At 41.2% G+C, this 116,243-nt stretch overlaps 3 protein-coding genes across 5 annotated transcripts; 2 read left to right on the forward strand and 1 right to left on the reverse strand.

Annotated features, from left to right (window-relative positions):
- The first annotated feature begins 28,677 nt into the window (after nt 1-28,677).
- Nucleotides 28,678-67,645, forward strand: LOC139465884 (dual oxidase 2-like). Of its 2 annotated transcripts, XM_071247856.1 has the most exons (32): nt 28,678-28,753; nt 33,834-33,932; nt 35,479-35,562; nt 40,451-40,612; nt 42,042-42,229; nt 43,012-43,216; nt 44,156-44,322; nt 44,634-44,694; nt 45,312-45,408; nt 45,704-45,764; nt 46,410-46,512; nt 46,724-46,896; nt 48,172-48,350; nt 48,928-49,046; nt 49,672-49,809; nt 50,637-50,765; nt 54,568-54,779; nt 55,687-55,872; nt 56,426-56,518; nt 56,702-56,837; nt 57,239-57,332; nt 57,670-57,845; nt 57,982-58,027; nt 58,397-58,638; nt 59,509-59,739; nt 60,232-60,372; nt 61,352-61,633; nt 62,426-62,655; nt 63,346-63,510; nt 64,327-64,482; nt 66,172-66,303; nt 66,751-67,645. In XM_071247856.1, exons 2-32 carry the CDS (start codon nt 33,857-33,859, stop codon nt 66,871-66,873), a joined length of 4,587 nt encoding a protein of 1,528 aa, XP_071103957.1. In that variant the 5' UTR covers nt 28,678-28,753; nt 33,834-33,856; the 3' UTR covers nt 66,874-67,645. The 2 variants fall into 2 exon arrangements, with proteins under 2 accessions (XP_071103957.1, XP_071103958.1); XM_071247857.1 differs by lacking the exon at nt 28,678-28,753 and having other exon boundaries at nt 33,688-33,932.
- Nucleotides 67,646-72,142: 4,497 nt separating this feature from the next.
- LOC139465885 (eIF5-mimic protein 1-like) lies at nt 72,143-82,714 on the reverse strand. 2 transcript variants are annotated; one of them, XM_071247859.1, is made up of 13 exons: nt 82,635-82,714; nt 81,471-81,538; nt 80,472-80,554; nt 79,820-79,913; nt 79,419-79,528; nt 78,760-78,961; nt 77,552-77,661; nt 77,321-77,407; nt 76,967-77,050; nt 76,613-76,678; nt 75,697-75,916; nt 74,907-75,029; nt 72,143-74,328 (listed from the first exon to the last, which is right to left on the reverse strand). In XM_071247859.1, exons 2-13 carry the CDS (start codon nt 81,529-81,531, stop codon nt 74,306-74,308), a joined length of 1,263 nt encoding a protein of 420 aa, XP_071103960.1. In that variant the 5' UTR covers nt 81,532-81,538; nt 82,635-82,714; the 3' UTR covers nt 72,143-74,305. The 2 variants fall into 2 exon arrangements, with proteins under 2 accessions (XP_071103960.1, XP_071103961.1); XM_071247860.1 differs by having other exon boundaries at nt 81,471-81,560; nt 82,635-82,694.
- A 1,675-nt stretch (nt 82,715-84,389) lies between these two features.
- LOC139465399 (large ribosomal subunit protein mL45-like) lies at nt 84,390-93,525 on the forward strand. The gene is made up of 8 exons (XM_071247104.1): nt 84,390-84,476; nt 86,430-86,582; nt 88,908-89,043; nt 90,327-90,391; nt 90,928-91,079; nt 91,305-91,359; nt 92,224-92,373; nt 92,722-93,525. Exons 1-8 carry the CDS (start codon nt 84,432-84,434, stop codon nt 93,004-93,006), a joined length of 1,041 nt encoding a protein of 346 aa, XP_071103205.1. The 5' UTR covers nt 84,390-84,431; the 3' UTR covers nt 93,007-93,525.
- Nucleotides 93,526-116,243: the final 22,718 nt, after the last annotated feature.

The following is a 116,243-nucleotide window of genomic DNA, read 5'->3' on the forward strand; positions in this document are numbered from 1 at the left end:
TCCAAATCCTTTTTTTAATCCCCCAAAAATATGCTCTGTGTTTAATTAAGAAAACATTTCCCATATCAAGTCAACATAAATAACAAAAGCTCTAGCAGAAACATCAATATATGTTATCAATCCTATCCCCACTAAATATACTCGTGATACCTCTTCATCGTGGGGGGTAGCCTAGTGGTTAAAGCGTTCGTTACGCCGATGACCAGGGTTCGATTCCCAACATGGGTACAATATGTGAAGCCGTGATAGTGCTAAAAGCGGCGTAAAACAATACTCACTCACTATGGGATCTTCACAAGCATGTTTAAACTGGTTTTAACGTTAGTATCACAATGCATATACAATTCTAACTCAATTGATCACGTTTTGCTGACGGACACATTTGATCACGTGATCATCAGCTGCATTCCACGTGCATGTGCTGCCCGATCTGGTACGTTGCTCTAGCCACGTCCGCCGGCAATACGGGTGTGATTGGTGACAATGCGGAAGTGCTAACAGCCAATGAACAAACATGAGCATGGCGCTACGTCACCATCGCGTGTACCCGTGACTGCCATGTCTGTGTGCGATTAGGGCAGATGCTCGCTATACTAAAGGCTTCAATGGGTAGCTTTTGTCTGTCATGTCAATAACATGTTACATCCGTGTAGCTCACTTCTGTTGTAACAAAAACCGTCGTTTTGCTTTTGAGCACATTCCTTTCCATGTAAGGACAAATTCACTGTACAATATACTGTTATACCTGCATTTGAGTTGAATTGACTGAATTTCAATTTATAATATCAAAAGGAGATTTATGTTCGGGCGTCGTTTATAGCTTGTGTGTATCTACTTCAGTATGACTTCTTATATACTGCTACATCAATCTATCTATCGGCTGGCATTAACTTTCAAATCAGTTCCGTCTACGGGCATAGCAATAACAGCTGACGAATACCTTATTTAACATAGTGACTTGCAAGCTACGACATTGGTGGCAGATACCGTATTAAACATAGTGCCTTATAGCCTACGATATTGGCGACAGATACCGTATTTAACATAGTGTCCTATAGCCTACGATATTGGTGACAGATACCGTATTTAACATAGTGCCTTATTGGCTACGATATTGGTAACAGATACCGTATTTAACATAGTGCCTTAATTATAGCCTACGATATTGGTAATATATACCGTATTTAACATAGTGCCTTATAGCCTACGATATTTGTGTCAGATACCATATTTAACATAGTGCCTTATAGCCTACGATATTTGTGACAGATACCGTATTAAACATAGTGCCTTGTAGCCTACGATATTGATGACAGATGCCGTATTTAACATAGTGCCTTATAGCCTACGATATTGGTGACAGATACCGTATTTAACATAGTGTCTTATAATCTACGATATTGGTAACATATACCGTATTTAACATAGTGCCTTATAGCCTACGATATTGGTCACAGATACCGTATTTAACATAGTGCCTTAATTATAACCTACGATATTGGTAACATATACCGTATTTAACATAGTGCCTTATAGCCTACGACATTGGTAACAAATACAGCATATTCTACTCCAATATTGGTGAATGATACGTATATTTCAATTAAAGTAAACGGCAATTAAGACAGGATCAATGTGATGTTAAAACAACAAACATCCAGCTGAGGTTCTGTGACAGTACCAACTTTATGATTAAAAATTCATATTTTATAATTATTTGGATGTATATATTACTTATTACTTATATTGACATGTCACTATATTTATCAATCATATCAAAGGCCAAGCAGACGACAGCTCACCTTGCAAAGCTAAAATTAACATCACCCAAGCATCGCATGTAATTCATTCAATGCATTTACAACTTTGAAATATTACTTTAATCAACAACAAAACCGACAAAATCCTTTCCATATTCATAAAACATCTATGCCGGAAACAGACTCGATTGCAGATTCCGAACTAAATCCTGAGCGTATTATTATGAATCTATAATCATTACTATCAAATAGTGATGATACTAGGTGTTCGCGAAAAGGTGAGCGTATCCTGCCCCACCGGTGTCACCCGTCACAATAATTTCACAACCCGCCACAAGGCACTTCAAAGCCAAAGCTAATAACCCTCACCCATGTGCTATCGAATATGTCTACTTAAATTCAATCTATTGTTCTTAAATTACGTTAATGACCATTGTGTAGACATCCAGGCAATGTATTTAACGCAATTACCACCGAGTCACGGTCACGTGACACCTGCTTCAAAAGCTCATTAGACGTCCAGATAGCAGCTGTAAAAACAAATTGTTTGTAAACAATATTTACCTAATTTACAGGCACTATAGATGTCAACTTCTTTAATCTATTATGATGCAACGTTTCGATATAGGTCTTTATACTTAAACGGGCGGTCGGGTAGCCTAGTGGTTAAAGCGTTCGCTCGTCACGCCGAAGACCCGGGTTCGATTCCCGACATGGGTGCAATGTGTGAAGCCCATTTCTGGTGTCCCCCGCCGTGATATTGCTGGAATATTGCTAAAAGCGGCGTAACACCATACTCAGTCAGTCAGTTATACTATACCGTTGCTTGACAACGGTTTAAGGATCTGAACCTGTATATAGTTTTCATCTTTTGAATAGACGGTTTTGTCGTCATTATTTTTATACTCTCAAGGTTAATTCCCGCAAAACAGACTTATTTTATTGCAACACTATTGAGAAACCATGGCTGCCAAATAGGCCTATGGAAACTGAGAACACTCAACTATCTTAAAGCATTAGCTGGGTTTTTTCTAGTATATGCTGCAAGTTGAGTCGTCGCTTTGCGATATGGACTGAAAAATGCATATCTATTACTGATGGACAATGTTTAGAACTATTATGGTAATAATGACACTAACGATGATATATGATGGTTCCGAGGATGAAGATAGCGATACTGATCATGATGACAACTACGTTGGCGACAAGAATGAAGGACGAAGGAGTCAGTACGTATATACTCCGAGACGTTGTGTTCCCTAAGCTGATATCAATATGATCTTCTTTATGTGTATCACTTCTAAATGCCTTTCAAGGACGAGAAAGAAGATGCTGCTGAGAAAGGTACGTTTGATCACAATGGTTACAATGATTAGTGCCGTAATAACCTTTCATGGCAATGATGATAACAATACTAATAACAACAACAATGAAGAGATGCTTTTGATCAAGAAGTTAAATGTGAAAATGATGACAATCATTATTGACTGCACTTTCATCACAGGGCCTATCTGCACATGTGCACCGTCATTGATACCTGCAACGTTGTTTTTTTTAATTTGATAAGTGATGCATGAACACATTTGATGTAATCAATCAAATTTTAACAAAGTTAAAGTAACTTTGTCACGCTGTGGGCGTTTTAGGACAAGCAAATCTAAGCTTATCTACTCATTGGAGAACATGGAATGAACGTGTCATTCATTTAATGCACCACGTTGAAACACGATATGCACAATATCTAAGAAAAGCTAAGTCATACTGCTAATTATGCAAACCATGTTTTATGGGTTCAAATCGAAAAGTACATTTACTTCAAGCAGATATTTCTTATGATTCTGGAAATGGATTTGTCGCTTTTATCAAACAGGTTATACAGGAACAAACATAATTACCACACTGTAAGAGTTCTCTTCATTGTACTAATGTAATGCCTGATTATTATCATACTTCCTTGCGTAAAACGCCCAAACACACAGTACCCTCAGTACCTAATGTCATACCTGCTACAGTGCCACGCCCACAAACACAGTTCCCTCACTACCTGATATGATACCTGCTACAGTGCCACGCCCACACACACAGTACCCTCACTAACTGATATACCTGCTACAGTGGCAAGCCCACACACACAGTAAACTCACTACCTGATATGATACCTGCTACAGTGCCACGCCCACAAACACAGTATCCTCACTACCTGATATGATGCCTGCTACAGTGCCACGCCCACAAACACAGTACCCTCACTACCTGATATGATACCTGCTACAGTGCCACGCCCACACACACAGTACCCTCACTAACTGATATACCTGCTACAGTGGCAAGCCCACACACACAGTACCCTCACTACCTGATATGATACCTGCTACAGTGCCACGCCCACAAACACAGTATCCTCACTGCCTGATATGATACCTGCTACAGTGCCATGCCCGAAAACACAGTTCCCTCACTACCTGATATACCTGCTACAGTGGCAAGCCCACACACACAGTACCCTCACTACCTGATATAATACCTGCTACAGTGCCACGCCCACAAACACAGTATCCTCACTACCTGATATGTTACCTGCTACAGTGCCAAGTCCACAAACACAGTACACTCACTACCTGATATGATACCTGCTACAGTGCCACGCCCACAAACACAGTATCCTCACTACCTGATATGATACCTGCTACAGTGCCACGTCCACAAACACAGTATCCTCACTACCTGATATGTTACCTGCTACAGTGCCAAGTCCACAAACACAGTACCCTCACTACCTGATATGATACCTGCTACAGTGCCACGCCCACAAACACAGTATCCTCACTACCTGATATGATACCTGCTACAGTGCCACGTCCACAAACACAGTACCCTCACTACCTGATATGATACCTGCTACAGTGCCACGCCCACAAACACAGTATTCTCACTACCTGATATGATACCTGCTACAGTGCCACGTCCACAAACACAGTATCCTCACTACCTGATATGTTACCTGCTACAGTGCCAAGTCCACAAACACAGTACCCTCATTACCTAATATGATACCTGACTACAGTGCCACGCCCACAAACACAGTATCCTCACTACCTGATATAATACCTGATACAGTGCCACGCCCACAAACACAGTATCCTCACTACCTGATATGATACCTGCTACAGTGCCACGTCCACAAACACAGTACCCTCACTACCTGATATGATACCTGCTACAGTGCCACGCCCACAAACACAGTATTCTCACTACCTGATATGATACCTGCTACAGTGCCACGTCCACAAACACAGTACCCTCACTACCTGATATGATACCTGCTACAGTGCCACGCCCACAAACACAGTATCCTCACTACCTGATATAATACCTGATACAGTGCCACGCCCACACACACAGTTCCCTCACTACCTGATATGAATACCTGTTACAGTGTCATACCCACACACACAATACTCTTACTAACATAGATGACTCCTGTTAGTGTGACACGCCCCCACACACAGTACCCTCACTACCTGATATGATACCTGCTACAGTGCCATGCCCACAAACACAGTATCCTCACTACCTCATATGATACCTGCTACAGTGCCACGCCCACAAACACAGTACCCTCACTACCTGATATGATGCCTGCTACAGTGCCACGCCCACAAACACAGTATCCTCACTACCTGATATGATACCTGCTACAGTGCCACGCCCACACACACAGGACCCGCACTACCTGATATACCTGCTACAGTGGCAAGCCCACACACACAGTACCCTCACTACCTGATATGATACCTGCTGCCACGCCCACAAACACAGTATCCTCACTACCTGATATGATACCTGCTACAGTGCCACGCCCACACACACAGTACCCTCACTACCTGATAAGATACCTGCCACAGTGCCATGCCCACAATCACAGTACACTCACTACCTTATTGTTGTTGTTATCATGATGATGATGATGATGATGATGATGATGAACTGTCCGGAGAATGTGAAGACTCTCCAACACTGCAGCCTTCTGCATTTCATATTCTGGTAACAAACCGGGCACTCTCCCAATGTCAGTCAACAGTTTGGGAGGTACAAAACCTAAGGCACCGAATACAATGGGAAGTCGGACAATTTGGTACTTGGGATGCAAGCGTAACATTTCGAAAGCGAGGTCCGCATATTTGCCATGTTTTTCCTCCATCTTGTCAATCACATTAGTGTCAAAAAGGATTATAATTTATTTATTTTTTCATTTTTATTTTTATTTTCATTATTTTTATTATTATTATTTGTGTCCTTATCGGAAAGTCGATATGCTTCAACTTCCTGGACGACAGAGCACGGTCCATTTATTAACTTCTACAGAGAGACTTGATAAGCCTCGTCCACTTTTTTATATACTATTGGCTTCGTCAAAGTGCCTTTTTGTCATGTTAAAGTTGATAACAGATCGCTGACGTCATGTTGCATGCTGTATCTAAACCCCTGCTGCCATTAGTCACGTGCACTCCCAGTGTGGAGATCCTGGCGACATACCTAACAAGTCGTGACTACTTTACGACACATTATTCTTGAAACTTGGTTTACGTATCCGGCGACTCTTAATCAATGAAATGTAGCGAAAAAATGAAAAGCAACGGCGCTTTTTATCCAGTCAACCCAAAATAAGTAAACTGTTTAAAAAACAAACTCGTTTTCTGTGGCTATCAATATAAATAAATAATATAAAATACTGAAATTAAAACCTGTTGAAAATATATCTTAAAAATCGCGAATCGCGAATAGAAAAAGAACAAGTATATAAGCAATTGGAATTATTTCCTCTTCTGTTATCGGCCTACCGTCTTTACTTTTTGCGCCGAAGTCTGGTCTGAGACTGCGGGCATATAAGTGCTGTGAGTTGACGGTATTGTACAATTAAATACACATTGTGTCAAACCGGATCAACAGTGATAACTTTTTAGGACATCGATTACGTGCGTATCTGCTCGGATATTGTATTGATTGATTTGGACGTGACCATCATCTGGTAAGTGTAACGGGGTTCAAGGCCTTTTTTTAAATAACCTACGAGATATTAAGGTTTATCTCTCGCGAGAAATAAACTGTGTTTAATTCTGCGATTTGGCATGGGGTATTGGGAGGCTAAGTATGTCAACCCTCCTATTGTAATTACCTGGTGTCATGGCTGGAATAAAACATTGATTTGTGAACACCTGGTGTCATGACTGGAATATAACACTGATTTGTGAACACCTGGTGTCATGGCTGGAATATAACATTGATTTGTGAACACCTGGTGTCATGGAATTTTACATTGATTCGCGAACAGCTGATAATGTGTTGATAATGTCATTAATAGTTATTCATGAACACCTGGTGATGTTATCGTAATTTACTTTGATTAATGAAACCTGGTGAATCTTACATTACAATGATTCGTGAACACCTGGTGTCGTTGTTGTAGCTGTACGATGCTTCATGAACACATTGTGTAGTTGCTGAAACTGTCATTGATTCATGACACTTTTTTATGGATTGCAACTTCTCTTTATGCATTGTACAAAGAATAAGAAGAAGTTGCTATCCATACACAAAGTGTCACCTATTCATGTTCTCCCAACTTCGAAATGCGCATTCGTGAACACATTGTGGGTTGTTGTGTGTAGTTGTAGATGTACATTGATTCGTGAACACCTGGTGTTGTAGCTGTAACTATACATTGGTTCATGAATACCTGGTGATGTAGTTGTAAATGTACATTATTTCATGAACATATGATATCGTCGTTGTAACTGTACAATGATTCATTACTACGCGTGGTGTTGATGTAACAATACATTGATTCATTAACACCTGCTGTCGTTGCTGTATCTGTACATTGATTCCTGAACGTTCGTCCATGACGTCAATCACAGTGTACATTTCCACCTGATATGATGCCTGCTACAGTACCACGCCCACAAACACAGTACCCTCACTACAGTACCCGCACTACCTGATATGATGCCTGCTACAGTGCCACGCCCACAAACACAGGACCCTCACTATCACTATCTGATATGTCATCATGTCGTTTAAGATACTGTGTTTGTGCCCACACTGGGCATCCGCTGACAGTGTGTTGGGCAGTCTCATTAAATGCATTGCATAATCTACATTTCATATTTACATTTTGATGCGGGTCACACATTGGCGGTTTCGAGTGGGAAGTGACTGGTCATGAGTAGCAAACAGAAAGCCGTCTGTTTCACTTTTCAGGCCAGCCGACTTGATCCAAGCGACTCTGCAGGGTTGCTGATCTTCTCAACACACTGCACATCAACTCGATGCAGTGGTAGTTCAGATAGCCTCTCCTTGAAAAACCGAGTCTTGACATGCTTCACAAGATGGTAATCAGACAAATAAATGTGTGCAAAAGTGCACAATACAATACTATCATGAAGAGCCTCCACCTTAATCAAACCACGTCCTCTAATTATAATTGGTAAAGTAAGCGATTGAGGGAAGAGCCAAGGTGGTGGGATCTATTGTCTGACATTATTCGTCGTGTGAGGGTGTTAATTCCGTGTATTTCTTGTTTCGCCCAATCAACAATACCAAAAGATTACGAAAGAACGAGTACAGCATAAATATTTGTGGTTTTTACTTTATAGTCAGCGTTCAGCTCTGAACTCTTGATTTTCTTAAGTCCACATTTGTACTCACCCCGAAGCATTTCATGATTGGCTTCGTGAAAGCATCCGTTTGTCATGTTAAAGTTGATAACAAATCGCTGACGGGATGTGTATACATGCTTCTTGTGTCTAAACCGCAGTGAAAAACAGGGGGGCTTTTTATCCCGGCGACCCAAAATAAGTAAAATTAACTATGGCAATGTCAATATAAATAATTATATAAATTACGAATATTAAAACCTGTTGAAAATGTATTTTAAAATCGCGAATCACGAGAAAATAGAAGAAATATATAATGTAATTGGAATTAATTTCTTTTTCTCCTTTCGGCCCGCCGTCCTGAGTTTTTGCACCAAGGTCCGGCCTAAGACTGCGGTCATATGAGTACTGTGAGTGAACGGTATTTTACAACTTAAAAAACGCTAGCTTTGATATACGTCAAACCGATTTAACAGTGATAATACATATTTATATGGGGTACGTGCGTATCTGCTCGGATATTGTATTGATTGATTTTGACGTTAATGTCCACTACCATCATCTAGAAAGTGTAACGAGGTTCAAGGCCTTGTTTTAAATAACCGATGCCTGATGTCGTTGTTGCAACTGTACATTGATTCATGAACACCTGTTGTTGTAACCGTAAATATACATTGATTCATGAACACCTGGCGTTGTAACAGTAAATGTACATTGATTCATGAACACCTGGTGTTGTAACCGTAAATGTACATTGATTCATGAACACCTGGTGTTGTAACAGTAAATGTACATTGATTCATGAACACCTGGTGTTGTTACCGTAAATGTACATGATTCATGAACACCTGGCGTTGTAACCGTAAATGTCCATTGATCAATGAACACCTGGTGAATTTTCAATTACTCTGATACATGAATTCGTTGTGTTGGTGTTGTCATTACCGCCAGTTCCATTCTGTTTTTCTTCTCTCATTCCTCCTTTGAGACATTTATTTGATGCGTATGAATGTATCTATATCATTCTTGGATAATTAGCAGGAATGGGCGGCTCAGTCGTCAAAGGCGCGGTAATCTCTGAGCAGACTTGGCTCCCTGGAGTGTGCCGGATGATCGTGGGTTCGAATCCCGGATTGCACGGATATTGTTTCTAGGTTTGTCAGCACCATATCCATGCTTTTGGATTCCCCTAAAGTGTTAAACGTCTAAGACCTGCACCAGTCTTGTTTTCCTCCAACATTTAACTAATATAACTGGAATACTGTTCAAAGCGGCGTCAACCCCCAGTCAGTCATCCAGCCTTGGATAATTACTTGGACTATCACCATACACAAATAAGGTTTCAATAGATCTAAGTGACAAAAAACATTTCCATAATCATAAAAAAATCCACTAAGTTGACATTCATAAATTCTCTCTCGTATATTTTCAAACATGGCTAATTCAGTGATTTTTAAACTTCGCCTTCTTTAGGGCTCCTCGGGACTACATGTACTTTTCAAAGAACCTGTTCATGGTGTGGTTGCCATGTAGCCACGTGCAGTCATTGTTTGAAGGTCACGCCGACCTACCTCTATAGTACTCTTTAAACTGAGGTCAAAGGAGTGCTGACAAAATGGGGATTTTTTATGTATCGAACACAACAAGCCGGACCCTTTCGTGTAAGTAACGGTAAGTATAGATGTTACCATAAGTAGGTAAAATGACGTCTGCCTTTCCCCTCAAGCTTATTTACGGGATCGTGTTGTTAATTTGGTTCTGCCAGTGCACGCATGTACACTCTTGTGCCCACAACTGTCTGTTTACCATATGGGTGTCTTGTACCAACAACTATCTGCTTGTCATGCTCCAAAAAACAATACTTAAGCGAAATTTAGGTTTTTCTTTAACGAAAAAATATGGTCGTATGCAATTAGATTTGGCAGATGTTCCTTGTGGGATTGGTTCTGAACTGTCTGGCAATCTGGTGTCATCACGGTTTTCTTACAGTGGTTTGTGTATGTCTGTTTTCCATGTCCATTACGTTACATTAAATCGTGAACGCCTGGTGGCATGTCTGTAACGTTACAGTGTTTCATGACTACTTGTGTCATGACTGTAACGTTACAGTGTTTTGTTCACACCTGGTGTCAAAGCTGTAACGTTACAGTGTTTCGTGCACACCTGGTGTCAAAGCTGTATCGTTGCAGTGATTCGTGCACACCTGGTGTCAAAGCTGTAACGTTACAGTGTTTCGTGCACACCTGGTGTCAAAGCTGTAACGTTACAGTGTTTCGTGCACACCTGGTGTCAAAGCTGTAACGTTGCAGTGTTTCGTGCACACCTGGTGTCAAAGCTGTAACGTTACAGTGTTTCGTGAACGCCTGGTGGCATGTCTGTAACGTTACAGTGTTTCATGACTACTTGTGTCATGACTGTAACGTTACAGTGTTTTGTTCACACCTGGTGTCAAAGCTGTAACGTTACAGTGTTTCGTGCACACCTGGTGTCAAAGCTGTATCGTTGCAGTGATTCGTGCACACCTGGTGTCAAAGCTGTAACGTTACAGTGTTTCGTGCACACCTGGTGTCAAAGCTGTAACGTTACAGTGTTTCGTGCACACCTGGTGTCAAAGCTGTAACGTTACAGTGTTTCGTTCACACCTGGTGTCAAAGCTGTAACGTTGCAGTGTTTCGTGCACACCTGGTGTCAAAGCTGTAACGTTACAGTGTTTCGTGCACACCTGGTGTCAAAGCTGTAACGTTACAGTGTTTCGTGCACACCTGGTGTCAAAGCTGTAACGTTACAGTGTTTCGTTCACACCTGGTGTCAAAGCTGTAACGTTACAGTGTTTCGTGCACACCTTGTGTCAAAGCTGTAACGTTACAGTGTTTCGTTCACACCTGGTGTCAAAGCTGTAACGTTACAGTGTTTTGTGCACACCTGGTGTCAAAGCTGTAACGTTACAGTGTTTCGTGCACACCTGGTGTCAAAGCTGTAACGTTACAGTGTTTCGTTCACACCTTGTGTCAAAGCTGTAACGTTACAGTGTTTCGTGCACACCTGGTGTCAAAGCTGTAACGTTACAGTGTTTCGTGCACACCTGGTGTCAAAGCTGTAACGTTACAGTGTTTCGTTCACACCTGGTGTCAAAGCTGTAACGTTACAGTGTTTCGTGCACACCTTGTGTCAAAGCTGTAACGTTACAGTGTTTCGTGCACACCTTGTGTCAAAGCTGTAACGTTACAGTGTTTCGTGCACACCTTGTGTCAAAGCTGTAACGTTGCAGTGTTTCGTAGGCACCCGGTGGCATGAATGTTAGTAAATGTTATCCGTAAACACCTGGTGCCATGGCATTAATGTTATTGTGATTCGTGAACACCTGGTACCATGGCAATAATGTAACTGTGATTCGTGAACTCCTGGTACCATGGCAGTAATGTAACCGTGATTCGTGCACACCTGGTGCCATGGCAGTAATGTAACTGTGATTCGTGAACACCTGGTAATGTAAGTGTTATTCGTGAACACCTGGTGCCATGGCAGTAATGTAAGTGTGATTCGTGCACACCTGGTGCCATGGTAGTAATGTAAGTGTGATTCGTGAACACCTGGTGCCATGGTAGTAATGTTATTGTGATTCGTGAACACCTGTTGCCATGGCAGTAATGTAAGTGTGATTCGTGAACACCTGGTTGCCATGGCAGTAATGTAAGTGTGATTCGTGAACACCTGGTAATGTAAGTGTGATTCGTGAACACCTGGTGCCATGGTAGTAATGCTACTGTGATTCGTGAACACCTGGTGCCATGGCAGTAATGTAACTGTGATTCGTGAACACCTGGTGCCATGGCAGTAATGTAACTGTGATTCGTGAACTCCTGGTAATGTAAGTGTGATTCGTGAACACCTGGTGCCATGGCAGTAATGTAAGTGTGATTCGTGCACACCTGGTGCCATGGTAGTAATGTAAGTGTGATTCATGAACACCTGGTGCCATGGTAGTAATGTAAGTGTGATTCGTGAACACCTGGTGCCATGGCAGTAATGTAAGTGTGATTCGTGAATACCTGGTGCCATGGTAGTAATGTTACTGTGATTCGTGCACACCTGGTGCCATGGCAGTAATGTAAGTGTGATTCGTGAACACCTGGTAATGTAAGTGTGATTCGTGAACACCTGGTGCCATGGCAGTAATGTAAGTGTGATTCGTGCACACCTGGTGCCATGGCAGTAATGTAAGTGTGATTCGTGAACACCTGGTGCCATGGCAGTAATGTAAGTGTGATTCGTGAACACCTGGTGCCATGGCAGTAATGTAAGTGTGATTCGTGAACACCTGGTGCCATGGTAGTAATGTAAGTGTGATTCGTGAACTCCTGGTACCATGGCAGTAATGTAAGTGTGATTCGTGAACACCTGGTAATGTAAGTGTGATTCGTGAACACCTGGTGCCATGGTAGTAATGTTATTGTGATTCGTGAACACCTGGTACCATGGCAGTAATGTAACTGTGATTCGTGCACACCTGGTGCCATGGCAGTAATGTAACTGTGATTCGTGAACACCTGGTAATGTAAGTGTGATTCGTGAACACCTGGTGTCATGGTAGTAATGTAACTATGATTCGTGAACACCTGGTGCCATGGTAGTAATGTTACTGTGATTCGTGAACGCCTGGTGCCATGGCAGTAATGTAAGTGTGATTCGTGCACACCTGGTGCCATGGTAGTAATGTTACTGTGATTCGTGCACACCTGGTTGCCATGGCAGTAATGTAACTGTGATTCGTGCACACTTGGTACCATGGCAGTAATGTAACTGTGATTCGTGAACACATGGTTGCCATGGCAGTAATGTAAGTGTGATTCGTGAACACCTGGTGCCATGGCAGTAATGTAACTGTGATTCGTGAACACTTGGTTGCCATGGCAGTAATGTAAGTGTGATTCGTGAACATCTGGTGCCATGGCAGTAATGTAAGTGTGATTCGTGAATACCTGGTGCCATGGTAGTCATGTTACTGTGATTCGTGAACACCTGGTGCCATGGCAGTAATGTAAGTGTGATTCATGAACACCTGGTGCCATGGCAGTAATGTTATTGTGATTCATGAACACCTGGTGCCATGGCAGTAATGTAAGTGTGATTCGTGAATACCTGGTGCCATGGTAGTAATGTTAGTGTGATTCGTGCACACCTGGTGCCATGGCAGTAATGTAAGTGTGATTCGTGAATACCTGGTGCCATGGTAGTAATGTTACTGTGATTTGTGAACACCTGGTGCCATGGCAGTAATGCTACTGTGATTCGTGAACACCTGGTGCCATGGCAGTAATGTAACTGTGATTCGTGAACACCTGGTTGCCATGGCAGTAATGTAAGTGTGATTCGTGAACACCTGGTGCCATGGCAGTAATGTTACTGTGATTCGTGAATACCTGGTGCCATGGTAGTAATGTTACTGTGATTCGTGAACACTTGGTTGCCATGGCAGTAATGTAAGTGTGATTCATGAACACCTGGTGCCATGGTAGTAATGTAAGTGTGATTCGTGAATACCTGGTGCCATGGTAGTAATGTTACTGTGATTCGTGAACGCCTGGTGCCATGGCAGTAATGTAAGTGTGATTCGTGCACACCTGGTTGCCATGGCAGTAATGTAAGTGTGATTCGTGAACACCTGGTGCCATGGCAGTAATGTAAGTGTGATTCGTGAACACCTGGTGCCATGGTAGTAATGTTACTGTGATTCGTGAACGCCTGGTGCCATAGTAATAATGTTATTGTGATTCGTGAACACCTGGTGTCATGGCAGTAATGTAAGTGTGATTCGTGAATACCTGGTGCCATGGTAGTAATGTTAGTGTGATTCGTGAACACCTGGTGTCATGGCAGTAATGCTGCTGTGATTCGTGAACACCTGGTGCCATGGCAGTAATGTAACTGTGATTTGTGAACACCTGGTGCCATGGTAGTAATGTTATTGTGATTCGTGAACACCTGGTACCATGTCTGTGTCGTAACAGTGATTTGAGAGTGAAGTGTATGTTTCATACAGTAAACTACGGTTATAACGAACGAAAAGGGGTCACTAATTTTAGTTCGTTATACCCGTAGTTCGTCATAAGCAGATATACCATATATATACAGTAAGTGGTCGGGACAAAAAAACGGTTCGTTATATCCGTCTGTTCGTTATAAGCGTGTTCGTTATAAACATAGTTTACTGTGTATGGAATCATTTAGCACCCGTTCTTCTGCACTCGAGGAAATCCAGTATCTAATCAGGCTGAAGAGAGTATTCATTAAACATCAATAAAACATGATTTGGTTATCGACCTCAGATTATGACATGATGAACGTTTTGCCGTGTGAGAACGTATTTGTTTATCCAAGATTAAATCATCGAATGGTGTTCCTTTGTTCAACTCTGTGGGATTTTAAACAGGACACCCACCGGCGTGGACAATAAAAGGGGTTGCTGAAATCTGACTATACTGCATGGCTTCTCATACATCGGTCTTCCTTTCTCCGGAGACCAGGCTGCTCCTGTGTAAATTTAAGGTTCTGTTTAGACAAACGATTGGGTCTAATTACGTCACGATCAAAGGGAGACAAGCCGTGGTCTTGGATTGAGATTGAATTGATGAACAAATGAAACAAATATAATGAAATGATTAATGTTTCTTTAAATTGTTAATGTATTTATTTTTATTTTTTCAGAATCGTATATCAATTTTCCATTTATATTAAGTGAAAGTTCACATAACAAGTTCGTGTCTTTTAATGATGAAAGATGTTAACGCAATGGAAATATATGATTCTGCAATAAAAAAGCTAGGGGCACTGATCTTGAAGATGTTCTCAGGAACCAGGATCTGTTATCGTGTGACTCATCGACATGTACCACTTCCCACTTCACTTTGTTCTCCAGAGAACCACGCATGGTGGTATTAGTGTACATTTTACATGTCAATCATTATATACAAGCAGTCAAAATGTACCGTAAATAGTACCCGCCGTGGTTCACAAGTCCGGGTAGACGCCGGTTAAACAAGCCACTCATCGACCTTTGTACAGCAATAAGCATCTGCCCTTCCCATCCCCCTGTATACACTGCTGGGCTGAGGAAAGTAAACACTTATGTGTGATGGTGGCTACAAATGAAACAAACAAGAAATGGTTATTCAATTATGTATTTTATACCGGTATCATAGATGTATATTGGACCAGAGGTTTGTAGTGTGTGGGCGGCTGTTAATATTGCCTTCGATGCTTGCAGCGCTGTGTGCCGACAAGCCTTGGACCAATTTATTCTTGAGGACATTAATTGTCCAAAATATTTGTAATAACTAACAACTTCCAAATGCTGATTGTAATTTTTTCATGTTTCGATACAATTCCACCATTTCTAAAAACAACAACACTGTTTTTTTCTCAAGGGTAACTTCTAAACCCCACTGCAATACATGAAGCTGTTTCTGCAAGCCAACCACATAGTAGGACACCAAAGCAACATCATCCGCGAACAGCAGTAGCACAATATTTATAATGTCTTGTGTCACTAATACTAACATTATTTGTAAAATTCAGAAACAAGTTCGTTTATCAAAAAAAAAGAAGAGATGAATAAGACTATATTTGCCATATAGTTCATGTAATGCATTCTAAACAGTTACTAATATTTAATTATCCTTCGTTGCCATAGCCAAAGCTGACGATAGTTCACCTAGCAAAGCTAAATAAACATCAACCATATGCTATCTGAAGTGTTTACTTAAAATTCAATCATACCATTTAATTAACGCAATTACCATCGTGTCACGGTCTCGTGACATTAACTTCACCTCTCAATTACAAACATTCAACCGATTAAGGAGCCAGAGGTATCCCTGAAACGTCATGACAAGAAATAATAGAAGTTGCTGCCCATAAAAAGTGTCATGTATTCATACTCAATGACCATTGTATAGACATTCAGATTGTGTAACGTGACAACACCAAAAAGTCATTCCTATTGGTAAATTACCTAATCTATTTTAACCTACCAAAATTAAATGACGATTTTCGCCAATCAAGAGAATTCCAACGTTGATCAGTTGTGTTTTCAGTACTTTTTAGACATGTGATTTCATATCAATATATTGGACCTCACAATGAATACTGAAACATCTCTTTGGCTGATCACTGACTCATGGAATTCTCCCTTCTAATTTAAGGTAAGCTCACTCAACTTTATTTAAGGATTGACAGTGTCTTATTCGGTTCTTTGAGTTGGTTGGTTTGTTTGTTGTTTAACGCCGCACTCATCAATATTCCAGCTGTATGACGGCGGTCTGTAAATAATAGACCCGTGAAGATCCGGGGTAGAATACGTCTTCAGAAACCCATGCTTCCTCTGAAAGGCGACTATGTTTGTCGTAAAAGGCGACTAACGGGATCGGGTTGATGCATGTTATCTATCCCAATTGCGTTGATCGATGTTCATGATGTCAATCACTGGATTGTCTAGTCCAGATTCGATTATTAAATATATAAATAATCGAATCATTGGAATGGCAAAGGTAAAACAATGAAATCTGGTCAAGAAGTTTACCTTAATGTTCAGATATTTCGATGACCTGACATCGTTCAATAACCATCAATTAACCAATTCCCTTCCACTGATTTACCCATCTGAAATGAACATAGTGGACACCAATGAGGCCGTATCATCTGTGTCATATTTAAATCTATACATCAAGATTCAGAGTGACAAAATACTCTCCATACGACTATGTGACAAGAGGGGTGACTTCGACTTTCTAATGGTCAAATTTCCCTCTATGTGAACAGTTCTTCACTTAAGTATAACTGTGAAAATGACGTTCTCAGCGTGAGCCAGTTTCCTGGACTTCGACTCTCAAGCCAAAACAATACAGTGATTCATGCATGTCGGTTTCAAGAGTAGCGGTCTCCGTATTATGTAGGTCGTTCTTGTCCCATCACAGACGTTAGTAATTAATTTGAAATGTCAGGAAGCAAGTTAGGGAAATGTTTGAATATATCAAGCTTGAATAACGTGATTTCTGGTCAAAAATGACAGGCATAGCACAGCCCAACCCGCTGGAAGAGTCGCAGAGTTTGGTTGTACTCTTCCAGCCGCTTCTGTACAGGTAACAGCATTACTACACTATCCAACACACCGCTGCAATTTCTAGAAAACAGTCCTTTAATATCCATCACACATAACTGTACTATCCAACATACATACATTTCACACGCTAGTCTACTATTTATCGCACTTAAATGTGCTGTTGGTAATAAATGGAACAGGGCACCTGTGCTATTGTTATTCATGACATTGATAATACATTGCACAAGGAATGTGTGCTGTTATTAATACAGGGCGCAGGACACCTGTGCTATTGATAATACATGACACAGGGCACCTGTGTTATTGTTATTCATGACACAGGGCACCTGTGTTATTGTTATTCATGACACAGGGCACCTGTGCTGTTGTTATTCATGACACAGGGCACCTGTGTTATTGTTATTCATGACACAGGGCACCTGTGCTGTTGTTATTCATGACACAGGGCACCTGTGCTGTTGTTATTCATGACACAGGGCACCTGTGCTATTGTTATTCATGACACAGGGCACCTGTGTTATTGTTATTCATGACACAGGGCACCTGTGCTGTTGTTATTCATGACACAGGGCACCTGTGCTGTTGTTATTCATGACACAGGGCACCTGTGCTATTGTTATTCATGACACAGGGCACCTGTGTTATTGTTATTCATGACACAGGGCACCTGTGCTATTGTTATTCATGACACAGGGCACCTGTGCTGTTGTTATTCATGACACAGGGCACCTGTGCTGTTGTTATTCATGACACAGGGCACCTGTGCTATTGTTATTCATGACACAGGGCACCTGTGCTATTGTTATTCATGACACAGGGCACCTGTGCTATTGTTATTCATGACACAGGGCACCTGTGCTATTGTTATTCATGACACAGGGCACCTGTGCTATTGTTATTCATGACACAGGGTACCTGTTGCTGTTATTAATACAGGGCACAAAGCACCTGTTCTATTGCTAATACAGGGCGCAGGACACCTGTGCTATTGCTAATACATTGAGATCTTTAGCACATCTTGTGCTATTGATACAACATTGAGATCTTCAGCACATCCTGCCTGTGCTATTGTTAATACGGGGTACAAGGCACCTGTACTATTAGTAATACATGGAAAAGGCCATGTGTGCTATTTGTAATTCATGGCACCTGCTCCCTGCCACCTGCTACTGGTAAAACATTGAGTCTTCAACACAGACCGCCTGTGCTTTTGGTAATACAGGAGTGGGGATTTTGTACATGCCGCCCGTTGAACATGGAGGACTTCAAAACAGGCCGACGGGTTATTGCTAATTCAGTGAGATTGACGTTCGGCAAAGACTGCCGGTGCGAAAAGAATAACTGATGTGTGTATCTTTTTACTAAGTTGAAACTCAAGGGTTTGCATAACACAGTCGAGAGAGAAGGGGGAAGGGGGGTGGGGAGTGGTAAGCATGTTTTATCTGAAGGGGATCGTGTAAGAACCTTACCTTAAAGTAAAGCAGACTTTTATCTATTTGATACATGTACAAACATGATATGAGCATTATGTGCGTCACTAAAACTATCTAATCTAATAAACTATTAGTCGAGTAGGAAGACCCTACTGAGTCGAAAAGATAGTGTCCCCATGCACCTGTAGATATATTTTTTTATAATTACTTTTTTATAATCCTTAAATATTAGAAGAATATTGATTAATTAAGATGACAATAATAACTATATACTCTGACCTAAGACCTAAGGCACCATCCCACAGAAGGTGCTTATTACTATGCAAAATTAAACATGGCATAATCTAACCTACTAAATATGCAAAATTATGCATAAGGTCACAGGTCACAAAAAGAGTTCGCTTATCACACCGAAAACCCAGATTAGATACCCAAAATGGGTACAAAGTTTGAAACCCAATCACGCACTCATTAATATTATTTGATTAAAATTATGCATGATTTAACAGCTCAAGAAAGATGCAGGCAACTCGCAATAACGGACAAAGTTATGCATGATGTTACAGGTCAAGAGTTCCAGATAAAGAAGAGATTATTTGGCATATGTCTTAATTAATTTGATATGAATAAATAAACGTACTTACCATTCAATCACCACCACACGCACACACACACACACGCGCGCGCGCGCACACACACACACACACGCACACACACACGCGCACACACGCACGCACACACACACGCACACACACACTTTATCGGGAATCTTCCACTGGTTCCTTCGCATATCCCCAAATCATATTGCATAATCACGAAATCGCATTTTTTACCCGAAATTCCTTCGTGTTCTTTAATATTCCAACGAACTATATCGGGATAGTCGGTGTCAATGGTGAATTGACACTCTAAAGAAATTAAATAAAAACGATATTTTCGAGGGTATCCCCAGACAAATAAATACAACTTCAGAATAGAACTTATCGCTCTTGATAAGAACCGAAATAGAACCTAATACTATTGTCGGATCTGTTTGAGGAATAATAAGATAGCCGATGTATTAAGGAAGGTCCATGTACACACTGAACAATATCCTCGAAAAAATACCTCTGTTGAATTCATATCTCATAGAGCTTATCGCTATTTATAAAGATTTATAAATACCTGCTAATAACATTGTTACACTTGCGCACTCGAGTTTGTTTAAATAATTGATTTCAAGTATACTGGAAGGAAGAATACTTAGCTAACGTCAACACTTGCAATGAGATATTTGAAACGGTCTCTTAAAGCACGACTGGCATACAATGAGTCTGAACAAAAATCAGACTGAGCGTGGACAAACGTGTTTCAACCTGACTGAAATTGGTAGAACTAGATCCATATCCCTCGTCATCACTGTCTTTAACACACGTGTCTGAATTCATCCTTTCTCAATATAAAAAAATAATGTACAGATTATCGTCATGCACAATTAAGGACAGCTCAGTGGATAGACCAGTTAAAGAAACATGTTGTAAAAATGTTGCAATTAGCACGGGTGCTTACGTGAATAAATTACTCTCATTAAACTTCTGATTGTCTTTTATTATTATTACTTGGTATCCTCTTGTTTATGTGAATACACAGTTTGCTTTCTCTGAATCGTGGGTACGGACACATGATATTCATGTAATAGTTTTCTCTCACCATCATCATTTATATGACCCATAAAAACCCATTGTATGACCCAGTAGAATAGTTCTTCAACAATCCATGCTTGTAACAGGCGACTAACGGGATCGGGTGGTCAGACTTAGTTGATGCATGTCATCGTATCCCATTGTGTGGATCGATGCTCATATCAATCACTGGATTGTCTGGTCCAGACTCGATTATTAACAGACCGCCATCATGTAGCTGGGATATTGCTGAGTGCAGACTTAAACAACATACAAACTAACAAACATCATTTATCATTGAACACTGTGATACTGTGTTTGACAAGATTCGGGAAATATATGGCAATTATGAGGAAATCGCTCCAGTGCTGACGAGTCTTCACATTCTCTGAAAAGTTCTTGGTGGGTTCGACTAGAAAGTGCTTCCTTGGAGAAATCCAATTTGCTGTCTGGGCTGCGTGTAGAGGAGGCAAGGGCCATGAGCTGAGGATGAGCCGTGCCAGTCTGACTGTGTCAGGATCACCAGAACCCTCTTTGCTGCACAAACAGACAACGGGTAAAGTACACTTGTTAAATTAAAATAACACTTCGACTGCTCTAACTCTTAGGCCTTTGACATACAGTCATTTCCTTAGGTTAAGTTTCATCTTGATGAGACGACGTCCTTGGGTGTCTGTAGACATTGTGGTTGGACGTCGACATCTTGATTTCAATATTGTGTTTACGTCAAAGAGGTCATACTTGCTCTGGTTCCCAGACAATGTGTATGATATTTGTTGTGGTGGTGCTGATCCGGCATTAACTCTATCACAACTGATGAAAATGTAACAGTGTCCAAACTGATTGACTTGTCAGTGGTTTCATCATCAGCATTATCAGATTCAGAGTCACGTTCCTCCTCTGTCATATCTACATATAATGTCTTTCGCGATTGGTTTCAAGAGATGTTATATCTTGTCTTTAATCACTGTTCAATCTGTTGTTGGATCCATGTCCATCAACCTATGTAGTATAGTAAATTCGAGGATACAACTCAATGATCTTCCCATGTTCTCTTCAGTTTCCTATCAATCCACTACTCGGACTTTCCCTGCTGATGTTCTTTCGGTTCATAACCCACACACGTTGCAGGCCGAATTCATGCCATTCCTTTCTAGTTAGGTTACTTTTAGTTTGGGCATCTCTATGCCGTCCCTCATCATACCTCGAACTTTTACAAACAGCTTCCTATAATTGATCTTGTTAGGTACTGGTTTGATTAGTACCCTTTCCAGATGAGGTGAGGTCAAATTGGGTTTAACGTCGTGTCGAAGATTATTGCACTTATATAGCGACCCCTTTGCAGGATCTGATACACAAACATAGTCTTTCAGCAACCACTTGGCCCCACCAAGACAGCATTAGAAGGAATCGAAAACGTGAATGTATAGCAGTTTTATATATTTCTTGAGGAGGAGGAGGAGGTGGAGGAGGAGGGTGAGCCTGATGCCTCTGTCTCCTGTGTCTCTTCATATTTTCATATCTGGAAAAGTGTTTCCGACATGCTGAACAAGACGTCGTTTCCATGGTGACGAGCAACTTTGGGTCCCAGAAATAAGTCTCTGATGTTTATAATTGTGCTGGTTTCCTAGTTTGTTATTGGCTTATCTGTATTGGTTGAAGTAAATGAACAGTTTTCTTGTGTCTGAACATGACATCTATTCAGGAAAATAATTTTCACATATACAGTGTGGTACATTTTTCTCCATGACGAAAACAATGTGACGAATGCCACCCGAACGAGGGGTCACGTAGCTTAATAAGAGGGGGAAAACATTCCAACTCTTGTTGACATAGTCTACATGGGATTTAACCTTAGTAACTGGTGTGCTTTGGAACATATCCCAGACCAGGTAACAGACTGACCAAAGGGACACCAGCGTCTCCTTAATGGACATTCACAGAATCATTGTTGATCATGGCATAAAACCCTTCCCCTGAAGGATGTTCAGTATAGAACATGTATTTGTCCAGCATGGTTCAAGTCAGATCCTGCTGAATTCCATGCATCTTGCTGACAAGTTTATGCCAACATTGTACCTTGAAAGCTAGTCTGTTCTTTGTTGGTATTTTGTATTCCCTGGCATGTACGAGAACTTGATTCCAGGACTGAATTATTACAAACACCGAGCATTTTCATTGAGCACTGGGATTCATGACTTTGTTTTTCATGACAAATTAAACAACATGAGTCCCATTATTTTTTTTAATATTTTATTTATAATCAATAATATGCATGATAATAATCAGGTGTAAGAGTGCATAGTTATTATTATCATCTTAATTAATCGATACTCTTCTGATCTTGGTGTTATAATTTCATAATCAATAACAACAATGATAATAATAATAATATAAACTGTAAAGGTAAATGCGTGTGTGTGGATATGTATAAAATATCACCCTCAGAGTTCTCCTTGCCTTGAGTGTTATGTCAATACTTGACCGTTGTGCGCTATATATTTCCAATACTAAATCAAAATGTCTTTTTCACTTTCACAAACCACACGAAGTTTCTTCTGATTAAATATTTTTAGTGACGCACTTAAAGATGATATATAGACCCGAGTCTGTTTTACTTGAAGCGGCTCTCACACGATCTGGGGCGGTCGTGTAGCCTAGTGATGTAAGCGGTCGCTCGTCACGCCGAAAAACCCGAGTCGATTCCCGACATGGGTACAATGTGTGAAGCCCATTTCTGGTGTCCCCCGCCGTGATATTGCTGGAATATTGCTAAAAGTGGCGTAAAACCATACTCACTCACTCACTCTCACACGAGCTCCTTCAGATGAGTCATCACAACCAGTCAACACCCTGCGGCCTGTGCTGAAGCTCCACATTTACATCTACCAGTTTCCTATTGCCCTTATGGCGATTTCCATTCTTTTACCTATTTACCATTCTTTACCCCCGGCTTCCCGTTTGCCCATTGCCCATTGCCCATTACCAATCAATGATAATTTAATGGGTGGCATCGAGTTGTCCCTACCATCAACGCTAATTGCTGTAAAGTGTTGGCTTCCATCGTCTTTTTGCTAATCACCCATCAGCGGCAATTATCTGTTGGCTTCCCTTGTTAGTTTCCACATTTTGTTATCTTATTACTTTTGTTGTTCTTACGTGTACATATATATATATGCTTACTCCCTCACGGCATTCATTTAATGTGTTTCCGAAAGGGGCGAAAGTGGTCTGTGCAACCCAAGAGGGGGCTTTAGGGGTTGCTTATATAGAATTTGGGAATTTTGAGATTTGGAATAGATGCCGATGAGGTTGGTGAGGAGAACTCCCTTAGTTACAGGTTTCCTATTGGCATCTGTGTCCGTATGAGCCCTATTCGTGTTAGTAGTTAGATAGTAGTTAGATAACTCGCTGGCTGGTCCAATGATACGCAATTACATAAACATCTGCTCAGATGACGGTGCAAAATCATTTAAGTGTTTTAGATGATTTTAAAAGACGGACCTGCGTATAAAGTTTACATCTCATAAACACCACCCGGGGTGCAGAGATATGACTCCAAATTCTTTAAGCCAGCTGTGCATCTGAGATGCTATCTCTTCAAAACGTTCAGCCCAAGACGATAAACACTAAAAACAACTAATTCTGAGCCTGCAATATGATATCATCTCGTGACGGTAGATGACAACAAGGAAGAAGTCTCTCCAGCTAAGCCAATAGGCATTGGACAGCTGTACTGAAACACTAACAAACACGACATCAATGGGTTACGGTATGCCTTGATTGCCTGCCTTCACGGTTGAAGACTTGCTCCGATGCATTAACTGCGGGTGCTTTGTAGGCATACCTTTTTCAAACAGAATAAATATATATGTGTCATGCTATTTCCGTTCCATTACATGAGTACATAGATATAATTATATTTTGCTTTTAGTCGGTACTAGTCGGTACTATACTGATGTTATTGAGATCGCTCGATATAGGCAATCAGCACGGAGCGCAGGGGCGGATCGTTTCAAATATTGAAATAAATATCTAAGTTGCTTCAACGTGTATCAAGATGTTTTTACACATCGAAAAACATACTCTTGCATTTTAGAAAAGAATATTCGCGGAACAGATATGATCGAACTAAACAGTCAAATTTTCGAATATAATATATTTTGTTATAATTTCCATGGGGACATTTGGTATGTTATTCTTTATTTGTTTCGATCATTTATTTCATAAAAGTAACATAAAGTCCCAATGTCACTCTAGAATGAGTGAGTGAGATTAGTTTAATGCTGCTTTGGTTGGTATTGGGTCCACTGCATGGGGCTTTAACACCCCAGTGATTCCCTGGAGTACAGACCAAGATCTGGGATTCGAACTCAGGATCGATGAATCTTGACCCAGCTAAAGGAAACAATAGTGGACCACTGGGCCACGCACACAGTAACATTGTGGATGGTTTCTGTATAGGATAGTTCCCTTTCTGATGAACTTTTTTGGCACTACAGTCTTTATGTAATATTTCCTTTAAAAGAAGAAAACTTTGCCTGGTGCTTTTACTCTCTCATTATTGTGTGAACAAGTAATCAAATAAACTTGATAGATATCATATTTATACATAATTCTATAACCATCACCCCATTACTTATTTTTCACAACACATTTATTTTCAAGACATGCAACCCTCGTGTGAACTGCATGTTTCCCCGTGTGATATAGATGTTATCCTCGTGTGAACTGCATGTTTCCCCGTGTGATATAGATGTTATCCTCGTGTGAACTGCATGTTTCCCCGTGTGATATAGATGTTATCCTCGTGTGAACTGCATGTTTCCCCGTGTGATATAGATGTTATCCTCGTGTGAACTGCATGTTTCCCCGTGTGATATAGATGTTATCCTCGTGTGAACTGCATGTTTCCCCGTGTGATATAGATGTTATCCTCGTGTGAACTGCATGTTTCCCCGTGTGATATAGAAGGTTTCCTCGTGTAAACTGCATGTTTACCCGTGTGATTTAGATGTTATCCTCGTGTGAACTGCATGTTTCCCCGTTTGATAAAGATGTTATCCTCGTATGAACTGCATGTTTACACGTGTGATAAAGATGTTATCCTTGTATGAACTGCATGTGTACCCGTGTGATAAAGATGTTATCCTTGTATGAACTGCATGTTTACACGTTTGATAAAGATGTTATCTTCGCGTGAACTGCATGTTTCCCCGTGTGATTTAGATGTTATCCTCGTGTGAACTGCATGTGCCCTCTTGTGATATAGATCTTATCCTCGTGTGAAATGCATGTTTCCTCGTGTGACATAGAGTGAGTGAGTGAGTTTGGTTTTACGCCGCTTAATATTACAACAACACCAGAAATGGGCGTCACATATTGTACCTTGGCATTCGGCGTTTCGAGCGAACGCTTTGACGCCGATCTGGTCCATAGGCCCAAATAATGAATAGTTGACGAACGATAGTTTAATTGGCAGGTGTTCTTGTTACCTTCTAAGTGAGGCAGGGTTATAATTATACAGTGAATCAACTTGTACCCAAGTTACAGGAACAAAAAACAAACCACACAATTTCTCAATTTGCATTCCTCCAGTCAGTCTGTGTCAGATCCAGGTAGCATACATATCTTCAAGTCCGCCATGCATCTTCGTCTGAGATTTACGAGATGTGAGCAGCCATGTGTAACCACATGTTTTAACTAAATCTCCCATTGATATGGGTTATATACTGCTTAAACATAGATTGAATAAAGATATATAATAACAGATAGTGGTTATAACGACAGGAACCTGTCGCCTTGGTAAATATGAGTTATCTTTAAACTTTAAACTTTCTTAACTAAAGAATAAAATGTTCTCAATTTTTTGTTTATTACTTACTGGCCTTCCGATACTGGTTTGTGAGACTGGGACGATCTGAAAAACAAAAACAAAAACAGAAGATGGAGCTCTCCTATTGCTGCCATTTAGCTCTCCTATTGCTGCTATGACTCTCTCCTATTGCTGCCACGACGCTCTCCTATTGCTGCTATGACTCTCTCCTATTGCTGCCACGACGCTCTCCTATTGCTGCTATGACTCTCTCCTATTGCTGCCACGACGCTCTCCTATTGCTGCCATGTGGCTCACCTATTGCTGCCATGACGCTCTCCTATTGCTGCTATGACTCTCTACTACTTTTGCAATGCAGCTATCATACTGCTTCCATGTAGCTCTCCTATTGCTGCCATGACGCTCTCCCATTGCTGCCATTTAGCTCTCCTATTGCTGCCATGACGCTCTCCTATTGCTGCCACGACGCTCTCCTATTGCTGCCATGACGCTCTCCTATTGCTGCCATGACGCTCTCCTATTGCTGCCATGACGCTCTCCCATTGCTGCCATTTAGCTCTCCTATTGCTACCATTTAGTTCTCCTGTTGATGCCATGTAGCTGTCTTAGTGATGCCACGTAGCTCTCCTATTGCTGCCACGACGCTCTCCTATTGCTGCCATGACGCTCTCCTATTGCTGCCACGATGCTCTCCTTTTGCTGCTATGACTCTCTACTACTTTTGCAATGCAGCTATCATACTGCTTCCATGTAGCTCTCCTGTTGCTGCCATGACGCTCTCCTATTGCTGCCATGACGCTCTCCCATTGCTGCCATTTAGCTCTCCTATTGCTACCATTTAGTTCTCCTGTTGATGCCATGTAGCTGTCTTAGTGATGCCACGTAGCTCTCCTATTGCTGCTATGACGCTCTCCTATTGCTGCCATGACGCCATGCCATGTGGCTCTCCTATTGCTTCTAAATAGGAGAGCTACGTGGCAGCAATAGGACAGCGTCATGGCAGCAGCAAGATGTCTGTACAATAATCAAAACATGCAGGAGATGTGCGTCTGTCTCACAGTGACTGTCTGTACAATAATCAACACAGGCAGGAGATGTGCGTCTGTCTCACAATGACTGTCTGTACAATAATCAACACATGCAGGAGATGTGCGTCTGTCTCACAATGACTGTCTGTACAATAATCAACACAGGCAGGAGATGTGCGTCTGTCTCACAATGACTGTCTGTACAATAATTAACACATGCAGGAGATGTGCGTCTGTCTCACAATGACTGTCTGTACAATAATCAACACATGCAGGAGATGTGCGTCTGTCTCACAATGACTGTCTGTACAATAATCAACACATGCAGGAGATGTGCGTCTGTCTCACAATGACTGTCTGTACAATAATCAACACAGGCAGGAGATGTGCGTCTGTCTCACAGTGCCTGTCTGTACAATAATCAACACAGGCAGGAGATGTGCGTCTGTCTCACAATGACTGTCTGTACAATAATTAACATATGCAGGAGATGTGCGTCTGTCTCACAATGACTGTCTGTACAATAATCAACACAGGCAGGAGATGTGCGTCTGTCTCACATTGACTGTCTGTACAATAATCAACATGTTAATGATATTATTCTAATGGAACCTGCGTCTCTGTTGAAACTGGGTATAGTCTGACTGTTCCTTACTTCCACTATTAACATAATTGCCACCGTCGCCGATTTCATTAGCATTGTTGTGTATATTATTTACTGTCAATATTAATCAATAACCTGGGACAATATATTTCACTTCACTTCGCTCCCAAACCCCACACCGCTTTGTCACATGCAATTGGCCCAAGTTTAAGATAATAGAAAAGTACCTTTGTGAAAGGCCATGTCGATTCAGAACCATCAGTGATATGTACTCAGCGTCCCTAAAAGCTGTTTTAATTAAAATTTCTCTAAATGCTTGCAACCTTTCATCATTTTAAAATAATTCAACTTTTTGAAGTGGTTTGAGAGGGGATTGTGTGTTGATGCGGTTACTGTTCAATTTTCAACAAGACGTATCACACGATATCCTCTTTCCACGAGGGAACGCAGTGAAGGTGCTGGTATTCCTGTGACACTCCCGACCAGGACAGTGTATACACTACGTAATTGTTGTACATAGGACTGGCATATAATACTACGCCATATTGCAGTCATTGTCATGTTGATTTTGTCAGTCGGAACATCCGGGGCCTATTCTCGGTATTTAGAGGGCTCTGTCCGACGCGGCTTATGAACGACACCCGCCGCACTGCACAGGTATATTTTACTTCTACTAATTACTTAACGGACATTTAAATATAACGAGACTTACCTTAAAATGTATTCTATTTTAACCCTCAGTCGACTTTCATTCAATAAGATTTAGTTATAACTGTGTGTAATAGTACTTCTGTGTTTCCGCACGTGTGTGTGTGCGCGCGCGCGTGTGTGTGTATGTGTGTGTTGGTTTGTGTGTTTGCGTGCGTGCGAGGGTGTGTGTGTGTTTGTCTATGTGTTTTGCTGTAATAGTGTGTGTGTGTGTGTGTGTGTGTGTGTGTGTGTAATAGTGTGTCTTTCTGGATGTCTATGTGTTTGAGTGTAATAGTGTGTCTGTATATATCTCTGTGTGTCTGTGTGTTTGTGTGTAATAGTGTGTCTGTATATATCTCTGTGTGTCTGTGTGTTTTTGTCTAATAGTGTGTCTGTGTGTCTGTGCGTTTGTGTGTAATAGTGTGTCTGTATGTCTCTCTGTGACTATGTGTTTGAGTGTATAAGTCTGTTGGTATGCCTCTCTGTGTCTATGTGCTTGAGTGTAATAGTGTGTCTGTATGTCTCTCTGTGTCTATGTGTTTGAGTGTATAAGTCTGTCTGTATGCCTCTCTGTGTCTATGTGTTTGAATGTAATAGTGTGTCTGTATGCCTCTCTGTGTCTATGTGCTTGAGTGTAATAGTGTGTCTGTATGTCTCTCTGTGTCTATGTGTTTGAGTGTAATAGTGTGTCTGTATGCATCTCTGTGTCTATGTGTTTGATTGTATAAGTCTGTTTGTATGCCTCTCTGTGTCTATGTGTTTGATTGTATAAGTCTGTTTGTATGTCTCTCTGTGTCTATGTGTTTGAGTGTAATAGTGTGTCTGTATGTCTCTCTGTGTCTATGTGTTTGAGTGTAATAGTGTGTCTGTATGCATCTCTGTGTCTATGTGTTTGAGTGTATACGTCTGTCTGTATGCCTCTCTGTGTCTATGTGTTTGAATGTAATAGTGTGTCTGTATGCCTCTCTGTGTCTATGTGCTTGAGTGTAATAGTGTGTCTGTATGTCTCTCTGTGTCTATGTGTTTGAGTGTAATAGTGTGTCTGTATGTCTCTCTGTGTCTATGTGTTTGTGTGTAATAGTGTGTCTGTATGTCTCTCTGTGTCTATGTGTTTGAGTGTAATAGTGTGTCTGTATGCATCTCTGTGTCTATATGTTTGAGTGTAATAGTGTGTCTGTATGCCTCTTTGTGTCTATGTGTTTGAGTGTAATAGTGTGTCTGTATGTCTCTCTGTGTCTATGTGTTTGAGTGTAATAGTGTGTCTGTATGCATCTCTGTGTATATGTGTTTGATTGTATAAGTCTGTTTGTATGCCTCTCTATGTGTCTGTGTGTTTGAGTGTAATAGTGTGTCTGTATGTCTCTCTGTGTCTATGTGTTTGAGTGTAATAGTGTGTCTGTATGCCTCTCTGTGTCTGTGTGTTTGTGTGTAATCATGTGCCTGTATGCCTGTCTATTCACGTACTTGACAATTTTATTACGATTAAGTTTGAACATGAAATAATGCTGCATGATTAAGTGAATATCGTTATGTTACTGACAGAATTAATTGATAAGTAGGCATGTTGGCTTTAACTCGATTTGAAAATCATTTCAATTTCAATTTATTTCACTGTTAAAAAATGCACATGGCTTCCTGGTATACAATTGATAAAATGTCCAAACTCAATAAAAAAAATAATGAAGTAATTGGTTTTCGTTAAATAAATTACTGTCACAGATTCTTACGTAGGACGTTATAAAATATAGAATGGTTCCTGTGGTGTGATTACAATGACGCAAGCTATTACGCAATTGAAATAAACTTCCGAATGTGACGCCGATGTTAATTTATTGGCTCTATATATAAAACACGTGCACCAAGTACAATTGATCAGAAGTAGAGGCGTTTAACAGGAAAGAGAGATACCATAAAACATTTCTATCACATAACATAATAAGTACAATTCCCGTAACGGAGGCCCGCACAGATCAGAGGATGGATGGTGAACGACGTCAGTTATGACGCAAATTGTTCTTCCTTTTTAATGACGGATTGACTCTGTATTTTCTGGTTCATTGAAGTATGAATCGAAAAACCGATGTGAAAAATGTATGAATCTGCGTACGAAAACATGTCAGCAGAAAGGAAATTTCCTCGACGCTTATTGGTATTCCCCGACAGTCAGTAGTCGAAAGTAGTCCGCTCAGGTGGGCGTGGCATTTTGTCGACATTCATTGGGAATGCAGTAACACGTAGCCGATTCAGCTAATCAGCATACAGAAATACCAAGAACAGAATAAACATTTAAATATTCAACAATATGCATTATGCTCGTGCTTGCTCTTGAGCCTGTTCGACATTGTTTATAAGAGACAGGTTGATGTGGTTGTGTTCTCTTGGTAGCAGGACAATTGTTGTACCCCAAGGGGACTCATACTCCAACTAAACACTCATAGTGGATCAGCCGTCAAAGGCGCCGCAATTCGTTGTGCGGAGTTGCGTCCCTTTGGCGTGTCAGAACCCGATGATCTAGGGTTCCTGGTTCGCCCTTACTATGTTGTTTTAATATTGAGTTTTACTCAAGTGGTAGCACCTAAGACCTGAATCACTTCGGGATTTACTCCCACATCCAGCTGATGTAACAAATTAACTCAAGTAACCTTAAGTAACCTCACTCACCGCTAACGTTAAATAGTTTCAGAATGTTGACTGGTAATGTTATCAGACTGGGTTAGCGTACATTAATATATTATCATAGAACCGGTCCAACAGCACCATGTTAGCACCATGTCTTAGACCGTCATCAATTCAGTCTCATACACTATGCTGACACGCTGTGCTATAACTGAAATCCTTTATAAAGCGGCGTTAAAACAAACCCACTCACTCATTCTAGCGGGAACGCAACAATGAAAGCCGCGACTGTAGGCCCAGGGCTGTTGGGTGGGCTGTCATCACGTCATCACGTCAGTGAGGCCACACCTTACCTTTACTTCTGTAAACAGATAAACCTCTGACAGGGCTGGTGCTGCATTGTTGAAGAATATGTTAAATACAGTAAATGTTCACATATTAAGAATACATAAAACAGAGTCAGTGAATTACATGTTATACCCGTCGTTAAAACTGTGAAGTTGCTCGTTTTTTTGTTTCCAACGAAAAAAAATTCTTTTCATTGTGGAGAATTTGCTAAGTGAAATAGAACAGATTATGCCTCAATGTTTCGTTTTAAAGACTGGCGGTTGTGAGAAAATAGCAAGGTGTTCTAATAATGGCTGTTGGATGGAGCAAGTGAGCTCCGGGTTGTCATCACGTCATCATGTCAGTGAGGCCACACCTTACCTTTACTGCTGTAAACAGATTATCCTCTGACAGGGCCGGTGCTGCATTTATTTGTGTTTACTATATGGATGAAGACTGACCGGGAATATTCACCTGCTCCTTGAGTGGGTACATTCACCGGGTACATACACCGGGTACATTCACCGGGTACATACACCTGCTCCTTGAGCGGGTACATTCACCGGGTACATACACCTGCTCCTTGAGCGGGTACATTCACCGGGTACATTCACCGGGTACATACACCTGCCCCTTGAGTGGGTACATTCACCGGGTACATACACCGGGTACATTCACCGGGTACATTCACCGGGTACCTACACCTGCTCCTTGAGGGGGTACATCGACCGGGTACAGTTGACCGGGTACACCGGGTAATTATACAGTAAAACGAAGTGTTCAGATATAGAAAACTTAAAATGTATTATGTGGCGAATGGAAATATTATTTTAATATATTAATTATATCACGGAGTTTGAAAGAAGAACTCGTGTTTACAATTCAATAACCAATGCGTTTGTAATGTTAATAAAAGTCTTGGTACCGTCACGTGGACGCATTGATCATTGTATGCTCAAATAGATTTCAGAAATTAGCAAATAAATGTCTATTTTAATATATACAGAAACCGAAAATGAAAATAATTCATTTAGTTGGCTATGATCGCAAAGATTGTAGATATACTGTTATTGTACCCCGTAGTGCTGTCTAAAATCACGTGACCAATACCACACAACTCTGGTATTTTGGTCTGAAAATGAAAAAAGAATAACAATCCTAATTATTTATTTAAAATCGTTAGTAATGTGTTCGCGCTCTCCGCGTGTGTGAGTACCTGTAGAATGTGGGCGGTATGGAGGTGGCCATATTGCATGAAACACTCAGCGTGAACTATAAACTATACTATAAACAGGGACAAGCGACTGTCAATATGCAGATACATTTATTCCAAGACGTGAATAATTCCTGTGGCTGGCTACTACGTGCGCCAATAAAACAGCGGTGTTTAAGGACACGTGATCGTGTTAAGTATTCATGACCTAAGGTCAAGAGCCAAAATCTCGAGGGAATTAAGAATATGTTAAATACAGTAAATGTTCACATATTAAGAATACATAAAACAGAGTCAGTGAATTACATGTTATACCCGTCGTTAAATCTGTGAAGTTGTTCGGTTTTTTATTCCCCACGAAAAAAAAATCTTTTCATTGTGGAGAATTTGCTAAGGTGACAAAGAACAGATTATGGCTCAACGTTCCGTTTTAAAGGCTGACGGTTGTGAGAAAAAAGCAAGGTGTTCTAATAATATTGTACCTCAAGGGTATAGGTGTAAATGTGCGAACGCTGACACACGTGACATCGTCAGTGTTCACCGTGAAAACAAAAACATATTGGTGTATGTAAATGTTTACTTGAATAAACATGATTCGCGGAGAAAACACGGGTTGATATATTCACACGCGTTGAGCAATTGCTAACCGGACCCGGGTTCGGAGAACGGGTTTCATACGTCATTGGATTTCTTGGATTCTAACTCCGGAAAACCTCGGCAATATCCGCCACGCGGGTCCGGGATGACCTGGAAGCGACAAACAGCTTGACGGGAGACAGCGCTCAGTTCACGGACTATTTGTTCGCGGCTTGAGACAACTTGACTGTGTGATGCGTCATTGTGTCTATAGGTGGTTAACGGGATAAGGAATTGTTTTGCTTTTGCTTACAGGTAAAATCCCAGGTACTTCGGAGATGAAGGACCACAGGTACATGCTACTAGACCCGATGCCTGTGTTGTGGATGTGTTTGAGTTTTCTTTTCCTTCAAGGTAAGCAGAAATGAGATATTATATCTGGTTTTATCCCTGCTGTCCGCATGACAGCCGGTCGTGTGTTTCAGCGGCAAGTGGGAATTAGTACCTGTCGCGTGAACTCTGGGTTTCTACTTCTGTATGCATGGGGAGGGACAGCGTTAGTAACACAATGGCATAAACATGACATAAACATGACATAAACATGACATAAACGCGACAATTCCTTCAAACTTTAAATCACTTTCTTAAGAACAAGAAAACAAACATTCGCTCACGATGGATAAACATTGTCAATTTTTTAACGTTATTTGTATTTTGAGGGTCGTTTTACAATAAATAAGAGTGCACCATAGCACGATGTACGCTTCATAATTAAAGAAATAGCTGTTAGAATTAATTGTTCAAATGTTTCGAACTATATTGTTGCTATTACATATTACTTATAATTTGGCCTCTTGAGCTTTTCGTACGACTTGACATGCAGAAAAAAACACATCAACCTTATTTGACACATTTTGTCCCATCGGTCTATGCAGTATACATGTGTGTGACTTCTGCTCGTTTCATATATCAATTTCTCTCGTGATATATTTTGTTGATGACATATATTTCCAACTAGAAGAACAGATATATCACACGAGAATATATATATATATGTGTGTGTGTGTGTATGTGTGTGTGTGTATGTGTGTGTGTGTGTGTGTGTGTGTGTGTGTGTGTGTGTGTGTGTGTGTGTGTGTGTGTGTGTGTGTGTGTGTGTGTGTGTGTGTGTGTGTGTGTGTGTGTGTGTGTGTGTGTGTTTGTGTGTGTGTGTGTGTGTGTGATATTTGTTTTCGTATAATATGTATATGTTCCTCGTATCATATATGTCACCCACGTGATTGAACGATATTTAATATCAAAGGAGGCGACTTGAATAGGACACGGGGAGAATACATGTGACATATATATTCTTCTCAGGACAAATGCATGTTTTCCCGTGTGATGTAGGTGTTTTCCGCATGTAAAATTCATGTTTCCCCGTGTGATATTGGTGTTATCCTCGTGAGAAATGCAGGTTTCCCGGTGTGATATAGAAGTAATCGTCATGAGAAATGCATGTTTCCCTGTGTGATATTGATGTTATCCTCACATGAAATGCATGTTTCCCCGTGTCATATAGATGTTATCCTTGTGTGAAATGCATGTTTCAGGTGTGATATAGATGTCATTCTCGTGTGAAATGCATGTTTCTCCGTGTGATGTGGAAGTTACCCTCGTGTGAAATGCATGTTTCCCCGTGTGATTTAAAAGTTATCCTCATGGGTCCCCGTGTGATACAGATGTTATCCTCGTGTGATATTGATGTTATCCTCGTGTGATATAGATGTTATCGTTATGTGAAATGCATGTTTGAGGTGTGATATAGATGTCATTCTCGTGTGAAATGTATGTTTCCTCGTGTGATATAGATGTTATCCCCGTGTGATATAGTTGTTATCCTCATGTGAAATGCATGACTTTCCGTGTGACATAGATGTTTCCCCAGATGTGATATACGTGTTATTCCTTTACTCCACAGGCACGAGCGGCATAAACCTCGGCACTACCCAGAGGTTTGACGGGCTCTACAACAACTTGGGCAACCCCACAGACGGCGGAAGCAGTAAGTACAGGAACCTTTCTCACCAAGATTCCCCCTCCCAGTTATAGATTTAGAAGCAATAATAAAAGTAGAATTGTCATGACAACCTGATATTATGTTTCTTCAAACAAGCCATCAAACCTTCCCCCGCCCCTCCCCATAAACGCTTCCCCCACTCGAATTGTCTTCAGTTTCATCATTTCTTTAAGATGTGCAACGAATAACTTAAGTTACTCTACCATAACATCACACCCATATCATTTAATATCCCGTTAATTTTTTAACATTTCGCCAACTACATGTCAGACAGGAGTCAAATACGACGAATAGCATTTCCCTTAGATAAACAATTATACGAGACGTATGTAAGTGGAACGAGCGTTGAAAGAGGCCCGAACACGGAAGTCAGTTGAGGGGAAGTCCCCTATTTCTCCTCGGCTGTTAGTGGGGGAAAAACATCCCTTGTGTTCCAACCCGTGATTTAGTGCAGTTATGTCGCGACATATGTATCCGGTATGGGGTCGGTGTACATCTATTTGTCAGATAAGTTCCTTCCAACAGTATAAAACACCGCCGTAAAACACCCGCTCATGTTGTAATTAAACCAAATATCTGATTACGCAGTTTGCCAACCGCTGGGCGGCACAGACGCCTTAAAAGCCTGGCAGAGTTATCGTCCTTGAAAAGATCATACCTGTCACTCCTAAAACGACAAACAGGTGTTGTCGCTACCAACACTTCCGCATCGTTGTTGCCGTTTATGGATAGGGTGCACCGAGTTTTTTTCATCTCTAATCCACGCCATGTGTTCCAAATGCACAAGTTACATTAACTGATAGCGCTTATTTGCTTCCATATTCAAGATCGGTTCCTCGGTTGTCCGTAGGGAAATGCATTTAACTGAGAGCAAACACCAGTGGCAAGAAACGTCTTACAAGATTACAGGGATTAGGATATCAACAAGATGACTATGTGAATGGAATAAATTCACAAGTTGACATCGACAGCGGAATCTAAATTGAACTTTTTTGCCACATCCTATTCAATGTCTCACAGCAGTGTTAATCGAAATTGTTTTTAATTTATGGTTTAAGTTTTTTCAACAAATAAATATTTTTTTAAGTTTTACAGTTTATGTGACAAGATTATATTTGTTACGGATAGTTAAATGAGACGAATATGTCCATAATGTTGATATCTCATGTAAGAAATAAACGACTCGTGGTCGTTGTTTATCGCACAAGAAAACATTATAGGGAGAGTTAACCCCTGGGGCTGCGCTCCATTATCGTACGATAAAAAACGACCACGTGTTGTTTATTTCTTACATCAGATATCAACATTACGCACAGCCTCTTTAATGATGTTGATAAAATGTACAAGCTTTAAAAATATTTATCCGTTTGTCAATAATCATGTCTCCCTCAATAGACTCCGACCTCAGCAATGTCGGACAATTCCATTTCATACACAGGTTGGTGTTTCCCGCATATTTTCACAATCCTCACGTCGCTTACCTGTACCTTCTCCCACTGCCGATTGTCATATCTCTCCCGGTTTTGGATGCGGTCGTTCGGCCATAGCGTTTATCTGCGTTGTCCTGCTACATCTATGGGAAACAACTCACTAGACACCTCTCTAAAAGTTACCGTACATCAATATACGACATCATCAAGTTGCGAGAGCATGTTCGAATCTCCAGAAATGACGTCGTGATAGAACAATGTTTTATCGTGAAATAAACCACGCTTCGTTCTTCATTGTCCTTTGCGATTTAGCGCCTTGCTTTCTCATATATTACTATATACATGCGCGTGCTGTTTGGCAGAGCCTGTGCTATGATGACCTGATATTTGATATTTCTAATAGTTTTTGTCGCATATCGTAATGTTTTCTGTTTTATATCCGTATTCTAAAACAACAATAAAAATAAACGTGATTTATCACTATTTACGCTTGACTATGTAGTATTCTGTTGCTGTTGGTCTTTCCTGAAGAGTAAAATTATAATAAAACCAGTCAGGTCCTCTTCCACTCTTCTGTTTATGATAATTATGATGCGTGGAGTTAAAAGATGCACAAACGCGTCTATAAATGCGTTATTTTGTTTATTGTGTAACGCCACCCCCAGCAACCCAGCTTCGTGATGTCAACTTTCAAACAAAATCCAGGCCAACCAGGGATTGATAATATGAGCAACGCCCCACGCCGTTGGGGTACGATGACACACATGTAGCTAAGTGACCGAGCCTAACACCCGATCCATTAGTCGCCCTTACGACCAGCATCTCCAAGACCTACATGCATTCTCCAGTGTCCAACTGACTATGTATCTATGTATACACGTGATGTATATGGCGAAAACGACATAAGGATTTATAAAACGAGAAATGTATGTGGATTAACGCTACATTTTCTTTGTGTCGTGTAACTAATACCCACGAGAATCGCGTCACTTTGCAAAGCTTCTTTGTTTTGATTATCTGACCGCACACGAGTCATCAACGTTACTACTTAAAAAGATACACAAAAAACATGACACGCTCTGTATTTTATCACACACTGATGCCCCGGTTCTTCTAATCCACACAGTGTCTACCGGCGATCTTCATCGCCTATGTCACGGACTTATATTTTTCAAACCTGACTGACGTAATATACAACATTTTCTCCTGATTTAAATCCCAAATGTATAATTCCGAATAGCTAAGTCGACATTTTTTCTGAGTGAGTGAGTCAATGGATGTAGTAGAGGATGATAATTTAACGGGACCATCAGTGCCTGGAACCTGCTCGGGGGAGTCAAGATTTGTAGATAAACATCAGAGGTACACAATCATTAGAGTCATTCGTGCTGACGTAACCGAATGTGAGAATAGAAGCTGATATTAGCATCATCTTATCACACGGACTGCGTAATCTTTTTATAAGCTCTGAACAGCTTGTCGTATTGAAAGACCACTATAGTGCAACGTGCCCTAGGTTATTGCCCGGGTTTATTGCCCATAAGCTTCATGAAAGTACCGAGATAGTCTACTTACCGTTTAGGAGACCCTTCAGCAGGGTAACGCAAACCCCTGACTTAATTATCTCGGGTTCGGTGGATGCATCACCATAAAGTACAAGAGAAAGGTATCATCGGCTGTTTAACTGATGTCGGTGTCTGCTCCAAGGATGACTATTGCGTCATTAAAGTTTTTTACAAATATAAATCTACTCAAAGTAGTATCGGAGATGATGAGACGTAGCTATGTCTGCGGAAATATCAACTATGTCTGACACATCTCACCTATAGCTTGATCGATTCATTGATTGAGTATCGCAAAACCTCTTACTGTGTGCAGTAAAGCTCTCGCTTGATCGTTTGATCACATTCCTTGTATGTAGAGATATGAGAGGTTTGATCACATTCCTTGTATGTAGAGATATGAGAGGTTTGATCACATTCCTTGTATGTTGAGATATGAGAGGTTTGATCACATTCCTTGTATGTAGAGATATGAGAGGTTTGATCACATTCCTTGTATGAAGAGAAATGAGAGGTTTGATCACCTTCCTTGTATGTAGAGATATGAGAGGTTTGATCACATTCCTTGTATGTAGAGATATGCAAAGTTTGATCACATTCCTAGGTATGTAGAGATATGAGAGGTTTGATCACATTCCTAGGTATGTAGAGAAATGAGAGGTTTGATCACCTTTCCTATATGTAGAGATATGAGAGCTTTGATCATATTCCTAGGTATGTAGAGATATGAGAGGTTTGATCACATTCCTTGTATGAAGGGAAATGAGAGGTTTGATCACATTCCTAGGTTTGTAGAGATATGAGAGCTTTGATCACCTTCCTTGTATGTAGAGATATGAGAGGTTTGATCACCTTCCTTGTATGTAGAGATATGCAAAGTTTGATCACATTCCTAGGTATGTAGAGATATGAGAGGTTTGATCACTTTCCTTGTATGTAGAGATATGAGAGGTTTGATCACATTCCTAGGTATGTAGAGATATGAGAGGTTTGATCACATTCCTAGGTATGTCTAGTATGTATTTCAATGCACTTATCAGGTGGCACAGTGTTTTGAACAGTTTGTGGCCCTGAGAGAACGCAGTGTGAACAATGTGCCCGAGGGTCTTTCCCGGGTATAATGTGTGGAAAGTACTGAGATAGCCTACTAGTGTTAAAGAGACCCGACGGCAGTGGCAGCTTAAGCCCATCGCTTCATTATCGCAGGCTCGGTGAATGTAGGACTATAAAATGCGTTGAATATATATTCTAAACCACTTAACTAAACCGATAGCGCTATTTGCCGGGTTATAGATGGTAGGCTGTAGACAGTAGCGTGAAACAACAATAAAATCACTCACTCATTGTCTCACTATTTCCAGGTAACGCCCATTTCATTTACATTCACTCAGTGTCGGTTTGAGAAACAAAATGGCGATGCTGTCAGGCTCGCTCCGATGAGTCGGCACCCCTAGTACCGAGGGTAGATTTGTCTGTTTCGGAGTTTACTGCGTGCACACGTCGGTCTCTTCACCATCCCTGTATCTGTGATGTAATAGGTTGGAGTGACAAACATTAGTTCTTAGAATCAGGGACACTACATACTCTAAACGCATGTGCTACTCATATACAGTTTCGTAAAGTCGGTGTTTCGCAAAATGTTTCCCATATTGTCTTACACCAAAATTACACCGAGAACATTTCGAAATTGAACTCGGATCAGGAGACCAAGTGGGCCATTTAGTCAAAAATATTTTCATGCTTATGCATTTATCGAAAAACATGAAACTTACATACATACATATTCTCACATGGAAATGCTATGCTTTGGGACAGTCAGCTTTACATGCTATAAACCCTACTGTTGTTGATAGTAACACATGGCATCCATCTTTGCTTCAGACCAGCCTCTGGCCAGGAACATCACATCCAGCTATGGTGACTTCACCTATATGCCATCTGGCCAGGAGCGACCAAACCCTCGCTCCATCAGCAACGACCTGTTCAAGGGGGACTCCGCCATCGCTTCCTTCTACAACAGGACGGCGCTGTTTGCTTTCTTTGGTATGTGCATGATCTAAATCTGTACTGTTGTGTGATCACATTCCAGTGTGTGTGGTAGTTGTGTGATCACATTCCTCTTAGTGTGGTAGTTGTGTGATCACATTCCCGTGTGTGTGGTAGTTGTGTGATCACATTCCTGTGTGTGGTAGTTGTGTGATCACATTCCTGTGTGTGTGATAGTTGTGTGATCACATTCATGTGTGTGGTAGTCGTCTGATCACATTCCTATTTGTGTTGTAGTAGTTTGATCACATTCCTATGTGTGATAGTCGTGTAATCACATTCCTATGTGTGTGGTAGTAGTGTGATCACATTCCTATGTGTGATAGTCGTGTAATCACATTCCTATGTGTGTGGTAGTAGTGTGATCACATTCCTATGTGTGATTGTCGTGTGATCACATTCCTATGTGTGATAGTTGTGTGATCACATTCCTATGTGTGTGGCAGTTGTATGATCACTTTCCTGTGTGTCAGGTATGTCGAGGTCATGGTGAATTATAAGATAAGACAATTTGATGTGTAGGTATACTGTATGGACAGATTTCAATTATCGAATAAACTAACAACGTTACGGCGGGAGTATCTATGCTTTTTTATATGTACATGTGCGTGGGGATGTGGATGGGCAGTTCTGGGGGGGGGGGGGGGGGGGGGGGGGGGCTCTGACACTTGGGGACATTTTAACGACAGGCATCCATAACTCTGCGTCGTGTACTTTCAACACTGCGCGTGATCGCTGTCAATTTATGACAATCCTATATTGTCTGGAATCATGACAACTTAGAGTGAACATGGAAGCTGTCAATCAACGTGATTGATATGTTTTGTGATGAGACAGAATACAGGTGCCCTTGGTATATCTAATGATTATTAGGTGCGTTTGATAACATTTTGTCTCAATTTATAAATTAATAATTGTATATCGAACGCCGACCCACAGAAACCCGTTATTGGTCAGTAAATAAAACAAATATACCCCCTGTATGTAAGCAGATACATATAGGAGGTATATATATTTTTTTTAATGACCAATACCGAGTTGCCGTGCACTGACACTACAGTTTTGGGACAAGAAACTGTAAACCAAATGATTGAAAACAGACCTTGTTCCCCAAAACAAGTGTTTCGGTGTTTTTTAGGGATAGCTTTTATTGCCCGAAGTCAGTCGTGATACATTAACGTGTTGTGAGAGACGAATAGGTCGTCTCCTACTGGAAGATTCCGATAAATGGTACGACACATCGTATACGACACATTGTATACGACACATTGTATACGACACACTGTATACGACCCTGTATTTCCGGCTACCTTGTGTGGAACATATTCTGGGCGTAACTCACGCGGTTGAGTTTCAATCTCACTCACTCACTCTCCAGTTCTGTGAACACAGCAGTTAAAACAATACTGTCCCTTCTTCCCTACAGGTCAGCTAGTACAGAGAGAAATCTCTGACACCGATGACGTCTCTTGTCCGGTCGAGATCATTGAAATACCCGTTCCGCGCGGAGACCCAGACTTTGACCCCGAAAGCAAAGGAGATAAGTCTATGCCTTATGAGAGGATTGCCTATGCTAGGAGTTCAGGCCATTCGCCCAACAACCCTCGGAAACAGGTACGACACATTGCTCCGGCCAGGGCTCTCAACTCATTACATAAAAAAATATTTAATTCATTTTCATTCTCACATATGTGCATTTCATTCCGTGAAATCTAATGAACCGCCATTGTTACATGCAAGTATCCCTTTCCACACTGTTGTATACTCCCCAGGTACCTGAGAATGAAAAACTAATGTAGAGTTATCCATTGATCGGGGTTATAATAAATGTATCGTCATGAGCATTTACTTGGTGAAAGGTATTTGGTGCGTTATAAAAGGACTTCTGTTGTTATTATTATTATTATTATTATTATTATTATTATTATTATTATTATCATTATTATTATTATTATCTGACCGCCTCCGTGGTCTAGTGGTAGAGCGTCCGCCCGGAGAGCGGAAGGTCCAGGGTTCGATCCCGGGCCGCGTCATACAAAAAGACGTTAAAAGATTGTACTTGTTGTTACCCTGTCTGGCGCTCGGCATTAAGGGGCTAAAACAAGGACTGGTCGGCTAGGAGTCAGTATACTGTGTCTGAGTGGGGTATTCATGTTAAACTGCGGCATGGTATCTCAGTGGGCTAGCACTATAAATCGGCATCAGTCCGGACTAGTACAAGCAGACACACACACACATACACGTGCATGCACGTCGCTATATAAGTGCAATAATCTTGGACGCGACGTTAAACCCAATTTCACCTCACCTCACCTATTATTTCTGTAAAAGAATGGGAGTATGCGTCAAGCTTAGCGCTAAGATCGTTGTATACAATAAGTCCTCACCCCCTGCAGATCAACAAGGCGTCCAGCTATATCGACGGCAGCTTCGTGTACGGCAGTTCCGTGGTCCGCACGGGCTACCTGCGAGAACACAACTCAGGAAAGCTGGCTTGCGAGGACAACTGGGGACGCTACCCCAAACTAAACGACATCCGACTGCCCTTCAAGACGTTCCCCGACTACCAACAGAAGCTGGTCAACCCTGAGGAACTGTGGAGTAAGTGTTGATGACGGGGTCAGTACGGGCTTACAGTACTGTGTTGGGGTCAGTACGGGGTAACAGTACTGTGCTGGGATCAGTACGGGGTAACAGTACTGTGCTGGGGTCAGTACGGGTTACAGTCCTGTGTTTGGGTCAGTACGGTGTTACAGTACTGTGTTGGGGTCAGTACGGGGTAACAGTACTGTGTTGAGGTCAGTACGGTGTTACAGTACTGTGTTGGGGTCAGTACGGGGTAACGATACTGTGTTGGGGTCAATACGGGGTTACAGTACTGTGTTGGGGTCAGTACGGGGTTACAGTTCTGTGCTGGGGTCAGTACGGTGTTACAGTCCTGTGTTTGGGTCAGTACGGGGTTACAGTCCTGTGCTGGGGTCAGTACGGGGTTACAGTCCTGTGCTGGGGTCAGTTCGGGGTTACAGTCCTGTGCTGGGGTCAGTACGGTGTTACAGTACTGTGTTGGGGTCAGTACGGGGGTAACAGTATTGTGTTGAGGTCAGTACGGTGTTACAGTACTGTGTTGGGGTCAGTTCGGGGTTACAGTCCTGTGCTGGGGTCGGTACGGTGTTACAGTACTGTGTTGGGGTCAGTACGGGGTAACGATACTGTGTTGGGGTCAGTACGGGGTTACAGTACTGTGTTGGGGTCAGTTCACGGGTGACAGTACTGTGCTGGGGTCAGGCACAAGGGATTATAGTACTGTGTGGAGATCAGGAACAGACGTTAGAAATACTACGCACTATTCCAACACAGTACTTTATGAAATACAGTCTTTGATCACACTTTTTTAAATTTATGGGGTTTTTTTCGAGAGTAATATTCACTGGGGTCTGAATTGAAAATGATTCTGGAATGTAATCCAGATTTCCTGATGCACAGCACAAAACACATGGTACCGCCACCTCAACTTGCATCGTTCTGTTTCCTTTTATCCAGGACTAGGAGACACCCATGTGTACGAAAATCCCGGAATTCTCTCCCTTGGCGTGCTGTTTTTCCGTTACCATAACTACCAAGCTGACTATATAAGGAAATACAACCCCAGCATGTCCCCAGACGATATCTTCGAGCGTTCCCGGAGATGGGTGATAGCTTCCCTTCAGGTAATCCAGGATCCTGATAACCCCACCTGCTTGGAATGAGGGTGCTACATTGCTGAGTCTCGAATACCCTCTAAATAGACACCAACATCCTGCGTTCCAATAGTTGTCAGCCTCTGTAATTCACGTCTTACAGTTCATGCTGTTGGTGACGTCAACTCGTTACATGACCATCCCGCGATGTCGCTCAGGCAGTTTACGAATGCAATTGTTGACAACGATGTTAACATCGCAATGATAAACGTCGTCTGACACAGACAACGCCGGTACATAGTTGTTATAGACATTTCAGTAAGTGTTCCATGTATTTCCAGAAAGTCATCATGTACGATTGGCTGCCGATGTTGCTGAACACGTCCGTCCCAGAATACACAGGTAAACGCTTTCATAACTTCCAGAATACACAGGTTATCACTTTCGTAAATTCCCAGACTCTGCAGGTTATATTTTCATAGACGTCTAAAATATGAGATAAGTTTTCATGAAACATCCACGGAACACCTACATTGCACTACGTAACATATAGAATATTAAGTAATGTTTTTAGTGAGTGAGTGAGTGAGTGAGTTTTTACGCCTCTTTGAACAGTATTCAAGTTCTATGTCAGTTTGTAAATTCAATTTGGGAGAAAAGCCCAAAATCATGTAGGGCTTTGATGTTTACCCACGAGCACGGGTATGGAGCTGACAAACCTTGAAACATAATCGGTCGAACCCACGATCACAGGTTCCTGACACGCCAAAGGGACGCAATTCCTTAGACGGCTGTTGCACACCTGTCCCCTTCACATGAGTTAAGAATATATTTGAGTTCGACTGTGATTACCTCATAGAGTATGATCATAGATTTCTGGCGGGCCCAAGGGACGCAACTCTGCCTGCCCCCCGTGCCCCTATTGTTTTCAATTAACGGCTGGGTCACATTTATAAAAATAATAATTCTGTTTTAGCATGTATGCATGTATTGTGTACTACATGTGCATGTTCATCCAGGTTACCGACCAGCAGTGCAGAGCAAGGTGACTGACCTCTTCGATGCCACCGCCATCAAATACATCGACACTTTGATTCCATCGGGGATCCATCAGCGGTGAGCTTACTCTCTACCTTACCTACCCACTCAATACACAAACTTCTCCCATATACTTACAAGGGTGGGTACATGCTTTACCTCTACATTCTGTACTTGAGAAATATAATTTGCTCCACCCCCATGTGTAGTGTAATAATTTATAGCTTTGCCCAGAACTATTACAGTTAAAGCACGAGGATGTTCTCACGAGGATTCTCACGAGGATTGCTACAACCTTAGACCACGCCTTCCTACATCACATACTCCTGTACAAACGATTAAAGACGTCTGTTTGTGCATTTTGATCTTTCAGAACGGACAATTGCCAGCTCTTGGAGACGCATCGACTGTGCAACACATACTGGAACGCTAAGGTAGGACTTGTCCACAGATGGGCCAACTACACTGAGAGAAAGTATACACTTTAAAATTGGTTTTGAACAAAAATTACAAACGTTATCAAAACGTCGCAAGGCTGAAAACACTGCGAACTTAAGGTCCAAAACACAGCTGTGATACCCGTATCAAATACATCACCATCGAATAACCATTTCATGTTTGTTTCATTTTTAGCCAACATCAAATAGTGGTGTGTACTTTCTTTTACGCAGTTATTTAGTAAGTTGAAAGGAGGGAATATTATTAAAGAGTAAAAGACACAGTACTATACGATACCATATGTCTATATCGCGCTTTTCGCGCCCTTCAAGGCTGGGATGTTATGTCTTTATCGCGGTGTTCGCGCCGTTGAAGACTGGGATGTTATGTCTTTATCCGGTGTTCGCGCCGTTCAAGGATGGGATGTTATGTCTTTATCGCGTGTTCCCGCAGTTCAAGGCTGGGATGTTATGTCTTTATCGCGTGTTCCCGCAGTTCAAGGCTCGGATGTTATGTCTTTATCGCGTGTTCCCACAGTTCAAGGCTCGGATGTTATGTCTGTCCATATCGCGGTGTTCGTGTCGTTCAGTTATGTCTAACGGCTAAGTGCGCCTCTGTAATGCACTATATCGCTGTTTCAGGATGTATTGTTCAACAGTATGAACGGGGCTGAGGAGACGTTGCTAGGACTAGCTTCCCAGCAGGCAGAGGGAGAAGACCACATCATCGTCGAGGACCTCAGAAGTAGGTGGCGCAGTCGTCTCTAGCTAAATTCCTATGTCCTATATGTCAGATAATGACGACAGGAGAACAAACAGTGCCACAAGTTTACCATATGCACCACTATACGCGTATTTTTCTACATTATTACCTTCTGTGCATTTCTTTAAAAAAATGTGACCATTTGGCTGTTTTCGTGTACTATATAACAGGTAGTATATATCTGCTCCCACAGGCAAGTTCTACGGTCCTCTGTTCTACTCCCGTCACGACAGCGTGGTCCTCAACATCATGAAAGGTCGCGACTACGGCCTGCCCGACTACAACACCGCCCGAAGGGAGATGGGTCTGGACACTATCACCTCTTGGGAGGACATCAACCCATGGCTGAACGCCACAGAACCCGAGGTAATCCGTGTTCTCAGATAGTTATCCACCTTAGCAGGATGTCTGTTCAAAACAATAACACCTCACACCATCATACCAACCACGTCTCACTATGTTCTGGCGTACAGATGGCCCAGTCATCTAGCAGGCGCCGCAAGTAGCTGAGCAGAGTCGTGTCCCTTTGGTGTGCCAGAAACTTATGATCGTGGGTTCGAATCCAAGACTTGCCCTAATTAATTTTCTAGATCTGTCAGCACCACAACCCTACTCGATTGTATATCATAATGAAACGTCCAGAATCACTTCGGGTTCCCTTTCCCCATCAAGCAGCTGTGCCACGATACGATTGAAATATGGTTGAAAGTGGAGTAAACTCACTCACTCACTCACTCACTAAATCTTCCTGTTGCTGTCATGTAACTGGAATAATGCTCACTGTTTTGCGAAACAGTCAGTTCACAACTTGGTGAGGTGGGGTGAAATGGGGTTTAACGTCGCGTTCGAGATCATTGCACTTATATAGCGACGTGTGTGCATGTGTGTTTGTCTGCTTGTACTATTGCGAACTAATGCCGATTTTATAGTGCTTGCTAACTGCCGCAGTTTAACACAACAGGTAGTTTCTGCATGGTATCTCGTCCGGCTAGCCCTGTTTACTCGGCACAAGTCCGGACTAGTACAAGCTGCCTCACACACGTCGCTATGTAATTTCACTATCATGAACGCGACGTTTAACGCGATTTTACTTTACCTGCAGACCGTTGACCATTTCATTTTGTTTAATTGTCGTGTCGCGTCGTTGGTGTCTACTGTGAATATATTATGGATAATGCCACAGAAAACCCGGTTACACTAGCAAGGTATAACAATGCCTGTCGGGGTGCGCTCTGTCACCGTGTGTCACTGTGTGTTCACCTGTGTCATCATCTATAATGTTTTTGTTCACTTAGTGATTTGTGAGTGTCTACTTCCCTTTTTTCGTCGGGGGCAGTGGGGAAGCCTAGTGGTTATAGCGCTGGTTCGTCACGCCGAAGACCATATTCCGACCGATTCCCCATATGGATACAATGTTTGAACCCATTTTCCGGTGTCCCGCGCTGTGGAATTGTTAGAATATTGCTAAAGGCGGCGTAAAACAATACATTTTTTAGTCGCCATCTGCCTTTGGGATCCGTTTCACAAAGCGATCTTAGCGCTATCGTAAGTCTGAGTTAAAGTATAGAAGATACGCCGAGACCGCTTAGTGAAAGGCTCCTGTGTGCACCACGAGTATCACACGTTGTGATTTACCTATAGGTTATAGAGCGCATGCGTGTTATCCACAACGACAACCTTGATAACATCGACATCTACGTGGGCGGGATGATGGAGACGACGCCGCAGGGACCAGGGGAGCTGTTCTCCCTCATCATCATGGACCAGTTTCTGAGACTGCGAGATGGTGACAGGTTCTGGTTCGAGAACAGCAACAACGGGTGAGTGAGGGGGAATCACCTTATAACGTAAACATGGGGCGCCGCTTTGATAAAAAAAACGCAGAAAACAAAGAATTTTTAAATAGAACCATTACCATTTCCCTGTATTATTGCGGTCGCAGAGTGTGCAGTGAACGTAGTAACAGTAATGCACTTCACTGTTAACAGACCCGTGAAGATCCGGGGTAGCATAGCTCTTCAGGAACCCATACTTGCCGTTACAGACGACTATGCTTGTCGTAAAAGGCGTCTATGCTTGTCGTAATAGACGACTAACGGGATTGGTTGGTCAGACTCGCTGACTTGGTTGATGCATGTCATCGATCCCAATTTCGTGGATCGATACTCATGATATCAATCCCTGGACTGTCTGGTCCAGACTCGATTATTTACAGATCGCCGTCATATAGCTGGAATATTGTTGAGTGTGGCGTTAAACATTGTTAAGACAAACAACTGGTACCATGTGCATGAAACGGAATGTCCACCAGAATATACCTGCCCATTGCAGTTACCTTTCTGGGATGGTTTGAGAGAACAAATATCTCCATTCTTGAATTGTACATCTTTATTGCAGCATATTCTCCGACGACGAGGTCGCTGAGATCATGTCCATCACCATGTACGACATCATCGTCAACACCACGAACCTTATGGAGGACGACATCCAGCGAGACGTCTTCACCTTCTCACACAGTCAGTACACAAGCACTACCTGCAGACACTAACTGTAGAATTGTTTATGGACATTGTCGAAGTTCTGCTCAAAGAGATTAATATATGTGACCAACCATGAGATAAGGGACCTTATGGGTGAAAAATCACATTTTGACTTCTTACTCTATTTTAAAACTACAGTATCTTAGGAACACAAATACATTTGATAAGCATATTTATTACAGAGTGACATGGCATAAAACATTTGGATTCATTTTCTGCGAATTCCCATTTTCAGGCTTATTACACTTTATGTAATAATTGTTTTTAGATATAATGTCTGATCAATTGAAAGTAGACATGTATGCTGAAATGCTTTGAGTGAGTGAGTGAGTGAGTGATAATGTTTTTGTTACATTACGAACTAACGAGCCAAAAGTACGATATTTTGTCTACTGTACGCACACGTGGCGATTTTTACGGCGTTACGTTGACGTCAAACGTCTTTCTTTATGAGATCACAGCACAATTGTATCCTAGCACCCAGTTACTCCTGGCGGGTCACATATTTTAATTGTTACCATTCCAGATAAATGTTACAGCGACAGTTATGGTGAGATACGTGTAGCTGCGTGCAGGTCTGTAACTGAACATTGTGTTCCAGGTGACCCCTGCCCTCTGCCCTCACTGTTGAACTCCAGCATGCTCGACGCCTGTCCTGCGCACAAGGGCTACAACTTCTTTGCCGGAAGTGAAATACCTTACATCATCATCTGGATCTGTATAGGAGTTATACCACTAGGTAACGTCACATGATTCCTTATTTGGGCACATGCATAACTCGTCGGACTGGAATTAATTCCTGAACAATAGTATAAGAGTGTTTGCTTGTGATACGATCTGGTTATCATATGTCATGATAGTGTAAGTTTAAACATCGTCATACCATACATGTAGTTTCATCCTCGATTGTCAAGAGTATTTTAGCTATTATGAAAAATACCCTTGACCCCATTCGTTTTGAGCCCGATTCAAATTGCATGATGCTATAAATAGTCGTCCAATCAAATTGCTCTCACGAGCAACAGTCATTTTGTGCTAAGCTGCAGGTAGGAACAGTGATGGTGGTGACGTCACTGCCGAAACAAAGGCGAAATGAGGTTTAATGTCGCGACCAAGATTATTGCACTTATGTTGACTTCCAGACTAATGCCGATTATATAGTGCTAGCCTAGTGAGATACCATGCCGCAGTTTTAACATGGACACCCCACTCAGACACAGTATACTGACTCCGAGCCGACCAGTCCAGGTTTTAACCCCTTAATGCCTCAAGGCATGTTAACAACAAGTACTATCTTTTAACGTCTTTTGGTATGATGCGGCCGGGGATCGAACCCCGGACCTTCCGCTCTCTAGGGGGACGCTCTACCACTGGACCACGGAAGCGGTCTACAGTAATAGGATGACGCATGTTATGACATGAGAGCCAATCCTATATGCTGAGTGTGGTGTGGTATCCAGAGGGATCCTCCAACATTTGAAAATTGTATGTACAGTGAATGTTCTACTAAAAGTAATATATGAATCGCAAAATTCTGTTCTGACCCGTCTATCCCCGTGTCTGCAGCATGCATCCTGGTGGCCTATATCCTGGCCAAATGCAAGCGATGGCGTCACCAAAAGAGGGTCAAGGACGCTAAGGAGGAGAAGGAGAGGAAGAGGATTCTACGACGTACCCTTTCGTCCAGTGTGTCAGGTACGTCATGCAAACACGTCGTGTAGGACTGTTCAATATCAATACTTCAGTAAGACAATGCCTTTACACAAAATGCTGAACATAACAACGATTTAAAGTGGTATACCACTAACAAATAATCTTTAACTTCGAAAAATATTTCAAAGTGGGAAGAAGGAGTGCTTAGTATTTGGGTTTGGGGAGGTTTTCACGAAGTTCTAAAAGTTCTGGCCAGAGAGAGAAAAGGAAAGGAGATTCCGAAGAAGCAAATCAATTCTTTTTGTGTCCCACAGATTTTATTAACTATGTGTTTATTTCTATTTTATGAGTATTATTTTTTATCCTTCTATGTTGTTTTGTGAGACTTTGCCTTAACTCGTATTTGCCTGAATTGAGTATATTAACATAGTTTTCTCTTTTGCATTGGTGTTAACATATTTAAAAGAGGAAGAAATATGTGCATTAATGACATCATACATCATGTTTTCCATTATTTTGTTTACAGATGAAACAAAAAGTAAATTCAACTTATTTGTGCACTATTCGGGTCAATAACAAATCACCTATTCACACACATATAAATATATTTATGTATATAAATTAAAACGTTTTAGTTTCTTAATTAATGGTAATTCAGCGCATTAATATTTAACATACTATGTGCACAGTAATTTCTTTAACCACTAGATAATCATACGATATAGCCAGGTCACACGAGAACCGTTTCATGCGTTCCCATAGTCATTACACTGGAATACTCTTATGCACGTAATGTTCACAACCAATCATGTACAATGTCACTGATGAAAGATACACATATGATTTAACTATTGCGCCAGTATTAGCCTGAAAATTCTGTATTAGAATATGTTTTGTGTTGGGTGTTGATAACGGATGGCACCGTTGTAGAGAACTAGTCTGATTTTGTTTGGCCAAATTTGTGTGTGTTCTTTCATTTCTGCAATTTGCTGGCTTTCCACCATGTCGCCTTCTTTTGAGCTGACGCTTCATGCAATGTTGAACTTTCAGGGTGTGCAGGGAAGGTAGATGACTAAACTTATATTTTAGATGTTAAGTAATACAAACAGTGACAGCTTACCTGATATAAGGCCAATCACTTAACTCTGTTACACGAACCTGCCATCATCTTCCCGAGGCAAGGGTGTTAACTGAGTACAAAAGTCCAGTTTCCATCTTTGACGAACTAAGCTTCAATTTCTTTGGAAGATTTGGAAGATATCTGTCGACGCCCAGATGTCAGATCACATGCTTTGCAAATCCTGCAGTCAACGGAAATCTGCACTTTGAAATCCACGTTGTTTACGAACCGGATTTCTTGTTCATTGTGCGATTTTGATTGTGCATAGACTCATAAGTCATTAATCAAAATGTAACTCCGGAATTCCAGCCCAGTTGGGCAAGGGTGGGAACTGGACTTGTACTGTCCTATCTGCAATATATATATAAACATTTTAGTTAAAAAATATCAGTTTATGTAATTTAGACAAATGTGTATGTTGAGACGAAGCTGCTATGAATTAACTAGCCTTTTTCTTTATCGATAAATGTGCGTCATTATCAGTTATTTGATCAACGACCGTTCTAAAATATGCTATTATAACTAAACTCTGTGTATATATTATTATTTGGGCAAGTCAAACCTAAACTATGTGAAACATGTTTGTTCTCTTGATATAGGGGCGGTCGGGTAGCCTAGTGGTTAAAGCGTTCGCTCGTCACGCCGAAGACCCGGGTTCGATTCCCGACATGGGTACAATGTGTGAAGCCCATTTCTGGTGTCCTCCGCCGTGATATTGCTGGAATATTGCTAAAAGCGGCGTAAAACCATATTCACTCACTCACTCTCTTGATATATACATATGAATACGGAAGTAAGTATTTGTTCTCCAATTCCCATTCGGACAAGTCCGGAAGGTGGAATATCCCTTTAACAGCGTTATGAATGTCCTTAATGTCGGTTTCAGACAGATATACTAGTATCCACAGCACGCTTTGATTATCTTCATTCCAGAATAATAGGTGTGACTGTTACTACAATGTGGGATGTGACCGATCATGTCTTATTGTGCCTCAGCTGCATGGATCGTTGGCTTGCTCACTCTATCATCCCAGCCTCAGAAATCCGTTTTTAAGACCCTTAAGACCTTCTTTACCTTATTTCACTTGTCCTCAGAGTTTGTAGTGGTCGTGAATGAGATAAAAATGATTAGTATGTTCACATTTTCTATCAATTTTATTCAAAGCCTTGAGAACTGGTTAAGAATTATAGCCTTCCAATGCTACTTACTTATGGACCACCATTATTGGATGTTTACGTGTCCTCAGCACAATATATTAGTCTCGGGCCAAAAACAATGGATAAATGTTATATCTTTCAATCATTAAAGAGATAATCCATTTTCTCAATTCTCAAAATTATTTGTGCAGATGAACCATTCGGACGTCATACTGCAGCATTTTGAACAATACTGTTTGAACTCACCCATTGTATGACGTACAAATGGTAGCGTCACGTTATTTCAACAATATATTTACTTCAGTGAAGATTCTTTGTTGGGTTGATTTCACATATGTCATTCATAATTGATGTGACCCGTGAAGATAGAATATGTCTTCAGCAACCCATAATTGCCGTAAAAAGCGACTATGCTGGTCGTAAGAGGCGACTAACGTGATGGGGTAGTCAGGCTCGCAGACTTGGTTGATGCATGTCACCGTATCCCAATTGCGTCGATCTATGCGTATGACGTCAATCACTGGATTGTCTGGTCCAGAGTTTATTATTTATAGACCGCCGTTATATAACTCGAATATTGCTGAGTGAGGCGTGAAACAACAAACAAACATTATTCTACCATGAATTTGGAAATTACTCGATTCTCATTGGTCAATCAGAGGCTATTAAATCACAATAAACCCCCTCTGATTAAAATAACTGGTTTGACGGCTGCATCACCGCGGAAGCTAATATTCATAGATTAGAACCTTTTTCAATCATTGTCAGTAGGCGTATTTACCTATACCTACAATTATAGGTTACAAATTGCAAAGTTACCGTTACTACAAAATTCAAAGGATGTGTGGCAATACATTTCGTGCAGAGCTTGGAATCTAGCCCTTTTCTATATACGACTGTGACGTCATATCTTTTGTGTCACAATGAGCGATATGACGTCATAATGGTGACGTTCGGTATAGAACGAAAGCTTTCAAAGCTTGCTTAGTTTTCTTTAGGGGTGCCGACCTCATGTTAGCTTTCCAAGTTGCCGTGCTTATATGCTGTCAATGCCTGTCATGTGTTCGAGTGAAGTATAATGGTGTAAACAAACTGCCTGAGCATATACAGCGCCATATTTTGATTAAACGCTGTAGTCGGTGAATCCGTAAATCACATCGACAACCCACTCAAATCACTGGGCTCAACCCATGCCGCTTCACTCAATATATTTGCTAGCAGCAAAGAGTTCGCGTTTTATTTAGTCATGGTAGAATTACTGTGTTTTCAATGTGGAGCTAGGTTACCTGTAGATTATTTGTCAATCGTGAACACAACCCGCAATATATTGACGTAGTCTCAACGTTTTCACCGATTTTTGGATGTATTCGAGTGTAGTTCCAATACTATATGCCATCCCGTTCAACGTTCCGTAGTTGCTATACCACAAGGAGTACATTAAACACCAAGTACATGTAGATACCCCGTAAGAAGTTGATCTTGGTTATTACACGGAACAAAATGATATAGATAGGTCCTTCATGATGTATATCCTACCCATGCAATAATGATATATCCTGTGTATAGTTCACGAGACTCAGGAGTGGCGGGGTAAGGATGTGGCCGGGCGCTGCGTGGAGCTCCACCTGACGTCCAAGGAGACGCTGGAGGTGTTCAGCACTGAGGGGACACATCTGAGAACCATCAAGCTCCTCAACATGAGCGTCATCAAAATCAGCATCAGCAACAACAAGGGGCGCAACGTCTTCATGATTCATGTACCTAAAGAATACGACTTGGTAAGATAATACAATAGGATATGTGTGTGTAGACATCAGATATATTGTACGTCATCATCGTGTGTGTAGACAGCAGATATATTGTACGTCATCATCGTGTGTGTAAGCGACATCAACATAAATGAAGATACAGGTGTGTTCTCTGTTAAACACAAACATTGAGAAGAGTTGCTTGTCTTAGCCATGACAGGTCTGCTTATAGTGGGTTCGAATTATGACAGTTTGTTGTTTAGCACCATGTCCTGTGTAATTCCTAATTTACACATGGATGTCTTGATATAAGCAAAACACTGTTGAAAACACTAATAAACCAACTGCACGTTTACTCCCTCTTAATCGATCCCTAGTCTCACTGGATCCGATACAATTTAAGAGTGACAAGATTGTCCCCGATGCCCCTAAACGTATATCAATACCTGACAAGCATCAATGCTGCACGATGTACTATTCATCATTGATGCGCCTGGTATTAAGCCACGATATTCATCATTGATGCACCTGGTATTAAGCCACGATATGCATCGTTGATGCTCCTGGTATTAAGCCACGATATGCATCATTGATGCGCCTGGTATTAAGCCACAATATTCATTATTGATGCGCCTGGTATTAAGCCACGATATGCATCATTGATGCGCCTTGTATTAAGCCACAATATTCATCATTGTTGCGCCTGGTATTAAGCCACAATATTCATCATTGATGCGCCTTGTATTAAGCCACGATATGCATCGTTGATGCTCCTGGTATTGAGCCACGATATACATTGATGCTGCACAATGTATTAAGCCACGATATGTATTGGTGGTGCCGCATAAATTAAGCCCTGATATGCATCAATGCTGCGTCCTGTTATTGTAAATATAAAGGATTTGTACCCTAGTTCACGTACTGTCGTCTGTCGCAGGTGTTGGAGTTCCCAAGCGAGGTTCACCGGAACCAGTTTGAGCATAGTCTGAGGGACTACCTCGGCAGCTACGACACGGAGTTCATGATACAGGAGATGTCGGTGAAGGAGCTGTACGACATGGCCATGACCAAGACCAAGAGGAATGCTCAGCTGGAGAAATTCTTTAAGACTGTCTTTGCCGAGGTAACAATGTTATGTCAATAATAGAAGGGGTAGAATAGGTCTTCAGCAACCCATGCTTGCCGTAAAAGGTGACTATGCTTGTCGTAAAAGGCGACTAACGGTATCAGGTGGTCAGGCTCGCTGACTTGGTTGATGCATTTCATCGATCCCAATTGCGTGGATCGATGCTCATGATGTCAATCACTGATTGTCTGGTCCAGACTCGATTATTTACAGACTGCCGTCATATAGCTGGAATATTGCTGAGTACGTCGTTAAACAACAAACCAACCAAACAACCAAGAATTTCGACATAATTTGTTTGGCTTCTGGTACTGTAGCTTTTAAATATATCATCGGTTAGTCAACAGTCTTACTGTTGCCCGCACTCTTTGTGTTCCTAGCACGATAGTGGTAGATTCAATTAGACAGTTTCACATCACCGCCTATAAGTTTAGACTCTCCAGTGCCCCGTTCTATAAAGTGATCTCACTGTCGCAAGCCTATAACGTTCGTCTTAGCGCTACGATCGCGTTGATGCACAAAGCCCATGTGGAACTGTTTCTTCTCTTAGGCGTTCCAGATGGACTATGACCCGACACTGGACCAGGTACAGCTGGACATGAAGAAACAAACCAAGGAGATCCTCCAGTGTGAACTCTCTAAGGTAAGTTACTTGTGAATCACTCGTATTCGGACAGCAATGGCAAGAAGCGTCCATTAAGATTTGCGAAGGACCAACTGAAGCAGTGATGATGTATTTATAATAATGAAAGTTGGGGACATTGATGATGCACTGTGAACCACTTTAGCCTCCCTCCCCACTCATTCTTTCACTCGTCCCTCTCAGGAGGAGTTTGCCGAGGCTCTTGCAGTGAAGGCCGACTCAGACTTCGTGGAACACTTCTTTTGCCTCATCGACTCTGACAGGAACGGCTACATCTCCTTCAGGGAGTTCCTTAACGCTGTCGTGCTCTTCTCAAAGGGTATGTCTTCCACTATACTCCCCCTCAACGCTTATTGTGTTTTCTTGTATGTATGTGCAATTGAATGCAAACTCTCCCTCATGCATGGGACGTGTGTTCTATACTATATCCTACAGAATAGGGCTTCAGCAACCCATGCTTTCCGTTAAAGGCAACTATGCTTGTCGTAAGAGGCGACTTACGGGATCGGGTGGTCATGCTCGCTGACTTGGTTGATGCATGTCATCAATCCCAATTGCTTGGATCGATGCTCATGATGTCAGTCACTGGATTGTCTGGTACAGACTCGATTATTTACAGACCGCCGTTATATAGCTGGAATATTGCTGAGAGCGGCGTAAAACAACAAACACACACACACACTCCTTTATATTTGAATGACGCCTCTCCTCCACCCACAGGGACGTGCCAGGACAAGCTACAGACGATGTTCTACATGTACGACATGGACGGCAGTGGTGTGATGACCAAGAAGGAAATCTGCCAGATGTTCAGGTACGCCAAAATACAAGAAATATTTTTGGATCATACTCAAGTGATGCAACACCAAATTGACATGTATGCACCTAAATACCCAATAGTTGCAGAGAAGTTCATTGTACACCTGAAGAGTGAGGAGTAATAGGCTCACTGTATAAGATCAAATCTATAATGTCCATGTACGTAGTGTTAATGGAATGTGCCCCCAGACAGGGACGTCCACTGATTCAGGGTCAATGCCTGATCCTATTTATGAAATCCTTTCTTGTTGTCCAATTTTATGTAGCATTTTACAGCAGTGGTGTTTGTGTTGTACACCTCACTCACTCACTCACTCACTCACTCACTCTAGATCACTGTTGGAGCTGGCACAGAGTAACCTGGAGAGCCAGGAGGTCGAGCAGCTGGTGGAATCTCTGTCTGTCCAGGCAGGACTCGAGGATAAAGAGCACTTCCGGTTTGAGGACTTCTGCCAAATCCTGTCGCCCCAGATGGACATGTTGTGGAACGCCTCCATAGACTGGAAAGGTCAGTAGAATGGTAGAATTTATCGTAGTGCCTGTATGGTAGGCTATATTGCCGTGTTGGTTTGGTCAAAAAGTACAGATTATATGCACACGGTCTTATATAACTTGTTGACTAAATGTGCTCGATTATGTTTCAGGAATCAAGAACTGCTTGCCCAATGATAAGAGTAACCACAAAGCGAAGTAAGTTGTACCTGTACATAAGTTACATGGTCATTCGGCCTTAAAGAGAATTTACCTCTCCCTACAACCTGTCACTTGCTAGTCTGGTGTAATACCTATACCACTGGGACGGAGGGGTAGCCTAGTGGTTAAAGCGTTCGCTCGTCACACCGAAGACCCAGGTTCGATTAACCACATGGGCACAATGTGTGAAGCCCATTTCCGGTGTCCCTAGCCCTGATATTGCTGGCATATTGCTAAAAGTGGCGTAAGGCCATATATAACTAATTATAACTTCGATGACAAAAGAATATAATGGATCACGTGTTGAGGATAGCGTGCGGCAAGGGCGCATCATGTTTTGAATAAATTCCTTTGATCTACTCTCAGGGGTGATTCTGACGTCCGTCAGCGCACAAATTCCCATCAGACGACAGGAAGTCAGTCCAGCACAGATTCTCTCCACTCTCCAACCGCTAGACGGAGCTTCACGGCTGTCAGGGAGAAGTACACTCCGGTCAAAGCCAAGATCAAGATGGTGAAGCACTTCGTGGAAAACTATCGAGCACACATCTTCTTCCTCATCATGTTCTTCGGCATCATCTTGGGGCTGGCAGCAGAGAGATTCTACTGTGAGTGCACTTAAATACACTGTACAGCTAGTTTGTCTGAATGTAAGGGCTTGTAACCCTAGCTTACTATTTCTCTGAAGTACATCAACAAACTTATACTGAACTGAAATTACCGGTATATCCAGGCAGAAACATTAGGATTAACAATGAGTGGAATATACTTTGTCTTTCGCTCTCTTCATTCATGATCATATGTTCTTAAGGTATCAGCTATGTATTTGCACTGGGACAGGAATGTATGAGATGAGACAGTCTGAAGCTGTTGTTCCCTGCCATAATGCCCCCCAAAACGTTGAATATGCCATATATTTCAAAATACACTTCGCACCAAAAATCCCTTTGAAGATTCGGGCTTAAAATAGGTCTTGCCCTAAGAGACGTCTATGCTTGTTGTAAGAGGCGACTTACGGATCGGGTGGACTGGTCAGCTGACTTGGTTGATGCAGGTCATCATATCCCAATTGAGTGGATCGATGCTCATGATATCAATCACTGGATTGTCTGGTCCAGACTCGACTATTTACAGACTATTGTCATATAGCTGGAATATTGCTAAGAGCAACGTTAAACAACAAACAAACAAACTTCACCAAAAGAAACTGTTCATATGATGAAATCAAAAGAATTTTTGTCGGTGCTTGGTACAGAAACAAATCGGACATGCCCCCCTACCAACAAATATTGTGATAGAGCATGCTTTGTAACTGAGATGTGTTTTTCTAGCGCACGTCACAATTTTTTTCTGTGTAACATTCTTGCTGAGTGAACTCGAGGAGCTAAAACATGTTAGCCAATGACTAGCAAACGTAGAAGGTTCACTAGTGAGCTACAGGTTGAGAGAGTCACATACTAACTTCTGTCTCCCTATAGACTACACAGTCGAGAGGGAACAGAGCGGACTCCGGAAGCTGATGAGTTACGGCATCAGTATGACCAGAGGAGCTGCTGCCGCGATGTCGTTCACATTCTCCCTGCTGTTACTGACGATGTGTCGCAACACTATCACCTTCCTCCGGAGCACCTTCCTCAACTTCTTCATCCCCTTTGACTCCCACGTCTCCTTCCACAAGGTCGTCGCCTGGACAGCGATGTTCTTCTCAGGTAGGTCAAGTCAGCAAACGGGAAGACTCTTGGACACATGGTGGGGTGGCCTAGTGGTAAAAGCGTTCGCTTCCCAGGGTTCGACTCCTGATTCGGGTTGAATCCCGGATGACCATTGTTGACGTCCCCGAAATTATGTCTGGAATAATGTGGTGTAACACCGGACTCATTCTCAGGTCACTCAGTTCATTCAATCACAGCTCGGCATGTGACACAATATGATAATACTTTGAGTTTCAGAACGCGAAGTAGAATTTTTATAATATAAATGCTCCTGGACGCCGAACTTCCGGTCATTACCGGAAATCAGAATCTGGGCAAGGGTGTCAACAAACCTTCAGATTATGGATTGTTGTTCTAATAAAAGCGTTGCAATTTTTGGCATTTGTCAATTTATGTAATTCTTAACTTTTTCCGAATCTATTTGTAATGCGAGTGCTGCTAGTCTTGTTGGGTTTTTTACTTGATTTAACAATGTGTTTTTCTCTGCAGCTGTCCACGTGATCGGCTACAGCTTCAACTTCTACAGCATTGCAACACAACCCACCCGCTTCCTGTGCATCTTCGACAGCATTGTCCTCCGCGCCGAGGCCCTGCCGACCTTCACCTTCTGGCTGTTTGGCAATATGACAGGTAGAAAAGCTAATACACACAGATTACCGTAAACACAGGATTACCGTAGATACACACAGATTACCGTAAAACACAAGATTACCGTAGATACACACAGATTACCGTAAAACCCAAGATTACCGTAGATACACACATACTACTATAGACACACACACCACACAGATTACACACAACTAGATTACATGTGAGTATTGTATTATCGGAATTCGTCTTTTGCGTATATGCCCGTTAAATACCACCTTTTACAAAGACAAAGAGTTTGGATAGTTTACTTGAAACAATAGTTCATCAATGTGATTATGTGGATTTTGAAATTCCTTCTTGCATCTTGGTCTCCTGGCCTGTTGTGAGTCACAGTGAGTGTAACCTCCAGATGTGCCGTGTGTAGTATAAAGGATAAAAAGGTGGTGATGGTGGAATGGGGTTTAACGTCGCGTCCAAGATTATTGCACTTACATAGCGACGTGCATGTACGTGTGTGTTTGTGTGGCTGCTTGTACTAGTCCGGACTGATGCCGATTTTTAGTGCTAGCCCACTGAGATACCATGCCGCAGTTTAACATGAACACCCCACTCAGACACAGTATACTGACTCCGAGCCGACCAGTCCTTGTTTTAGCCCCTTAACGCCGAGCGCCAGACAGGGTAACAACAAGTACCAACTTTTAACGTCTTTTGGTATGACGCGGATGGGGATCGAACCCCGGGCCTTCCGCTCTACGGGCGGACACTCTACCTCTAGACGGACACCTAAGATTAATATCCTAGCTGTGAACTTGATTATAAAGTATTTTGTTCCGTGTTCACGCTATCAATCTCTGGTTTGTCTACCGCTAGTACACTTTATGAAGCTTGTAGTATTATAAACTGATTTCACTCAGTCAGTCGTTTAAAACGTAAACGAAACTTTTTTGTTTTTTTAACCTAAAATCCAACCCTTGTTTGTTCAGTCTCACCTGCAGTTTGTGTTCTATTCCAGGGTTCACTGGTGTGCTCCTGGTGGTTGTGCTGTGCATCATGTACGTGTTCGCCACCCAGACAGCTCGCCGACACATCTTTAACCTGTTCTGGCTCACACACAAACTGTACATCATCATGTACGTCCTGGTCATCCTCCACGGGGCGTCGGTCATCGTGCAGAAGCCGCTATTCTACGCCTACTTGGTGGGCCCCGCCGTCTTGTTCACCATCGACAAGATGGTTAGTCTCAGCAGGAAAAAGGTCCAGATCAGCATTGTCCGAGCACAGAATCTCCCGTCAGGTAAAATCCAATTCTTTTAAATCAGATATTTTACTCCATTATGACATCCTCTGCCTAAAGGTCTGAGGACACCTTCATTTTTATTAATAAAGCGATTTCGTAAATACACACAAAATCCCCGAATAATAAAAAGCTGAATAATGGCAACATCTCAGTTGTCAGTATTCCAGGTAATTGTATTTCCAAAAATTGTTTTTTAACAAATCTTACAAATATCGTTTCAAAATAATGCAAATCTAAATGCGAATTCGAATAATGCGTAACCCCGATTGCCACTGATCTTCTCTCTTGTATCATCTGTTGTCCCAATTATCTCCCTTTATCTACATATGCATTTTTTGCCCTGTTGCTTTCTCAAAAGTACAAACTGTACAAACGATACCTGCTCAGAGCTGACAGCTTAATAGTGCTCCTTAAATACGACTTTCAATTTAGTTTGTTTGTGTTGCGCCACACTCAACAATATTTCAGCTATATGACGGTGGTCTGTAAATAATAGTCAAGACCAGACAATCCAGTGACTGACATCATGTGCATCGATCAAGTCAGCAAGTCTGACCCCCTGATCCCGTAAGTCGCCTCTTACGACGTGAATGCTAAAGGCCATTTCTATCCTGCATCTTCATGGGTCACTTGCATTTGAGAGGCATATTTTCACATATAAGGATATTTGGCATCCAAGTTATTTACCATGTGTATGTCGATGTCCAAGCATGTGTTAATGTTGGAATGTCACATACACAAACAAATATGATGAAATGGGATCTTAACTGCCATACTGTCTTCCTCCAGATGTTACGATGCTTGAGTTCAAACGTCCGTCCAAGTTCGAGTACAAGTCGGGGCAGTGGGTGCGGATTGCCTGCCTCACCCAGGGCAAGGACGAGTACCACCCCTTCACCCTCACGTCAGCACCCCACGAGGACACGCTCAAGTTGCACATCCGGGCACTCGGGCCATGGACATGGAACATCCGGCAGACATTTGACGCCCAGACTCTGAAGGACAACCCACTCCCAAAGGTAAGTTACAGACTACATTCACTGTATAGGACAACCCACTCTTCGACAAAACAAAGTTGTAAATCTATATTGTAAATATATACATGTATGGTGTGATCATACACGTACATCAAAGATGGATCAAAATTAACATATTGTAATGTGTTCATTAGTTTGGACAGACAATTCGCTAACAGGTGTATTTTGGGATGGTAGCTTCCTTACAGGTCCGCCTTCACATCAAAATAAATGTTTAATGCATCTCATTGCTACTACCATGTCATTGCACATTCTTTTCCATCCTCTAAGAAGAGTTGGACGCTCGAGAGTCATATGAACAACAATAATTTTGTTTGTGAAGATGATGCAAGATCTATTAAAATATAATAATGAGCAAATTGAGGAAGTATGTATACAAGCACTCGGATAGTTAAACTGAAACACGTAAATGCACTGTTTCTTCTCATTTGAAATAATGAATGGCTTGAGCTTTTCCCCTACTTTCCTCGGTGACATGCAGTATGTTCTTCAATGATATACAATACATGCCTCAATGGTATTCAGTACGTTCCTCAATGGCATACAGTACGTTCCTCAATGGTAAAAGGACGTCCCTCCGTGATAAAGGAATGTAGTGTATATGAGCCCATGAAGTATTAATGAAGACTACTAAGTATGCGAATGTATTTTACTGTCTGTCCGTCTGTCTAGCTGTATCTTGACGGGCCCTATGGTGCGGGACAGCAGGACTGGTACCAGTACGAGGTTTCTGTCCTTGTGGGGGCGGGCATCGGAGTCACACCCTACGCCTCCATCCTCAAGGACTTCGTCCACATGTCCTCGATCAGAAGCATGTACAAGGTCAAATGTCAGAAGGTAAGACACGTATACTGATTTAAACTAGTGGGGCACATACTGATAGTGGAATTCCGTTGTCAAGTGAATTGATTCTATTCATAATGGTTCGCTGGTTGTACAAATAATATTACATGAAAAAAAGGTGTAAAAGGCGACAATGATTGTTAGAGGCGACTAACGGGATCGGGTGGTCAGGCTCGCTGACTTGTTGAATTGCTAGGATTGATTTCTCATGATGTCAGTCACTGGATTGTCTGGTCCAGACTCCAGACCATTATTGGTGTAACAAAGATGTGTTCAGCTGGTTCGATTGGACGACATGGTATTCGTGTCAACTGGTTCGCTGTATTTAACGTTCTGTGCCATCGGATGACATGATTTATAGACGTGTATCAACTGGTTCAATGTATTTACCCTGTTCGATTGGACGACATGGTATATTTGTGTCCACTGGTTACCTGTATTTAACGTTCTGTGCCATCGGATGACCTGATTTATATGCGTGTATCAACTGGTTCAATGTATTCACCCTGTTCGATTGGACGACATGGTATATTTGTGTCCACTGGTTAGTTGTATTTAACGTTCTGTTCCATCGGATGACCTGATTTATAGGCGTGTATCAACTGGTTCAATGTATTCACCCTGTTCGATTGGACGACATGGTTTATTTGTGTCCAGTGGTTAGCTGCATTTAACCTTCTGTTCCATCAGATGACCTGATTTATAGGCATGTATCAACTGGTTCAATGTATTCACCCTGTTCGATTGGATGCAATTGTTTATGTGTGTGTCCTCTGGATCAGTTTAAATGAAATGGTGTGTGTTTTACAGCTGTACTTCATCTGGATCACGGGCAGTCAGCGACACTTCGAGTGGTTGATCGACATCCTGCGGGAGGTGGAGGAGATCGACACGATGGGCATGGTGTCAATAGACATCTTCATCACACAGTTCTTCCAGAACTTTGACCTCAGGACGGCCATGCTGGTAAGTGTCTTCTCACCGATACAGCAGGTGAGCGAATACGTTTTAGGCCGCTTTGAACAGTTTTACCGTCATATCAAGGCATGTCAGCTTGATGTAGGAGGAGAGAACAAAGTGATGTCGGTCTTAGACATTTGCCATTTTGGTGAAACCCACGAACATGGGTGTGGTACTGACAAACCTAGAAACAGAAATGGGTTTAACATATTGTACCCATGTGGGGAATCGAACTTGGGTCTTCGGCGTGACAAGCTAACGCTATAACCACCAGGCCACCCTACTGCCCCTGTATTAATGGTACGTGTCCCTGACAACGACACTGTTGATGGTGTGTCTGTTCCCACGCGCTTGTGGTAGATCTACAGGACACTGTGAGCATTGGCACCGTTTCACAGTACCATCCATATGCTGTCTTCAATGGTTGGAAGTCGTGTCCTTAAACAGACGTTCGCCATCGCTCAAAGAAATGATTTGTTACATGTTTTTTTTACCTGTTTTTTAGCGAAGACGAAACACACTGATCACCATGTTCAATGTGAAATAATAAGGAGTGAGTGAGTTAGGTTTAACTCCGCTTTTAACAGTATTCCAGTTATATCATGGCGTGTCAGCTTAATGTGGAGGAAAGCCCGAAGTGATGCAGGTCTCAGACGTTTACCACTTCGGTGAAACCCACAAGCACGGGTATGATGCTGACAAATCTAGAAACATAATCGGGGTGAACCAGGATTCGAACCCACAATCATAGGTTTCTGGCGTGCCCAATGGACTCAACTCTGCACAGCGAATCGCGGCGCCTTAGACGACTGGGCCACCCGTACCCCCTATATAATAAGGAAACTCACCTGGTATCAAATACGCCATATTTCGTTGATGAAGCGGGATGCGTATATAGAAATGGTTAAAAGCTAATATCAACATTGGCTTTGTATTGTCACAATTTATAACACCCCCCATGTTTTATCGGGAGAATTTGACAGGATATTGATTGAATGAGTGAGTATTGTTTAACACCGCTATCAGCAATATTGCAATAACAAACAATGGGCACAGTACCAATGTCAGAAATCAGACTCCGGCATGAGGACGACCTCATGAATCACACATCTTCCCGAGGTAAGGGAGTTAACTGACTATAAAAGTCCAGTTTCCACCCTTGCCGAACTAGGCTGTTATTATGGAGTTACATTTTGGCTGGACTAACGATTGCATAGTCCAATCAAAATCGCGCACCGAAATCGAAATCCGGTTCGTAAACTGTCGTGCAGATTTCGGTCGATTGCAGGATCTGCAAAGCATGTACACTGCCAACTCGTTGTCAGCAGATATTTTCCAAATCTTTTTATGTTTTTAATGAAGGTGCTCACAAGATTTGATGCATTTTGCAGACACAATTTATCGCAATATAAATCGTCCTGACTCGGCGCCACCATTTTGTGTGAAGCAAACGCAAGTGATACGAGAGGTGGAATCTGATTGGTCCATAGGAGAGGCTTAGAAGGGAAATAACTGGTAATAGCCATCGGTGGCGCTACGATCGAGCCCTGTAATTCCTGCCAAGTTCGGCAAGGGTGGAAACTGGACTTTTAAAGTCAGTTAACTCTCTTGCCTCGGGAAGATGGAATCGCAAGGCTATACTAGAAACGTCCAGATGATCTGATCCGTGATGCATTGGTACCATCTCTGTTTCAGTACATATTTGAGGAGCACTTCCAGAAGATGACAGGGGGAAAGAGCGTGTTCACGGGGCTGAAGGCAACCACACACTTCGGCCGCCCTCAACTCAACAAAATCATGAACGCTGTTCACCGCGCTCATCCACAGGTATGACCGGATCTGATGTGTTTACTTATAAAAAAAAGACAGGTTTGAATAAGTGAGCAAGCGAGTTTGACTGAACAGTATTGTATTTGGGAAACCTTTCAGTATATCAGGGCATGTCAGCATGATGTGGGAGGAAATCCCGAAGTGATGCAGGACTTAGACGTTTACCACTTTGGTGAAACCCACTAGCATGGGTGTGGTGCTGACAAACATAGAAATATTATCACGGCGAATCTGGGTTTCCAAGACAAGATATAAAAAATCCTGGCATGCCCAGGGGACGCAACTCTGCACAGGGCAGTGTGCCACCATGGAGTCAGAAGCGCCACTGTCCCTATTTCTAATCATATATTGCTTAAATATGGTGACGGTCAACTGCATGGGTCGTGTATGTCCTTGTGTTTGTGTGGTGTGGACGCCCTGTAGACCTGTATGCTTGTGTTCCAGGTGAAGAAGGTGGGCGTGTTCAGCTGTGGACCCCCCGGCGTGACGAAGGGTGTGGAACGGGCATGTGTGGACTCCAGCAAGATGACCAAAGCTTTGTTTGAACACCACTATGAGAACTTCTAGACTCCTTAATGAGAACTTGTCACATGAACAATGTTTTGTAAATTTCACAAACTGACCCTATGGATTATTAAGCCAGGTGCGTAGATAGATTGTCTTTACACAGTGCCTTGATAGAGTGCCTAAACGCTGAACCTTGATAGATAGCTTTGATTCTTTGTCTTGATTGAGTGCCTTGATTCTGTACATGCAAACTACCTTGATGCTGTACCTTGATAGAGTGCCTTGATTCTGTATCTTAATAGAGCGCCTTGATGCTGTACCTTCATAGAGTGCCTTGACACTGTACCTTGATTGTGTGCCTTGATGGAGTACCTTGACAAAGTACCTTGACGCTCTGCCTTGAGTGCCTCACCAGTGTGTCTTCATGGTGTATCTAGATATGCCTGGCTTTGTACAACTTGGATTTAATCTCCAGGTACATATTACTACGAGTACTGGTAAACTGATGTATTGCTGTAAACATGAGATTGACAAAGCTGGACAGCCATACTGTGATAAGCCGATGTGATAAGCCGCCATGATGCCTGTATTTATAAGCATGGCGACACATGTGGTTTCCTTGATGTTGTTACGATGTACATAACACCTGTGTTGTTATATTATAATTATGTCTTTGATTATATTTGTTATAAACATTGTCTGTCCATGATACATTTTTGTAATGGCAGAGTGAGAGTCATGGCACGTCCCTCCGCATCTTCCTGAGGCAAGGGAGATAACTAACTATAAAAGTCAAGTTAACTCCCTTGCCTCGGGAGGATGGTACCTCCGGGTCGTTAGCCATGCACACCAATCTCAATCACAAAGTCGGCCCCCATCAACTGGCATTTATATATCATACAAAGTTTATAGTATACTATAACATTTAGCCAACATCTAGCTACCTCCATCAAGAATTTACAGATGCCTGCAAAACGCACGATTTGAACGCAAGATGGCGTCGGCAGATGACTGGACTAAACTGTTTCTTAGCTTCTGTAGCACTTCCACTGTGGACTAGATCTATAGTCCAAACATTGTAGCAAAGTATTAGTGAGTGGTTTGATGACGCGTTTAGCAATAGTCAAGCCTTATCACGTCAGTATATAACAATGATTAATATCATGTCATATCACGCACTGACAATGGAATACACACCCGCCTCCTTGCCAAGCTCGTCCATGTTTCAAGATGGTTGTATATGTGTATTAGCCACTGTTAGGGTTAGGCTAACAATAGGTTTCCCAAACTGTGTTCGGTGCAGAATCACTGGTGTAGATTTGTTGTCAAGGTGTTGTCATAATGTTAATAATTCAATGCATATGTTCTGTATATAAATTTCAACATCAACATTGATTGTTCCTGAGTACATTTATCACGTGTCCATAACATCATAAATCAAATGAAAAAGGGAATAAAGGTTTATAAATAATCAGTAGTGTCTTCAGACTCCTTGAGAAACACGCAAACCAACATGTACTTTCGCTGCAAGTATACAACTCAAAACAAGTTAAAGAACGCCCACTATTTTGAAGTTATTTTTGTTACAATACCCACCAGCCATATGGTAAGTCATGATACAATGGGGTGTTCTTTAACTTCTTTTGAGCAACATATACTACTCAACTCTTGATAGGAATAATCAGTTTTGTCAAATATATTTAAATGATACATTTTTACAATTCCCTGTCTTCTTTTACACTATACGCACAATACATGTAATTAAATATCCATTACTCAATAGAACATTAATAATGGGCCTATTGACATGAACAGCTTACTGACATTTGTGGAATACATATACAGTCAAGTCCCGTTAATCCGACATCGATGGTTGCATATGATTGTGTCGGATTAACGAGTATGTCGGATAAACGAAATTTGGTAGTATCAACGTTCGTGATCGAAAATCAAACAACTACACGATAGGTAATGATTCAAACACGTTATAAAAAATATGAAATATATATTCATATTGTTATGTTAAATTATTGGCGGAATGTGTTTTCTAATCATTCAACCTCTAAAGTTTAACACAAAACAACTGTTACGGACTGTTTGACAGATTCAAAATACTTTAAAAAGCATAGTCTGAAATCGAAGTCGCAACTGTGAAACTGGTACCCAAAGCTTAAGAAAGCTGCTTTCTAAGTGGCTAACGTCGACTTCCTGTTGGTCATTTCATTGGTAGGTCATAGTTCGCGAAAGGTTGTTCTGACGTGACTTGTAATGGGATGTCCTCGTCGATAGCGAGAACTTGTATCTGATTTTAATAAGATTGAGGTAATCCTAGCATGTGAATTATCCTGTTTTCTTTATTTAAAGCATTAATTGTTTATTGTTAAGCAAGTTTATCGCTGCAGCTTTGTAATATGCAGCTACCAGCCGACTCGCCTCGCATCAAAACACTGGCTGTGTACTGGCGGGCAGATGACCACGGAGTACGCTGATCACTGTCGGATTAACGAGACTGATTAATGAGTGATTTCGGTATTTCGTTGCAAATTAGGTGTGTCGGAGTCGGAGTGCGAGACTGTCGGATTGTCGATATAATGATAGCTGACAATTTCTATGAAACATTTATAGGCTACATCATGTCACAATTTTAAACATTCAGATTATTTAAGCATTCGTTTAAACATCGATTGCAACAATTTTAAACATGAGTGACTTGTTACTATATACCCCCGTGGGAACTCCCGATTTAATGAATCGGGTGGTCTGGACCGGTGACATAGCTGATATCGTATCATCCCTACCATACCCCGAGGGCGTGAATCGTTGTTCGTACTATTACGTGTGCGCGCGCACACAAACACTCTGCTACCTCAATAGAAGCCCATTAAAATATATCCATTGGAATCAGAGTTGATCAAATAACCTAGACTCCAGTATGTAGTAACCAAAAATAGCGTACAATTTGCACTAACAGTGGTTCTGTTGTCAGCAGTTTAACTCGAGCTGACTCTGCAGAAACGGCAGCCATCTTTGTTTGAAGTCGAGACTGAAATGTCTTGCTCTTCCTCAGTTATACACGATCAATTGGAAGATGAACCCCTCTGCGATGCAAACACACGAAACAATGATAAACATGGAAAGGAGGACGTGGCCATTGCAACTGCTACAACGACGTTAACAAGAGAGTGCCTAACTGTAAAGTAATGTTACAAGCAAACACAATGAGGGTTCAGCTCCAGCAATCGAGACACACATCAAAATAGATATATTTGCTAATATATTGGTAATATATTGGCAAGTGAACAATCCCAATTAGCAACCCTTCAGATTGATCAATGTACGCAAGACTATTAATTCGTGTATAAAATGCACTCGTGTGTTATATGCACACTTAATTATGGGCAATTAAATTCTTGAAAAATATATCTGTCGTATATAAACAGGCCATCAGCATAAACCACGAAATTTATCTTTCAACTCTGTTTTTTTTTACCAAAATAATATTCTAATAAGAGCTGTTTATGTCTAATTTTGAGAGCGCCCTTGTCGCTTATTACGTCCAATACGGTACTTTTCGCGAGTGTTATCTTCCTGTGTCAAGTTGGAGGATAAATCTGCGTGCAAGTACCTCAATTTATCATATAATGGGTAGGTTTCGCGGCAGGATAAAGCCAACGGATAAAAACGATATCCGTTGGGGTCATATGCGGATAGAGATGCAAATATCAAAGGTCAAGTAGGGACTACTTTCAGTGTTTATAAACAAACATGGCGTCGCCCTCGTCATTCGGCGATCGAGTCAGAATTAACCATCGGGAATCTGGATAAACTTCAGGGATAATTGCTATCATTATCAAAAGAACAGTCTGATATACTGAAAATCAGTGTCTAACTGTGACGTAGCTAAGGCATTTTATAAGTTTTGGCAACTTTGGATATATAAATTTCGAAACAATTTTCGAAGGGCACGAGGCCTAGCCAAGCGGGATCAGTAGCCATATCTGTGCTTGTAGACCTCTGCGGCTTGAAACCTTCTCCACAAATTAAAATAGTTGGATTTGGCCGAAATATGTTTGAATTGTTTACCTTGTTTCGTTTTGTCGCTGTACGTACATCTGACTGCACTTCTTAACGTTATGACAAGAAAGACCGACTGTCAACAACGTCTGACCGTGGCCGCGACGTCTCATAGACTAGGGTTAGAGTAGCTTCCCCTTGACAAAGGGCAGTTACTCTAGCGGACAGACCAATGGATTGTTGTTTTGCGTATATGTTGCTTCGCCACTGTATAAGAAACAGATTTCAGTTGGAACTATATTGGCTACTGTCACTGTCCGATAGACACATCACTTACCCTGTGACGTAATAAATATTAATGCGCGCATTCTAGGAAAACTCACCATGTTTCGGTAATGTTTGTGAGAGAGGGAAAGCGATTTTCAAGCACAGAATTAAAGAATGACATTATATGATAAGGAGGTTATCACACTTGTGTGTTTGGGGATGGTAAATATCCTGTATTAGGAATAAACACTATGTATTTAGCTCGCCAAGGCTCGTTAAATACAATGTTTATTCCTAATGCAGGATATTTACCATCCCCAAACACACTCGCGTGATAACCTCTATATCGTAGTAGGTATTGTTGTGTGCACAGCAGGTGTTTGTGTTCAGACGCTGGATGAAAAGATATTGATCTTAGTTTACAGGCTTCACCTCCCTCCCATATGACAAAATGAGTCCTAAATTCAGTCATGTGTGAATCTGAATACCACTTGGGAGACAACTTATCTAAATGTTTACATTTGTTTGTTATGAAATGAAGCCTGACAGGTCCAGCCCAAATCGCATCCTGGAATCGCGTGCAGGGAAGGTCTTGAGCCATGTCACATCCTTTGTCACAAGCTAAGAGGTCCAGCCCAACTCATGTCCAAACAACCAGTCGGATGGATGTATCCTATCAAGACACTCCCTATCACATGTTTAGTAGCATGCATTAATAACCAGCGTTACACAAATGAAACAATGTCGGATAATAATGGACACATTGAACTGTGCATCAGGTGAAAGTTCAAACGCATGATGCAGTTTCAGAATTTCAGCTGTTGCTCTGAATTATTCCCTTACACGGAGCCGCGAATGTGTGTGTGTCTTGTCTGTACTCGAACTGCTGTGACTTGGAACTAGCTAACGATAAACCTAATACAAAACACATTGCTAGTATTCATACAAACGCTTTATTTCTTGTGATTCAGTCCCCATCTGTAGTTTTTCCTGTCATCAAACTTGCAGTGTAACAAGTTATATTACATAATTATTAACCAAGAAACTATTTTTAATAATTTTTATTCACAAATTTTCATAATTCATACAAAAAGGACAACTATGTACCACAGTGCCTCTGACCAAGTCACATGATTTTCCCAATTAGAGCTGTTTTGGGGGCATGCTACGTTTCAAAATATATACTCAAGTGGTCAACAGTCAGTGTACTTATTGTGGGAACAGTGTGCAGGAAGTGCACAAAACCCTCAATATAGAGGGTTTGCATAACAAAAAGAATGGATAAATATTGTAACACAGGGTATAATGGCTAATATTGTGACTATTTAACATACATACATTTCATGTGATGGAACCATATAACAGAGTATTATATGAGTTTGATGTTGGCGTCAATCACAAAGAAAACAGAACTGACAGGTAAGTAAGAGCCAGGGAGTCGGCGACTAATCAAAGGATGACATCACATGGAGGATAAAATTGGCCACCACCATAACTGAACACAAAATACTGAAACATCAAGAAACGGGTCTAGCAATGCTTGTTTTAATTCACAGCAACTGACAAGCTGAGAAATATTGTGTTTGTAATAAAGAAAAGTCTTTACTAGACATTACATTCTGAAGGCTTCAGTACCTGTAATGAACTGCTGCACCTTGTGTAGGCCATGTTTTACATGCTAGCTTTGACACTGGCTCGGACATGTTGACGGTGATGGGACGCGAGATGCAATGTAGTTGGGAGGTATCCCTATGTTGTAATAGATCTCTAGCATGAGCTGGCAATGTTTCCAATGTCTGAATATGATCTCTGAATAAGATGACTGTTTTCATAATGTTTATTTACACATTCCAAATCGGATGAGTGTCAAACTCCACTGAATTAACATACATGAAACAAAACATGTCACAAATAGACAACTGATGGTTCACAAACAATATCACCAATGATGAGGAACTTTTTTCTTTCGATATTTCGAAAGTTTGTAACAAGTTTCGAAGGCCACAGAGTTGCTGCTTGAGTGGAGTCATTACTGGGCCCATGGTTGGGTGGAGGACCTTACAAAAATATACTAACATAATGAAATGATAAAACAGCCATCTACACGTTCCAGGCACAGAATCAAACACTCCTCTGTAGGGGGCAAATATTTACATCTGCAAACGACAGCTGGTACCAGACCTGTGTTATGTAATGTATCTGCTGTGAAAGATTGAACACTGTTATAAACAATACATTTGCTGTTCATTTTATACGAGGAACGTGCAGGACAGAGGTATTTTACACTGACAATTGTTGGGTATATGCAATGATCATCATCAACACCCTCAAGTGATTCCACTGGCCGTAGACATACAAGTATTTCAAGTCATGAAGAATTCAGAAAACTGACAATCTTTGGCAAGATAAATACACTGATCAAATATTATTGCAGTCTTATTCCATGTTGAGGCAGACATTCTTCAATAACATATTTCCTTTTGTCATGTCGAAAACATTTCAGTACACAAGTCTTGTAACAAAAACTATACATACAGAATAATCAGACTTACCGGTAGTTAGTTCATTAAAAATTGTCGAACATGTAACGAGATATTATAGTAAAAGATTTATCAAAACCTAATACTAGTTGACACTGGTAGACACAGGGCAAACATGTGACAATCTCTCTAAAGATGCAAAGCATGAACTCAACATAGGACTGAACGACCAGTCTGCAGCAATCAGAAAGTCCTCTATGATAAAAGCCTCCATAACATAGTATATGAGCAATGACCAAATTCGTGAAGGAGAGTTGGGTGAAAATGAGTCCTTCTGAACGAACTCATGGATATTCTCTGATGACTTGTTGCCATGGTAATCACACATGTACATATACAGCAAAACAAGAACTGCGTAAAGTCAGGATATTTCCACTCATTCAGAGACTGTCCAGTGAAACACCAAGATGTCACCATTTCTCAGCGTTATATAGGTCATACAAGTTTGAGGATTGAATCAATCTGATTTTGACCAATACCAACAGGGAGACACCGATGAGGAAGTGAATGACTGTAGCACGACTGCCAGGAACCTTGTCGAGGCAGGCAGGCAGTCCTGTGTACAATGTCACAGTGTCAACATGCAGTCATGGCAGACTTGAATCAAAGCAAGAGATCCCTGGTGCATAGCTGCAGATCTGTCCTCGTATCCATCATGCTTGTACCAAACATTAATCATCCTCCTCATCAGATTCTGAAAAAGCAAAAGATATCAATTGGATCAAATAGTCCCTGTGTGAGTGAGTATGGTTCCACACAGCACTAAAGCAATATTCCAGCGTTAAACCCTACTGGGGACACCAGAAATGGGCGTAACACATTGTACCCATGTGGGGAATCTAACAAAATTGATGCACTTACTCCTCTGCCCAAACTGTCAAGTCCAAACAATGGAATAGTCAGGGTAGAGGTGTTTTATAGGGATGTCACTGTGTACTGCAATATCATGTATCAGTTAATTTTATTTATCACTGATGCTTTGTTGATAGCAATTTATGAATATCAATACTAAATTAATAATTCACTTCCACAGAAATGTCTACATTTTTTAAGATTACTGTGGTTAAGATGGGCAATGAGAACTCAACCATAACCATTTAATGGATAAGCTTAGTTCATTAATAACATTAAATTGATTAAATGCGGGTCTACATACACATTTTTCATCTATACACATACAGAATAACTTATTTAATTACAGATTGATACATTGTGATACTTGAGTCGATATTCTGATTCTAAATGTTCCCATCAATAAAACCTGTGTTTTACCTTCTTCAGCATTCTCAAGCCATTCTACAAACTTCTTCATCTGCTCAAGGAAGGTGCTCTTGCCCTTGGAAGAGTGACCTCCCTTGTACCACTTCTGGATAACATCTTCACTGAGCACTTCCTCTGCAAGACAAAGAAATACGGTATGCTGTCATAGCATGTAAAATACGGGAATGTCAGGTTTGTCCACACCATCAACTACAAAAGGCCATTTTTTTCTTAATTTGGAACTGGCTGGTCATAAAATGAATACCTGAAGGCTTGGTGCCATTTAGATCAATACTGATGACAGATGAACCAGCAGATCACCAATGTTTTGTTTGTTTTTTGTTTAACGCCACACTCAGAAATATTCCAGCTCTATGAAGACAGTCTGTAAATAACTGAGTCTGGAACAGCTAATCCGGAGATGGATATCATGAGCATCGAACCACACAATTGGGATACGATGACATGCATCAACCAAGTCAGCGAGTCTGACCACCTGACCCCCTTAGTCGCCTCTTATGACAAGCATAGTCGCCTCTTATGACAAGCATAGTCGCCTCTTATGACAAGCATGGGTTGCTGAAGACCTATTGTGCCATCATTGACAGAAAGACTGAAGACCAAAGGGGATTAATCACTGAAAGTCCTAAGATCTACAGAATAATCTATGACTAAAAAATATGACTCATATTGAGTATAATTCTAGTGTTGATTTCTTCAATACACTTGAGAAATCAAGTGTTGTAAATTTTCACTTTGTTTTTTCCATTCTTGCTGGAAGTAGGGTGAGCAGACAACTTACTGTCATACAGGAGGACAACAATCTTCTGGAAGGATTTCATGAAGTTCATGTTTTCGTAGCAGTATTCCTGGATCCTGAGAATGAGTGCCAGCTGGGACTTGCCCGACTTGGATACCGCGGCTAGGAGTGGAGCATATGTGGCCAAGTGCTTCAGGGCCTGCTCCGTTACCAGCTCGTCCTTCTTGTTCCACTCAACGGAACCCATCACAATGATCCACACCTGGAGACACGAAACAGGATTGGAGACAACCCACAACTCACATACAAAACTACACAACTTGCCCAAACACATTTTACATATATTAAATGGGGCAACTAAATTCATCACAACTGCTGTGGTGTCAAATACTGTCACTAAATGTTCAAGAAACTGGCCCCATGTTAATTTAAGCTGCAGTCAGCACAATTCAAGCCATACCATAGTGACCTGTTATAGAATCAAACGAAAGGATAGAATGATTTTGATCAGTGAGATTACACGCCAGGGGTTTAAGTACACGCCGAAGTGTTTAATCAAGGAAATATGGTATACATGACATACATGAATGTGTGCTTGGCTGCTAATTCTCATCCCGACTAATGCCAAATTTATAGTACTAGCCCACTGAGATGCCATACCGCAGTTTAACATGGATACCCACTCTTGACACAGTATACCGACTCCGAGCCGACCAGTCCTTGTTTTCTCTTCTTAATGACGCGCAAAAGGCAGAGTAAGAACAATTACAATTTTTAACCTCTATGGGTTTGTTGAGGCCAGGGGATCGAACAATGATGTTCAATCATTCTAGATGTTAAGTCCACTTGATAATGGAGGCATCTCGCCATCAAGGACCTATATTCCTGTCTTTGACGGGTCAAAATAAATAAGCTTAACTGACTGGTAGTCCACCTGTAGCATGTTAAGCGTACTTACCAGAATCACCACCTCCTGCTCTGGGATACCATTCTTCTGCATCTCTTCTAGGACATAGGACCTAATCTGTAAAGCAACAATTTAAGTAGCATGAAAATGACAATCAAAAAGACCTCACCATAACAACATGCGGAGGGTAAGGAGACAACTCGACCTTACATTAACTGCTTGACAACCACAACTGAAACTAATGTATGGTGTCAGGTGTTTCATTGAATTAACCAATCTCTTTATATACAAAACATTTCAGTGGCTGCCAAGATTTTGAATTGAGAAGATTTGCTCAAACAAGAAATTCCATTTGCGAGGTCATCAACCATAAAGTTTGCACCACGAGCTAGACGTCTGACCTACCTCGGCTGCTGGCTGCTGCTCTCTGATCATATCGTTCATCTCCTGTTGGAGTTTCTTCTTTGTCTCTACAGCCTCCTGCTTTACCTGCATTATAAAGCTAGAGTGAGTTGTATTTCAAAAATGACTACAAAATATTGAAATCAAATGTTACAAAAGGGAAGCGTAGGTGGTGAAGCCCATGACCTTAGGTATGGTGTTGACACCATAAGGAAAACTAAGGATTCAAACAAATTAGCAGCTCATCAAGGAACAACAAAGAGGAGGCAACTCTGACTAGCCAAGTGTAATGCCCAAGACAGCTGGGCCAATGGGAGCTAATCTGTGACCATGGGCGAAGATAATGTATGTCCATACCTGCATTTCAGCAATAACTGCCAGGTCAGCATTCCGGAAATATGTCGAGAAGACATCTTGATTCCTCTTATTGATGGGAAACAGTTCCTAGAACAACGGAGAACAGAACATTATTTATAGTCAAACAAACAGTACTGACAGTGTGATACAGATGTCTCTTGTATTGTTACTTATCAGATCTTCCGATTATGTCACACTACAGTTACTTGAAATGATGCATAAAGCACCTACCATCAAACGCGAGTCAATCTGGGATTTCTTCAGTGTGGAGAACACTGAACTCAAATCTCGTTCCCCGAGCCAGGTTTTAAACATTACCGTGGAGAATTCCAAAGAGAGACCTGCAAAAAAAAACAACACAATGTTAAAGAAATCTGGAATACTGTACGCAAAATAATGTAGATATTATGATACTGTATTCCAACAATGCATGCATAACAATAGTCTGGGATTGATCAAGGATTTGAAGCTGAGTGGCAGGCAAATTGGGAAGGGGAAAAAGTAATCAATATCTTGTTAAACAAGAGTCATCAGAAGATGACAAATCCCCCCAGCCCCTACGAATTTGAAAGCACAAATCATCTGACTGTCATTTTAAGTCCAACTTGATGAGAGAATTTCTCTTATTTGTCTGTATACAAGAGTAGTTAATGAGCTATCAAGACAATACCATGGAATTGGGATTCTGAACTTTGTATTTCTATTTCAGGTACACATCACTATGAACAGGGTTATAATCTGTTGCTATGGAAACGGGAAAAAATACAAATTCAAAACACCTTTAAGTAGCAAAAGGCATCATTTGACAACCTGGTTTAAAGTGTGCAATGTGTCATGAGGTGAGGTGAAATTGGGTTTAACTTCACATCCAAGATTATTGCACTTATATAGCAAAATGCATGCGTGTGTGTGTGCATGTGTCTGCTTGTACTAGACTTGACTGATGCCGATTTATAGTGCTAGCCCACTGAGATACCATGCCACAGTTTAACATGAATACCCCACTCAGACACAAGATACTGACTCCAAACCGACCAGTCCTTGTCTTAGCCCCTTTATGTCGCGCACCACAGGGTAACAACAAGTACCATCTTTTAATGTCTTTTGGTATGATGCGACCAGGGATCGAAGCCCCGAAATCATGAAAGATTACCTCCTAGTTTTAGAGATATGGTCTGGACAAACACACCACTATAAACAGTCAAAGTCTAACATGTTGCCACAGAATCAGAAAAAAATTGAGATTTTTTAACGCTGTAGTTAATAATGTATAGTTAGGCATTACAATTTTACTTTTTACTTGTAATGAGAGTGAAATACAAGTCACACCAGTCTCTATAAAGTCATAACATTAGTTATGACTAAGGAAATATGAATATGATGAATTAGGAATTCCTGTCCAATCATGTGAGGACAATGTACTACTTGTGACTACATACCCTCCTTGACCAAGTGGTCCTCAAAGAGGCTGGCAAGGACCCGTGCTGTGCACAGGCCATTTGCCAGCAGGAGGCTAGTGATGATTGCCAGCTTGCGACGTTCATCTTCAGTGAAGCCTTTCAAGAACACAAGGATCTTCTTCAAACTGTCCTCGAATGCTTTCTCCAGGTACTTGTAGCGACGAATCAGCTTGTAGAACACCTGAAAAACACACGTTTAGACAATCATAAACAAAATGTACGTCACACATGACAACTTTCAGAAGATGAACACACTGTCTGAATGATTAAAACATTAGTTCCACAAAGGGAACACTGCTGTGAAAGTGAATTCAAAGAGTCCTCTGTTTATTTTTTTCTTACAGGGACTGTTTATAAACCCAATATAGGAACTGATCTATGAAAACATTGAGTTTCTCAAAAACAATCATTAAACAACAGCTTCTTGGCAACAAGTTGTTTGCTAAATGTCATGCTCTGCACTTAACATACTTAATGGTGATCTCAGTGAACAACTGTGTAAATTACTCTTTATTATCTTGGCACATTACTGCCAGGTTTAGAACAAGCCAACAATGCAATAGTGCTACGTTTAGCCATGAAATATAAGCAATGGTTACTCCATCTGGCGAACATTCAATACTCATGACGATACCTACCTCATAGAAGCTCTTCTGCTTTTCAACGTTTTCTTCAGTGGAGAACACGGAAACATTGGTGCGTGATGGTTTTTCTGGGTCAGGATCTTGCACAACAAATCCACCTGGAGCTGCAACATGTGTAACAGAATATGTACATATGTACACTCAAACTGGACAGTCACCTAACTTGTTCAGATGAGAAAACACAATATCAAGGAATATCTTTTGGCATTTCCATTATTCATACAAAGTATGCTATTTCTTCAACATACTGACTTTGGCCCAAACAACAATTATGTTGTCCATATATGAGTACCTTAGAACCAAGAACTATACATCAAGTTTGACAAAGTTTGATAAATAAAATAATTTACCTGTGATGTTAATCACTTGTCATAAATGATGTAAAGGAAGTTTACCTAATTGTCCACCAGCAAAGAGAATATCAAAGAGCACATCAGCGTAGCGGCGATAGTTGAGTCGGGAGCCAGAAATGTCAAGAAACTTAGAAACCTGGAACAAAGTCAAAGCATGCACAGATTCAGAAGTGAACTGGTAGTTTACCCTGGTCACAAATACATTTTATAGCCAAATCAGATATTGCCATCAGTGAGTGAGAGAGGGCCTTTTGCCAATATAAATTGTGTTCACACATTCATGAGTTAGTTTTAGGAATCACTTAAAATATCATGATCAATCATCGCTATGAAGGATGGTTGATGTTTTGGGCCTTCTTTGTGTTCTGATTTATTGCCTAGGCTGCCAGACACAGATGAACATGAAATCAAGTATTATATAATCACAAATAAGATATACTGACGTTTTTTGACATTTTGCAAGCTCAAAAACTCAACAAATAACTCATTATAACATGCATGATGGATAATGATAGCCTAACACATCAAAGTTTACTACCTACCACAGACTTCACAACCATGGGGGTTCAAGCAAAGCTTCTACCATGTTAACATACTACTGCCATGTGGCCAGTACCTAACACAATTAAGACGCCCATCACATTCACCAGTTCCATGTATACATCTGCCAACAACTCAGCTGCTGGATGCTCACCTTTTCTAGATCTCCCTCAGTCTCATCAAGCCCCTGGATAATGGTGTCTCGAAAAGCCGTAGGGTCGTACTTTTCTTTTTCATCTGATGAACAACAGTATTCACATGAGATTTTTGGCAACATTATAAGGTTGTAGCCTAGTGTAGGATGTACAAATTACCTATCTTCCACTTTCATCATGTCCATTAAGGGAAGTGTACAAAACATAGGATAGCACAGGCAACAGCCATATCAGTGATTAAAAGTTACCATTGCCCGACACCCTGGCCAGTGACTTTTACAGTGAGTGAGTGAGTATGGTTTTACGCCGCTTTTAGCAATTTTCCAGCAATATCACGGCGGGGGACACCAGAAGTGGGCTTCACACATTGTACACATGTCGGGAATCAAAACCCGGGTCTTCGGCGTGACAAGCGAAAGTTTTAACCACTAGGCTACCCGACTGCCCCCAGTGACTTTTACAACTCATGTAAGCTAGTGTCACTATCCTATGGTCCAGTGTCAGCTGAAATTTAACAACTACTGTATAATATGGGTTATTGGGTTTTAAAATTATAATCTCACGGAGATAGGTGGTTGGTCAATGAACATTTTCTAGGAAGTCCTTTGCCTTTAACACGTCTAAATATGGCAAGGAACTGGGAACAGTTAAGCATGTCAAGGTTTTATTAAATCTTTCACCTACATTTTTTTTGGGGGGGAGGGGGGGGTGGGTGTTCTGAAGAGACCAGAAGTACTGGAAATGTATCCCCACTTGCCCCCTGTACAGTACAACTTTTTGAATATTCAATCCCTGCATATGTGCTACTGCCTTATGCTTGATAACTTTTTAATAAATCTTGTTTTACTACACAAATAATTTCAGTATCATTAATATCAACATCCATAACAATTACCCAGTCTGTGATTTTAGCTACTTGTCTATAGCCCAACAATTCTGTTCGGGCTAGTCAGGTCTTAACCCCAAATGATGGATATCAAACAAAGATAAATACTTACCCCTTTTCCGGGTTTTCAGACGGGTGCCTGATAGTGTTGGTTTTTCTGCCTTAGTAGTCATATAACTTCTGCAAATACACCGATAACTTCCTGTTTAAACATAGTCACAGATTAGAAATGGAGCAATCAAACCAGATCCAACTAGAAATGTTGGATAAATCAGTCTTTAGTTTAAAAGTATCCCCATAAAACATATATAAACATGCAGGTAAAGTGTACTGGCAAATTCCTACAAAACGTGATTAAGATAGTGATACAATATGTATCACTTTGGGAATAATGCTTTGTCAGCATGATTACTAACCATGATGACAAAGGTTATCAATCACTTTTTGTATCTTACTTTAATCTTAACAATTAAAATTATCTGTCCCCCATTCCTATTACTCTATCAGGTTCAGCGACATCAAAGTGCCAGCTGATACTTGAGCTGTGAGGTCAAATTTCTCCCCTTCACTAAAATGCTTACTATGCTTAAGTCAAAATATTGTCAAAGTGACTGTCAAAAGTGTGCTGGTAGTAATACCATTCCTATTACACTATCAGGTTCAGCGACATCAAAGTGCCAGCTGATACTTGAGCTGTGAGGTCAAATTTCTCCCCTTCGCTAAAATGCTTACTATGCCTAAGTCAAAATATTGTCAAAGTGACTGTCAAAAGTGTGCTGGTAGTAATACCACAATGACACATAACATTTCGGGAGTTGGCTCTTCAACTTTCGATCCATATAAGTAAGAAAAACAACATTTATATTTTCAGTTTTTTGTAAATGCCTTTTATAACTTCCATGAAAAAAACAGTCTGAAAAGTTCAAATATGTCCATGTCAATTTAAAGTAAACACGATTCAAAGATAGGTAATACTATTAACAAGATTCACGATCACATGATGAAACTTTTCAGGAAACGTTAATTTCAGGTTGCTGAAACATCATTAAGTTTGCACCCTCTTCACTTTCCAGTCACAACATGGCCACGGACAAGCAGCCATGACGCGAAACCACGCACATTGCATCAAGTTGAGTAATGTTCGCACACAGGAAGCTTATGTAAATAATCACTGACTTTCATCTTACAGTACAGTCGATATATTAGAGGTCTGACATAAATTCGTGTCGACTTGTCGTACAATTTACACATAACTGATAATTGAAAGTCTCCTTACGTTCGATACAGCCTGTTCTTTCGACAAGAATCGGTTTGAGGTCAAATCTCGTAGCGTCACGCAAGTTCTCGTGATGAATCGGTGCCGCATATACTACATCTAGACAACTAATCAAGTACCGTGAAGTAGATGCATGACATTCCGATGATTTCAATAAAAGAGCTGCAACTGTCGCACCTACCACTGGTCAACATCAGCCAGAAGACATGTGCATTTATTTATTTTATAATGAAAACAAAATGAAATCTTAAACTACACCAACTCAATATTATATATATTATCACAATCAGGCAAATGGCCATGTGTTGATTCAGATTGACACGTCAAAGATGAGTCATTCAATGAGAAGGCATGTTGAGTCGTAGCGTGTTCATATGATTTATGTACTGTTCATAAGACCTCATTTTGAATATGTGTGACAAGTTTGGGAAGATTTACCAGGGGGCAAAGTGACAGATTAGAACAAAAAAACTTCAACTTCCTTAGATAGGCATTACTTAGACAGTCTTGCTTGATAACGGTGTAAGGACTTAGTGTTCATTAGATTGTCGTTTAACGCCGCACACGGCAATTTATTTCAATTAAATTAAAGGCCTGTAAATAGTTAGTCTAGACCAAGAAAACCAGTGATTGATATACTGAGCAACGCCCAATCCGTTGGGTTATGATGATACACAATCAACCAAGATACCTCCCCGATCTATTTAGCCGCCTTTTACGAACATCATGTAGCTATAGGTTGTAAGGGATCTATCCTAACTCGAAATCCACCTGGATTGTATCGTGGAATGAATTGCCCGTGCATCAAAGAAATATTTAAACCTTTCGTCTATTTAAATCTGCACATATAAATCTATCCGGTCCTATTTGACATTATGTCAGGCTTAGTTTAAAATCTAGTGTACAAATTCGTCGACTCCAAGAAAATGAAATGTGAAAAAAACACTATTTGTTTTATCATTATTAGGCAGAACCCCCAGGATCTAAAAACAATATTGAACCTCATTTACTGTCGCTATCAATATTAATAATGTATAAATTGAAGTTTTCTCATTTTTTTTCCAATTACCGATAAAGTCCGTAAACCAAACAAAATATAAAAATGTCCTGCTTAATGCTCTCAGAAAAAGTACTAGTATGTATAAGATTATATATATATACATCATTCAGACACGGTGGTAAATAGTGTTGTAAAATTTACGTCGTTCGGGTAAATATATTTATACTTGTTTCTAAACACAAACATTTATTTATATCTCATAAGAATATCATATAATCTAAGTAAGTAAGTATGTCATTTTTTTTTTCATTTGGTGTTTGCATAAAACTTCAGATACCAGAACATTCTGGCGCTGCAGCGTCAGGAACAAGACGCCAACCTGTCTGGCATCGGTGATACAGGTGGACGACACGTATAAAAAAGGGAAAAAACGCCACTGCCTTCAAAAATCGTTGTTATCGTTATCAAAAATAGAGGTGCTGTTTACGCCAGACACATAGGAGCCGATTTTGCCAAATGCGGTGCCGTTTTCGCCAGAGAAATCGGTGACGTTTTGCTGAGGTGCCGTTTAATCCTGCACCCTAATGTTGATACGGACTTGAATCTAGAGGGTAATGCAGTACAATATTGTGTGTATGAAATCGTTTGTCTGCATAATTTTAAGATTGGACATTAAAAATGAACAATTATGAGTTCCAGTGAACAAAATATTAGTAGCACTGTTCGTTCTTAGGGTAATAGTAGCACGACCGCTCGCTGGTTTGGTTGGTCACGTGACGCGAAATTGACATCTCAAAATGGCCGCGCACATAGGCCGACTCGTGCGTATTGGCTGTCATCAGGTCAATGCCCTTTGCATGCTTTTTTTAATGTTGAATACTTTGTATAACATCTTTTCGATAAACAATGCCCCTTTCCTTCTCATTCGAGAACGTGGATTGCTTGTGCAGGTCTCCGCGAGCGTGGGTGCAGATACCCCTGTTTTCGTGCACTTGTTGCGCCATCCTTTTCTTGTCAGCTGGTAATAATTACCTGTCTAATGCGAAGTAAAGACAACAATACACTTTCCCGGGCGTAGGGCTAATTGGCTCAAGCTGCCGGCCGTGGCTCTCGTTTCACAGGTCTCGCGTGCCTCTTCGATCCTTAGGGTTAGTCGTGTTAGGGTTGGATTATCCCCAAATTGGGCCAACTCGGTCCTTAGCCCTTGGATCCACTTTCGATAAAACACGCCTTTACGATCATTAGGTTAGGTACCCCTTTCCGACCAAACACCCCTGCACGATCCTTGGAGTGGGGACCCCTTGTCAAGCAATCACCCCTTTACGACCTTTAGGGTTAGTTATCTCTTTTAACGAATTAATCAAATGTAATTTGAAGAAACTCCGTAAATCTTTATCAACGTTTCGATTTTTGAAAAGAATTGAGTGAGTGAGTTTGGTTTTACGCCGATTTTAGCAATATTCCAGCAATATCACGGTGGGTGACACCACAAATGGGCTTCACACATTGTACCCATGTCAGGATTCGAACCCGAGTCTTCAGCGTGATGAGCGAATGCTTTAACTGCTTGGCTACCCGACCACCCCTTTTGGCAAAGAAAATGACTAGGGTAGACAATCAGGTGTTGGTAGACAATCAGGTGTTGATGACCTGGTAAACAAGCACTTATTATTTGTGATAGCGCCCATGGTAAAATGTTGGCTAGTTGGATTAAGTCATTAGCAAAGCATAGCTTCAAGCTGTCAATGTGAGTTCAATCCCCAGTGCTGGCTGACATAAAAAAAAGTGTGCCCAGTAAAGTGCACTGCTCCCAGAGTATGTTCCACCAGTGTCAAGATTTCAGTTTACCAAACTAGATAGTGCTATATTGCTGATCTAACATACCTTTTTATCCTCATGGTTAGTTTGGGCTTTGGGATGGATAGCCTTTCACAATCCCTAAACCCCTTTTGGTGAGACAACCTTTTCCCAATCCTTAGTGTCAGGTAGCCCCAATAATTGGGGAGAGGGGTCCACCTCTTTTAATAATTTTTCTATAGATATTCAAGTCTTACCCAAGGTAAATCCACATATGTTTTATCAAGTTTCAAGTTTCACAGTAAAAGTGACCATGACTGTGCATCAGTCTACAATGACCCACGCTAAAACCGCCCAATATTAATTTGCAAAAAGATACCTACATTTTCGAAAACTCCCATTAATAACAATTAGGAGATTATTAAAGGATCCCAGTTCGGAAAAGCATCCAAGAACTCCATTCTTCCTGAAAGAGACGACTGAAAAGGGTTTGAGTATTTACATCAAGATTTGAAGTGGGTCCAAGTTCAAATACATCATGGGATTTGTTCAGAACATGCCAGGAAATTTGGTCAAAATTTCTGGTCAAAATAGTGTCACTTTAAAAAAACTTTAACATGTTTACTTAGTAATGAATTTTGTAATATCATGTTTAAATACCTTCAGAACTAGAAACACCTACTTACTCTTTAGTCTTCACAGGACAAGAGTAAAATAAAATCATCCAACGATGCATTATATTCGCAGCCCTGGAGAAATATTTTATTCTGTAAAAGACAGTGATTTATGTTTGCTTGTAACACATGGATGTCGATCTTGAAGTTATGTTTTACAATATTATGTTATATATAGGGTTTAGTGAGTGTTATCAGCACAATAACGTTGTTAGGTTTCAGCCATGCCAGCAGTTTAGTAACCATTGAAAGGCTAATGACATCTGCCATGATGTCAAACTAATATTTCAGCTTCCCACATAGTCATACTGTTCTTTTCTACAGAAAATCTTAAGCTGTCAGGTGACTTCAAGATGGTCGCCCGTGCCCACCATATCCCAGTGTGCACCGGCAGTGTGTCTGCTACAGGTGCGCTACCCATCCAGCAAACACTTCAACCCAAAGTTTCGGAAACTCCGGAGGAAGAAGATTATGAAGGTGAGGCTAGCAGCAGACTGTCCAAACACTGCATGGAGCTCCCATTCAACATCTATGACATAGGTTCTAAACACTGCATGGAGCTCCCATTCATCATCCATGACAGGTTACAAACACCGCATGGAGCTCTCATGACAGGTTACAAACACTGCATGGAGCTCTCACTCACCATCCATGACAGGTTACAAACACTGCATGGAGCTCCCATTCGTCATCCATGACAGGTTACAAACACCGCATGGAGCTCCCATTCATCATCCATGACAGGTTACAAACACCGCATGGAGCTCCCATTCATCATCCATGACAGGTTACAAACACCGCATGGAGCTCTCATGACAGGTTACAAACACTGCATGGAGCTGTCACTCACCAACCATGACAGGTTACAAACACTGCATGGAGCTCCCATTCATCATCCATGACAGGTTACAAACACTGCATGGAGCTCCCATTCATCATCCATGACAGGTTACAAACACTGCATGGAGCTCCCATTCATCATCCATGACAGGTTACAAACACTGCATGGAGCTCCCATTCATCATCCATGACAGGTTACAAACACCGCATGGAGCTCTCATGACAGGTTACAAACACTGCATGGAGCTCCCATTCATCATCCATGACAGGCTACCAACTCTGCATGGAGCTCCCATTCATCATCCATGACAAAGGTTAAATCTATTTTCAGAGATCGAGTGGTAGTGATCGATCTCTGAAAATAGATTTAACCTTTGTCATGGATGATGAATGGGAGCTCCATGCAGAGTTGGTAGCCTGTCATGGATGATGAATGGGTGCTCGAACGTAGAACCTTTGCGTTGTTTGGTCATCTCAGGGATGTCATCATGCATATTTCTGTTATAGCCCTGAGAAATATCTGTGGCACATTATCATGTCATGGTCATCCTCAAGGCCATGGTAGGAAAAAAAGCTGTTATAATGGCGCCTAAGTCATTGTTTTAACATTATATATTATCAGAATGATCTTGCATATATGGCTGTTGTTTCACAATGATCTTGCATATATGGCCGTTGTTTCACAATGATCTTGCATATATGGCTGTTGTTTCACAATGATCGTGCATATATGGCCGTTGTTTCACAATGATCTTGCATATATGGCTGTTGTTTCACAATGATCTTGCATATATGGCCGTTGTTTCACAATGATCTTGCATATATGGCCGTTGTTTCACAATGATCTTGCATATATGGCTGTTGTTTCACAATGATCTTGCATATATGGCTGTTGTTTCACAATGATCTTGCATATATGGCCGTTGTTTCACAATGATCGTGCATATATGGCCGTTGTTTCACAATGATCTTGCATATATGGCCGTTGTTTCACAATGATCTTGCATATATGGCTGTTGTTTCACAATGATCTTGCATATATGGCTGTTGTTTCACAATGATCTTGCATATATGGCCGTTGTTTCACAATGATCTTGCATATATGGCTGTTGTTTCACAATGATCTTGCATATATGGCCGTTGTTTCACAATGATCTTGCATATATGGCCGTTGTTTCACAATGGTCTTGCAAATATGGCTGTTGTTTCACAATGATCTTGCATATATGGCCGTTGTTTCACAATGATCTTGCATATATGGCTGTTGTTTCACAATGATCTTGCATATATGGCCGTTGTTTCACAATGATCTTGCATATATGGCCGTTGTTTCACAATGATCTTGCACATATCGTGCATATGGCTTGTTGTTTCACAATGATCTTGTATGTATGGCCGTTGTTTCACAATGATCTTGCAAATATGGCTGTTGTTTCACAATGATCTTGCATATATGGCCGTTGTTTCACAATGATCTTGCATATATGGCTGTTGTTTCACAATGATCTTGCATATATGGCTGTTGTTTCACAATGATCTTGCATATATGGCTGTTGTTTCACAATGATCTTGCATATATGGCTGTTGTTTCACAATGATCTTGCATATATGGCTGTTGTTTCACAATGATCTTGCATATATGGCCGTTGTTTCACAATGATCTTGCATATATGGCCGTTGTTTCACAATGATCTTGCAAATATGGCTGTTGTTTCACAATGATCTTGCATATATGGCCGTTGTTTCACAATGATCTTGCACATTTGGCTGTTTCACAATAATCTTGCATATATGGCTGTTGTTTCACAATGATCGTGCATATATGGCTGTTGTTTCACAATGATCTTGCATATATGGCCGTTGTTTCATGATGATCTTGCATATATGGCTGTTGTTTCACAATGATCTTGCATATATGGCTGTTGTTTCACAATGATCTTACACATATGGCCATTATTTCAGATTGACCTGCCAGACTACGGGAAAGTGATGAAAGATCAGGACATGTCAGCCGATGAGAAGCACAAGCAAATGAAGAAAGATAAAATTCCCCCTCCCCGAATATTTCAAGAGAGACCCATCAATATCAGCTGCACATGTGAGTTACCTCCCCTTCACTATGGCTGGGACTTCAACTTCAGTGACAAATATTGTACCGGGTATTCATGGATGTGATTACCTCCCTTGTCTCAGGCGCCTGTCTTACAACTGTTAGACACTTACAACAGTTTTTGTGGAACAGTTACACCAAATATTACAAAATAAAATATTATGTTTGTATTCTTTATTGAATATTACGCATGATTTACAACTATTTTAACACATTAAAGTTTTTTTGAAAATACTCTAAATCATGTTAATAGCAGTACACAGTCTACGATGCCAACTATCTCTCTTGCCACCAACTTACCCACAGCAGCTACAAAGTTGTTGCCAAGGAATTATGTCTGTCCATGGATACAGGAATGAGCACTGCTTGTAGAGTTTCATGACCACATGGACACCTGTTGGTCAGTGTAGGGCATGTAGCAACATGCAGGACATTCGTCACCACTCGCCCCTTTCCTCGACCTGCAAGAAGACTCGTCCCCCTATCAATGAATGTTATGTGCAAAAATATGACAAACCGGTCAGAATGCGTGTATGATTTCAAGTTCTTTGTCAAAGAATCCCTCATAAATAATTTTTGATTTTACAAATGTCTTGCATCTAAAATTAAACCCAAGACAAAGTTAAATGTGTTCAATCATGCTGTTTAATTCCGCATGTCCAGATGTGCTTTAAATTGCACCTGTAATATATATATAATACATGGAGAAATATATGTGAACCATTACGCAACGAGTTGACAATTGTTTTAGGTATGCCCCTTTGTGCTAAGACGGAACCGGTCGCAAAAATGGCCATGAGAGGGTCACGAGTCCCTATTCGGCTTGTCCTGGAATAACACAAATAATACAGCAGTCAAATAAAATGACTGCAGTTGCTCTTCTTCCAATAAGCGTCCTCATGCTTTAACTATAATAGTTCAAGGCAAAACTATACTTTATGCTGGTAAAGCAAGCTATATTTTTTAAATCAGGCAGTACCGAATTCTATTTAACTCACAGGGAGACCGCCTACATGTTGTAGTGGATAAAGTGTCTGCCCCGAAAGCGGATGGTCAGCAGTTTAATCCCCTGGCAGCATTAAACCAAAAGATGGTACTTGTTCTAACACTGACCGGCACTCAGCATTGAGGGAATAGAACAAGGACTGGTCAGTATTGTGTGTCTCAGTAGGGTACCCATGTTAAACTGCGGCATGGTATCTCAGGGGGCTAGCTCTATAAAACACACAATGCGCAGGCAAGGAAGTGATATCTTGGTGTTGTTTTTGCAGCTGCCATCTTTGAGCCCTTCGTCCCCCCTGAAGGAGATGGCAAATCTTCCCTCCTCTCAACCGAGGTCAGTCAGCACAGATCAGTCACTGTAGAATGTTCACAAACTAGCAAATGTAGTATATACAAATACAGTAAACTACGGTTATAACGAACCCAAAGGGACTACTAATTTTAGTTTGTTATAACCATAGTTCGTTATAAGCATATATACAGCATAACTACAGCAAATAGTCGGGACAAAAAAGTAAGTTTGTTATATCCGTCAGTTCGTTATAAGCATATATACAGCATAACTACAGCAAATAGTCGGGACAAAAAAGTAAGTTTGTTATATCCGTCAGTTCGTTATAACCATAGTTCGTTATAACCATAGTTCGTTATAACCGTAGTTTACTGTATGCCATCCCATAAATTTAGATTGTTCCAAATGTGTGAGGGGTAAAATTTAAAAACTATCGAAAAGAAATTGTTAATATTCTGAGATTTCCAGGGTGAATATCTTCCCATGTGGTTGTCATGTTTGCCTTCCAATGTCCGTGTCGTTGTGAGGAGGAGATGTTTGTTTCTTGTGTCTCAAGGATGGTTTGTTCTGTTTGTTAGGGAGTGAAGCAGAAGTATACCGAGTTTGAGAAGAAAGGGAAGTCATTTATGGCCCTCCGGAAAGTGCGCCAGTTCGAGGATGATTTTGATATTAAGGACTTTGCACTGCAGGCTCAGGACATTGTGATGGAGGCTCAGAAGTGTTTAGAGGAGTAAGAAGATTACTTGAGGCTGCGCTGCGGTTGACATTTGATTTTTGGGAGGGGTCAGACTTTTACTCCTCTGTTAAAAAGAACTCATTTTCTGAAAATCATGTTTTAATTGACTTCATATATTTTTTACATGTTTAAACTACCCACATTGGAATCATATTATGTTATGTTGTCATATACACAGATTTTGCTATCATAATGATGCCCAACTATTGTTTGTTTCAGTATACGAGGCAACAGAAATCGTCTGCACGAGCTTGTGTCAGAGAAAGCTTTTGTGGTGAGTGTTGGTCATAAATACTACTGAAAAGAAGTAAAAGAGCACATGGTTCTTCCATATTACTATAGTTATCTGTCATAACTAATAAGCAGGATAGGCACTACTATGGTGAAGAGGTAGACTATCGCTGAACAAAGATCTGAGGACATCCCATTACAGGTCACGTTGAACGACCTTTCATCCGACCAATCAAAGCCTTGCATACCAGATCATGAAAGTGACAGTCGGAATGTGTTTTCTAATCATGCAACCTCGAAAACATTAACACAGGGTATTCTGAACGACAGTTACAGCCCTTACGACTGATTCCGTCAAAATTATCGTCTATCTCTCGCTTCCGTGGGATAAACATTTGAACGGAGGAGGCATTGCACAGTACGTGGGAAGCACTGCCACACAATCATACCAACTATATATTAAACATTCCGGAATGTTCATTTGTTCGAGAACTGTGTAAACCTATTTTTCAAACATAGTCTGAAATTGAAGTCGCCAGGTTAAAACGAGTGCCGTAAAGCTCGAGAAAGCTGCTAATTGGCTAATGTTCGAGTAAGGTCATTATGAAATGACCTGTTATGGGGTGCACTCAGATCTTTGTTTAGCGACAGCAAGAACCTAGATCTGATTTTAATTAGATTGTTGTCATCTATTCCTGTGCTCGCTGCAAATACCCCAAATTCCTCATAGTTTGGGCCCAATTAATCTTGAATTTCTGCTTTCCAGTCAGTTATTGCTGGAAACTTCACTGTATAGGCAATATCATATTACATCGTACCATTGTTTGGTTAATTTGGATGAACGCTGTTCTTGTTATTGAAGGTTTAATGCACTGACACTATTCTGTCAATGTGGTTATTTCTGCAGGAGATGGTGTTTGGTTTGGAGAAAAAGACTTTTCACTGGAAGTTCGTGGAGTCAATCGAGCCACCCCGTGTAACTCATGTGCGGACTACAGAGGTGCTGGGGAAGGACAACCTGTACGCCCAGGTGACCGTCAGAATCCACACCAAACAGGTCAGTCCACAACATGGTTTGTTAGATGTGTATCCAACCTGTGTCTTCAGTAACCCTGGTTTGCTGTAGAAGGCACCTATGCTTGTTGTAAGAGGCGACTAATGGGATTGGTGGCCAGACTTGCTGACTTGGTTGATGCATGTCAACGTATCCCAATTGCGTTGATTGATGCTCATGATGTCAATCACTGGGTTGTTTGGTCACATTGCCATCTTATAGCTGGAAAATTGCTGAGTGCGGTGTTAAACAACAAAGCAACAAACAAATAAGGGGTTTATTCAGTGCCGTGGTGTGTGGTGTGTACCAGATATCATCGTGCAGGTTGTTATTGAGACTTATCTGTTGTAGATCCTTGCTATCTATGACCGGTTTGGTCGTCTGATGTATGGCAGTAAGACTATACCCAAAGACTGTTTGGAGTATGTGGTGTTTGAGAAGCACATTGCTAACGTGTACGGACAGTGGCGAGTTCACGGCAAGATAATTCCCGACTGGATGCCCCCTCGAGAGCCGCTGATAAAGACATATCGTGTAGCCACGTTCGAACCTCTGGAGGAGCTTGAGGAAGACTCCAGCTCATCCACCAGTGTTGAGAAGCAGGGCGAAGACACTTCTGTGCAAACTGCTGCATGAGACTGACAGCTATTGAGCTGCAAATAGGTGGAGTATGTCTAGGAATGCTGTCTGTCATGGTCTACCCTTGTTCTACATCTTGCCACAGAACTAGCAAGACATCTGACATCAGGGACACTGTCTAATGTAGACAGACATTAATACTGATATGGTAGTCAACTCATCAACTCATCGAAGAAGGTCAAAATGTTTTCATTATCAGGTGTGTTTTTGGCCATTTGGGAGTATTGGCGACAAGCCTCCATCGAAGAAGTGTGCGCATCAGTGTACAGTCAGACATTGAGGCAAAAGTTGGATTGTGTCACTGACACCGTTTGCTCCTTGATGAGGAGTATTGATGCCCTGAGACTCTCTAGGCCGGAGGCTGATGTTTCTGGAACTACTGCCCATGGAGTCTGGTTATGAATTTCCTCAAGGCAGTCAGACTAGGTTGTATGTTCCTATATCATATATACACAGTGGTTTGCTTCATCTGTGTACTCCTGTGCATTGAGAGTATGTGTGAAAGTTTGGAATAAAGCTGACTAGTAATTTGTAAATTCGTGTCTTTGTTTATTTTAGTGTCAGGATTCAGGAGTAGTGTCATGTTATGACAGTCGAACTTGTAATGCATCCTTACTTTCATATCTACCATATCTGTCTGTGGTGAGTAAGAGAATGTTTATTAACCCGACAGTCAGAAACATTGCAGCCATACAACTGCCGCGGTGCCCCACATCAGTGGCAGAAAACATCGGTAATGACCCAAGTTTATTGGGAAACGATGACCCTCACTCTGCCAAATCACGGAGCCTGACAACCCTACCGTCTCTAAGCATGGATTGCGGCATGCCTACCTTGTCCCCAGAATCCTCACAGGGATTCTGTATTGGGGATACCTCCGCTATGACGTCACATGTGACGCGTTCATGAGCGTCGGTTCACACAAAATAGCAGAATGTTCGTTTGTGCATCGAACCAATCTAATATCTCTGGAATATGAGTAATTCTTCATATATTAACCAACGTAAATGGTATTCGTGTTTCTTTTGTCTGTGAGTATATATGGAATTTTCACATTTGCTTCTGTAAAATGTTGCCGAGTGCCTCCGAAATCTTCTGGTCTTTTGGACGGAAATAACAAACATAAATACAGGCTATTACTCTTAATACATGTCTATTTGAACAAGCTATTCATTTAGTTTTGTGAAATAAATGTGATTCTAAATCAGGCAGGATGCAGACCCTTTCTCTGGTAAGTTAAAGAAACGTCAACACAGTGAGAGAGTCGGTAAATACCGCAACCAAGTGCGTTATCCAGTTTCTATTAACTCGTATCTAATTTGAACAGGACATGTCAAGTTTGCTGTAGGAATTAGCACGTTTGGATGTTGCTTATGGTTTCATATACAAACAGCAGGAAATCCCCAATTTGTTTAAGCACACATACACATTTTTAGATATTTGGTTAAATATATTTTTGCTACCAGTACCAGTCGTGTTGTGCTCAGGGTTCATTCCCAGCAGGTAGGCGTGGAGGTCACGTCATGTTCGAAGGGTGTGTCAACGACAGATGTTCCCACTTTTATTGACAACAATCAGTCCCAAGTGCTATTAGGGCCGTCTCAACAGATGTAATTAAGAAATGCATGTTAACAGATGCCGTATTCTTGAGTTTCATGGCACCATTGTGTCTTTCTGAAAGAGGAGCAGATTCAAATATTTTCTTCACAAGACATTGTTTTTCAGGACATTATCAGTTTTATGTTTCTATGTCCCTGAGGCGAAATTAATTAGTCCACACACTCGCCATGTCAATACCGAATGAAATAAATACGAGCGAGTGAATGTCGTTTTATGCCGCAATCATATAACAGATTATCGAGTCCGAACGAGGCAGACCTGTTCATAGCAGTTTCGCTCCACGGTCGTATACTTGATCGTCCCTCAATTGTTCCGTGTCAGAATCATCTTCACGAGGAAAAAGAGTTAAGTGACTTTAAAAGTCCAGTTTCAAACATTGCCTATCTGGTCTGGAATTCCTGGGCTCGATCGTAGCGCCACGTGTGGCAATTACGAGTTATGTCCCTTCCCTGCCTCTCCTATGGACCAATCAGATTCCACCTCTCGTATCACTTGCATTTGCTTCAAACAAAATGCCGGCGCCTTGTTAATACGATCTGAGTGAGTGAGTGAGTTGGGTTTAACGCCGCTTTTAACAGTATTCCAGTTATATCGCGGCGTGTCAGCTTAATGTGGGAGGAAAGCCCGAAGTGACGCAGGTCTCAGACGTTACCACTTCGGTGAAACCCACGAGTACGGGTATGGTGCTGACAAACCTAGAAACATAATCGGGGCGAACCGGGATCCGAACCCACAATCATAGGTTTCTGGTTTCATAGGGACGCAACTCTGTACAGCGAATCGCGGCGCCTTAGACGACTGGGCCACCCGTGCCCCCCAATACGATCTGATCGATAATCAAGATCTATATTGTGATAAAACGAGCCTTACATCACGAAGTGCATCAAATCACGTGAGCACCTTGATTAGGAACATGAAAAGATTTAGAAAATATCTGTTGACAACGAGTTGGCGGTGCACATGTTTTGCAAATCCTGCAATCGACCGAAATCTTCATGACAGTTTACGAACCGGATTTCGATTTCGTTGCGCGATTTAGATTGGACTATGCATAGACTTGTTAGTCCATATACCAGCCTAGTTCGGCAAGGGTGGAAACTGGACTTTTATAGTCAGTTAACTCCTTTGCCTCGGGAAGATGTGTCAGACTTGGTCCCAGGAAATCCATACTGGTCGTAAGATACGACCACCACTATTTCTTATTAAAATCCTTTCCGCCTAATAGAGGAAATACGGTGTCTGGATCGGTAGACAGGCTCGGTGACTTGGTTGATAGAATTGTTTTATCTTTACGAATAACATTTAGCAACAATTCCTTTGAAGTATCAGATTACGGAGTATTTTGGCTGTTTAGAAAAATATTAAATACTTGAGTTTAGGAGCATTTGAACTAAATTGTTAACATCACCAATTCTGTATGTTGTCGTGGGAGGAGATGTAATGATTTAATGTTCATCTAATTAATATGTCTCATCTGACCCATTACGGTTCCAAAGGACCTCCCAAACGTTAAGTTCTGTATATTCTGTAAACCCTAAATAAATTAACCCTTCAATCCACCCCAACAAGCACACACGCCCGCACGCATGCGCGCAGACACGCACACACAACATGATTTTGTTATTTTGGACCCCCGTTTTTAAAATGCTGGGTCCGTTCTTGCATATCATGCAAATCACTGTGTTGTGTCCTTGGTGTTGTAAAGTTGGTATTTAATTATATAAAAATGTTTTATTACACTGCTTTTATTTTGTTCTGTTTTAAAATTACCTACATCTGTACTGCTTTTGTGAACAGGGTGATATTTTTCACATTCATTCAGTGTGTTGAATTTGAAATTTGACTTGAAAAAGTCTCGGCCTCTAAAAATGAAGAAAAAACAAACATGACTCTACACACACACCCCTCCCTCAATCCACCCCAGCCCACCCCACCCCCTCTAAATAACAAATGGACCGATCCTCATGTCCTTTCTATGTCCCACCTATTGACCAATCAGATTCCAACCCTCACACCCCTTGTATTTGCTAAAAACGAAATGGCGGCGACTAGTCAAGACGATCTAATCAGTTTAATTGATGAAAAAGTGTCACGTTCCCTGTCTCAGACACTCAGAGCATGTGTTTCGTAGAACAACTACTGAGCACATTGATTCAAAACAAGTAACGATTTGAAAAATATCTGTCGACGCCCGGTAAACATGCTTCGCAAATCCTTCAGTCGACCGAAATCTGCACGGCGGTCGCATGTTATTACGAACAAGATGTCGATTTCGTTTCGCGATTTTGATTGGACTATGTATAGAACTCCACAATTCCAGCCTAGTATGGCAAGTGTGGGAACTGGACTTTTACAGCGTCTACCCGGAGAGCGGCAGGTCTGGAGTTCGATCCTCGGCCGAATTATACCAAAAGAAGTTAAAACATGTTTCTTGTTACCCTGTCTGGCACTCGGCATTAAGGGGCTAAAACATGGATTTGTCGGCTCGGAGTCAGATACTGTGTCTGAGTTGGGTATCCATGTTAAACTGCGGCACGATATCTCAGTGGATTAGCATTTTAAAGCCGCATTAGTCCGGACTGGTACAAGCAGCCACACACACTCACTGGCGAGAATGCGCGTCGCAAGTGCAATAATCTTGAATTCGACGTTAAAACCCTATTTTGCCTCACCTCACCAACCTAGACAGCGTTTGACAAGGACACCGCGACAAACAATTTCAGAGATTATAACAGTACTGTGAGGAGTGAGAGCTGTTTTACGCCGCTTTTAGCAACATTCCAGCAATATCACGGCGGGGGACACCAGAAATGGGCTTCACAGACCGCCGTCATATAGCTGGAATATCGCTGAGTACGGCGTTAAGCAACAAACAAACAAACAGAATGTACAGCGACGAGACATCTTCATCAAACCTTTAATCTGCGTACAGACAATCCCCCCTAGAGGAATTGAGATGGCCTACAGACATACAAGTATTATGGTCTACGACTTTCTACACCAAGCCTGTGAGTGTGTCTCAGGTTGAACCCTTAATAATACTATCAACATGTTTGTTTGTTTCTTTCTTGTTTAACGCCGCACTCAGCAATATTCCAGCTATATGACGGCGGTCTGTAAATAATCGAGTCTGGACCAGACAATCCAGTGACTGATATCATGAGTATCGATCCACGCAATATGGGATACGATGACATGCATCAACCAAGTCAGCGAGCCTAACCACCCGATCCCGTTAGTCGTCTCTTATGACAAGCATAGTTGCCTTTTACGGCAAGCATGGGTTGCTGAAGACCTATTCTACCCCGGATCTTCACGTGTCCTGTCAACATATAACATGAATGTTGAAAGGCGCTGTATTCTGCGCTTGCGTTCGATTTCAAAATTGTGGACGGCCCAGGTGAACCCGTGTTGACCAAATTATGACCCACGCTGACCCTGGTTGACCAATGTAGGACCCACGCTGACCCTGGTTGACCAATGTAGGACCCACGCTGACCCTGGTTGACCAATATAGGACCCACGCTGACCCTGTTTGACCAATGTAGGAGCCACGCTGACCCTGGTTGACCAATGTTAGCTCATATTGACCGAGTTACGTCATACTTCGGTTGACCTCCGCTGCCCACACCTCTTGAACCCCTGGGGTGCAGTGCTCTGGTCAGCATCCTCCAAGTGACGTCATCGGTAAAGGAAATTGGTTTCATTTGTTGATTTTAGCATGAATAAAAGCATTTTAATGAACATAATTAACTAGGTATTGTAATTATATGTGTATGCTGACATGCGTCAGGTAAATGTAACTTTCGATTGTTGATTTAAATACTTTAGAATTAATAATGAAATGGGATGATGATTTTGCATCGCTTTTGATGTCATAAGCTTTATTTTGAACTTTCTTGTCTTTTTATATGCATCAAATAGAAAAGTGACAATGACAGCTTTATCAAGCAGTAGAACACTTGTTAACCTCTCATAGTTGTGCGTTATAGCAATACTCATTGCTGTTGTAGTCCTTCTCCTGGCCGCCGTTTTGTACTATATCTAAGGATGCATTGTATGTGTTATATTTCAAGTACTGCACTAATTTATCCTTGGTGAACACTGGTTAACTCCGGTTGGATCTTGACAACCCTGGTTCCCAGAAATTTAATAACCTCGGTTGACTCCGATCACTCAAATTATAAATTTCGAACGCACCTTGTGTAATCATTAACTCATCTTTCTTCATGCATATGGTCCAAAGCCTCGCTCCACCAAGAACACTCGGGTACTCATACCGTTTACATGGCACCCCGTTAGAGCACTTGGATACCCGGTGTACCTTTCACAAAGCAATATTTTCGCCACGAGCAACTGTATATTTTGTGAATCGGGGACGAGAGTCGAAAAAACATTTTCCTGCTTCTTTAATTTTTAAAGACACTCCATTGTAGCTTTATATATCCTGTCGCTAATACAGAGGAATTCAAAGTCATTCCTAACCAAATCTAGCCCATGTTTATTATTGGTTGATAAGCTCTCGCACACAGCCGATGTACTGCCGGCAAAACATCTGAACAATACATATTTATTTTTTCTCATTGCCTTCAGTTGTACTCTGCGTTGAATGCCCTCCAGTTTGCGAGACCCAGCTAAAAAGGTTGTTGTGTCATGCGCATAAAACATCTGTAAACAATGAAAAGCATGGAAGGAATTTCTCCATATTTCATTACCCCCCCCTCCTCCCACCTCCCCCTTCCCTCCCATCCCCTTATTTCAATTACTGCAACATTCTTCCTCCATCACATTTGAGTTCCTTCTTAATATTGTTTATTTCCTGTAAAACTGTTACGGCACCAACCCGCAACTGCCTGAACCAATTTACCTGTCATGTTTATTGTTAGCCCAGTGTGGTTGTTCTAGCGACTAGACTCCGTGGTCCGTGATCGCTTCCGTGTTGCTTCACAGCCATACAACTGCTGCCGGCGGTTTCAGAAGCCCAGCGCACTTCGTGTGTGTTCGTGAAGCACTTTCACACGGTTCCGTGTATCTAATGGGGAACGGTTTTTTAAGTTGCTGTTGACATGTTACAGTTTCAAATTCGTTGTTTCAAACCTGTGCTATTTTGATTCCGGAATGGCACCTTTACGAATGATTATAACTATACCAATTCTGACTACGCTTGTCGAAGGAGGCGACTAACGGGATCGGGTGGTCAGGCTCGCTGACTTGGTTGGTGCATGTCATCGATCCCAATTGGATGTAGATCGATGCTCATGATATTAATAACTGGATTGTCTGGTCCAGACTCGATTATTTACAGACCGCCGTCATATAGCTGGAATATTGCAAAGTGCGGCGTAAAACAACAAACTAACCAACCAGCCAATTCTGATATTGTGAGATAAATAGCAATACGAAAAACGTGAATGTCTTGCGTAGGGTAGTTTTCTTTCATATTTCATCTGTGTACGTTAAGCTTGAACAAACAGAGCCAGATTAAAAACACGTCGTTAGTGTAGAAATAGTCTGTCCAAATTCTCTTGGGAAACAGAAAGTAGTTAAATGTCTTGAGAGAAAAATTATCCCGGCGTTCGAGCCTCTATTTCCTGCTCGATAGGTTTGAACAGGCAGTATTTAAGATAGCGCTGATATAGTTACGTCTTTAATGTTTGTTTGTTTGTTGTCTAACGTCGAACTCAGCAATATTCTGGCCATGTGACGGCGGTATTGACCAGACAGTCCAGTGATTGACATCATGGGAATCGATCAACTCACCATGACAAAACGATGTCAACCATGTCAGCTGGCCTGACCAACCGATCCCGTTACTCGCCTCTTACGACAAGCATGGGTTGCTGAAGACCAGTTCTAACCCGGATCTTCACGGAGAACGTCTAACTAACTTAAACTGGCAGCCAGCGTAATCCGACAAATGTGTCATGTGTCATCATATCTTACTCTAGTCAAGATGTGTACTGTGCACCACCAGGCGTGGTTTCCATAGGGAGGTGCAGTAGCACAGTGGTTAAAACTCTGGGTCCTCATACCCAAGAATCCGGGTTCGAATCCCACATGGGTCATGTGTGAAACCCATTATTTATGTCACTAGCCATTTAATGTCAGCAATACAACTGCTGACAGCAACCCGTCACCAGGCTCACGTCGTCTCCTAGCTCCGTGCTTGATTTTGAACCACGAACCTGATGCAGAATCCTTGTCCACGTGACCAATGAGGTCAGCCGGTGCAGCAAGGTGACCGGTAATGATCACTGGAATGACCTCAGCATGGCTAAGCTGCACCAGGACTCATTATTCAACTCCACTCTGCGTGGTTCATTTTGGTTTCAGTTCAAAAGAGCGTGTTTCTACCTTGAATATTTGATGACGTATTCATGGACTCTTAGTTCAAGTTTTTGTGTACCGCTGTGAGGTCAACAATTACGTTAAAATGATTGTATAATTGAATATACAAACAAAGACTAGTTTTTTCTCTGTTGATGTTTTGTGTTTAAGTAAAGAAGGGTCATGTGGGTGTGATAAGAGGCAGACGACACATGCAGCAGACGGCACGACTTACACTTTGCTGACAACACGGTCGACAACAACACAATATAGCGACCACTGCAGTCAGCATAGTTTCACAAGACACATGCATTTGTCATCGAGTTCGTTTGGTTTGGAGAAAATATCAAGGATCAAGTTGCAATATTGACAAAGGGGAGACAAGCACGAGTATGTTACAGTCGAGGCACGATATTTCAATTATGTTATAAAACTGTAACAAGTGAAAAAAATCCTCCGTTATTTATTCTGTGTCAAACATTGCCAACAGAACGACGATGAACCCCACATGACGTGTGTATTGTGAGAAATTGAGAAAGTAGTATACACGTGTCTGTTTTATATGCAAATGAGTAATCTGATATGCTAACTGAGAACAACTAATTATATTTTTTGGCTTTTTCAGTTGGACATTACAGAACTATTATACAGGTCATTTCAATATAAAGACCACAGACCGAAGTACAGTATAGATACATGCATTGTATACATAGCGGTGGTACAATAACAAGAGGTAGAACGTGCAGTTATTAAGGTACAGTTATGATTATGATAATGAAGAACGTAACGACAAAGTGTCAAGGTTAGAAGTTTGTTGAAAACTTCTGAGAGAATATTTATTTTTTAAATTAGTGTTAAAATATCACAAATTGGGCATACCAACATAAAATGTAACTCATTTTCAATAATTTCTTTACAAAAAGGACAAAATCTAAGGTTTGTAGCAACACCTTCTCGCCTACCTATATTTTTCATAATTTGTAATTCTCCAATTCTAAATAACGTTAAATATTTTCTATGGTCTCTTTGATGTACAAGAAGCAAATATAAATATACAGGTAAAGTATACAGGTAACGTATACAGGTAAAGTATTCAGGTAAAGTATTCAGGTAAAGTATACAGGTAAAGTATTCAGGTAAAGTATACAGGTAAAGTATTCAGGTAAAGTATTCAGGTAAAGTATACAGGTAAAGTATTCAGGTAAAGTATTCAGGTAAAGTATACAGGTAACGTATACAGTAAAGTATTCAGGTAAAGTATACAGGTAAAGTATTCAGGTAAAGTATACAGGTAACGTATACAGGTAAAGTATTCAGGTAAAGTATTCAGGTAAAGTATACAGGTAAAGTATTCAGGTAAAGTATTCAGGTAAAGTATACAGGTAAAGTATACAGGTAAAGTATTCAGGTAAAGTATACAGGTAAAGTATACAGGTAAAGTATACAGGTAACGTATACAGGTAAAGTATACAGGTAAAGTATACAGGTAAAGTATACAGGTAAAGGCTGTTTCGTTTGTCCATGTCCCACGCGATGTATATGAAGTATACACTACACTACAGCGGTGGAATGAACTATGGGAATGTACACAATTCACTGAACAGAATATCAATATTATATACTTATTCTATCCCTAGGAAAGATATGGTCCTCCCTGCTATTCTTATTGTCCCCGATTTCCATAATTTACATGCTTGTTCATTTCTTATCCTTTTCTTCTTTACGGGTTTGAAGACGTGGGGTAGCCTAGTGGTGAAAGCGTTCATTCGTCATGCCGACGGCCCGAGTTCGATTCAACATGGGAACAATATATGAAGCCAATTTCTGGTGTCCCCCCGCCGTGATATTGCTGGAAGAATGCTTACTTGAATCGGCGTAAAAAGTCATATTCACTCATTCTCTCTGTTTAAGTTTTGGCTCTGGTTAGGTATAGACATCTGTCCCAACACACACCATCATGGACTCTTGGATCTGAGATTGAATAGTTTTTGTTTTTTTACCATTACAGCTACATTCCCTCAATTTCTTTATATTTTAAGACCACAGTACTTAGGCGGTCAGATGGACCGCACGCCCACCTCCTAAATGCGAATTTACTTGACAATTATCACATTGCAGGAGAGGCAGAGGTTATTGACGTTACTGAGTCAACATTCAACATAGATATGGTTGAACTTCCACCTTTTTGGTACCTTTTATATATCTAAATATCACGAATCAAGTCCTAATGATATACAAATGTCATCCCATCACATTCAGTGTTTCATTACAAACACGTAAGGTTTGATCAGAAGACCACCAGGCGTCCAGCGCCGTCTTTCAAATACCGTTGTCGTAATTACACCTGTGTTCAAACACTTGGACAGTCAAAGGTCTTAAAGAACTGTTTGATTAACTGGAGATGAAAGATAAACGTCATCAGATGCAATCACGTGCTCACATTTGCGCCAGTTTGCTCTGTCCAGTAGGCACTGGCCAATACACTCTGAAAACGATCGGCCATTAACGCAAGGGGCGAGGTTTGCCGACTGTGGCCGATATACACTGTCACTGCCTTAAGAACCAAAACCACACTCCCGCACCAAATCACGCGTCAACTATTAGGGCTATGCGTGCCTTGTAACCATACATATATTTCATAAATATACGACCGCCTCCGTGGTCTAGTCCGTTGAGCGTCCGCCCGGAGAGCGGAAGGTCCGGGGTTCGATCCCCAGCCGCGTCATACCAAAAGACGTTAAAAGATGGTACTTGTTGTTAACCTGTCTCGGCATTGAGGGGCTAAAACAAGGTATGGTAGGCTAGGAGTCAGTATACTGTGTCTGAGTGGGATATTCATGTTAAACTGCGGCATGGTATCTCAGTGAGCTACATGTAGCACTATAAATCGGCATCAGTCCGGACTAGTACAAGCAGCCACACAAACACACACACGTACATGCACGTTGCTATATAAGTGCAATAATCCTGGACGCGACGTTAAACCCAATTTCACCTCACCTAATTAATATACAGTGGTTGTTAATGATGTCTAGACAAAGGCCTTGCAGTTCATACTATAAATCGTGATAGGCACAATAGGTAAATCCAATAAAGGCAAATAAAGTTCGACTTTCATTCATTTTAACAGAGTGCGCTCAAAACGAATCCACGTGAACTAAATATACTATGGACCTAAACAATAGTTCGAGTCATCCGACGTTTAAAAAATACCGGATTGACAAAATGAATCACAGTACGAATTGGATTCCTGGCGGGACCATGAAATTACATCTCAACCATTTCGAGGTTTCCCTGTATACAAACATCAATGATATGAATATAAAACATATATATATATATATATAATTATTAAATACAACATCAATGATATTCCATATTTTTTCAAACGGACTTCAGTATTCTAAAGGCGAAACAGTGTTGTGTCCAGCTGTCCATCCCCCTTGACCACTGCGGTTTACAATGTCACTACGCAACGTCTATAGAAACAGCGGGGCACAGGTATCACTGGATGTCGGGGTGTGATTTTCAGTCATTGGCCGTGGACTAGGGAGGGACGGTGTTTGACTAGGTCAAGCTGTAAACACTGGACATAGATACTGTTCCACTAGGTCCCTCCTCACTCCACAACACCAGGGCTTAATGCAATAGAACTTTTTCTTAGGAAATATCTGTGTCCACAAACACAAAATCTGTATTTTGCATTGTAAAAAGATATGCATTCCTTCTCCATCACACTACATCACCATTGCTATGGTCGTGTGGGCAAGGAAGTGCTGTGGTCATGCTTCTCTCGGCTTTTGGGGAGGAGGGGTAGTCTAGTGGTTGAAGCATTCGCTCGTCGCGCCGAAGGCCCGAGTTCGATTCCGTACGTGGATACAATGCACAACACCATGCATATAAAAACATTCAGGACCCTCCGCCATGCATATAAAAACATTCAGGACCCTCCGCCATGCATATATAACCATTCATGACCCTCTGCCATGAATATCTAACCATTCATGACTGTCCGCCATGCATATATAACCATCCATGACTCTCCGCCATGCTCATATAACCATTCACGCCCCTTCGCCATACATATATGACCATTCATGACCCTCCGCCATGCATATATAACCATCCACGACTCTCCGCCATGCATATATAACCATCCACGACTCTCCACTGTAATATGAACATTAACAGCGCTGTTTAGGCGTTGATCCTGTTGATGTATTCTAAGTAACAGCAGATTGCACACCATTAAATCATGAAAAATATAATCAGTTTATATCACACTTAGAAAAAAGACTAATGAATTCTATTAGCTTAAGTTAATAATTGCGGCACTACCTGCCTGGCTGATTGCAGGATGTTGCTGAAGTTAATATCACTTAATAAATCAGTTTCATTCACTACTTAAACCACACTGTAGTTGGTTGGTTGGTTTGTTGTTTAACGCCGTACTCAGCAATATTCCAGCTATATGACGGCGGTCTGTAAATAATCGAGTCTGAACCAGACAATCCAGTGATTGACATCATGAGCATCCATCCACGCAATTGGGATCGATGACATGCATCAACCAAGTCAGCGAGCCTGACCGCCCAATCCCGAAACCACACTGTAAAAAAGAGTTAAGAATGTTAACACATACAAGACATGTTTAGGAACGTGTTTCAATTCTAAGCGGTTTGCACATTTGGTGTGTTGTATAGGGTCTAAACACATGAAATGAGCTATCGCCTCATAGCCTGAACACGACCTAAACACAACATCCCCATAATCTAAACATGTTCAGAATTTGAACACATATAAACATGTTCAGAACTGAAACATGTTAAATAAAGTGCACCATCAGACTATGTCAAATATGGGTGAGATATATAATTTATCATCCAAAACTGGCTCCCACAGGAGATATCGCTTGGGTGATATCGAGCGATATCTACAGTGTACATATCGCTGCAATGAAACTGCATCACAATGCTTTGCAGACCACTGTGATGTCATTAGTTGCCATGACGTCACAATCAAATGACATCACTAATGGCTCCGCTACTAAACTTAGCAGTACGTTTTACACTTAAGACACTGCTTATTACTGTCTACAAACTGAAAAAGTTGGAAGAATGATGTTGGATGAAAAATAAAATGTCACTCTCGTGTCTTTTGACATCAAATATTTCAAGCCAACTATATAGACAATAGTCTCCGTAGCATAGGTGGTAGTGTGAAGGATAACAAATCAGGCTGCAGGGTTCGAATCCCACCGAGTTTTAAAATTCTTTGTTGCTGTATGCCAAATTGTATTTCTCTCACCCAGGAAGCTGACAATGAAAGTATATGTGATCACTACTTAACTTTGTTTAGTTAGTGACGAGGTACGATGGGGTAGGCTAGTGGTTAAAACGTTTGCTTGTCACACCGAGGCCCCGGGGTCGATTCCCCAAAAGGTTACAATGTGTGAAGACCATTTCTGGTGTACCCCGCCTTGATATTGCTGGAATATTGATCAAAGCGGCGTAAAACCATACTCACTCACCAGTTAGTGACGATAGGCCACCCGGTAAAAAGAAAACTAACTAATTAGTAAAATCTACTAACGTGTTAGTGTTCGAATGGGCAGTGAAACTGACTAAGTAAGTAAACAAACTATTTCTCTCAGTACACTTTTGAAAAGAAACGAAGTATATTCACCGCAGAAGACTCGCTACCGGTAGACGATAATTTGAGACGTCCATGGAGACGCTGTGTCTACCCGGGTCGGCCCCTGCCCTGCTGTTGACGATGTTGACAACGTTGTCACATCCGCCGTATACACACATATATGCACCCCCAGAGGCGCGCCCTTTGCCAGGAAGCCCCGACTGTGCCAACATCCACACACAACCTTTTGTTGACCGACCAACTACAGACATACACGTCTCAACACGGCGGCAACAACAGCACTCTTAGCAGCTACACAGATATACGTCGCGGAGCACGTCGCAAACACGGTGGCGTAGATCTGTCACGACGTCGGCGAGCAGTGAATGAGTGTTATACATGCTGTAGTTTCAACCAGCCGTCTCGCCTGTTTATTGACCTTCTCATTAGGTGACGTGTGCTCATGATGCATGTGCAATTCGTGCAGTAGTGACAGTCATGAAGTTTGTTTTGTATATTTTTTCAAAGATATAACTACAAGCGTAAAACAAAGGCTTACAGCATCCAAGGATGAACGTCGCATTTTTAGTCACGCCTTATCGTTTTTGTTCCCTCTCTTATTAGCTAATATTTGACCTGACCGGTTCTCGATCGCCTTCTCTATTTGGGACTCTGTTTTATGAAAGAGGCTGACTGATACATCTTTGTTCTTAATCTTTTTTCTGATATTTTAAGAAATATCGTCATAAAATAGAATGATATTTCAAATTAAGCCTGAGTAGATTTGAACCACAGCAACTTTCACCTCGTGTCGAAATTCTTGTGCACATCTAGAGGACAAAATAAAGATTATAAAACATATTATTTTCAAACAACTCCGTGGACAAAACATACCAACGCATCGTTGGAAGATTTGCCAATACAATATGCAGGTGTAGTTCTAATTTTGTTTTGATTTAAGCGCGTCAATGTGAACGTGAGCAAATAAAAGCGACAAAACCATTTTCCTCATCATAAGGGTTCATTGTACGAATCCTACCCTGTCATAAGCATGTGTTTATGAATCACTTTCAAATAGTGATGATACCAGGTGTTTCTGGAGAAGAAATGGGGAAAATAATTTGTCTTCAGATGTTCGCTGGATTTGGGATGTCCTGAAGAAAAATGTGTTGTTAAGAAACATTATATTGATCCCCTCCCCATTTCACAGAAAACAATGGCGTGTTTAGATTTTCTGAAATGTGTATCAGTCATACACCTGCTGGCAAACAGTACCTGAAGTGGAACTGATTTAGGTATTTCTCTACAAACTGACTGCCTCATATATAATGTCTTCTGAAACACGTTACATATCTACAACAAAGATACAGGTCAGTGTAAAAAGGGCGACTTGTAACAAAACCATCAAAAAGAAGTTTAAAGATGCCATGATTGATTAAGGGTCGTCTGCTCTCGCGAAACATCTGATGAGTATGTTTGAACGTGGTCACGAGGGCCGGAAGTGAGCGGATCTCCAAGTCAGGCATGCCTCAGTCGTTTGACCTGCCAGATCGTCGGTAATGTGCGAAGAATCCAACATCACACCAGGTTAAATCAAAATGGCGATATTTTGCCATAAGGTGCGGAAGACAAAAGTGCCAGTATCGCTACACTCCAGCACACGAGGGCATGCACATACAGCATTCATGAAGCCGGCCCCAGGCAAATATTAATGTTAAACTGACACTAAACGTGAAAGGGTCTTTAAAGCACATTTTATCATGGAGAAACAACCAGTTATAAAGACGTCTGGCTTGCGACATCTGTGACAGCCGGTATCTGTCTGTGTGGCGGAAGACAATAAAGGCGATTGTTCATGTCATGGAGAGTAACGTGTTTATTAACCCATCAAAGTATTAAAATCTGATCATAAATGTTTTTTGTCAGAATAAACAAGAAATGATTCTGATAGGATTTTTTGTAACAGGAATTGATATCCACTTCAAGGCCATCGGAAAAATCGCAGTTTTGAACCTGTTGTCAATGGCAGATTTCAGAAGTTATGGGCACAGAAATATGTGAAAGTCTGCATTTTGATTGAGAAATAGACGAGCCACATTATGGGTCGTGTCCTACCATCACACAGTATCGCTTTATCGTTTGGATAGTATCATACTTACTTCCTGTAGTATATGAAGACAGTTTGATGTAGCATATATACAAAACAGGCTTCTCGTGTAGCCGTTACCTTTCTTACTTCCTAAAGTATACGAAGACAGTTTGATGCATATACACAGTCCCAGGCTTCTGGTATAACATTATCCTTAATTACTTCTTAGAGTATAAGAGTGAGTGAGTTACAAGTTAACGTCGCATCGGCAATATTTCAGTCATAAAGCGACCTGTAGTATATGAAGACATTGTGATACACATATACCAACTCAGACTCTGTTATAGCCGTTCCCTTACTTACTTTATATAGTATATGAAGACAGTGTGATACACATATACCATCTCAGACGTCTGGTGTAGCCGTTCCCTTACTTATTTCCTATAGTATATGAAGACAGTGTGATACACATATACCATCTCAGACTTCTGGTATAGCCGTTTCCTTACTTATTTCCTATAGTATATGAAGACAGTGTGATACACATATACCATCTCAGACTGCTGGTATAGCTGTTCCCTTACTTATTTCCTATAGTATATGAATACAGTGTGATATACATATACCAACTCAGAATTCTGGTATAGCCGTTCCCTTACTTACTTTCTCTGGTATATGAAGACAGTGTGATACACATATACAATCTCAGACTGCTGGTATAGCCGTTCCCTTACTTATTTCCTATAGTATATGAAGACAGTGTGATACACATATACCATCTCAGACTTCTGGTATAGCTGTTCCCTTAATTATTTCCTATAGTTTATGAAGACTGTGTGATACACATATACCATCTCAGACTTCTGGTATAGCCGTTCCCTTACTTATTTCCTATAGTATATGAAGACAGTGTGATACACATATACCATCTCAGACTTCTGGTATAGCTGTTCCCTTACTTATTTCCTATAGTATATGAAGACAGTGTGATACACATATACCATCTCAGACCTCTGGTATAGCCGTTCCCTTACTTATATCCTATAGTATATGAAGGACGGTTTAAGATTTTGCCTTTATCCTGGAACATATGTAATAATGAGATAAACAAGATGACTTAGAATAAATATACTGACATATTTATCACACCTTTCACAACCAGTCACGCCAAAATATCCTTAATTGTTGCAGTAAACAACAAACAACGCTACGCGACAAATCAAAATTTCTTTAAAGATTTATTGTTTAACACAACTACAAAAATAATTAGAAAAAACGTAATCAGCTATTGTCATTCAAAATACAAACTACCCCTCTTTGTGATCTCTGACTGATGACAGACGCTCACTCGTTATCCATGCAATGTATGAAATTTTATTCCCACCCAAATCGATTTTAAATAACATTCTAATTCTAAAATTATCCTTGAAAAAATTTAATTGTTTAAATTGCACTTGTTTCCGAAGTCATCAGACATACAGACCGGAAAAAAACAGATTCCACGTTCTTTGTCACGATTGTCCAAGCCAGAGACGTAATGTTGGCGAGGCAGACAAGGGACGACTCTCCGACGTTGTTGTGCTGGACCAAACACAGGTCATCAGATGCGTGTTTACCCCTCAGGACGCGACAGCCTCATCAGCATCACCATGACTACAACAACAGCATCCCTCATTACATAATCCCGTAAATCATCACTACGTTAACTCACAGTCAGGTATGTAGGTCAAGATGATTTGAAGGGGTTTAATCAAAAAACAGTTATTTGTGTAACAGTTATGTTGTTTGACTTGCATTCAGTTTTTTGTTTCGAGCGTCGAGTTCCAGCCTACGCCCAGTCCCAAAAAGTTCATTTGCCCGATATACACACGACCTGACGGTATGATTAATGAATGCGTGTGTACGTTGTGGTGTGATGACGTCACAAGAAGACATAGTAAGTTCCTGTAAAATATTCCTTATAAGGACACAGGTTATGAAACACATACATATGTCTGGAGCTAGGAGAGGAAATGACACTTAAAGAATGTCAATATTTTTTTTTATACATATTTAATCTGAACTGACGCGCAAAAGAAAGCATACACTTGTAAACGGGATTTGACCAAATAATCACAAACATTATCAAAACGTCACTGAAAACAGTCGCCGAAACAGTACAAACTTAATGTTCAATATATTTGAATGATACCCGTATCAAATACGTCACCGTCGAATAACAATTTCTTGTTTGATTCATGTTTAGCCACCATCAAACATAAGTGTATACTTTGTCTTGCATGGTACAGTAAACTACGGTTATAACGAACAAAAAGGGACTACTAATTTTAGTTCGTTATAACCGTAGTTCGTTATAAGCATATATACAGCATAATTACAGCAAATAGTCGGGACCAAAAAAAGTCAGTTCGTTATATCCGTCAGTTCGTTATAAGTGTGTTCGTTATAACCGTAGTTTACTGTAGTTTATTTGCAATGCTTGTATGGGTTTATTTAACGCCCCACTCAGCTATATTCCATCTACATGACGGAGGACTGGAAATAATCGAGTCTGGACTTGACAATCCAATGATTAATATTGTGAGCAACGATCATCGCCATGGGGTTACGATGACACGTTATCAACCAACTCGACCACCCGATCCATTTGGTCGCCTCTCACGGCCAGGGTAGGTTGCTGAGGATCATATGAGTTAGATTCTTGTAGCATCTCGTTTTCTTACACCTACCTTTGAGGAAGTTTATTTTTCGAACACTATACGGTACTTTTTATGGCCGAGGAAGCCTAGTGCCTAAAGCTTCCGCCCGTCACGACGAAGACCAAGGGAAGATTGCCGTCATGGCTGTAGTCTCTGAATCCTTTCCATGCTGCCCGTCACGCCGAAGACCAAGGAAAGATTGCCGTCATGACTGTAGTCTCTAAATTCTTTCCATGCCGCCCGTCACGCCGAAGACCAAGGCACGATTGCCGTCATGGTTGTAGTCTCTGACTCCTTTCCATGCCGCCCGTCACGCCAAAGACCAAGGGACGATTGCCGTCATGGCTGTAGTCTCTGAATCCTTTCCATGATGCTATCTGTAATAGCAGCGTAAAGCCATCAACATTCACTCACAAACATTGAAGAGCATTCACATAATTTCAGATTAATAATTGGGAGGAGTGAGTATGGTTTTACGCCGCTTATAGCAATATTACAGTAGTGTCAGTGTTGGAGACACCAGAAATGGGTTTCACACATCGTAACCAAGTGGCGAATCGAGCCCCGTCCTTCGGCGTGTCAAACGAACGCTTTACCCACTTGACTACCCCGGCGCCCCCAGATTATGAATTATTAATTATGATATAGAAACATATATAATCATTATTTGATCAAGCCATCATGTTGATCTGGATAAAGACAATCCAAAGCATCTGTGAAATAACGGAGGAACCTTATTCTGTGCTGAAACAAAGATGAAGGTAGTTCCATGCATGGAGAGTACCAGGAACCTACAAATTTGTCACACTGACGAGTATGGTTTCGGGCATGTGTCACCCCATTTTCCCGAGGCAAGGGAGTTAACTCACTATAAAACTCCAGTTTCCACAGTTGCCGAGCTAGGCTGGAATTATGAAGTTTATATTTTGGCTGGACTAACCAGTCTATGCATAATCCAATCAAAATCGCGTTACGAAATCGACATCCGGTTCGTAAACTGCCCTGCAAATTTCGGTCGATTGCAAGTTTTGCAAAACATGTGTACCGGCAGCTTAGCGTCAACACATATTTTTTTATCTTTTCATGTTTTTAATCAAGGTGCTCACGTTATTTGATGCACTTCGCGAAGTACGTATAGATCTTGATAATCGATCAGATCGTCTTCACTAGGCGACGCCATTTTATTTGAAGCAAATGCAAGAGATATGAGAAGTGAAATCTGATTGGTCAGTAGGAGGGACATAGAAGGGACATAACTCATAATAGCTACTGGTGGCGCTAGGATCGAGCCAAGAAATTCCAGCCAGAAACTGGACTGTTATATCAGTTAACTCCCTTGCCTCGGGAATTTACTGTCTCCCGACCAGGTACCCGACCTAACACAGGTAAACACACTTGGGGTACTCATTATGTCCACGCGTAGATAGTCGTTGTTGTGCCAACCAAACTTACCAGTACAGTGTCCGGTGATGGACCACTTCGTATAACCATGTGGGTGGCACGAGCCAGCGACCACGCCCCCTCGTCCCGGGCCTGACTGTCTGGCTCACGATGATTGGGAAGCAGTGCTACTCACCGTGTTTAGCTTCACACCTCTTGACTTAACACGAGTACACATAGTTGTTTAATCAGAAGAGAATATACACATACATACATATAGGAGGGTATATGTCGACTCATATAGGTTAAATATACGATATGGGTTAAATATTCGGGAACACCAATGATTTGATAAGGGTCTTAAGTATGTTTTATCTTTAGCAAAGTTTATCAAAGATAAATGTTAATATATAATTCGATTAAATGTTTATTTTTAATGTTTAATCACTTACTTGAAGGCAGAAGGTTATATTCCATCATACATACGCACATTTAAGACGAAAACGAGATAAAAGTTTTTATTAAACTTACAATTGATTTTTTATGTACGTATTTTTTTACCACTATGCCATTGCAGTCGGGTTATTTCAACTGTTCGGTCACCGACAGTGAAAAGAGAAGGACATATGCCAATTCCTTGTCGAGCTCCAATGTGGCAAGTGTGTATTGGGGATGGGGTTTGGGGTTGGAACTATACTGACACGTTCTGTATTTCAAGTTTTCAACAGTTTTGGTTGGTGATGTTGTGACAGTAATTATAAAGGTGGCGTTGTACAAAGCGATCTTAGCGCTAAGGTGATCGTAACTCCCATACCTTACATAGACTTACGACAGTCGTAGCGCTAATGTTGTTTTGCACAACGGCACCCTGTTCTTTCTTTTTGGGTAATTGTTTTCATTTTTATTCTTAGATACACAATGAGCTGGACTAGTCATCGAGTTCTATACAGTCAAAAGAATATTTAATGCCTATATTCACGGAAGCGATCATATTTCAAGGGGTTACAGACTTCTAATGACAATCACTCGTATCTTAATAAGATAACGCACTAAGGAGATATACGTTTGGACTTAAGTTTGTCGGTTTCGATTTTAACGCCGTACTCGGCAAGATTCCAGTTATATATCCTCGGTCTGTAAATAATACAGTCTGCACTAGACAATCCAGTGATTGATGTAATGAGCAAAGATCCACCCTGTCGGAGTACTGTCAAACGCAATGAACCAAATCACCGAGCCTGACCACTCGATCACCTCGTACGAGAAGCATCAATTGACCAATTCTAACCCGGAACCCCATAGGGGATAGACTAAAGGATCCGCGTGCAACACTCACGAATTCAAAGACCATCCCATCTGAGAATTCTTGAATTCCTGGAATATGATCCTGGTATAATTTGAATTGTACATGTGTTTCATTGCAACGGACATTTTATGTAGACACCAGTCGCGAAATTCATGACACCAAACAAACTAAACTCGATAACGCAGTATTATAAAGTAGGACTACCTACTGATGTACTTCTATTTTCTCGCCTCCTATATCCATGACAAACACAGGTCAGCTGTATGTGGTCAGATGGTCACAAAGTGTCACTGGGCAGATGGTGGAACCATCATCAGATTCAATATGGGATCACACTATAACCTCCCCCTGGTGTTTCAGAACATGTGTGTAAATACCACCATATAAGGTCAAGTAGCTGAGCGCACATAAGCAACTGGGCGAAAACTAAATACAATGGCGAAAGAAGCAGGTGGATTCTTCCAGTCACTTTGTAAATAATTGTCTATTTTGCGTCGGCAAATATCTTAATCCTTTTACGTGTATAGAAGATCAAGCAATCAGACTCGCTTTTCATGAAGGTCCAACATCAGATTAAACTCCGACTCCGTGAGTCTTAATTAATTCTGTCAAATATTCCCCAACGTGCTAAGGCGTCGGTATTACGCGACCTGGGTCAAACGATTCCCCTTTAAATTTTCTTTAATTATTTAACGTTCTCCTGCCATTTATTTATCTTCACCAGTGTGCTGCAGTCGAAATACATCGCCCCAAGGGCCAGCGTGAGTTGTTACGTTAAGCGTCACACCAACGGCTAGTTACTACGTCATTCCGGTACATACGGGTCCCCCGCAGCCATCCCGCCACAGAATGCCAGCAATAATCACATAACCTGCCGGGCAAAAGATAGCATACACCCATGTTTGGTGGTGTCTAATCTTGAAAAAAAACAAGAAATGGTTTTTCGATGGTGATGTAGTTGACACGGGTTTCATAGTTATGTTTTGGAAAAAAAATTAAGCGGTCTCTCTGTAATATGCATTCAGATTCCAGATAACAGAGCAATTTTAATCTACAGTTTCAAACGTAGTTAACGGGCCCAGCAATTAAACGCCAGTACAGGTAATATGCCATCTATGCAATATGGCCCCTTTAAGTTTTGGCGACTGTTTTCAGCTCAGTAACATTTTGAAAAAGGTTTGAATTTTTTTGGCCAAACAACTTTTCATGTGTATACTTTCTTTTGCCAGGGAGTTCAGTTCACATGCAGAAACAAACGCTTCTGGTAAGTTTTAATTAAATTAAATTAAATGGATTTATGAGAGAGAGAGAGAGAGAGAGAGAGAGAGAGAGAGTAGGAATACACAGAGTGTCCAATAAACCCAAATATATAATTACACGGGGGAGGTCAGTGAATCACCGATAGTCCGGAAACCTCGCATTCTGGGGGATTCCGTTTGGAACTGCTACATATATATAAAAGGTATTACCCTTAAACATTGCTCGTCAATCCGGATATTTGTTAATTCGGGCGAATTGAGTGGAAACGACACCGACTGGATTAACGCCGTCTCGCCGTATATCTCCCCGCGTTCGCCCCCCCGCGCGTACTGAAGTGCAGCTGATTGCCCATGTACTGGTCTGCTACAATATTGATTTGAAACAACCACATTTCAATATTGTTTAGCATACCGAGTGTTTGTGCATTATATATTTTTTTATTGTTTGTCTTTGTTCTTTCTTAAAGTGCAAATGAAAGGTTACAGTTTATACAAACACGGACTATTTATGACAGCTGTCACTTGAGTGTGTTTGTAAAAGAGTGACATACATTTTACCACGCCGTTTTATTGAATAAGATATGCTTGTGATAACAGAAAAACATGCAAAGTGCATGCCATTGTGAGTATATATAATACCTCCAATATATTAAAAGTATGTTCATTATAAGATGCTTCTAGGTACGCGTCATACTTGTGTATTAGGTTGTGATGTCAAGTTGCGCTCAGTCACAAACAACTCTGCATCAAATCTTTATACTGAACCTTAGCAGTTGAACAATATAATTGCACACACATACCAACAGCATCAGTGATGAAGCGTGTCGTAGTAGCATTGTTTGAAGATCTGTAATGTGTATAAAGATCTCCGCCAAACGTTTTGTTTGTTTGGTTGGTTGTTTAACGCCGCACTCAGCAAT

Source organism: Haliotis cracherodii, unplaced genomic scaffold (genome assembly GCF_022045235.1).
Source record: "Haliotis cracherodii isolate W230 unplaced genomic scaffold, xgHalCrac1.p SCAF_18, whole genome shotgun sequence".
Classification (NCBI taxonomy): Eukaryota; Metazoa; Mollusca; class Gastropoda; order Lepetellida; family Haliotidae; genus Haliotis; species Haliotis cracherodii.

Excerpts from the sequence above, each read along its gene's own strand:
- LOC139465399 (XM_071247104.1), top strand. The coding sequence starts at position 84,432 with ATGGCCGCGCACATAGGCCGACTCGTGCGTATTGGCTGTCATCAG. Across the intron at positions 89,044-90,326 it reads CATCAATATCAGCTGCACAT|CTGCCATCTTTGAGCCCTTC; the intron begins GTGAGTTACCTC and ends TTGTTTTTGCAG. Across the intron at positions 91,080-91,304 it reads GCTCAGAAGTGTTTAGAGGA|TATACGAGGCAACAGAAATC; the intron begins GTAAGAAGATTA and ends TGTTTGTTTCAG.
- LOC139465885 (XM_071247859.1), bottom strand. The coding sequence starts at position 81,531 with ATGACTACTAAGGCAGAAAAACCAACACTATCAGGCACCCGTCTGAAA. Across the intron at positions 79,529-79,819 it reads CTTTGCTGGTGGACAATTAG|CTCCAGGTGGATTTGTTGTG; the intron begins GTAAACTTCCTT and ends CACATGTTGCAG. Across the intron at positions 75,030-75,696 it reads TGTTGTCCTCCTGTATGACA|AGGAAGTGCTCAGTGAAGAT; the intron begins GTAAGTTGTCTG and ends TTTGTCTTGCAG.
- LOC139465884 (XM_071247856.1), top strand. The coding sequence starts at position 33,857 with ATGAAGGACCACAGGTACATGCTACTAGACCCGATGCCTGTGTTGTGG. Across the intron at positions 43,217-44,155 it reads CAACCCTGAGGAACTGTGGA|GACTAGGAGACACCCATGTG; the intron begins GTAAGTGTTGAT and ends CCTTTTATCCAG. Across the intron at positions 59,740-60,231 it reads GACAGCGATGTTCTTCTCAG|CTGTCCACGTGATCGGCTAC; the intron begins GTAGGTCAAGTC and ends TTTTCTCTGCAG.